Source organism: Xyrauchen texanus, chromosome 41 (assembly GCF_025860055.1).
Source record: "Xyrauchen texanus isolate HMW12.3.18 chromosome 41, RBS_HiC_50CHRs, whole genome shotgun sequence".
In the NCBI taxonomy this organism is placed as follows: domain Eukaryota; kingdom Metazoa; phylum Chordata; class Actinopteri; order Cypriniformes; family Catostomidae; genus Xyrauchen; species Xyrauchen texanus.
In genome coordinates this window covers 15,380,500-15,512,926 of record NC_068316.1, presented here as the reverse complement: position 1 = coordinate 15,512,926, position 132,427 = coordinate 15,380,500, and the positions used below count along the sequence as shown (strand labels likewise).

General features: G+C 42.3%; 1 protein-coding gene across 1 annotated transcript; it reads right to left on the bottom strand.

Moving 5' to 3' along the window:
* Nucleotides 1-10,766: 10,766 nt before the first annotated feature.
* On the bottom strand, nt 10,767-117,465 carry LOC127634413 (vasoactive intestinal polypeptide receptor). Its single transcript, XM_052113958.1, has 13 exons — nt 117,252-117,465; nt 83,637-83,727; nt 79,418-79,528; nt 56,950-57,050; nt 49,621-49,718; nt 35,262-35,397; nt 21,571-21,721; nt 16,909-16,969; nt 16,689-16,761; nt 13,708-13,799; nt 12,643-12,772; nt 11,996-12,037; nt 10,767-11,021 (listed from the first exon to the last, which is right to left on the bottom strand). Exons 1-13 carry the CDS (start codon nt 117,306-117,308, stop codon nt 10,827-10,829), a joined length of 1,338 nt encoding a protein of 445 aa, XP_051969918.1. The 5' UTR covers nt 117,309-117,465; the 3' UTR covers nt 10,767-10,826.
* Between the last annotated feature and the right edge of the window lie 14,962 nt (nt 117,466-132,427).

The following is a 132,427-nucleotide window of genomic DNA, read 5'->3' as shown; positions in this document are numbered from 1 at the left end:
TCAGTCATGATCCAGCCTTCATGACCATAGGTGAGGGTAGGAAAGAAAATTGAAAATTTGCCTTCAAGCTCAGCTCTCTTTTCATGACAACAGTGCGATAGAGCGAGTGCAATAAAACCCCCACTGCCATTCTCTGGCCAAACTCCTTTTATAGAGCTGAAGTAGTGATATGATAATATTTCTTATCAATTTATTTCTGCATAAAGTACAGTTAGTGTTACTATAGTAAATTCAAGGGTGGGGATGTAGAATTCTGGGTAACACTTTAGAATACTGTATCTTACTTAATGCATAGCTAATAAGGAATTACTGCAGAACTAATAGGTAATTCTTCATTAACACTTAAGTCACTACTATTAACTACTAAGGAAGATGTGTTAACTAATCAGTATATAATAGCATTTTATAGTTGTGTTAAGTAATGATTAGCTAATCAATAACTATTGAGTTCAGTCATGCCTCCTGATGAACTACTTTTAATTATCTACTAATTCAGCAACAGGAGAAATAACTATTGAGTAACTACTAATGAACAGTCGATTAATTACAATTACAATAATATCATAACAATTAGCCATTACAATATTCGGGTTGTGGCCCTTTCTTCTTCCTTACTTCTAATGTTATTATTACTATGGAAATGCAATACGCATTTCGTGGAATTACTACACTCCCAAAATGAGTCATTACAGCAAATTTAGTAGTTTTGGCCTGTATGGTCAATTGCTCTGTGAGTGTGGTCTGTAACCAGAAATCAACAACGGAATGGAACCCCATCCGCACTCCAGAGGAGCTTTTATATTTACGTTATTACAGAAGTTTCACCATGTCTCACATAAACATGGAGACAGCTTCAATTAGTGTGCAGTGAAAGCGCATTATCACTTCTTTGCGAACACAGCATGACAGAGTTTCCTCACAGGCTCTAATGGAACGAATCAAAGAAACACCACAAGAAATACAATTCAGCCAGTTCTGGGGTGCTGAACGTCACATTGATCTAAATGCATTTTGAGTTTTGCAACTTTGAAGCTAGAGTCTTTAATCTTTTTTTCATAACCTCAAAAAAAATTATTATATATTGTATTGAATGTTGACTGTAGAAAATTATCTAATCATTTACAGAATTGTGTTACATAATTAGGGTACAGAAAATATCAGAGTAGTGTAGCCAGCCATTATGGTTTCATAAAAAAGCCTTTAAAATACATTTTGGCAACAATACATTTTGGATAATAACATTGCATTGGTGTTATTTTGCTGTAAACATGTGGGTGTTTCTGTGTTGAACACAGTGAGGAGCTGGCAAGTGTCTGCAGATGACAATCAATGTCTCACAGTCAAATTATAATGACATAATCACAATCTACCAACATCTTGTCCATGGAAAAACAAACCTATTGTGCATGGAAAATTCCTGCAAAACATTGGTCAGTATGGACAACTGTGGTCACCATTCACTTTCATTGACTGGAAAAGGGCAGCTTTGACTTCAGAGTTTTAATATTTTGGGGAAAACTATCCCTTTAATGACTCACCTTCCTATTCACCCAGACCTCTGAGACTGACTATACATCTTTGCTGGCGCATGGAGAGTTAAGCGAAGCGGGTATTTTCAATTAATTCCAATAAGGAGCCGAGCGCCAGCCGCAAGGTGGATTCTCATTGGAATGAATTGAAAACGCCTGCTTCTCTTCACTCACCACAGGCCTGTGGACTCGTATGGTGAGTTCATTCTGATTCTATAAATTTTTTTCAAATCTGTGTGGAACTGCAACCTTGGCCCTGAATACCACAAGAGATAAATGAAATCCCAAAAAAGACTTTGTGTGAGTGAATGGCTAAGGGAGAGTATAAGCATATCACACTTGCTGGAAAATTAATAAAATATTTTTCTTGATTTATAATATACACAGTTTAACTACACTGTGTTCTCTCAGTTCTAAAAAGAGGCTTGAAGTGTGTCAATTGTCCTGCACTGAGTTTACAAATAAAAAAGGCTAAAAATAGTACAGATGTTCACAGGCTAAAGAGAAGAGGCAAGGATCCAAAGAAGTCTTATACATTAGAAGAGTTATTAAGCTGAACAATCCTAAGGTTTAAGCTTATGGTTGTCTTCATAGGAGCCTGGGGCTCACTGTGTGATGTTTCAGGTGTCTGTGGGACTCAAATGGCTCTTATCAACACTACCCATGCAGGAAGCCTAGGGGAAGTCAAACGTCCTCTGACTGAATACCTTCTGACAGACCAAGCTTCAGTCGTGGTTCCCAATCATGCCTGCAAGGGTGAAATCAGTGGCTAAAAATTGAAAGGATTGGAAATTACGGGATCATCTCCAATTTCTGCTGAAATCACTTTTAAGTCTTACACAGTGTCATTCTTTTACGGTCTCTGGCATGGAAACCACTGGACCAAACTTTATCATCTACTGAGATTTCACTGGATGCACAGAAAGAGGACCATTTTTTTTTCAGTAATAAAGGTTTATCTAGGATTACTTGCCACATTTTTGTCATTCCAGAGCAAATTTGGTCGAGCTCAAAGCTTGTTGAACAGAGATTGCTTGGAATCTCTGTGGGGACTTTACCACATGAATATTTAATAGTGCACATGAATTGTGAAATCTGCTCTAAGGCAAGGGACCTGTTAACAGCAAAAATAAGAGTATCCAAAAGAGTCATAATGAAACAAATATTTGTGCTGAAGGATAAAAAATATTTGACCACAGAAAGAATGCTGAGATTCACCAATTACAATCAAGTATTCTAGAGAGCTGTTGTTTATCTACATATATCTGAGACAAATATCAATCTCAAGGGAAGCTAGGAACGGTGAATTATATTTAGTCTCTTTACGTATTTTAGACTTACTTTTAAGTATTTGGTTATCAAGGTTTTCAGTACAATATGACCAGTACAATACAGTAGATGGATGATCCCTGACTGAAGCAGTGAACCCATCAAAACACAAGATAACTGTTAGAATGGAGCACATCAGAAATACAAGCCAAACTTTTTACAGTTTATGGAATTCAGTGGAGCAGGTCCTTTTGTTTATGCTTATTTTAACACAATTCAGCTCCAGGAAAATCATGTTTAATGTTCACTGAACAAAGATTTTCTGAAAAAAATTGGAATGGTTTTTATTTTAAAACAAACAAACAAAAAAAAAAAAAACTAGAAACTATTTCCATGCAGAAATTACTAGTAAATTTAACAGACCACATTGTCAAGTAAAGGCTACACTCAATTCTTGGTGGCTTTACCGGTAATTCGAATTTCAATGAAACTTCTTGTTGACACTACTTATTTCTACATTTCACTTGAGCAACGTAGCAATGAATTAAGCCATACTTTCAAAAGTGTACTAGCATTTCAATACGTTTTTAACATACTTGGCACCTGACGCACACAAGTCTTCTAAAGGGAATCTTAAATCATGCTATGTAGTATATTAGACTAAATCACCTTGCTTTAATGCAAAGTACACAAGAGACTGCACCTACACAGACCTCAACACTTGGTGCACAAAATTGTGCAGAAGGAGGCAGACCCAGCCTTGACATTGCTTTACGCATCTATTTGGATTGCACGCAGAGCTTCAGAGTCTCTGAGCAACTCTTTGTATGCTTTAGTGGACAGCAGAAAGGAAGCGCTGTCTCCAAGCAGAGAATTGCCCACTGGATCACTGACACCATAGCTATGGCATATCACACCCAGCAAGTGCTGTATCCCACAGGGCTACAAGCCCATTCTACCATAAGTGTGGCAGCCTCCTGGGCCCTGACCAGTGGTGCCTCTCTAACAGACATTTGCAGAGCAGCTGGCTGGGCAACACCCAACACCTTTGCGAGGTACAATCTCCAGGTTGAGCCGATTTCATCCCGTGTCTTGGCAGGAATGAGCAGCTAAGTTCAGGACAGTTGGCAGGGTGTATCGCTTGCGCATAGTGCCTTTAACCTCCACTGAGCTGAAGACGTGCGCTGTTGACTCCCAGTAGTGTTCACAAAATGTGTTCCCTGTATGACTTCATCATAGCCCTGTGGCAGATGAGTTAGCAGAGATACTGGGGTAGGTGCTCCACATGTGCAGGTTCCCCGTATATCTTACGCTAAAACATTTCCCTGTTGGTAAACTGCATCTTCCTTGGGTTGCAGTTCCTTGGTTTTGGTTTGGAAGGTCATTCAACCAGCAAGGAGCAGATGAAGTGGAGGGAAGGGATTTTGTGCCTCTGTGAGATGGTACCATGAGTTGGCGCTTACTCGCTGATGTTAGGCTTCTGAAGGGGGAAAAGTAGACTTGAAATAGTGAGTGTAGAAATGGGGGTGCGGAGGGGTTTTTCTGTAAGCAAACATCAATGCCTTGAATTTGAGCAACCACTTGAAACCAGTACAGTTTGATTAAAAAATGTATGACGTCCAATCTCTTGGGCTCATTAAAGTCCAAACGTGCTGCTGCATTCTGGATCAATTTCAGAGGTTTGACTGTACATGCAGCAAGCCTTCCAGAAGAACATTACAGTCTTGATGTAACAAGAGCCTGCACCAGGAGTTATGTTTCAATGAAACCTCAAACTGGAGAGTTGAAAGTTGAACAAGAGTGGATACTAAAAAAACAGATCTCTTTAGGATTAAAGCCAACTGGCAAAATCAGTTACTGCATTCATCTAAACATATTAACACAAGCCACTTAACATTTACCAATTAAATTTGGTCTTAGCATTTGTTTTTATCACTGAATTTCATTCAAAGGTTACCAGAAGGCACAAGCAGAATGGTTCTTTCAAGGTATGTTTGGGATTTGACAGATAACAAGCCTGGGAGGCTAAGCTTTGTACTTTAGGATGAAATTTACAATGCATATAAATGATCTAGCTGAATCTCTCAGGGCAAAAGAGATTGTGATACAGATCATGTGAATGGCTTACCTAAGGCAGAGGGAAAATAAAAGGATTTTATTTGACAGAGAGGTGGTATTGTATGACAATGGACAACTTCAATGGTTGCTTATTTTTTGTTATGAATGTTTAGTGGCTTAATTTACCACCCTGTGCAGTGTTCACCCAATTACATTATCAACTCATTAATAGTCAACATAACATGGCATTTACAAACATTATGTCCATAAGGAATTGATTGGATCATGAAAAGTGGTCTATTTGACAGTTTTGTGGAAAGGCAGGGCTGAAAAATAAGAGGGCTTGGTGATGTCTTACGAAAAAGACAGCCGTTTTAGAAGCTGAGCAATTTATTACAGTTATTCCATTGGAATAATGCACCAATGAATCATTCACAACAAGAGCAAAAATGTGCATTTATAGGTAAATGCAGTAGGGTCAATATTAATTTCATGTTGACTTAATATAGGTATATTATTATGCAATTTAAATGTAGAGTTCAAGTTGTTTATTTAAAATGGTTGATCACATGCATGTTAAAACAGAAATGAAAAATTATCCAAAATGTTACAAAAATACATATCCCCTTTATCAAGCTTGTTTCAATGTGGATACAAAAATATTCAGTGACTTTATGTGTACACATGACTGAAGAATTTGGGTCATGATTTTATTGTGAATTTATTACTGTATACGTACAGTATTACTTTGGACGTGTTGTATGAGGTACTGACAAATACTACTCACTTTCACAGCACAGAGACACAGAGTTCATACATGCAATGCAACATCCAGATCTTCTGCTGTACACCGACACATTAAGCGTTATGTAAATTAATGTACACGGAATAGCATATGTACACGTCGTATCAAAACCAGAAAAGCCTGTACAGCAAAATGCACCTTTTCCTATATGTACTTATACACAGTTCACAAAGATCACTGATCTTTTATATAGAAAATTACAACAGCATTTTTTATTTATTTAAGATTTATAAGAATATACATTCTTTGTGACGGATGAGAGGTAACATGGCTACTCACACATTTGGAATAAAAATATAAGACATCAGACAATGTGGGGCAGTGATATGAGGCTTTAAATCTTTAAATATATTAGTATTATCTTTATGACACGTCCCAGCTGAAGCATTACATTTAATTTCTTAAATGTAAATTCCCTTTTTATTTTCTATCATATGTGACTGCACATAATTATTTTACACTCCATCGCACACAAAGACATGAGAGACCACATTCCAACTGAATATGACCTTTATAAGGCGGTGACCTAGTTTGAACTATTGCTTTCCAGGACTTCCCACAATGTGAACTGGCTGCAAGTCCATCCCTATGAGTAAAACTGTAAGACAAGAACATTGGTGTGACAGGGTGCCCTGCTTTTTTAATATCCCTTTAGCTTGTATGTAAACCTCAAAATACTTCTACTTGAAAAAAATCTGTTACAAGTCCCTCAATGCAGACTTAAACGTAGAGGGGATCGAGCCTTTTCTGTGGTTGGGCCTCGGTTGTGGAACAATTTGCCCTTGGACGTTCGGATAGCCCCTTCTGTGATTTCTTTTAAGTCACTTTTAAAAACGCACTTGTTCTCTTTGGCCTACAAATAAGGTGCATATACGTGTATATGTATGTGTATATGTGTACATATATGTGTGTGTATGTATGTGTGTGTATGTATATATATATATATATACGTATGTGTATGTGTGTGTGTGTATGGGTGTTGTTATAGATATATTTATACTTATATATTTTTTTCTGTCTATTTTATATTTCTCTCCTTCGAGTATGATACTAGTATTAAACCTGTTACTGTTTTCTCTGTTTTTATTTTCTACTACTGATAGTCTCTGAGACTGCTTGGACGTCTCCCGTTTTAAGGTGTTCTTAACCTTGTTGTACTGTTTTATGATGTGCTACTACACATGTCTTTTAATTTTGTAGTTCTGTAAAGCACTTTGGTCAGTCAGTGGCTGTTATAAAATGTGCTATATAAATAAAATGAACTTGAACTTGAACTTGACTCTTGAAAACCACAAGAACGTGAAAATCTATTTTGAGTCACAGTAAAACAGAGATTACTATTGGCTAAAGAATGGCTAAACACTATTTCTATTAGTGTGCTAAATGGCAGTGTTCAAATAAGGCATACGATGTAAGTGTAATGTGTAGTATAAGTAGTCACCGATTGATTATTCAAATGCATTATTACCAGACAAGGTGAGATATTTAGTTATTAAAGGGATAGTTCACTCCAAAATTAAAATCCTGTTATCTTATTTACTCACCTTCATGTTGTTCTAAACATATGACTTTATTTCTTGTGTGGAACACAAAAGGACATCAATCTAGTGAATGTGACCACAACTGTCCCTGGTCTCTATTCATATTCACTGTATAGAAAAAGACCAGATTGGACATTTGGCTAAATAGCTGGGTTTTCCTCCTAACAGATTTAGAACTACATGAAGGTGACTAAATTGTGAAACAATATTAATTTTTGGGTAAACTATCCTTTTAAGAACCACTACCATTGTTAGCATGAATTAATCCATATATCTAAATCTGTGTTTATACTATTCAGTAAGATAAATAATTAACATCGTCAGAGTCAATAACACTTTGAACATGCTCCAACCTATTTATTATCCTTGATAATAAAATTGTCATTGTTTATGTCCCAATGGATTGTTTGTTCTTCGCACAAAAGTATTTGAAATTTGACTATAAAACCATCATGTCACAGCGATACATTACACAATGACACTAAAAACAATCATGCGTACAGAATGTTGACACTGGTTGAATGGTTGATCTGGAATGATAGTGCAGAGAAGGGCATTCAGGTTCCAAACGTGGCAATTCTTGTTACTCGCAGGTGTACACACACACACACACGCACACGCACATGAGGACCTACCATAGATTTCAACCATAGACGTGGCCTTAGTAATTCATCCTGTACCATAGTCTATTGTTCTATTTAACCCTTTAAGATCTGATGTTTTTAAAGATTTCCTGTTTCAGTGGCATGCCCAATATCAAAGGCTACAACCAAAAGGGGATCAGTTGTTTGTTATAATTTTAAAGAAAGCTTTTAATTATTTTAATTATATAGATTATGATAAATGATGAGACTCTCAGCATAAGAAAATAATGGAAAAAAAATGTAATAAAAAAACTTGAGCCAAGATTGAACTTTATTTCTTATTTTCTGATTTGACATTATATAAGTCAGGGTATAAATAAGTTAGCTCAGAAAAACTGCTTTGGTTTTGTTCCCAAACATGTCACCTGTAAATGTTTAAAGTGAACGATCCTCTCAGCCCATATTTGGATGACTTCCACCTCTGGTTGCAGTGATCTGAATTTTAATACAATTGGTTTAGCGTTCCATGATGCTGGACAATGTATAACATAATTTCAGAAGAAGGCATCTGATCCAGGAAAGAGAACGTGTTTTTAAAGGGTTAAAGTGAATATAATATGAATATAATGATTGTACTGACTACATATTAACCCTAACCCAAACTCTAATGCAACTTTTATTTTTTTGCAATTTTATAATAGTAATAATAACATTTTTATTTAAACATAAAAAAAAAAAATACAAAATAAATTCCAATACAGCGCAACAGTGCACACCCACTTTTTCAGCTGTCTTGTTCCCGGAAGTAAAAGGATTTCATGAAATACTTTATGGAAGAGTTTTAAGCCATGAACCAAACCAACAGCTCTGGTTCTTGAAGATCGGACATAAAGACAAAACTACAAGACTTCGTACTTAATGAGGGAATAGACTACAATCCAATGAAGCATTGCGAATGAAGTGAGGAAAAATATAAAACTCTTGATTTAAAGTTGTTGATTATAACTATAGTATTGATATATTTATAGTATATTAAAAATATTAAATATATACAAATATATTCCTATTTTAAAAGTATAGAGAGGCCAATTCGGTTGAATCATTCGTAGTGAGTCATGGAAGTGGGCAGTCACTGCAGAGCTCTTTTATCACACTTTGTTTGCCGCAGTTCTCTGATTGGTGGATTTTTCCCTTCAGGATAATGGGTAGTGCAGTTCTTCACAAAGAAATCCGCTATTAAACATGATTTTTGTTTTTTGACTGATGGATATACCATTGATTAACAACAGCTGAGCTCATGGTATGTCTGTCTTTAAAGGGTTATAAGTTATTGTTAAAAAAAATGTATTCTCCTATGAAAAAAATAAGTGGGATATTTTCTTCCGGAACCAGACTGTTGCACGCTGTTAAGGAACGTGTCCAAACATAACCCAAAGAGAGGTTTTTGTCAGATTATCTCACTTTTAGATGAGATAGTCACGTACATGCACACAAACGTTAGGTTTGAAAACATAATAAAAAATTTTTTTTACATGAACAACATTTTTAGAAGAAATATCACATTTGGTCTCTACAGTATATCTCCATATATTGGATATTCAACAATCCACTTTTGGTTGACTTTTTGTTTTTCTCTTTTCTTTTCTTTTTTTACTTACATCATAATACAAATATCTCATAAAGAGCAGTCCAGGTAAAGAAACCACTAACCTATTTTTCCTACACTGTATCATCAGTCATCCCGGATGATGCTGTTGCATTTGTGTCCCTGAAGAGCCACGTCTGCACTAAATTACATCAAGAGTCTACAACTGCAGTATCTCAAGCCTTTCCAGTATAACATCTCTACTTTATTTACAACTTTTATGTATCACAGAGGGGAAAGATGATTAGTGCATGTCCTGTCCAGTACTGAGTTTATCATTCACGAACCTCGTTAACAATTCTCAGAGCATCAAATTACAATTCGGTCAGTGATAAATTAAGTTTAGAACAAACTGCAAGTGAGGAGCCATAGCTATAGGTAGCTCATGCCTCCAAATGTATGTGTAGGTATTACTAGGGCTGTCAATTGATTAAAATTTAACATCAAATTAATTACATGATTTAATGAAAATAAATTAATCACAATTAATCGCAAGTATAAATATTTACTGAGAAAGACATCATTCAATATAAAATTATTGAATAGTTATAGTTATCCATCCATCCATCCATCGTCAACCGCTTATCCTGTGTACAGGGTCGCGGGGGGCTGGAGCCTATCCCAGCTAACATTGGGCGAAAGGCGGGGGACACCCTGGACAGGTCGCCAGTCCATCACAGGGCTAGTTATAGTTATATTTAAATAATTATAAATATATAATATATTAAAAAAAGATAATAAATAATAAATTATAAAGATATTAAAATGCAAAAATATTTGTGGCAGAAGTGTAAAGCATTGATAAGACAATACAAAAAGTTGTTTTGAATGGCAATATATTCTTTATTTACATATTATTGAACATCATTGCCTATCATTGGCCTACATTTTTCAAACTTTTGTCAATCTTTCTAAGAGAGATTTATTATAAGGGCTTTTCTTAAGACGCGTCAATGTGCACATGCCTCAGACGTCTCACTTTTGTTGCATCGTGTCAGCATTTAAAGTAACTGTGTCAAGTTAAACGTAGTTTGAAAATGTGATTTTCTTGCATTTGGAATTGTGCTTGGTCTAGCTGCTGAAAAATGATGGTACTTCAAGTCTGAATTGCTCCGATGGTAGTTATATTCCTTATCGTGGTCCGGGGACATGATTCATTGCTATAATGTTATTTTTTTATAATTAATCGCACTGAATTAACACATCTGATCAACAGCCCTAGTAATTACATTTGAAATTCAGTACTAGTTCACACCACTGAACGAATGTTCACATTGAGTGAATGAGTGAATCTTGAGTGAACACTTCATAAATAAAAAATTCCTCTGTCCTTTTAAGCAGCATCTCATCCTCTATGACAACATACCACGTTATACATAATGTGTAGATGTTAAGTTAGACTGTTATGGATGACTCATCATTGCATGCTGATGCACGGCGAGTATTGGGGCTGCAGCGAGTCAGCATGGAGATCTGTGTGCTGAAGTTGTTGCCGTTGCTTCCCATGGATGGGTGCTGGTACTTGGTGTCAGGACCCATAAACCTTTCGAGGTGCCATCGCCTCCATTTCCTCTTGATCTCAGCTTGGACCTGAGAGATAGACAAAAAAGGTATTATATGTTTTCTCAAAAGTCCTATTATAGTTATCAAAGGGTTAGTTCACTCAGAAATGAAAATTCTGTCATTATTTACTCATCCTTTATGTTGTTTCTAACCATGATGATCACAGAATGATGAAAGGATTTTCAATTTTGTGTGTACTATCCCTTTAAATTAAGTTATAACTCTTAACCCCAAAAAGTATTTCCATATGGGCTCTGTATGCTCTATGCCTATTATTTCAACTTTCCAACTTTTCTAACGTCACCAAGCCTTCTTATTTTTCAACCTCTCCCCTCCAACAACCTGTCCTATAGAGATGTACAAAATCCAATCAATTACTGATGAATAAAAAGTCCTGCCTACATTTATTAAATTGAAAAATGTTAAGTGTAGAATTTAATCTTGGACCCTTTTTTGCTTTTTAATGCTTGTTTAACATCTTGGAATAGCTTCTATTCCTGATTTTAAGCTGGCTTTTACCTGAACTTCATCCGTAGGGCTCAAACATATCAAATTATGAGAATACACCTGACACAAAGCCAGAATCCGTGACTCTTTTATTTCATCTGTACAAGCTAGGGACAAAGAGATGCTCTGAACATTAATGCATAGTGAAGGTCGCAAAGTAATAGGCCACCTCTGCCAGTATGTCTAGAGCTATTTACAGCCTGTGTGAGCTAGCAGAATCTATGCCAATTACACGATTCTAGGGTTTTAGCTTTTAGCCTTAGTTAAATTGAATGAAACATCACTATAGGAAGTGCCTTGTTGTAAATTATGGGGTCTGATGTTTTCCGTTTGAAAACCAAAACAAGATCAATTGTGAGTGCACCAAAACAGTCTGTCTGTCTGTCTGTCTGTCCAGGGTGATTTCATTTGTATTTGTATGTGAAATGTCCACATCCATCTATCTATCTGTCTGTTTGTCTGTCTGTCATCCATCCATCCATAATGTGTCTTACCTCTCCATTTAGAAAACAGTACAGTACAGCAACCACAAAACCCTGGTAAAACAGGTAAAAGCAACATAAAGAGTAAACACAAGTTGGATTAACAATTATTAATTAATAACATTCTCACAAATTGGATTAACAAGCATTAATTGAAAACATTATCTGGAGGATTACACACATTAACTACACTTGAGTAGATTTTAATGGGGGGCTTCATGAATTCATGCCTGGCATTCTGGTGGTTTTAATATGCACAAAAAATTTTTTGTGCTGCTTGATCAGTTACAGTGTAATGACAGAGAAATTTCCCTAAATTAAATTAAGTTCATTGAATGTTTTTCTTTACTGAGTGTAATTATACCACGTGAGAAGAAAGTTTAATTAAAAAACAATGGCCAAGAGCTAAAAGTGTGCAAGATAGATATTCTCAATGTTCAATGCTAGATCAGTTTTGCAATGGGGATATCGTCTGACTTTAAGAAAGCCCTTAAGCAGTTCCACCAGACATCATTAAACTTCTTACTATCAGAACAACAGTACTGCGATTGATTAGTCTGAGAGCACATCCTGTGCAATCGTTAGCTCAGAACACTTGTTGTTATTTGGGTCCTGTTTGCTTTAACAGCTAGCTAGAATTATTCAATCCAGTAACATACCTGAAATGACCCAAGAATAAGGTCGAACACAAGCCTTAGCTCGGTTTTTATGTTCTCTGGAATGAAAGCAAATATGATGAAATTTATCCCAAAAAGTGGAATCAACAACAGAGTGGACTTTGCCAGTCTCCTATAGAGAGGAAGAAAAAACACAAAACAAATAGCTTTAATGGGATACTTTTCTGTCATTCATAACCTGCACACAGCACGAGGGCTGAGCTTTCTGTAAAAGAATGACATTATTACCAGGTAATATGGAAAAAGCATATAACTGGAATAACAACATTAGTGATGCTGGGTAGAAAATTGCAGATGCTTAAGAAAAGAGACTGGTTTTGTGAGAACTGCACAGGAGAGAACTTCTTAAGGACAAAGGACATTAAATCATCCAAACAGAAGTGGAGAGAGCCAATTACATTTTAGATGATGAGATTGCAGTGCACTGGGCTCTCACTCGCTGCTAGAGACCAGCTAAAATGTAAATTCTAGTAATCCAGTTACAGTTACTGACTTCAAGTTAATTATTTTTATGTACATTACTGGGGTTACACATGTATAAAAAATATTATTTATGTAGTCATTGTAAGAGAGAAACGTGTGGAGTATGACTTAAATGTGGAGTATGACTTAAACATTTTAATTTGTTGAGGAAAAACCCGCAAACATTTCTGTGAAAGCGATTTATAAATAATTTAAAAGTAAAGTAAATTGATAATGTGATATCTTTTCGAAAAAGTAATCAGATTACAATTTTCTGGAAGTGATTAGTCATTTGTATTGGATACATTTTGGGATTAATTTACCCAACACTATTTGCGACAAATATGACAACATTTTCGCATTTCGCGCCATGAGCACTGCATTTTTGGGATGCTGTTAAAAAGTTCAATTTTTAAAAACAGGTCTCAAGACACCTGCGTTTTGTTCAATTACATTGAACTCCATCTAGATTTTTGTGTCCACAAGAATGTGTTGTGTTTGAAAGGCCCCTAAGATGGTCTTCTTAGCAGAGAAAGAGTTAACCTTTAAAGCAAAAACCTGAGAATGGAGGTTACAATAACTTACGAATATTGATTTGATTCATTTCTCCCGATGTCAGGGCAGTTGATCTTCTGCCGTAGTATCCGAATGATACAAATGAACAGGATGAAGTTCATCTGTTGTTGGAGGAAAAACACAAAACAACTGGGCCTGATTCCTATTAGCAGAGGCACAGAATAGAACTACCTCTTACAGTCAGAAGCATGACAGACAATAATAACTCTAAGTAGAAAAGATTGACTAAGTTATAACCTCATACTTTCTGAATAACAAAAACAAGCAATAAATGTGCAATACGCATGTAAAAGCTTTCTGTTGACTTTCAGAAAACAAGATGTGCATCAGTATTTCAGCCTAACATAGCAAATCCCAGATACTATCAAATCTGCGTAAACATTTGACTTGGGTGACAGTTCACCCTCTATTGGTCATTCTCTCACCAGCTCTCTTACTCTCTCTCTCTCTGTTTCTTAAATCTGTCAAAAGAAAAAAACAGAACTTGTTGTATGAGTGTTTTTTTCACACCTTTCAGCCCTTCTTGATATTTCATTTATAATCCCTGGAAGGATATCTTCAGTTCTCAGTCTGTCGCTCACTTCAACGTTTTATCGAATGAAGTGACACTAGGGGACTTTCTTGAAGGCCTCGGTTACCTCTGAACTTGAGAATAGGCCAATGAGAATTTGGCATGTCCCAATCATGCATCTGATTTCTTCTTCAGAGCGGTTGTGCGATCAGCAAGCTGAGATCACTACTTTTCCACTCACCTCTGTAGAGCGTTTGCTGTTGGATCTACGGCGCATATCAGTGCCTTTCTCCTTCTCTGCACGGCAGTGCAGCTTTGCCCCTGGGCACTTCGACAGTGTTTCCTTAAATAGCAAATAGACCTGTAAAAGAGTATATTTTCTCTAAAAGAGTATACACATTGGCATTGAACGTCTTTTTAAAGATATCTTTTTAAAGATGTCTTTCTGCCATTCCTGGATGCGGCACATATCTCTCTGCTTCTGACGGTCATAAGAGCTGCCTTGTGTGCCTGGGCTGCGATCACATGCAGGCAGCATTTTATGAATGGTTCATGTTCACAGTGCAAGAACATAACCATGGCAATGTTGCGGTCCTGGCTTTCTTTTGGGGAGCGCAGCGGGCTTGGTTTTGCCGGGTAAATCCCCACGAGCCACCCAACCCCCAGCACGCTCGTTTGCTTCCATTCGGGCTCGAGGTCAGAGCGGCTCGCCCCATGGCCAGTCTGTTTACTCCATTGGACCCCGCAAGCTGTCTCATGATGATGACTCGACTGGGATGCCACCTTCAGGTATGCCCGTCCAGTCTGAGCCTGACGCACACATGTCCGCTATGCTTGCCCGGGCCGCCGTGAGCGTGGGGCTGGACTGGATCCCTCCACCATTAGTGCCCCCGCTTGGAGCTTGGACGCATTGCTTACACTTCCAACCCATTACGCTAGTGGGCCGGGACCATCCGAATCAGCGAGGTGATTTAGTTCGCCATGCACTCGCCCCACAGGGGTGCGACAGAGCCGTCTCTCCAGCCGAGATGAAGCCAGGGTTCTACGGCCCTCACTTCATCGTACCCAAGACAAGGGGTGCGTGGCAGCCAATCTTGGACCAGCGAATTCTGAACCGAGCCTCACACAGACTCCCGTTCAAAGGTGCTCACGCGGAAACTTATTCTAACGTGTGTCCAGCATCTAGACTGGTTTGCAGCGGCAGACCTGAAGGATACGTACTTTCACATCCCACTTTGCCTCGGCACAGAACCTTCTTATGGCTCACGTTCGACTTACTAGTACCAGGTCCTCCCCTTCAGCTCGTTCCTGTCCCCTCGCGTCTTCACAAAGGTCGCAGAGGCCACCCTTCCCCGCTAGACATGGTCAACCAAGCCAGAGCTCCCTCTACCAGGCAACTTTACGCCCTGAAGTGGCGCTTGTTCGCAAAATGGTGTTCTTCCTGATCCGAAGACCCGCAGAGATGCACAGTTGGGTCAGTGCTCTCATTCCTGCAGGAGAGGCTAGAGGGGAGGCTGTCCCCCTCCACCTTGAAGGTCTATGTAGCCGCCATATCGGCTCACCACGAAGCAGTGGATGGTAAGTCCCTAGGGAAGCAAGATCAGATCATCAGATTCCTTACAGGCGCCCGGAGGCTGAACCCTCCCAGGCCATGCCTGTTGCCCTCATGGTATCTCTCCATGGTCCTTTCAGGCCTTCAGAGACCCCCCTTCGAGAACCGAGCCACTGCAATGACCAAATCTTATTCTCGGCTCCTCAGTGAATGAACAGATGCACGATTCCCTCCCTTTATACCTGTATGTCCGGGGGAGGGACATGCAAATTCTGTCTGCCAAATTCTCATTGGCCTTTTCTCAAGTTCAGAGGTAACTGAGGCCTTTAAGAAAGTCCCCTAGACGTTTAAGGCTTCTGGTGGATTCTACAGAATGTTACTTAAACATTCAGCACGAATGCAAATTGGTAGATTATAAAGGTATAAATAAACTGAGACACAAAGTAAAATCATGAAAGAGTAATTACCCTGTTGAGGGGAAAAAAAACATCTTAAATTAGAAAAAAGTGGTTTGCTGGTTTTAGATTTTAGCTGCTCTGCCAGCTAGTCTCACAGACTAATTATCTGAAATATGCCCAAAACCCTTAGAAATACCATTAAAACCATTAAAACAGACCAGCTTGGCCAATCTAATGACACATGTGCATTTTTCTTACAAGCTTATGCTATCTGAGAGCTTTCATTAATTATAGCAGGATGAAATACATTGATTATGGGGACAATTGATTATGCTGCAATTAAGACACAGAATAAATGTCTTCCAATCTGGTAGTTTAATACATTTATCTGAAAAAATATACAGCTAACAGGGTGTCAGCTAGTCTGCATGGTGACATTGAGTGACAGCTAGCAATGTGAAATATCAGCATTCTCTAATCATATTAATGCCAACATATCAGATACTCTCTGAGAGTTAGGGCATCTCACCAGTATTGAGGCTAATATTGGAGTTTTGATAATCCACCAGAAAGAGTCCGAATTTTCAATTATATCCCAGCATCTGGAAAAAATATTTAAAAATTGTATGTGTACAGTACATTTATGCTCACAAAGGCTAAGTGTTTTAAGTCTTAATAATAATGGAATGTAACGGAATACATTATTTAAGACTAGACTTGGAGGACTTTGACTGAGACATTATTCCTACCCGACATCGTTGAAGTAAGCCTTGGCAAAGCTCCAAGCCATGATGAAAATCGTTGGGCCTCCTGTAATGAGGTGAAATGACAGTGTATTTCATCAGTAACACTAACATATTCAATCACTAACATAATGATTATGACAAAAGGGTCAGTAAGAATGTTAGGACACACATAAAAAGCTGTTCAGATTGTACTCCTAAAACCCAGAAGAGAACTATCATTTTCGAGCCTGTGGTTTCTCCTGGAATTTCCTATGGGTTTTTAGAATAGCAGTTCCCTATCTGTCACTCACTTGACGTTGTGTCAATGTAGTGACACTAGGGTTCACACTTGTGAGCCCCAAACACCTCTGAGGTTTTAAGAAAATGCCAATGAAAACTGGTGAGTGGAATTTGCATGCCACCCCTCCGGACATATGGGTATAAAAGGAGCTGGTGTTTAACCACTTATTCAGAATGTTTCTTCTGAGCTGAGCAATGTTGATGCATTCCACTGCCAATCCATTCATCTCTGCATGAGAAAGCAAAGAGCGATCTTCTCGGCTGCTGGATTTAATGGTCAACACTTTAAATAAGTGTTGTGCTAAAAGAGTATATTTCTCCATAAAAAGAGTGTATATTCCCTAAAAGAGTGGGCACATGACCTGCGGGTATGGTTAACGCTGGGGGCGATTTGAGTACTTCAATGGAAATATCTCCACGGATCTCCCATTCCCCAGCATGCTCGTGTTGAGTTCCGAGATGAGCCAGGTGGCCCGCATCAGAGTGGGTTTGACCTCTCATTCGGTAGGAGGATGAGATAGCGATAGCAGTGTCAGAGAGCAGGCTGCTTCAGTCCGATGTGGAGGACTCGGCTGGGCTGCTGGCTTCGGGGGTGGCTGCCCAGTCTGAGGCTGATGCCGACCTGACAGCCATGCTTGCCCGGGCTGACATGAGCGTCGGAGCTCCGCTCGCTTCCTTGATGCCCCCATTTCCCAGGCTGGCCATTTCGGCGACAACGTTTCACATCGGTAGGTGGCGAGGACACCGTTGCCCTACATGTGGAAGTCACTGTCCTTCTTCTACAGCTCTTCATCGTGCCAAAGATAGGTGGTGGGTTGCAACCGATCGGGCCCTGTACAGGCTCTAGGGGAAGATGTGTGCTCTTTCATCCACGTGAGTTGCCGGGATCGGTGAACCCTGGATTCCTACCCCAGCACCTGCTGCAAGCAAATTCGGCAAAGTAATTAGACGCCAGGTCCAATACTTGTGTCAGTATGCCCTGTTCAGGTCAGCCACTGTGCTGGGATAGGTGCTCCATGCATGTTGGTTCCCTGTCGGTAAACCCATATGACATAATCTTCCACGGTACGGTCTCCCTGATGGTAGATCCGTGTCTCCCCTTGGGCAGAGTCCCCTCTGCCACCAGTCATGTCCCTCCGGGTAGGGCCTACCACGGGGACTTCCTCCACATGTGATACTGCTGATAAAGAATCGGTAAGCCCATGTGACGTATTTCCACACAATTACCTTCCCATCAGGCAGGGTGTGGTCACCGCTGTGTCTTTTTCAAAGGAAACCTTCCCCGACGTGAATATATTTGGCCCCAGCTGGAATCAAGAGAGTTCTTTATCCGGGAGAAGAAAGAAAAGGCTGAACCAGCTGGTGTGGCCTGTTCCCATTTTGGGCACATCTGACCTCTCCTTTTATGCTTTCAGGGGGTGTGGGTCCATAAGATGTGCATGGGGCATTGGGAAGGTTACGATGGGGTCAGTGCACTTGTTTCTTGGCATGCAGTGGCCTGCCTGCACCTGCACCGGCGATCCACATAACACAGTTCAGCTGGTAGTGGTGTTTCATATAGGGACCCCTAGTGTCACTACATCGACACAACATCGAGTAAGTGACAGATAGGGAATGAGACATTGTGTCCCTCCTGCCACGACATTGAACTAACTGCTGTAATGGTTAGGACTCAGTCTTGGCTCCTCAGCACAAACCTGAATGAGTGGTTGCACACCAGCTCCTTTTATACCCATATGTCTGGGGAAGTGGCATGCAAATTCCACTCACCAATTTTCATTGGCCTTTTCTTAAAACATCAGAGGTGTTTCCAAGAGTGACCCCTAGAGTCACTACATCGACACAAAGCCTTGTTCCCTCCATCAGGGAATGGGGGTTACAACAGTAACCTAGACGTTTTAAACTTATGAGAAAAATAAGGCCTGTGATTAATATTATAGACTAAATCACACTGAATTCGTGACAGTATGTACTGCTGATGAAATTGGTCTGTGCTTACGAAAAACTTGAACCACTGCATCCAGTAGCCAAAGCTAGAAGTGTTGTTTAGGTGAAATGTACACAGGGTGGTGCCGAAAGCAAGTTGTATTTTTAGTTGTAAATGATGTTATACAGTCAACAGGCATGTATATTTGTATTAACCTTAACCCAAACCCCAACTGACAAATTTAATTGCAGAACAAAAATACAACCTATAAATCTGGCTCACCATTGAACACAATTACTTCTTGATTTACATGGGACCAGAACCCATGTCAAGGAGATTGTGCACTGACCACCACAGGGAAAGGTGAACTCATTAGAATTGATGCAAAAATGTCTGATGGTGACAACGTTTGTCAGTCACTCAGAATAGGGTCGATTTCTGGGTATACGTGATTATTCTGATTATTTCCTGTGTCATCATGTTGAGTAGTACTAGAGACTTTCATGTTTTAAAGATAAAAGTTAAAACAACTTAGTCCTTATGTAGCAACATATGTTATACAGCGGCTTCAAAATTCATTGAGGCATGACTGTGTAATTAATGTTGTAGAATAAAAAACATGAAAGTCTCTTCAAATAATTGTATAGGGATAGTTCAGACAATAACAATTCTGTAATCGTTTACTCACCTGCGTTTCCAAATCAGACTTTTTTCAATGAAACACAAAAAAAACATTTTATGACATCTTTTTTTCCATTCAGTAAAAGTGGAAAAACATGAGGGTGAGTAAACGATGACACATTTTGGAGAACTATCCCTTTAACCACAGTGTGGAGGCAAGGGCATGGTCGAGTGTTCATCTGGAAAGAGAGTAAGCGGTAAGGATTCTCACGTGAGATGAATTGCTTGTTTCTGTTTTCATAGTGAGAGACAGGGGAAATAAAAGAGCCAGTACTCAGAGTGTGAGGGGAGAGAGAGCCTAGCTGAAAAGCTGTTTGTGTGTGTTGGCCGATGTCATTTTGAAGATTTAATTTATATGAAGCTACATAATTGCGCCTTGAAGCAAACTTATTATTTTGTCAATAAAAGTGACATTCCTGAGATTGAATCGCCGTCTCCCGCTTCCTCATTCCTTTGAACTTGTTACACTAGTGACGAAACCTGGGAAAAAAGAGGAAGCGGATATGCTACCAAGGAGTCATTGCCACTGGAGCGTGTCTTCAGGTCCCTGGCCAGCATCCACCAGGCCCAACACCAGGCAATCCTGGACCTATGCACGAAGCAGCAGCAGTGTTTCGAGGCACGCCTTTGGGAACAGGAGGAGGCTGCATAGCCTAGTACCCTGGGAGGGGGCAGCGAGCAGCGAGCCCTCACGTGTTGCTCACAAAGATGGGCCCTCAAGATGATCCGGAGGCCTCGAGCTCTTTGAGCACACGGCCAAAGCCCTGAGATGGGGTAGCCCAGTAGCAATGGGCAGTACATCTTCTGCCGCTGCTGACCTGGGAAGCCCAGATTGTGGCACATCACTACTTCGGGTCACTGACCTCCTGGATTATGAGTTGCTGAAGCTCAGCAGCTCAGTGAGTGCTGGCTAGGGAGAACAGCGACACCGATGATGTGATCAACTTGGTGGTGCTGGAACATTTTGCCTCCTGGCAGCCGAAGGGGATGGCCGAGTGGGTCCAGTGCCAACGGACGGTATCACTGGACGAAGTGGTCCAGCTGGCAGAAGAACATCTGGCAGCGTATCCGGGTGCCCGGGTGCCCGCTGTCTCATCCCTAGCTCTACCCTGCCCCCCAGTCTTGGGTGGTTCCCTGTACCATCAAACCCCATCTCTCCCCTCTTTTCATCCCAGGTGAGGGAACCCTCTGCCACAGGTGTGGATGGGAGACATGGGCTGGTCTGCTGGAGTTGCGGGAACCAGGTCATGTCCGAGATCTGTGTCCGGTAATGGAGGTGGGGGCCTTGATCCAGGTCCCAGACACTCCCCAGTCCACCCCCGATAGAGCGGGAGATGGCGATTCCAACTAAGGAATGTCACTTTTATTGACAAATTAATAAGTTCGCTTCAAGGCGCAACGATATAGCTTCATGTAACTTCATTCTTCAAAACGGCATTGGCCAACACACACAAACAGCTTCTCAGCTGGGCTCTCTCTCCCCTAACACTCTGAGGACTGACCCTTTTATATCCTCCTGTCTCTCATTGTGAACACAAAAATAAGCAATTTCCAGCAATTCATCCCAGGTGAGAACCCTTACCGCTTCCTCTCTTTCCAGATGAGTGCTCAACCATGCCCTGCTCACCACACAGACATTATTAAACTCTTAAATCGAAAGCTGCTATTAAAAACAAAAATATACAGGACATTTTTGAGGGAATCCATGGCAAATTCACCTTTCAGGTTGGCCAACAAATTGACATCATGACTTAACTGCTCTATACTATGACACCTACCCCAACCAATCAGAATGTACCACCAGAAGTACTTCCTCTCTGAGAAGGAAATCGCCAATAGAGCATGAAGATAGAGACCTTCCACTAGGAGCCAGAAGAAGCTGGCCATAATGCAATACTGGAAGAAGATGATCACAGCTTTGCAGCCAACCTGAAAATCAGTGGAAGAATCAGAGGAAATGACAGTGACTTTAAAGAAGTCATTCACACCCTTGAATGCTCATCTTTTGAAATGGGGGCTCCTGACATTTACAACGAAAATAACAGAAAATGCCCTCTGCTGCAGTGAGACTATATTCAAATGTTCACAAAGATAAAAAATGTTTTGTGAATCCCACCAAAATTATAGATGGGGCAAGTGTAAGATACAAATTTGATGAGCTACAACAGAGATAATCTCATTCTGAACAAATCAGTTCTTAATTTAATAGTTTCAGAATTACTTACTAGCTACATCATATATACACTAATATGAGTACAAAATATGAATGCTAAACCTTATTAGGAAGGACATTTTTCTCATTCATGTTTTATGACAACCCTGTTTTGTTTTGGGGGTGGAATGTTACAGAGTTGTTGGATGACTAAGAACCATGTAAAAACAGCTATGACTTTAACAAGTGAATGTAGTTTCACCATACCACACTAATTACAGTCAACATTTTTGTGCTTTGAGCCCAGTTATTTAATATTTTGTCAGAAAAAATTGATCACTATGATTTTTTTTTCCCATAGCAGAGTTGATCCAAGTTTCACAATGGCATCTTTATTGAGTACACACATTCAGGGCAGATTTATTAGTAATCTTAAGCAGGGTTTCCCAATAGGGGTTGGTAGAAATACATGTTCTGAATTAAAAAAAACATAGTAACCTTTAAGCTAAAAGGAATAGTTCTCCCATAATAGAAATTCTGTTATCATTTACTCACCTTCATGTTGTTCTCAACAACTTTCTTTCTTTCCATGGAACACAAAACCATTAGAAATAATGTCACCATTCACTTTCATAGCATCTTTTTTCACACACTGAAAGTGAATAGTGACCAAGGCTAACATTCTGTCTAACATCTCCTTTTGTACTCCATGGAGGAAAGTTACACAGATTTGGAGCAACATCAGGTTGAGCAAATGATGGCAGAATTTCATTTATGGGAATATATATGCAACAAACATGCAGCGGTGAAAGCTGGAGAAAAGTATTGTAGCAGAAGCAAATGCATTTTGGGCCATAAATCCTAAACCTTATTTTGTACACTGAAGTGACTTATATCATTGGAATGATCAAACACAATGGATACCACCATGTAAATGTTTTTGCAATTTTTCACAAAAACTATTTTAGCAAACCAGTCTTAGGCCATTCGACCGATCGGAACCAATTCAGCATCGGAGTTCCAATATCAATAATAATCAAAAAAGTTTGAACTTTCGATTCATCGTCGCAATAGTACACAAAACGGATTGGCAGCTTTTACACAAATGCCTATAACTCTTGAACATGAAAACAATTTTGCATCTTGGTGGTGCAAAAAAATTTAAAAGCTAAAAATGCCAAGGAGCCATTGGTCCAATCGATTTGTAATTTTGCATGCAGTATTTGCAGCGTTGTCTGTTATGATGTAATCAATCTTGCTTGTAATTCCATTCTCCTCTTTTATGTCATCAAAGGACATTGCTATGTTAACACCAGTGTGGCTACTTGGGAAATGTGTACAGTCCAAAAGAAGAGAATCCAGCTTGTAAACATTATCAGCGGCATTGCAAACATGTGCTGCAAATCCAAGGAAGGAACAGAAATTGCGGCCTGTCTATATATCTACAGTTACTGAGATGGAGCTTTGTTTCTTCAAGGTTTCATGAATATGCATCTTAACCTTTTGAACTATATCTGGACTACAATTCTCAGAAATTGTTGCTCTTGAAATGGGAATGTACTTGCTATCTAGTGTGTGAAGAAAATGTAAGAAGTGTTTATTCTCAGTTGCAATGTATTCTCATAAACAATGCCAAAGTACAGCCAATAATCAAGTCAGTGATTATCGCTTGACTGATTGCTTAGGACTGTAAAGCTAAACAGTGTGAGAAAATGATGATGCTACACTTTGTTGTGCAGGTGCACTTCCAGTAGATTCTGAATGCACACCTGTCTTGTACCCAGCCAGCTTTGAAAAGAACAAACAAAACAAAAACAGTGAAGTTTATTTCTATAATTCATTTAACATGTTTATTTGTTAGTGTAATTTGTTATAAAACTGATTTAGACATTAATAAACACTTTTTAAGTCAGCGCTTAATATAAGCTGCATATAAAGTATGATCAAATAGAACTGTAGCAAATGATGTGCATACTCTCAAAGAATTGCAACTCTGGGCAGATACAAAAGTTATTGAATTGTACCTTTTTTTGACTCTCTCTCTCTCTCTCTCCCACACGCTCTCTCTCACATGCATACACACACACACACACACACACACTAAACAATGAGAGGGAGAGAAAAATAGAGAGCGCAAGAGCCGCTAACAATGCGGGAATACTGTTGCATTTTAAACGCAGTACAGTATCGATGTAACATTTCCAAACCCTCTGTTTTACTCATGTTAAACTGCTAAGGACCACCACAAACAAAATTTAATATGCCTGATAAAGCTTCATGTGTCATTATTATGTAGTTATTCTATACTTAGCCAATGTTCTACATCTAGACCATGGGTGCTCATTACATCTATTGCGATAGCAAGAGCCATGGGTTGTTGATCTAGATAAAATATAAAATATTTCCTTTTTATTTCCTGATGTCTTTAGCTATGTGCTGTTTGATTGACAGGCAGCTAATGTTTGTGTGCTTTCCATGCACCTAAACGGTCAAATACACTTCATAATTCTGCCAATGCCTGTCTTGGTGAGGCATTAATGTAAACGCAGACGGTTTTGTCTAAACTGAACTTAAACAGTAGGACAAAAAGCGTATTTGCATCAAAATGTTGGACTTGAAGTGTGCGCATAACCGAATTGAGCACTGTTTAGTAGGCTATGTCATATAAAGGTTATTACTCAAACAACATTAACAAGGAAATGAGAAAATCACTCACTACATTTGGCTGAATAACTTGAGTAGCTTTAAAAGTATTAATGTAAAAGAATAAAACAGTGACATTTTTAATAATAATATTTTTTAATAATATTGTTATTTTTTTTATAATACCGACCCTGATGTAGAGAGAGTGTTAATGATGATTAAAAAAAATATAATTATGCTTAGCCTTTATCAAGATTTTTGTAATGCCCGATAGAAAAGTATTAATCTTTGTAGATCAATACTTCAGCAGAACATCCCGACAGTCACAAACTTCAGAAAATTGTGCATCATGCCTTAGAATGAGAACACAACTATTGCTGTGCTTAAAAGATACAGTAACTAAATGTTGAACATTGTATCTCAAAAGGAGGACAATGTGGCTCCCCATGTGCTACTTAAAGAAATAGTTCACTCAAAAAATAAAATTCTCATATTTTACTCACCCTCATGCCATCCCAGATGTCTATGTCTTTTTGACACTCAAAAAAGCACATAAAGGCAGCACAAAGTAATCCATATGACTCCATTGGTTAAATCTATGACTTCAGAATTGATATGACAGGTGTTGGTGAGAAAAATATAAATATATAAGTACATTTTTGCTAGAAATTCTTCTCCCTGCCCAGTAGATGGCAATATGCATGAAGAATGTGAATAACCAAAAACAAAAGAAGAAAGTGAAAGTTGAAGTGGAGATTGACTGAGCAGGGAGGAGAATTTACAGTAAAAATGTACTTAAACATTGATCCGTTTCTCACCCAAACTATCATATCTCTTCTGAAGACATGGATTTAACTATTGGATTAGGGAACTGTTATGCTGACTTGTGTGATTTTTGGAGTTTCAAAATGTTGGCACCCATTCACTAGCATTGAGATATTCTTCTAAAAATCTTTATTTGTATTCTGCTGAAGAAAGAAAGTCATGCACATCCTAGATGGCATAAGGGTAATTATTAGAGTAAATGATTAGAGAATTTTCATTTTTGTGTGAATTATTCATTTAAAACCCAATGTGGCCCCTGTACCTGTCATGTATTACCCTGTCGTGTTTCACCTTGCTCCTTAGTTTTCACTTTTGTCCGTTATTTAATTCCATAGTCTCCTTGTTAGCGTTCGTGTTCACTGTCATTTTTCTCACCTGTGTCTTGTTTGTAATTATCCTGCCTCGTGTGCATATTAACCCTGTTTGCCTTCCACTCGCTGTCGTTTGTTGAATGTTGATGTTCGCTCCCATGCCCGTGTTTCCAGTGTTCCAGCGTTCCAGCGTTTTTGTGTTTTGCTTTCATTTTACCCATCGTGGTTGTTTTGTTTGCTCCTGTTGTGTCTGTTCATCAATAAACCCGCATTTGGATCCTCAACCTTTGTCTGCCTCCGTCCTCACTCGTAACAGAACAAACGACCAACAAACATGGATCCAGCGGTTCTAAAAGCGAACTGTCAGCTGCTTAGCCTCATGCAGGGAAACCGTCCGGTGGAAGACCACATCCGCGATTTTCTCGCGATTGCGGGTGCCACCGACTTCCCTAATTCCTCCCTGGTCGTATTCTTGCGGGCTAACCTGAACAGTGCGCTCAAGGAGCGGTTGCCACCGGCAACGCGCGGCTGGACGCTCCGCGCGTTCGTGGAGGAGACCCTACTGGCCTGCGGTTCCTCTTTCACCGTGGACATCGTCGAGGAGAACCCCGTAGCTCCTCCCATAGTGGTAACCCTCCATTCGCCTGTGGTTCGTCCCTTCGCGTCTGCCAGCGAGCCAACCTTCGTGCCTGCCGTGATCAAAGAGCCAATGCTGCCAGCTTCGTCCGCCCGGAGGAGGAGGAGAAGAAAGGCTTCCGCTCCCCAGTTCACGCCTTCTACGGTCTGCGAGCCAGAGCCCACGCATGTCACTGTGAGCAAGCCAGAGCCCACGCATGCCACGGTGAGCGAGCCTGAGCCCTCGACCGTCCCCGAGCCAGCGCCTGTAACCTCCGATGTCAGTGAGCCAGCGCCTGTAGCCTCCGATGTCAGTGAGCCAGCGCCTGTAGCCTCCGATGTCAGTGAGCCAGCGCCTGTAGCCTCCGATGTCAGTGAGCCAGCGCCTGTAGCCTCCGATGTCAGTGAGCCAGCGCCTGTAGCCTCCACCGTCCCTGAGCCAGCGCCTGTAGCCTCGACCGTCCCTGTGCCAGCAGCCATGACCATCCAAGAGCCAACGCCTCCCGAGCTTTCCAGAGCTCCGCCTCCCAAGCTTTCCAGAGCTCCGCCTCCTGAGCCTTCCAGGCCTCCGCCTCTCGAGCACCCTGAGCCTCTCGAGCCTCCCTCGGCGCCACCTCCTTCGGCGCCACCTTCCTCGGCTCCGCCGCCCGAGCCTCCTACGGCTCCGCCTCCTACGGCTCCGCCTCCAGAGCCTTCCAGGTCTCCGCCTCTAGAGCCTCCTACGGCACCTACTTCCACGCCTCCGCCTGCAACGGCTCCACCTCCCACGGTTCGGCCTCCTGAACCTGTCCTTGCCCTGTGGCCAGCTCCCAGGCCTCCTGACCCGGTCCCTGTCCTGTGGCCTCTTCCTAGGCCCCCTGACCCAGTCCCTGTCCAGTGGCCTCCTCCCAGGCCTCCTGACCCGGTCCCTGTCCTGTGGCCAGCTCCCAGGCCACCTGACCCAGTCCCCGTCTTGTGCTCCCCTTGGACTGTCTGTCTGCCCCTTGTGCCCCCGTGGACTGCTCGCCTGCCCTCTGTGCCCCCTTGGACTGTCTGTCTGCCCCTTGTGCCCCCTTGGACTGCCTGTCTGCCCTCTGTGCCCCCCTTGGTCTACCTATCTGCCCCTTGTCCCTCCCTGGATTGTCTGGTGTCCCCTTGTGCCCTCCGTGGTCTGCCAGTCCCCCCCTCATTCCTTGGACGATTCTGTTTAATTTTTTTTGTATGTTTGTTTTTAGGATCGTCTGGGATCCGATCCTTTGAGGGGGGGCTATGTCATGTATTACCCTGTCGTGTTTCACCTTGCTCCTTAGTTTTCACTTTTGTCCGTTATTTAATTCCATAGTCTCCTTGTTAGCGTTCGTGTTCACTGTCATTGTTCTCACCTGTGTCTTGTTTGTAATTATCCTGCCTCGTGTGCATATTAACCCTGTTTGCCTTCCACTCGCTGTCGTTGAATGCTGATGTTCGCTCCCATGCCCGTGTTTCCAGTGTTCCAGCGTTTTTGTGTTTTGCTTTCATTTTACCCATCGTGGTTGTTTTGTTTGCTCCTGTTGTGTCTGTTCATCGATAAACCCGCATTTGGATCCTCAACCTTTGTCTGCCTCCGTCCTCACTCGTAACAGTACCAAACAACTGCTCTACCGCCTCTATTATCTGCCAAGTGACACTGTTTTTTTTTTTTGTGTTTTTTTTTGCATTCCTTGCATTGTTTTGAATATGTTTTATGCGCAACAATAACACTCATGTCAGCATAAAGGAAAATGTAGTCCCTACACATAAACTGATTTTAATGTAATTGTTTCATACATTATGATATTGAAAATATATTTTACATCTTTCATTTTCTATAATCAAGTCGCTCTTTTATTTATAGTTTTAAATCAGATTCATGTAGTGTTTACATTATCATAGATAAGTGATGTATTTTAAAAGTTGTCAATTACAAACACCTATAAAATACCAATATTTTTCATAAGTTAAAGTTTTTATTATAAAGGGGCATAGCTTTCGCAACTCAGTACTCAATACTCACTACTCATGAGTACTTTTAAATGAGCTGGTGAAAAACACCAAATGAAAGATGCCCAGGGTCCCTGCTCATCTGCGTGAATGTGCCTTAGGCATGCTGCATGGAGGCATGAGGACTGCAGATGTGGCTAGGACAACAAATTGCAATGTCAGTACTGTGAGACGCCTAAGACGCTACAGGGAGACAGGAAGGACAGCTGATCATCCTTGCAGTGGCACACCACATGTAGCAATACCTACACAGGATTGGTACTTCCGAATATCACACCTGCGGGACAGGTACAGGATGGCAACAACAACTGCCCAAGTTACACCGGGAATGCACAGTCCCTCCATCAGTGCACAAACTGTCCGCAATAGTCTGAGAGAGGCTGGACTGAGGGCTTGTAGGCCTGTTTTAAGGCAGGTCCTTAAGAGACATCACCGGCAACAATGTCACCTATGGGAACAAACCCACCTTTGCTGGACCAGACAGGACTGCAAAAAGTGCTCTATACTGACGAGTCACAGTTTTGTCTCACCAGGGGTGATGTTCGGGAGTTTATCATCAAAAGGAAGGAGCTTTACACCAAGGCCTGTACTCTAGTCCGGGATTGATTTGGAGGTGGAGGCTCCGTCATGGTCTAGGGTGGTGTGTCACAGTATAATCGGACTGAGCTTGTTGTCATTGCAAGCAATCTCAATGCTGTGCATTACAGGGAAGACATCCTCTTCCCTAATGTAGTACCCTTCCTGCAGGTTCATCCTGACATGAACCTCCAGCATGACAATGCCACAAGTCATACTGCTCGTTCTGTGTGTGATTTCCTGCAAGACAGGAATTTCAGTGTTCTGCCATGGCCAGTGAAGAGTCCGGATCTCAATCCCATTGAGCACGTCATTATCAAGAATCAAAACTAGCAAAGTGCGCAGAGCTTGCCATTCACACATCCGAACCTTGCATGGCGACACGTGACTCAAGGTTGAGAACTATTGATGTTAAGCACTGTACTTCACAGCAGATCAAGAATAGGCTTGGAAGTAAGTGGTTTGCTACGGAAGTCCTAAACTGCAAGGTGGAAAAAAATCACTAGGTGACAATTTGTTTTAGGTGTTTTAGTGCATTCCTGTGCCTATTAATTATTTTTTCTCTCTGAGTTTTTTCTTCTAAGATATTTTTTTTTCTTCTTCTCAAGAGGCAACACATATTTTAAAATTTTTGCTAGCAAATAATTAGCATGTGGTACCAAACTCAGACACCAGATGCCATTGTCAGTAAGCAATAGAGCTGATCAGCCATGACATCAATTTGTAGGTGAACCCAGAATGCTACTTCGCCATGGGATACTTCTGGATTTTCCTATGGGTTCTTATAATAGGGGTTTTCAACTTATTAGTCAAATAAGCTCTGTGGTAAACTTTACTTGACGATACATGCAAGATTTAATCTACAAAATATATTACACACTTTCAATTTTCAGAGAAAAAAATCACAGAAAATGTGTTTTTGTTTTTAGTAGCAAATAGGCTCAAGACACCTAATATGCAAAATTCAGCATGATGCTGTTTCTGTGCTCTGTTTCTTCTTTTTATTGTCCTCTTGAAAAATAAAATTACAAGGTGATTTTTGCACATTTGCATATTTATGGTTTAATACTAACAGAAATTAATTAAAAGCTACAAATCTCCAACTTTGATTTCATGTTATCTTAAAAAATCAACAAAACGATTATGCTGAAATCCGATGTGGCACTAGACATAACAGTTTGAACACAGTTATCTGCAATATTCATGTCAATGAAACTACATTAAAACTGACACTCAGACACTCTAAACATACTTCATAGAGCTGTATGATGCAAGGATCGGAAATGCATTCACACATCTAAAACTCTGTTCCTATCTTCAACATAAGACCACATGCCTTAAAGGCTGAGGAAAAGTATTGGGTGGATGAAGCAATCGACAGATTAGCTGACAGAAGCCACTGAATGATGATTTCTGCTTTCGGCGTATATAATGGAGCAGTGCAGGATGGATGTATCGGGCTCAGAGTTCTAATGTGTGCAAATCATCCAAAATTACTCTTGAGAGCTACAGCCTCTTGCTCAGGGCACACACTCCCTGAAATAGAAAGCTTTCGATGCGGCACAACTTCACAAATAGCTAACAAATACCTACCCCATGTGCCAAACCTTTCAACAGCCTTTTATCACACATTTATCATGTATCATATTAAAAAAAAAGATTATTATATTCTGCCTCTCCCTATGGCCCTATTGTTACTTAAAGGTGAGAAACATTAGCAAAACAGCTTGACACATCACCTGGCTGCGAATATTCAGTAATTGTACATTAGATTACTAATATTTTGCATGCTGTCAAATGTGTATGAAAGACAAAGGCAGGGTTTCTGTCATGGCTGTGGGAAGCAGAAGAAGGCAGACGAGTGATTTGGATCCAAACACGGCTTTATTTATAAATCATAAACAAATAAACACAAAGAAAAGTCCACGCTGGGAAAAACTAAACTAAAACACAAAAGAACACATGGCAGGAAGAACATAAACAAAGGGAAGGAATTAGGGGCATAGACAACGAACATCCACGAAAGGCAGGGGGTAACCTCGAACGAACAAGGGGAACAGCGAGAGAACCACGAGAGAACATAGGAATCGGCATGAAACGCCAACGAACGACAAAGGGAAGGGGAAGCAGCGGGGTTTAAATAAATAGACACAGTAATGACAAAACAACAGACAGGTGCAGACAATAACGCAGAGAAGGGCCGGGAAAGACGGGAAGTGTAGTTTACACAAGGACAGTGAGACTCGGGGTGGACAACAGGGAAAACTTGACATGGAACGTGATCGGTGACGGGTGAAACGGAAAACCCGGGGCAGACAACAAGGGATCGAAACATGAAACACGGTGCAGATGACAAGGGATCGTGACAGTTTCTTACTAACTGTAATTATAGATAATGAGAGCCCCATATCAGAACATTTCACAAGTGTTATTGCAGGCCACTTGTGTTATACTCTAACAGCAGGCTGACTACATACACTGTAATAAGAAAAGAAGCCCCATGTTTTCTTTTGAGAGGTTTAGGTTCTTTGTCAAGTTCAATCAGTGGCGAATTCTCAGGGCCAGCAAAGCCTTCTCTGCTGGCCTAACATGCCAAATAAATAAATAAATATTTTTCGTCCATTCATTCTCAATTACCTTTTTGCCTAAGTATTTTTAATCGCTTCCCATTCTGAATGAATCTACAAACAAATCGAGAAAAAGGAAAAGTTTATCCAGTCAGAATTTATTCCTTGATGCTTAACAAGCACAGTTTGACAGCTGTTTCACAAATCGAATGCCCGAAGCAATGCGTGAGTTTGAGCTCCACCCCGTCAGGCCTTCAGAATTTCCACAGAATCCCTCAATGGTGCAAATGAATGGGCAACTATGTCAGATTCATCAGCCAATCAGATTGATTTATTTGTTCTTGGTGGGAGTGATTTTAGGATATGTCCCAGTCGAGGCCTTCTAGCTGGCCTTGAGTGATGCAATCACGCTTTAATTATTTACATAAATTAAGAGTGAAAAGATTAAGATAAAGCTGTCTGACGAGTCGGCTGTCACTGCCACATCACCGTTGAGAAAGGGGTTGAATTTAAAAACACGAGATGTTTGCATGACCGTGTGATTGCTTAATTTATTTAACAGGAAAGAGGGCTGATTTTCACTTCAAGCTAATTGGTATGTATGTTTTGCATTGTTATAGCAACATCAGGAGTTTCTAAGTGTAAATTTGGCTGCTTGAGCATTATGTGTCAGATCAAGTTTTGAGAAGTAGTGCTGCGTTCCATTCAACTCGGAGAGTCGGATTTTACTTCATACTAGGAAAAGTGAAATGAAATGATCTTGAAGTCAGAATTAAAACTTGTAGGCTCGTGCAGAGCCGAGATGCAGGGGCATGATGTCACACAAACATGTTGACACACAGAGAGATATACAAACATTCACTTTATTAAGCAATATAGATAAATGAGTTCGTTTCCACATTACATGTTATTAAAGCTTGTTTAACAAATGCCTGCAGAAACAGGTGTATAAACATGGTGAATTGTATACTCTTTTGATAATCGTACACCTGAAGCACAAATGCTAGTGCTACAGCATTGTTTATCAGTTGTGTTGATAGGAGACATCTCTAATGAGAGTAAAATCGGGGATATCAAGTAGGACTATCCCACATCCACATTGAATGGAATGCAGCATAACCATGTACCCAGACGAAATGAAATTTATTGCAAGCAACATTTCAATTGCAAATATTATTAGATTTTTCCCAAGTATTATAGACCTCCAGGGCTGGGAGGGTTACATTTGAGATGTATTCCACTACATATTACAGAATACATGCTGTAAAATGTAATTTGTAACTTATTCCGTTAGATTATTCAAGGTCAGTAACATATTCTAAATACTTTGGATTACTTCAGCACTGGTACATTTTTTCACTTGTTTTGACTATAAAAACTAAAAATTAAAAAAACATTCTCTGAAAAACCTAAATATCTTATGCAGGGTTGTTTCTAAAACAATATAAATGAAATTAATCTTGTTTTAAGGATTGTTTAAATATTTTTAAAGGAAAAAAATACCATTTTTTTTTTAAATAAAGAATAAGATTTTTGCCCTAATATCAACGGTCTTACTAGAAAAAATTAATTATGATCTAACGTGAATTTTCTTGATAAAAAAATATGATTGTGCCTGGTAACGTGCATGTAAAATGGCTAGAAATGTCCTTGGTAGATTCATGTGAAATGTTTTTGAATGTCTGTTCACAAAACAGTCATGCTGCAGTTAAAATTTGAAGTTAGGCTTACTTGAGCATTAAGTGTAATTTCAAGTTCTGGCTTTCATGCGTGGACATGCTTTTAAAATGTTAATTGGTATTACTAGTTAGTTGTGACATAATGCATGATGCCCAAAGGCATAGCGTGTCTCATTCATTGTGAAACTGTGTTTTCTTAATGGCATGAATAACACTGAAGGACAAGACTTTAAATGCACAGCCCACAACTGAGTTCAATCAATAGTCATCCAGCAGCAAAGACATCTGCAAACCTCTTCATCATTACTTTCAGTTTGCCAATGATGATTACCAAGACAATGTCTATATGTAGATGCAGATGCTGAATATTGTGACTTCTCTACAAATAGATTTACAAATGATTTTCCATGTTGGTTTGGTGCTGTTCTAGATGGTAAACCAGCTAAATTTACCTTGTGAGACTGGTCGACCAGGATGGTCTAATTCAGATGTTTAATTAATTAAGTTTGATTTAGTAATTTGTTCCTGTCACTCTTTCTGCTTTCCCTGAGAGGACCAGCTAAGACCAGCATGAATTTCCAGGCAGATTTATGCTTGTTATTGCTAGTCTTGGTAGTCTAGTTTTCTGTACAACTATGTAACTGCTCACCATATACGATACATCGTTGGAGAAACTAACTAGCCAGTTATGACTGTTACCCAAAATAATATTAACTATGTCACACATCCATTGTTTGAACCACGTTGGTTTAACAACATAGAGCTGTTATTAATGATGTTACACAGGGGGTGGAATAATAACTTTTGCGGATATTAAATCATAATCGCTAATTTACACGTATTCCTGTTTAATGTGCAATAGTTGCTGAAGACACAAAAGCCGCAAGTACTATGTACTGTACATGCGACAGATAAATTTGCCGCATTAGTGGGGTTTGCCTTTACATCAGACTTCGGGATTCCCTGATGCACTACAGCACATACGCATATGCGAACTATTCAAAAATATATAAGAACTTCACTTGTGCATTAACATGGATATATAAGCTATATTCTTCAACAGAAACAAAGTGTGATAAAGATTTTTCTCTTAACATCCTTTAATACCTTAAATACCTGCATTTTCACCTAAGCAGCATTTTCTGCATATAAACGTGGATAAAGTCTTGATAGGATGAAAGATTAAATATTAAATAAAAGATATAGAAGCTTCAGCAAAGTGAAATGATTTCAACACAGCAAACTAACAATGAACAATGCTTCTAACCACAGGTGGAGAGCTTTGGGGAAACACCAAAATTTTGAACTATGTTGGTGATGATGGAAATTGCAACCATAGTTGGCTAACAATGCTTTTGGGAAATGCATCCCTGGATGATTGATCAGCATGGTCTTTCTAGTAAAGCTGATTTACCAAGGAAGCCTTACTGGTTAAGCTAGTTCATACGCCTGGTTGGACACCAGCATACAAAACGCAACACATTTTGATAACCAGTAATGCTGGTCCTTTCTCCTTATTTTTCAATGCTTGCATAAAATAAAAAATGGTTTCTGAAAAACGACCAAAAACTTCTATCATATCTTGTGATTTTATAATAGTGAATGTTGTGAAAAGAAAATCTCTGAAAGGAAGTTATTGAGGGCAACAGCAATAATAGTGGGAGTAAACACTATACAGAATGAATGGAACAAGTTCTTTGGCGAGCTGGTTCAAACATTCAGTGTTGAGCAGTGAATTCTGCACCTGGATAAGTGTGAAGTTATGCTCAAGGATGTTTGGCAGCAGACATGACAGTAGATATGCCCCAAAAACTTTAATTATAACATTCTTTCAAAAGACCATGAAACCTGTATGAAAAATGTTAAACCTGATCAGCTGACATTGAATTTTTTTTTTCTACACTAATTACTGCTAAAGGAAAACAGTGGGTTGGTGCATTTAAGTAGTCTTGAAGGTTTTTTGGATCTAACAAAAAAAAAAATCTATGTGCATGTCACATCATTTTCTAATTGAAATTAATGCAGGGGGCTGCTATTGGATTGAAAAAACACAATATACATGAAATGTGTTTCATAGTCTTGGATTCATAATCTTGAACTTACAGATCCAGTGGAGCAGTTGTCAGACTCCTGAATAACATCATACAGGACCACATCTTTGACGAAGACCGCGATGGCTTTCAAGATGAAGGATACAAACAGGTGTATGTGGATGTAGTTTCGTGTGCAGTGTAGTTTCCTAAAAGGATTTAAAAAGGAAAACAATCAGTCACACACAGACTGAATCTATAATATATTAGTGATAATTGAGGAATCCCTTGCCCCCTAATTCCACTCTGTCCTTGGCAATAATAGTGGAAAATTACAGCTAATTAGACTTACAAATTAAATCCTAATTGAGCTTTCTGGTCCATGTAAGAGGTTCGTTAAACAGATAATTTACTGTGCAGCATTGTAGTCCATTTCACACACATCTCAGCTTACAGTAGCATGGGAATTCACAAAAGCAGATTTAAAATTCAAGGTGGCTACCAGCATACTCATTTAATATTATCTAGCATGATATGGCTGGCAGTCGAAACAAACAACTGACTGCATCTACTGTAGGATTGTTATATTTTCAACCTCAGGAGTCAGGAGTCCTTTTAACTCTCTAATAGTGACTCACAAATGATCCGAAGCACAGCTGCTGTAGTCAATCCACATTAAAAACAACATATTGGAATATTATTATGATGTTGACCATATAAAAAGGCATTGCCTGAATCACATTCTATGTATTTTAATAATATAATATAATAAATATTATAATATTATAAATATAATGTTAGGTATGCAGTTACCTTTCCCCAAAACTGAAACAACCAAATTACACCGGAGATAAAGGTTTTGACAACTCTTCACTCACTCACACATCAAAATAAAACTGTGTAGCACAGTTGAATTGGGAATTTTTGTCATCCTTTAGCAAAATAATCAATCAAACTATGCTGTCTCCAGACTGCACATCATCCAACAATTCATGGCGTATTTTTTCTTGATGATGCGCCTTAGCTGCACAGAATAAATGGGCATTCATGGGGAATCTCGGCAATCTCTGGGTTACCCAGTGTTTTGAAGCTGTTGACTTGATGCACGCTCTGTTCATTACATCAACAAAGGATGAAGAAATGTTCATTAATTGATCTATCTGTCTGTCAGTCAGTCAGTCAGTCTATTGTATGTATGTATGTATGTGTTTATATATTAGATAGATAGATAGACAGACAGACAGACGGACAGGCGGACGGGCAGGTGGGTAGGTGGATGGATGGATGGACGGACAGAACAAACTAGTTTGGACTTTTGGGGAGATTTATATGTAAAGCAACAATTAATTAAAGATTCTATAGCCTATATGAATGAATATCATTAAATAAATCACCAGATTTGACAACCATATTGAAAATGGTAGTTTAGGTACCCTGTATTACAAACATCATAATTTTTATTCTATATTCAAAAATCAAGCCAAGAATAAGCATTTCAATCTTAGTTTGGCACCAACATTACTGTTTTCTTCAAGTTGCAATAGATTTAATTAAAGGTAAATTGTGCAATTCTTTCCATGTTAAAATACTTTTTCCTCTCCCACACCCCAGCTTAATGTGGATCAATGCCTATAAGTAAGCTATTTGGTTGATTGATTTGCCCACAAATCTTTTAATCTCCAGTATGCTAATAATACACATAGTAACTTTACACCGTCAGCATGTTGTTATTAGCAAAGGCCTTTTCTGTGTCTCTCAATGTATGGCCATCTGCTGTCTTAAATAGACATACCTCCAGAGGTGGGTAGTAACTCGTTACATTTACTACATTAAAAGTAGGTTTAAAAGTGGGTACTTTTAACTCTCACTCATGTAAATTTCGAATTATTTTTTTTTACATTTACTTCTTTACAATGTGTGGCATTACTGTCGTTACATTACGGGGTTTAATTTGAATTAATGTGTAATTTATTGAGAAATTATTAAATGTGAGTTTTACTAGAGTGGAAGTTCACAGATGCACGCGATGAGAAGCTCCCACTTGCAAAGTGAAGCATTTTCTTCACTCCACACAGTGAAAGAAAGGATAGTTCCGTCATGAAATGCATTCTTTTAACACTAAGACAAGCTGATATTTCAAGATTAAAGTCACAGCTCCAACTTCAGGCAGCACGCTGAGGTAAATTTTGGCTCTAATTCTAACGTGGGCTTTGCTGTGTAATGAGATGGTCATTTTCAGGGTCATTCTGTAACTGGGCTCTTATAACATCAGTTTTTAAGTGTACATTTTTAAATCAGTGCATCAGTGTGCTTTGTCCCGCATGTCATGAGGAGTATTTATGAATATACTCCATGCCCTCGCGGTGGTACTGGAAACTATCGCAGCTTCTTCAGGCGGATTAACTTTATAAATCCATTTAAACATCCAAGTTTAGTGTAAATCACTGCATTCGCGTGATCGACGATGGGAGTGCGAACAGACATCATTTCTACAGACATCATTTCTGCACGTGGTCAGCGAGGTGCACGAGGCAATCATCACAACGAGAGTGGCTGTGTCTGCAATCGTTCACTCATTCAGTATTTCCTATATAGAAAATGACAGTTAGTGCACTATATCTCAGCAGTAAGTGAACGAAATGAGTGAATTCGGACGAGAGTGTCGGAGCTCTGGGGCTGGTGCAGAAATGTCACATAGATGTTTATTTAGATATTAAATACATATTTGTTTTTCTTATTAAATAAAATATGAATACAATAATTCTTCATTCTGTTTGTCTAGAAATGTTTCCAAACCTCTCTTCTTATTGACAAATTCATCCAGATCTGACAAGAGCCCTTAACTCTTTCCCCGCCAAACACGGATTTTCCGGGTTTTATGAAAAAACGCTTCCCCGCCAAACACGGAATTTTCCGGGTATCCGTGTTTTAGGTGGTATACAGTAAGGAAGACCCGCACGCATGTTTTGAAAGAGTACGCAACTCTTTGATCAAAGAAACAGACCGCGATCGTCTCAAACGTGAAGTGGAACACCATACTAATACTAAAGCACTTGTTTGATAAAAATGCCTTTTTCTCAGCTTTTTGTCCGAAATGTTGTTTTTGACTAAACCTATCTCTGTTCAAGTGGCAATAAAAAAAGAACAGATGAAGATAAAATAAAATTGTTTTTTTTGCCTAAAAGCAGAGGCTCAGATCTTTATTTTGATATATAGCATCTTCATATATTCATGGAAGAAAATATTCTGCGGGCCATTAAAGTTTAGCGAAATCGTCAAAAACCCTGGCGGTGGCTGGCAACTTTTTTAAAAACGCTGGCGGGGAAAGAGTTAAAGGGATAGCTACAATTCTCATTATTTACTCACCCTCATGATGCCCCAGATGTGTATGACTTTCTTTCATCTGCTGAACTCAAATGAAGATTTTTAGAAGAATTTCTCAGCTCTGTAGGTCCATAAAATGCAAGTGAATGGGTGGCAACATTTTAAAGCTAAACAAACAAACAAACATAAGTCAGCATAAAAGTAATCCATAACACTAGTGGTTAAATCAGCATCTTCAGAAGTGATGTGATAGGTGTGGACGAGAAACAGTGAAACAGATCACTTTCACATTCTTCTTGTGTTTTTGGTGATTCACATACTTCTCTGCTGTCTAGCAAAAAATGACAAATATTGATCTGTTTCTCACCCACACCTGTCATATCACTTCTGAAGACATGGAATAAACAACTGTAGTCTTATGGATTACTTTTATACTGCCTTTATGTGCTTTTCAAAAATGGATTATCAAACATTTGGCCTACATAACTAAAATAATCTTTTAAAAATCTTAATTTGTGTTCTGCAGAAGAAAGGAAGACATACTTATCTGGGATGGCATGAGGGTGACTAAATTATATTTTAGAGAGATTTTTCATTTTTGGGTAAACTATCTCTTTAAAGTGATAGCTCAGCCATAATTTAATATTCTGTCATCATTTCTCTACCCTCATGTTGTTCCAAACCAGTGTGAGGCTTTGTATTATGTGGAACACAAAATATGTTAGACAGAATGTTAGGGACTGACAGTCTCAGTCACCATTCACTTTCAAAAAACAAAAAAACAAACAAAAAAAAAATTATATATATATATATATATATATATATATATATATATATATATATATATATATATATATATATATATATATATATATATAAATTCACTGAAAGTAAATAGTGACTCAGGCAAACATTCTGTCTAATATCTCCTTATTGTGTTGCATGGAAGAAATAAAGTAATACGGGTTTGGAACAACATGATTGTGAATGATGACAGAATTTCCATTAATAATAATCATAATTCTGTAGTACATGTTCAATGTGTATTATGTAATGGAATATAGGAGAGTAAACATCTATTATGTCATTTGTGAAAGCAACGAGTTACTCACTACTTGAGTACTCTTTTATTTGGATACTTTCTTACTCTTACTCAAGTAATTATTTATGTTAGTACTTTTACTTCTACTTGAGTAATTATGTTTTGAAGTAATTGTACTTTTACTTGAGTACAGTTTTTGGCTACTCTACCCACCTCTGCATACCACTGACAGATTGGGACACTACAAATTGTTTGTCAAACTTAACATTTTCTCTTAAGGGAAACATTTAATTCACAGTTATTATTTAATTTGTTTTAAACACTTTTCTTCTTAGATGTTGTTAACACTGAGTGAAGACAACTATAGCTCTGCCTGTGACCTCAGATCAGAGTTATTCATTTTGGTGTAAGAGCAAATATACTGTAATGACAGGCAATAATAATCTGAGGTGTGATAAGGTCCTCACCCCCAGTCAGTCAGTGAAAGCCTGCATCAATCTGAATAACACTATGTAAAGGAGGCTTAAACCTGCAGCTCAAGCAAAGCTAGTGTTAATAGACAGGATTAGGACTGATTACATTGCTTTAGAGCTGAACTGAGCCTCCATACAATTCAGATGACCCACAAGGACCTTAATGCAGATGGGAAAGTCAGCATTTGGGATGGACTGGTTTAGTGGTTAAATCTCAGGGCTGTAATTAGGAGCGAGCCATGAACTATCTGCATTATGCCCTTGAGCAAGGGGCTTAGTTCAGCTAAAAATGAAAATTCTGTCATCATTCACTCACTCTCATATTGTTCTAAACATGTATGACTTTTTTCCTTCAGTGGAACACAAAAGGAGACATTTTGAAGAGTGTTTTCACTACTTTCTTCCATACAATGAAAAAAGGTGGGTAACAGAGTTTCCCCTTCTGTCACTCACTGGACGTTGTGTCGATTGTAGTGACACAAGGGGTCTCTCATGAGAGCCTCGCGTACTTCTGATCTTGAGAAAAGGCCAATGTGAAATTGGCAGACAGAATTTGCATGTCCCGGCCCCAGACATACGGGTATAAAGGGGAGCGTGCGAGCATCTGTCAGACAGATTTTTCTTCAGACCCAAGCGGTTGTGTGATCAGCGAGCTGTGTGTCACGACCACCCACCTCTGCAAGAGAGCTTTCTGTTGGATCTGATGGCGCATTCCAGCAGCTTTCTCCTCTCTGCACGCTGAGCAGACTCTGCCCTTGGGTGCTTCAACAGCGCTTCTCTCCTAAAAGAGTTGATTTTTCTGGTAAAAGAGCAACATACACAAGCGAGTGTTGAACGTCCTTTTCAGGACGCCTCTTTTTAAAGATGCCCTTCTGTCGCAGTGTTGTTTCTGGATGTGGCCGGTATCTCTCCAGATCCGACAGTCATAGACGCTGCCTCATGTGCCTGGGTAGCGATCACACTGAGGCAGCGTTTGTGGATGGTTCATGTTCTTACTGCGAGGATATGACCATGGCAACATTGCGGTCGCGGCTTTCATTTCTCAAAACGAACACCACTCCAGCCGACCCCCCCCATCGCTCCTTCTTCCCACAGGATTGAGGACAACCCGGCTGGTGATGGAGGCGATTTGGGGATGGCAGAATGCTCGGTTTCACCAGTCACAGCCCAACAAACCACCCGCCCCCCGGCAGGCTCGTTTGCTTCCGTCTGCGCTCGGGAAGACGGCGGCTCATTTCATGGGCAGTTTGCCTCATCCACGGAGCCAGGGTTGGATGATGACATCACCGCTGCATCGGAAAGCCCGTCCTCGGGCCAGCCAGCCCAGTCAGAGTCTGACGCGCAGATGGCCGACCTGGCGGGACCACCCGGTACTCCCCTCCAAGGCCTGTAGAACAACGTCGTCACTGACTGAGAGCACCTAAAGTGCCACTGGACAGGCCGTCTCCGCCTTGCATGCCATGGCTCTCCTGCAGGTACACCAAGCAAGGGCACTCAAAGAACTGCACCAGGATTGTCCCGATCCCGACATGCTGCAGGAACTGCGCTCTGCCACCGACCTTGCTCTCAGAGCTACGAAGGTCACAGGGCAAGCACTCGTGCAGGCGATGGCCACCCTCATGGTCCAGGAGCTCCACCTGTGGCTGAACTTGGTCGAGATACACGATGTTGACAAAGCCCGCTTTCTCAAAGCCCTCGTCTCTCAGTTCGGTCTTTTCGGCGACACCGTCAACGACTTCAGTCAGCAGCTTTCGCGGTGAAGAAAAAGACAGAGGCCATCTCTCACATCATGCCGCACCGTCGCAGTGCAGGCTGCCCCCCATCTGCTCGCCGTGGGCGTCCCCCTGCGAAGAAACCACAGGCAGCTCCGTCTCAACCTGGGCCCAGCTCTCAGCCCCAGCGTCGAGCGCCCCGCAGGCGGCGAATGCACCACGTCTCCAGGACCCCCACTATGACCCGGAAAGCTCCTAAGTGGTCCTGAGACGGTGCACACAGGAAGCCAGAAGTTTGCTCCGGAGCTGGTAGCAAGACCACTCCGTCCCCCGGTGGAAGGCCGGGAGGAGAATCCTCAGTTCTCCCTTTTTTTTCGCCGCACCCCCTTTGGGCTTTGGTACCCAAATTGTCAATAAAAGAGCAATTTCCTCACTTCCTGGGTCATCAGACCGTTTTCACGGCACCTCGGCACCAAAACCTTGCAGTCCCGGCTCCCCGGGTGCGGCCATCTCGCCTCCAGACCCACAACTGCCCAGCCCCGGCAGGCCTGCGCTGACGAGTCCCTACAGGACCTCCTCCTCAGTCTATAACCCGCCCCCTACCGGGTGTGCAGAGCAAGGTAAGTACTTAGAGTTTTTTATCAGCACCCACTTGCCTCCCGAGACACTATTATCTGCTCCCCCCCGCCGCAACGCCCCACCCAGTACGTCCAAAACGATCGTCCTGTTAGTGCACCTCGCACGGAGCTTAGACTCATGGCTTGCGCTTCCTAGCCCATCGTGATGGCTGGCCATAACCATCCGACTCGGCTACGCGATTCAATTCGCCAGGCTCCTGCCTCGTTTCAGCGGTATTCGCTCCACACCAATGCGCAGCGAAAATGCCAGCACCTTACAAGCAGAGATTGCCACAATGCTATTCAAGGACACGATAGAGCCTGTTCCTCCAGCTGAGATGAAGAACGGTTTCTGCAGCCCATACTTCATTATACCCAAAAAAAGGTGGTGGGTTGTGGGCAATTTTGGACTTGCGAGTTCTCAACTGGCCGTTCACGGCGGTAGACCAGAGGGATGCATACTTCCACGTCTCCATTCTGCCTCGACAGCGACCCTTCTTGTGGTTCGCGTTGACGGCCATGCATATCAGTACAAGGTCCTCCCCTTCGGCCTGTCCCTGTCCCCTCGCGTCTTCACCAAGGTCGAAGACGCAGTCCTTGACCCACTGTGGGAAGTGGGCGTCCGCATACTCAATTATCTCGACAACTGGCTCATTCTAGCGCACTCTCGAGAGTTACTATGCGCCCACAGGGACCAGGTGCTCGCCCACCTCAGCTAATTAGGGCTTCAGGTCAACTGAGAAAAAAGCAAGCTCTCTCTGGTTCAAAGCATCTCTTTTCTAGGTTTGGAGTTAAACTCAGTCTCAATGTCAGCATGCCTCACAACTGAGCACGCACAGTCAGTGCTTGCGTGCCTCGCTCGCTTCAAGCCAGGCACAGTGGTTCTGCTCGGGTTGATGCATATAAGACTGCTCCAGCACTGGCTTCAGACTCGAGTCCCGAGATGGGCATGGCACCGCGGCACATACCGTGTGTTAATCACCCCTTCCTGCCAACAGACTTCAACCCTTGGACAGACCGCTGTTTTCTGCAGAGAGGAGTCCCCCTACTACAGGTGTCCAGATGTGTCATGGTCACACAGACACCTCTCAACTGGGTTGGGGCGCCGTGTGTTACAGGCACACAGCTGCTGACTCCTGGACGGGGCCCCGCCTGCGTTGGCACATCAGCTTCCTTGCCCTGCGGAGGTTTCTCCTGCTAGTTCGGGCAAGCATGTCTTGATCCATTCAGACAGCACCGCCACGTTATCGTACATAAATCACCAAGGTGGCATACGTTCCCATCACGTCAAAACTCGTCTGCCATCTCCTCATTTGGAGTCAGCCACGACTCAGGTCGCTGCTCGCCACTCATATCCCAGGCGACCGCAACACGTAGGCGGACGAGTTGTCGCGTCAGGTCTCGCTCAGTGGAGAGTGGAGGCTCTACACCCAGGTGGTCCAGATGATCTGGGACCGCTTTGGCAGGGCACAGATAGATCTCTTTGCCTCCCTAGGCAAGTCCCACTGCCCACTTTGATACTCCCTAACGGAGGCCTCTCTCGGCACATTTGCGCTGGCACACAGCTGGCCCCAGGGGCTGCGCAAGTACGCATTTCCCCCAGTAAGCCTTCTTGCACTGGTGCTGTTCAAGAGGGACAGGTCACCTCATGCTCCTCACGACTGCACCTCCCTGGCAAATTCCCCTGAGGAAGGACCTTCTTTCTCAGGGACGGGGCACTCTCTGGCACCCGCACCAGACCTCTGGAATCTCCACATCGGGCCCCTGGACGGGACGCGGAAGTCTTAAGCGGTCTACCACCTGCAGTCGTAGACACGATCAACCAAGACAGAGCTCCCTCTACCAGGCAGCTTTACGCCCTCAAGTGGCATCTGTTCGCAAATTGGTGTTCTTCCAGATCTGAAGACCCGCAGAGATGCGCAGTTCGGTCAATGCTTTCATTCCTGCAAGAGAGGTTGGAGGGGAGGCTGTCCCCCTCCAAATTGAAGGTGTATGTCCCTGCTATTGCAGTCCACCACGACGCAGTAGACGGCAAGTCCCTCGGTCAGCACAACTTCATTATCAGGTTCCTTACAGACGCCCGGAGGTTGAACCCTTCACGGCCAAGCCTGTTCCCCTCCTGAGATCTCTCAGTGGTCCTCTCAGGCCTTCAGAGACCTCCTTTCGGGAATTCCTTCTCCGACAACCTAGTTGATGCCCTTTTATAATAATATAAAATTATGATTGGCAATGGTGAACCCCGACTGAAGCAGCTCTCATAGAGACAGACTGCCCTAAATGCAAGGGCATGAGTCTCCAGACATTACACTAAAGGATCACCCTCGTTGGATGATCCCGCTTCCCACGCACTCCCACCCGCCTCCCCTGTGTTAGATCCCAAGGGTTCACACAGGGAGGCACGGCGTGGCCCTGAGGATGAGTTGGATGAATCTGAGGGAGATTCCGCAACAGTGCAAGCCCCACGATCCTCACCAGTACAGTATACACATGAGCGTCAGCCCTCTATTGGAGCGCACAGCCTTATCACGTTGGCAGTTCTGACGGTGATGGGATGACGTCATGTCCCTTGCAGCATCAAATATGAGCGAGTGTTCCATGGAAGATGTCACCATCCTTTCCACCAGTGAGGGTGAAAAGCTGATTAGCAACCTCTCACTGGTGGTTGAGGAGCTCGGTTTACAGTGGCCCCTCCAGTTGAGCCGGAACATCCACCGTCAAAAGTCTACATATCAATGGGCAGCGGCACTCTTCCTGGAGATCCGGCTAGTATGTTAACTCGTCTCACAAAGTGTTGGACTTAGAGTCAGAGGACTGCGGTTCAAAACCAGCCGTCGACTCAATCTGGTACGTGCCATGACATGAAAGTCATGGATGTGACACAAAATTTCGTGGTTGACTCAAGATGGTGCTGTGGGTCACAAAATGTCACAGGTGACTCACTGCTCTATTTGTAACAATACATCTTTTGAATCCATGCCATTACTACAATGTAACCCACAAAAATACCTGTTGTTGTCATCTATCACCCTCCAGGTCAGCTGACAAACTTTCTTGAGGAGTTGGATGTCCTGCTATCCTCCTTGCCAGAGGATGGTAGGCCACTTGTGGTTCTTGGTGATTTCAACGTACACCAAGACAAGCCCCAGGCCACTGAACTGAATACTCTTCTGGCCTCATTTGACTTGAAAAAACTACACACCACAGCAACTCACAGATCGGGCAACCAGCTGGACCTAATTTTTACACGTAACTCAGCACCACACCCAGTCAAACACCTGTCTCTTGTATGCAACTCTTCTGTCTCTATGTTCTCTTCTCTGACTGACACTGAGGTCTCTAAACTCCTCCCCTGCAACCACCCCACCACTTGTCCTCTTGACCCCATTCCTTCTCACCTTCTCCAGGCTATCTCCCCATCCTCCTACCTGGACTCACATACATAATTAACACATCTCAACTTACAGGCACTTTTCCCACAACATTTAAGCAGGCTCGAGTAACCCTGCTGCTGAAAAAAACAGCACTTATCCCCACACAGATAGAACACTACAGACCTCTCTCTCATCCCATTCATGGTAAAAACACTTGAAAGGGCAGTTTTCAATCAAATCTCTTCCTATCTCTCACAGAACAAGTTGCTGGATGGCAATCAGTCAGGCTTCAAAAGTGAACACTCCACCGAGACTGAGTCGCTGAGACAGGCGAAAGCTGAATCCAGATCATCCATCCTGATTCTTCTGCCTTTGACACAGTCAACCATCAGATCCTACTCTCCACCAAGCTAAATTTCACAGACCACATCTCAAAGATCACAAGATCATGTAGATTTACACTCTACAATATCAGGAAGATAAGACCCTTCCTCTCTGAACATGCCACACAACTGCTTGTTCAGTCACTTGTCATAACTAGACTGGACTACTGTAACTCTCTCATTGCAGGCCTCCCTGCATGTGCAATTAGACCTCTGCAAATGATCCAGAATGCAGCAGCACGCCAGGTCTTTAATGAACCAAAGAGAGCACATCTTACACCACTCTTTGTCTCTCTATACTGGCTGCCGGTTGATTCACATATTAAATTCAAGGCTCTGATGCTGGCATACAAAACAGTCACTGGGTCTGCTCCAGCATGCTTAAAATCATTTCTGCAGAGCTACATGCCCACCAGAAGCCTGTGGTCGGCTAAGGAACGTTGCTTTATAGTATCAACGCAAAGAGGCACCAAAACACTTTCCTGGACTTTCAGTTTCATCATACCACGTTGGTGGAATGACCTTCACCAACTCCATCACACATCACACGCTGTTTACTCCCCGCCAGAGTCTGCCGGGATGTTACACAAAATGTTGTTTCCATGTGATGTGAAGAACAAAGAACGATTCTTACAAAAAAGAGAAAAGCGCTCATGATTCCTTCAAGAGAAACACAAACATTCTCATTCCTCATAGATCTAAAGGACGCATGCGTAATTTTAGGTGTGAGTTGCAGCTCGTCTCATGCTCTTTTAAGATTCACATTCACGGGAACAGCTTATTAATTGATTATTAATGAGTCCTTTCCTTGGCTCTCCACACTCTTGAAGTGTATCGATTCAGCTCTCGCTCCATTGAAGCTGAGCGGCGTGTGCATTTTGGATGATGGGCTATTATTAATCTGATCAGAAGCTCTGTTGTGCGAGAACAGGAATTTACTGCTCAAAGGCCCAGGCTGTACAAATAGCAATGTCAAACTGGGTGAAAAGCATCCGCCATTGCATTGTTAGTACTATTACATAAAACCTCTCCAATGTTGGCGGCACACCTAACGCCAGGGGCGCATGCACATCGACATAACTTGCCACTCTCTGGCTGCTCTAGCACCTTGGACAGCTCCAAACTTTTAACAGCATCATACTGGGCCAGGTGTTCTTGCAAAAGGTGGTAAACATTGATGCGTTCAGCGCAGGCTGAGGCACACTGTGTGGCGGGCTCTTAGCCTTGAAGGCTTTGCATTCCAAGGAAGCGAATCACCACATTCTTGTTCGATCGGACAACATGACAGTGGTAGCTTACATAAATGCAGCCTTCTTTCCCCCATAGTTTAATTCGGATGAGGAACAGTGGATACATTTGTTTGTTAAAACTGTGCGGGCCAGTTTAGGCTGTCGGATCAGCTCTTTGTTTGTTATGGAGGACAAACACAAAAGGCATGTCTGCCTCCAAGCAAAGGCTCTCTCACTGGATCATTGATGCGATTGCCCTCACTTATGAATCACAGGGTGTGAAATGCCCTATTGGTATGAAAGCGCATTCAACCAGAGGCATGGCGTCTTCATGAACATGGACAAATGGTGTATCCCTACAGTATATACGCCTTGCAGCAGGATGGTCTTCGCGGAACACGTTCGTGAGGTTTTATAACCTAGATGTGGCGTAAATCACTTTACGAGTCCTCTCTGTCTATATCTGTCTGATATTCCAACATTAACGGGTGAGCCCGAGCTTCTATTTATGGGCATGCTACCTGTTATAATTTAATACAACCACCTGTGTACTTCACAAGTGTCACAAGCATTTCCAATAAGAATAAACCTCCCGCCCTGCCTCTGGTTATGAAGGGATTACATTTATATGGTGTGTATTATATGTGTATATCCCCAGCATAAGATTAAATTTCCGTCTGGTTGTCACCATGTGGGGTTATTCATTATTCTATACACTTGAAATATGTTGTAATAAGTCGCCGCCCGGCAGGTCTGTGACTTCATATACATATTCTTATACAAGTGTTTATTATCTGGTATATCTCTCAGGGTATGACGTCATGTAATGCGGCATGATGTGACCAAAAGTATTTACCGCAATGTGGAGTGAGCTGAATCGATGGGGAACGACTCCGGTTACACATGTAACCTCGGTTCTCTGAGATGAAGGGATTGAGACATTGTGAAACCTGGACGCACTACTACTTCAGAGTTCTTGTCCTCCAGTCAGAAAATTCTGAAGAAATGGTGTTTGTGCACTGCTTATATAGGCCAACTGCATGCCTAAAGGGGCAGGGCTCAAACACCATTGCCAATCATAAGATTGGCAATATTATACAAGGGCTTCAACTAGGTAGTCAGAGAAGGAATTCCCCAAAAGCATTCAACGCAATGTCTCGTTCTCTTCCTCTCAGGGAACCAAGGTAACGTGTAACCGGAGGTGTTTTATTGAAATGGTTTCTCTGAAGAACCTCTAGGCATCCTTCACATCTGGCTCGTATGGAAAAATTTTTATTGGAACCTGGTGCGTTTTCTTCCTTCGTTTGGGTCGTTAGGTATACACGGCAATTGCACTGGGAACCACACCAAAACAATTGGTCCGTGACGAGGTAGTCTCAGTTCGATTTCAAATTAACTCTGGGGTGGTTTGCTTATGATGAGAATGCACTCCAAACCCAACAGACCAACAAACCAATGACTATCCCTATTATAACCATGAGCATACTTGCTGGATCTTTGAGGGAGGAATCTGTTAGCATGTAATTTATAATGAAGTTATGAATATAGGATTTTTGGTGACTATATTGTATAGAAATTTACATTTAATAAAGGTGGTGTTCAATAATTCCTGAGGTAATTTAATACAATCTACTCTTTCTGATAGTGGCAGAACAGACACAGGTAGTTAACTTTTTCACAGATAAAAAACACAAAAGAAATCCATTTGGAGAGCATGAAATAGAATTACTCACGTCACTTTCTCTACTGTGTGTTTGTGTGTGTGTGTGTGTGTGTGAGAGAGAGAGAGAGAGAGAGAGAGAGAGAGAGAACAAGCACTTTTTAATGCAGAAATAATGTAACAGTAACTGATGATAAAAATAACTATTTTATAACTTTTTATTGCAAAAATGTGTGCTTTACATTTTGCTTGACACCTCCTGCCTCCAGAATAATGTTGTTATACATGCACAGACAAACGAAAATTCTCAGTCTCAGTTTTCAGTGGTGGAAAGTGCAGTTTAAAAATAGAAGAGAGTAGCAATATCAATGCATTTTCAACCAAAAATGTATTAGTGTGGACAAGGCCTCAGAAAACCGAAAGGGTGTGCATATAAAATTCTCCAAAAGGTGTTAAAACCCTTGTCTTAAAACATCCCTATAAGGTCAACAAAAGTATGATGCTAGTGTGATCAAGTGACATTCAGAGAAATAAAATTTTGTTTTGAAAATAACAAAAAAGGATCCCCTACACCAGCAAATACATGTTAGCACTATGCATAAAAAATTTAGAATTTCTTACCTGAATATACAAAGAATTACAATGGCAGTAGTAAGTGAAATGAGGGAAACACTGTGGCCGATGGTGTAGCCAATCTTCACTGACCTAAAGAAACTATCCTGGAAAAGCAGAAAGAAAAAAATGCATGTTTAAAAATTCAAATATCTTTGAACTCATAGTTTAAACAACTGCAGAGCTGTACCACATTTGTTTGAACATTCAAATAATCAAATTCTTTTATTATAGTTTAATCTTTTTCTGAGCATCTTTTTCAACATGCTTTCCAGTAAGAACTATTTCTATTTAGACAAAAGAAAAACTAATTTTATGTTGCATGAAGCAAAATAATCTGTCACATATGTCAGTATTGTATTCAATGTGTAATATAAATCTATAACTGAGCTTTTTAATTAAAATACTGCTATCCCTCCCTTTGAAGATGGGGTCAAAAAACACACAAAACACAAAAAATAACCATATTTCACCATGTTTTTGACCCTGACTCAATACATTGGTTTTTATTCCATTTTATTGCCTTCAGATGAATGAAAAGTCTTGATTCTGGCTCAAGGTTCTCTTTTTTGTGGTAAGAATGGAAAATGTGCTTCCTCTCCCACGGCAAGTTTTTCTAAATGACTCACCTGTATAGAGCTTGGCTCTGCAATGGCGCTATTCCTTTTTTGTGTTTTAAATAATGCCTTCTATAGACTTTGACTTAGGTTGAGTATGAAAACCTTTAACATGGCAACACAGAAGAGTCAGATACTCACCGATTGGAACATAAAATTCCTTTTAAGTCCCATGCCCACATATTCCCAAGTGGGTCTGGACCTAGCTGGAAAATTACCTCTCCTGCTTTTCATTGACGTGGAAACATACCCTGGGAAAGCTTTCATGAAATGGCAAAAGGCATGTGATCTTCACTTAACTACACTCTGCTCAAAGATAAAGCCATTTCATTTAGTATATCATTGGCTGTTTCAACGATGGACTATTAGTATGTTTACAAATGCGCAGAAAAGCTGACACTTATGTGCAATGTTAAATAGAGGTGCTTTTATGCTTGGCTAGTTCGTTTGCACCCACAGAAACCCACTGGCAGGAAAAGGAGGCTAAGAGGTTGACTGAAAAATAATGAATTTTAAAGCTTGTGTTTTTGAGTGAGGAACACTCAAGGGCTCTATGATACACAGTATGAATGATTGTATTCACTCTGTGTGGGCTAAAAGTTGAATAGTTCAAGAGTTCAACAGTAGGAGCATTTCAGTGTTTTAAAATGCAAGTGTAGTTGAAAACGTTTGGTTACGTATGTAACCTCCGTTCCCCGAGGGAGGGAACAACACGTTGTGTCGGAGAAGCGACACTAGGCGTCTCTCTTGAGCGCCGATATCCACCTCTGATCTATGAAAAAAGGCCAATGAGAGTTGGCAGCCAGTATTTGCATGTCCCGCCCCCGGACATACGGGTATTTAAGCGCCGTAAATATGGGAGTTCATTCAGGATTTTTCTGAGGAGCCAGAAATGGTTCAGCGACATGGCGGAGGAAAGACACAACGTGTCGTTCCCTCCCTCAGGGAACGGAGGTTACATACATAACCAAACGTTCCCCTTCTGTCGCTCTCTTCATGTTGTGTCGGAGAAGCGACACTAGGGGACCCATTCCAATCTTGCCATGTGCTGAACCGTGTACGTGGACTGCCGATACAGAGGCGGGCAGGGATTCATAAAGTGAATCATCCAGGCGGCAACATACACCTTGTAGGAACAGGAGCACTGACTTGATTGCGCATCTCTGCGGGTCTTCGGCTCGGGAAGAACACCAATCTGCGAACGAGCGCCACTTTAGGGCGTAAAGGTGCCTGGTAGAGGGGGCTCTGGCTTGGTTGATTGTATTCACAACGGTCGCAGGTAAGCCGGCTAGCTCTTCCGCATCCCGTCCCGGGACCAGACGTGGAGGTTCCAGAGGTCTGGGCGCGGGTGCCAGAGCATGCCCCGTCCCTGAGAGAGGAGGTCCTTTCTCAGGGGAATCTGCCAGGGAGGAGCTGTCGCGAGAAGTCTGAGTTCCGAGAACCAAGTCCGAGTGGGCCAGTAGGGGGCCACCAATGTGACTTGCTCCTCGTCCTCCCTGACCTTGCACAGCACCGGTGCAAGAAGGCTCACTGGGGGAAATGCGTACTTGCGCAGCCCCGAGGGCCAGCTGTGTGCCAGCGCATCTGTCCCGAGGGGAGCCTCTGTTAGGGCGTACCAGAGCGGGCAGTGGGAGGTTTCCTGGGAGGCAAACAGGTCTACCTGGGCTTTGCCAAACTGTTCCCAAATCAGCTGGACTGACTGGGGGTAAAGCCTCCACTCCCCGCCGGGCAGGCGTTGTCGTGATAGCGCGTCCGCTACGACGTTGAGCTTGCTGGGGATGTGAGTGGCACGCAGCGACTTGAGTCGCTGCTGGCTCCATAGGAGGAGACGGCGGGCGAGTTGTGACATGTGGCGGGAGCGTACGGCGCCTTGGCGATTTATGTACACCACCACCGTGATGCTGTCCGATCTCACGAGGACGTGTTTGTCCCGAACTAACGGGAGGAACTTCCTGAGAGCAAGAAGGACGGTCATCAACTCCAGGCAGTTGATGTGCCAACGCAGCGGGGCCCCTTTCCAACGGCCCGCTGCTGCGTGCCTGCTGCACACGGCACCCCACCCAGACCAGGAGGCGTCGGTTGTGACCAAAACACGTCGGGACACCTGCTGCAGGGGCACTCCTGCCTGTAAAAAGCAGAGGTCTGTCCAGGGTCGGAGTGTTTTGAGGCAGGCGGGGGTGATCCTTACCCGATGTGTGCCGTGGTGCCATGCTTGTCTCGGGACTCGAGTCTGGAGCCAGTGCTGGAGTGGTCTCATATGCATCAACCCCAGTGGCGCGACCGCCACGGAGGACGCCATATGCCCCAGGAGCCTCTGGAAAAGTTTTAGAGGGTCCACTGTGCCTGGCTTGAAGGAAGTGAGGCAGTTCAGCACCGACTGAGCACGCTCGCTTGTGAGACGTGCTGTCATCGAGACTGAGTCTAACTCCAACCCGAGAAAAGAGATGCTCTGAACCGGAGTGAGCTTGCTCTTTTCCCAGTTGACCTGAAGCCCCAAGCGGCTGAGGTGCCGGAGCACCTGGTCTCTGTGTGTGCATAGTAACTCTCGAGAGTGTGCTAGGATGAGCCAGTCATCGAGGTAGTTTAGAATGTGGATCCCGGCTACTCGTAGTGGGGCAAGGGCCGCCTCTGCGACCTTCGTGAAGACGCGAGGGGACAGAGACAGGCCAAAGGGGAGGACTTTGTACTGAAACGCCTGGCCGTCGAACGCGAACTGTAAGAAGGGTCGGTGTCGCGGCAGAATTGAGACGTGGAAGTACGCGTCCTTCAGGTCTACCGCTGCAAACCAATCTAGATGCTGAACACCAGCCAGAATATTTCTCTGCGTGAGCATTTTGAACGGGAGTTTTAACAAGGCCCAATTGAAAACTCGCAGGTCCAGGATTGGTCGTAAGCCGCCGCCTTTCTTGGGTACAATGAAGTAAGGGCTGTAGAAACCATTCCTCATTTCGGTTGGAGGGACGGGCTCTACCGCGCCCTTGGCTAAGAGGGTCACGATTTCCGTGCGCAGGGAACTGGCATGCTCGCCGTGTACTGCGGAAAAGCGGACGCCCCTGAAGGGGGGGGCGGGAGCCGGGCAAACTGAATTGCGTAACCGAGTCGAATGGTCCGGTGCAGCCAGCGTGACGCGTTGGGAAGCGAAAATCACGCTTCCCAGCTCTGCGCTGGGGCACCAAAGGGACGAGTATTTTGGACGTACTTGGCGGGGCCTCGCAGCGGGGCGGAACAGGTAATGCAGCGTCGGGCGGCTTCGTTGCGGCCTGAGGCTGAGGTGCTGAGAATAGACTCAAAGCACTTACCTTGCTCCGCGCGCCCGGCAGGGGGGCGGGTTCGTGACTGAGGAGGAGGTCTGATGTTGGCGTCCTCTGGACTCGTCTGAACCGGCCGGCCGGGGGACAGTCGTGGGCAGGCGGAAGGCGGGATCGCCACATCCGGTGTACCGGGACTGTCGTAATCTGAATGCAGATTGCCGTGAGAATGGCATTTGCGGGCCAGGTGACCCAGAGGCAAAGGAAATAGCTCTTTTATTGAGAATGTGGGTACCACAGCCCCCGTCAGGGGGTGTGGCAAATGAAAAAACAAAGGATTCTCCTCCCGGCCCTCCACCGGGGGACGGAGCTGCTGGCCCGAAGGCGGCAGTCCAGGGGAGTCCTCAGCATCAGACATCACACTCTCCGATGCAGCGGCGAGCTCATCTGCTCCGGGCTCGGGAGGATAGACAGCCGGGCCGTGAGGCGAGCCGCTATCGCCGCGAGCGTAGACGGGGACCAGCGAGCGTCTCGGGAACGGGAGGTTACCCGGCGAAACAGCACCCGCTGCCGCCCCCAAATCGCACCCAGCGCCAACCGCATCGTCCTCAATCCCGTGGGAAGAAGGAGCAATGCGGGGTGCAGCTGGGGTGGCTTGCTCTCTGTTGAAAGCAAGCCGCGACCGCAACGTGGTCATGGTCATGTTCTCGCAGTGAGAACATGAGCCATCCACAAACGCCACCTCAGTGTGATCGTGGCCCAAACACACAAGACAGCGCCTGTGGCCGTCTGAAGCGGAGAGCACTCTACCGCATCCAGGAACAACACAGGGGCGGAAGGGCATCTTGAAAAGACGGCGTCCTGAAAAGGACGTTCAACGCCGCTGTGTTTTGCTCTTTTAGAGAAATTCACTCTTTTAAGGGAAATAGCTCTTTTAATACACAGTATGTGTGTGTGTCTGCGCTGTCGAAGCGCTCAGGGGCAAGAATGCACGCCGTGCAAAGTAGGAGAAAGCCGCTGTTGTGCGCCGTCAAATCCAACAGCATGCAGATCGTCAGAGGAAACAGGAACGTAATAGCAAACTGCAGACAGACCATCGGCTCTGAAGAAATTTTCTGAATGAACTCCCGTATTTGCGCCGCTTAAATACCCGTATGTCCGGGGGCGGGACATGCAAATACTGGCTGCCAACTCTCATTGGCCTTTTTTCATAGATCAGAGGTGGATATCGGCGCTCAAGAGAGACCCCTAGTGTCGCTTCTCCGACACAACGTGGAGAGAGCGACAGAAGGGGAACAGTAGTTTGACATAACTTTGCAAGTAGACTTTCCATTTATGATGTTCTCTCATAACTTCCTGCTGATCTTAGACCAGAATGAATTTCCAAGATAGAAATGCAATTGACGTGACAATGGCAACATTTTTGCAAACCAAAATGATGTGCTTAATAAACAAAACAGACATCCTCACCCTAAATCAACAGCATAACCTAAACAATAGTGTTTTAAAAGCAATTTTGACATGAAAAGGACATTAACTGAAGCAACCATGTCATTTTGTGTCGTTTCTAGGGCACTTTCAATTCACTTTCGCTTTCACTTTTGTTTCGAGCAGGCTTGACTAGTCTTAAGGCTCTATATCGCAGTCCAAAATCTAACACACTATCAGGTGAGCTACCACAGAAATGAATCAAATTGGAATATGTGTATAAATCAGGCATGTGCTGTGGGCTTTGAGACTGGGCAAGCATTTTTAATACACATTATTAAACACTGTGCCCAAAACACATTATACAGGTGAGTGTAATGTCACGGAAATTTTATAGACATAAATTGTTGACTTAAAACTCACCAGTCAATGGAAACAATTATGTCACTGTGGCGAACTTCATGACTACATTTATTTCAATTCAGTACAGAAATATTGCTCATATCACACAAATGAAAGATTTTCATATATTCATCCAAGCATGTTTATGTCCATTAAATCATATGAACAATGACCCATAGTGCCTGAAGATCTTTTTTGAAATACAACAAAAATAAAAATAAAAGATTGCTAGATGTTTCAACATCATAGGCCTCACACGTCACTGTTCCCACAGTTCATAATCACTGGAATGGAGAGCGGCAATTAATTTGACTATCAAAGTCAGCAATCTTAACCTGAATGCACAAGGCAATTGTAACATAAACACAGCAGTCATCCCTTAAAATATTTTTTTTAAACAGACACTGTTAGAACTGTAAAACAGACATAACACAAGAAGGACATGATTGCCAGATCAGTACTTCATAGCCTCAGACTAACCAGAAACAATGACCTAGTATCTATGATCATAATGTGGAAAAACCAACATTACAAATATGGCAGTGACCGTAAAATTAGCACTTACTGTATGATAAGAAGAAAACCATTCAAACACTCTGGAACCTGTGGATTTTGACCTCTAAGACATCGGTATAGCATCCATCAAGGCTGCATGTTTGACTGAATTAACAATTAAATTGCAATTTATCCATGCTTCACCACAAAATACTGTGTATTTTGTAAACAAACAGCATTTCTCCTTCAGCCTTTGAGTCAGAGATTTGTGACATTTAAATAGAAGTGGCCCATCTGCTAAATAGTCTCTGGCACTACTTACCTTGTAAATGTAGGTGGGTCTGTAATACAAGCATTAAAATGCATCATATTTAAAATTATGCGTTAGAGCAAAAGTGTTTTGATATCATAACATAGCAGTGTATGAGTAATATAGCAATAAATTGTTGTTTATAAAGTCATAAACAGCCATAGTACCCATGATTTGTGAAAAGTGAATAAAAAAAACAGTTGTTGTAGCATCTAAAATTTCACCAGGAAACTGCAGAAAGACGTTGAAAGCGGCACATAAAACTCTGTTTGCAAAAATGTTGTTACTGTAATGTTCATTCTATGAGGCTAGGTGAGGTTAAAGGGTTAGTTCACCCAAAAATCTGTCATCATTTACTCAACTTCATGTTGTTCCAAAAACAAATTACATCCTTTCTTGCATGGAACACAAAGTGAGATGTTACTTTGTAGTAGGCAGAATGTCAGGGATTAACAGCCTCAGTCATCATTCACTTTCAATGTGTGGGGGAAACATTCAGCCTAACACCTCCTTTTGTATTCCAAAAAAGAAAGAAAATCATATAGGCTTGGAACAACATGAAGGCGAGTAAATGATGACATAATATTCATGGGTTAAAGTCACACAACAGTCATCTCAAAGCAAAATATGCTTAGAAATCAAGATTTTCCCATAGACTGCCATTGTTTTCTGAAGTCACACAAAATTCACCCCAAAACAAAACAAACTTAAAAAATAATGGGCACCAACATACCAGCATCCAAAACACATGCTGGTGACCAGCAGTGCTGGTAAATTCAGAAGGGGTTTTAATCACCTGTGGAGGCAGTAAACAACCTGATAAATAATTTAGACTTACATCATCAACAGTGCTGTTAAGGTTATATCCACAATTCACTGCAATCGTCATGGGGTGCATCTCAGTCCAGCCATCTGCAGTGCACGTCTTGGAGAGGTTACCTGTGTGAGACATTTGAAAGTAATTAAAACAAACAAACACCCCATCAGCATGCATTAGTTTATTAGTTACTGTCCCAATTTTAACTGAAAGGCATTGAGCCCCAAGAGATCGCTTCCTGGTGTGTGTCCACACAATTTAAGTACAATGGTTTTCTCAGCTAAAGTAGAGAAATGGTGGGCCACGCCACTCCTCTTGCTGAGATGGTTCCTGGCTCTTTTCCCTGCACAGCACTCCACTGAATGTATAACTCTGCAACCAATCAATATGCAAAGAGCCCCCACCAGACAAGGTGACTCAGTGTGGTGAGCTTTTCGTTTTGATCTATGCAGTATAAAAAGATCAGACAATAATTTGTTGACTGCTTGGAATGCATTTAAGAGAAAAACTAAATTGTTCAGTTCATTAGATTTAAACAGGGTTCCCCCAATTTTTTACTTATACATTTTCATGACTTCGATTAAGAATTATTCAGACCATCATTTGTTAACCAATTTGAACAGACTCATATAATTTCTCTTCATATCATGTGAGTGTACATAAATATTAAAGGGGTCATGAAATGGAGAATCAAATTTGCTTAGATATTTAGACATATAACAGGTAAATGTACAATAAAAACATACTGTAAATTTCAATTCTTCCTCCCCAGTCTAAAAAGAGCATTTACAGTTGCACCCTGCTGAAATGTCTCGTTTTAAAATCGGTCTGTTTGTGACGAAAACATTGCTCATTTGAATTTACACATCCCACAACATGCATCATCGAACCCTTGGCCCCGCCCACTTCAAAAATGTAAGTAAAAGTTTAATTCATGAATATCTCAAAAGTCATGACTGTTGGATAGTTTATGGTGCCCTGTGTTAACAGTTGTGCTTGAGATGAACAGTTTAATATATTTAGATGCAATGTGTTGGATGTGCATTATGCATAAACCCTGTTGAGGGGCTTGTTAATTCTCTCCCGATTGAGTTTGCTTATTTTGAGGGGCTGCACAATCATAACAGTGGCCGTTTACATTGAAGTTTTAAGGACATCTGTTAACAACATTACTAACATGAACTAATAATGAACAGTACTTTTACTGTATTTATTAATTTCAACATATAGCAATGCATTTTTAAAATCAAGTTGTTTATGTTAACATAAGTTAATGCACTATAAACAGAGCTATTAATAAACAACTGTATTTTCTATTAATTAGCATTAACAAAGATTAATAAATGCTGTAAAAAGAAAAATACTTTTTAGAGTATTCTAGGCCACCGTGTAATAACTAATGTTAACAAATTTAACCTTATTGTAAAGTGTTAAAGGGAAAGTTCACCCAAAAATGAAAATGATCTCATCATAATTTCCTCACCCTAATGACATCCCAGATCTTTATTATTTTCTTTCTTCTGCTGAACACAAATGAAGAGTTTAGAAGAATATTTAAAAATATATATGGATTTAACCACTGAAAGTTTATGGATTACTTTTATGCTGCCTCTACGTCCTTTTGGATCTTAAAATTTGCACCTATTCACTAGCAATATATGGACCTAGAGAGATGAAATATTCTTCTAAAAATCTTTGTTTGTATTCAGCAGAAGAAAGAAAATGATACACATCTGGGATGGCATGAGGGTGAGAGAAGGTGAAGTATCCCTTTATCATATTAACATATTTTCATAAATTACTATTCATTTCTTTATATGTAATATAAATTAACAGTCAATACAGAGTATTGAAAGTGTTCAGTTAGTAGTTAGTGACACTGTGAGGATAATTTGCCTTATGCTGTAGTCATAATACCACAGTCTATGACCAGTTTTAAATAAGAGCTGTTTCTTTAAGAACCAGGGAGGGAAATTGTGAAGGTCTAGGTGTGGGTATCCTGCAATGATGACTCATTCATCCAACATTTTTCTCATTCAATATGATCTGCAGTTTGAAAAATATTATGTATAATTCAATAGCAATGACACTTAGTTATTTCTATGAAAAGTAATGCATTCATATAAGAGCCCAAGTTACAATACCATTCACTGATCAAAAACAAGGCAATCAATTTCACTCAGTATTAAAAAGGGTGTGGGTACATGATTCCTGTGTGCTGTTCTAAGGGCTTTTTCTTCAACATGCTTGTTACTGTATGTCCATGCTGAATGAATAAAAGAAGCAATATCATTTCATAACATGTACAAAATGAGCACTGAATTGTAGGGATGGGCGGATTGATACTAAAATATCGATATGTCCGATACCGATGTGGTATCAAGAATATCGATCCTCACATAAAAATGTTTTTCTTTTAACAAGTGATATTATTATTTAGATTACATGAATATTAATGCATATCATAAGCTTCGAAGTGGGAAAAAATAATTATATGAGTGAATTGTTGCATGGCATTGGAAAAAAAAATTATTCCGCTCATCTTGATGCGCTGAAATGCTAAAATACACTAGCAGTCAGACAGCGCTCACCCTTTCAGTCATAGCGCTTGTTCAAATAATGAGCAGTCCTTTCCTGAGGTAATGACAACAAGAGTTCTAAAATAGAAAAATACTTTTAAAAGGAACATAGGCCACAAGGTTGCGACAACATGAACAAGACAAATATACACACAAAGACCACCCATGCTTGCCCAGCAAGGCACTGACTGTCCTGAGTTGCACTTTAATAACTGTCACTTTATAACTGTCTGCTACCTCAATAACTGCTATGTGCATAGAACATTATCTCATAGTATGTTATGTTTACATTTTTAGAAACTGTCATCTTTTTGCACTACTGAGTACTGGTCGAGCTGCACTGTCTATTGTCCTGTTCATTGTCAGTAATTTGTTGTACTGTCCTGTACTTTTTGCACATGTTTGCACGTGCACTTTATATAGGTATATATAGGTAGTTTATATAGGTATTTTATTTCGTTGTGTAGTCTCATGTGGTCCTATGTTGGTCCTTTGTTGTTTTTATGTAGCACCATGGTCCTGGAGGAATGTTGTCTCGTTTTGCTGTGTATTGTACTAACTGTATATGGTTGAAACGACAATAAAAAACCACTTGACTTGACTTGACTTGACCTCTGTCTGTATAACAGTGATGTCCACTGGTGAATGAATCGTAACTATTTTTTCCAACTGTTGTAAAGACCATCCTGAAAAAAAGGCTTAAACTAGCTTTAGATTGTTATCTGTTAGCTGGTGTCCCAGACTGATGTTTTTAAAAGGCTTTTGAGCACTGTGAGTCAGTTTAAGAGAAGACTGAACAAGCTAATACAAGCAAACCAGCATAGGCTGGTTTAAGTTGTTTTTTAATTATTTCAGGAGACTCATTACTCAACAAACCTTTGTGTCCAATAACTCAACCGACCCCTCACCCCCACCCCAATACAAATCACAATATTCCTTTGGTTTAAATTTAAACTGAAGTAATGGTAATAAGGTCAGCTTGTTATATGCACTTGTTAAAAATAATTAGCCATTGTTATGTCTAGATGTGGCCCCTGGCTCACTCTGGGAAGTTTAGTTGCAAGTATCAGTTAAAAAATATAAATCTGCATGTATCATTATCATACAAACAACACCATTCAGCTGACCTTTCCCCCTCTTCTACATTTGGCTTTTGAACCATCAAGGCCTGTATGAAAATTAAAAAGAAACCTGGTTCTGTGATTGAGAAACATATCCTTTAATTAACCTCAGACTTGTGACATCTGTTTTTGTCATTAGACAATCAGGATGAAAATAATTAAATGCTGAATGACCCTGTCATAAACAATTTGACATCTCTCACAAAGTACAATGGACTTTTGACTTTAATAAAGAAAGATGCATAACATATTGCGTATCATGAAGGATTACGATTAATCTCATCATGTTATGGTTAATCCAGCTAATACCTGACACTACTCCCATTGCTATATTTCAGGGATGAATTCAGCAGCAATTTTAATACATGAAAAATTTATACAAACATCCATGTTACCTTTAAAAAGGCCAGCAACTGAAAGCGTGTGTAATTTTATTTAAGAGGACGTTTACTCTTGGCTTTCATCTGAAGCTTTGTTTGTTGTATGGGGTTATCGGAGAGCATCTCACATTTATCACCGTGCACAAACACCCACGTGCAATATATCCATCCTTCCCAATATATCTATCCATTATTCCAGTGGACCGCTGGCTTTGTCAAGAGCCCCAGAGATCCCATGAAGCCAAATCCAAAATGCAACATTAATCCTATCTATTGAATCCTGGACAGACTTTTATCATTCTAAGAAGCATAATCTAGCCATTCCTAATTAAGAGAGATCCTGTTTGTGTTTGTGCATTGAATTTCATATACAGATGTATTTTTATAGATAGATGTCTGTGTGCATGTATAATGAAGACTCAGGTTGGTTGGGATCCATCAGCGATTTATTAAGGTAAGCAATGTCAGTACAGGCGAAGGTAATTGGCAGGCAAACAGGAATGTACAGGCAGGCAGAATCGTGGTCAAACAGGCAAGGAATCAGGGCAGGCAGTAATTATCAATGGTAGAGGGACAGGCGTAAACTCAGTAAATGCAGGCGGCATACAGACTTAGACGGTATAATCAGATAAGGGTCAAAACACAGAGAATCAGGAATAACAAAGATAAACGCTCAGAAATGCAGCCGGAGCAAAACAAGACTTCGCAATGAATGAACATGCAAACACTGTTTAAGTAGTGTGAAGTTAATGACAGTCAGCTGGAGCGTAATCACGCCAGGTATGTGGGTTTATGGGAATTGTAGTCTAATGGTCAGTACTCGGGTGAAACCGATCTCAGGTGGCCGGTTGAGGAGGCGCCTTCACCGGCGTTCGTAACAGCATGCTTTAAATGCAAATCCATCAGGAATTGAACAGGGGAGACTTGGGACCGTTGTAAAAGGGGCAATGTATTTGTAACATTGTGATTCAAAATTTCCTCAGTACATGCTTAATAAAGTTATTTTTCTGCCTCTGATTTTTAGATTTAAAAAGTATTATTTTTTTGTAAGCTATTATTTTCTTCTGTTGTCTACATCTTTGAATTCAAACTTATATATGTTTTATCTCTAGGTTGTTGGTAAAATCCTTCAGATGGGATGTAAAACTGAGGTCCTGACTCTCTGTGGTCATTAAAAATCCCAGGGCACATCTTGTAAAGAGTAGGGGTCTACCATGATGTCCTGGCCAAATTCCCCCCCATTGGCCCTTATCTATCATGGCCTCCTAATAATCCCATCCCTGAATTGGCTACCTCACACTACTCTCCTCTCCACCAATACAGTAGATGGTGTGTGGTGAGCATTCTGGGGCACTATGGCTGCCGTCGCATCATCCAGGTGGATGCTGCACACTGGTGGTGGTTGAGGAGATTCCACCTATAATATGAAAAGCACTGTAAAAGTACCTAGAAAAGCGCTATATAAATGTTAACTAATTATTAAAAGTTTGAAAATGTTATCTGGGTAGTGAAGAAAGGGTCAATTGTAAGAGTTATGAGATAAAAATTATATGAATGAATTGAAACATTTAATCGAATTTGAAATAAAATTATTAATTTCAAAAATTTAACACATTATTTTAACATGTAATTCTTAATCGCGATTAACTCATTTATCGTTAATACAGTATAAACCAGAAAAAAAACTGGTCAGAGTTCGGCTGAACCTTTGAAATGTGTCTGCCCTGAGTCCTTACACTGATGTACACACCACTAACAAACACACAACATAACTTCCATTTCTTAACGCTCTTTGTTGTACAAAACAAGCTCTGATGGGAATTGTGATAGAAAGCAAGTACTTTTAAGCCTATGTAAGGAGCAATTAAATTACCACCAAAGCACATCTAGTCTTAACTATTAAATGCCGAATGAGATGTTGTTTGCAAGCGCTTTTCATGTGGAGTTCAAAGCGGCGCTTGGAGCTGGCGCGACCATAAACACGACTTAATGATAACAAAGTGCTGTAACAAAGTGAATAGCCACAGTCTGCCAGCTGATTAACATTGTGGAGGATGAGAGTTCATGAGAATGAACTCTGCAATGAATACTCACCAATGGGGGGACAAGCTCTTTCAATTAGTTAACCTACCACTTTTAAAACATTTAATGTTCCTCAAATTGGTGTTAGTTTAGTGCATTTCTGTCTTTATACTGTGGTAGGCTTTTTTTGAAAAATGTTATTAAAGCATTATATTGTAACTTATTGTTTTGTTTTCTACCCTAAAAAGAAAATCATGACAGGAAAAAAGTATACAGAGCACAATTCCAGCACTTTCAAAATATGCGATTAATCAAGATTAACTATGAAATAATTGATGTAATTAATCGCGATTAACTATGAAAAAAGTATGAGATTAATCGCGCTTAAACATTTTAATTGACTGACAAAACTACTTTAAATACATATTATTCTTGACAGCTAAAAGAATTAGAATAATAAAATAGTGAAAAATTTGAGTTATACTAATAAATATTAAACCAATTATATTGACACACTGGTAATATAACATAATGGCGTTATTGTACCACCCCGACTTCTTGTATTCAATTTGATATAAACATCTTGTATTTTTTAGGAACTGTACAGTTACCTTTGGCACACACAAATGTTTTTTATACCAAAATATGGCATATAGATTAAAAATAGTCCGTAAATTATGAAGAAAAATGTGGAAATGCTACAATAGTAGGGTCTTTCCTACTCTTCCACCATCAACAAGTCTTTTGGTACTGGGGCTAGGAAAATATATACAGCTCTCAGAACACTAAAGCTATATTTCTCACTCAGGGGGCTCTGGCATGCCTATAAAACTGGGATCAGATGGTTACACAACTCCCTTTTTCATTTAATTGAACGTTGTTGCTGAGAAAGGCTATATCTTCAGCATGCTTTGACCCAAAGGTGAGGGTTACAGTTTGTAAGGTAGGACCCAAACATAGGAGACAGTTAAAACCCTCTGGGGTCCGAGGGTATTTTGGGCCCTGGAGAAGTTTTGACATGTCTTGACATTTGTGCTTTTTTCAGTTGCTTAAAAACATATTAATGGCTAAAGTCTGAGAACACTATTCAGCACAAACTGGGCTACAATAATATGTGAGCAACATGTATGTAGAGGTTTGTATTTTTGCGAAAATAACGTTTATGCATGGTTTTTGAAAAAACAACAATTTTAAGTCACTGAAATAAGGTCATATAACACATACTAAACATTTGTCCACAAGACGTTTGAGAACTGGATCTTGTAGCCTAGAGTTTTTGCTACAAAATGATGTGAAACCCATCCTGATCACTCAGTCATACAAAACAATATAGTCATTTAACTTTTGTAAGACAATTTTAGTGTTGAAAAGTAATATGCAAGGAGGCGTAAATGATTATGAATATTCATTGTAATTCACACATGAGAGACAAAGACCCCTCCCCTGGGCCTATCAATGAGGGATAGAGAATGAATGTAAAGAGACTTAATGTTTTAAGTTAAAGAAGTAAGCTGACTATATATTTTGTTTACATAAAGACTTTACTTAATTTTAGACCTACACTACCGTTAAAAGAAGTCTCTTCTGCTCACTAAGACTGGATTTATTTGATCCAAAATACAGAAACAACATTGATATTCTGAACTCTTTTTACAATTTAAAAGAACAGTTTTCTATTTGAATATATTGTAAAATGCAATTTGTGATCAAAGCTGAATTTTCAACATCATTACTGCAGTCTTCAGTGTCACATGATCCTTCAGAAATCATTCTAATATGCTGATTTTCTAATATGGGCATATTTAAAGTGCATTTTACTCATTTAACCCTAACACATATTTGCAAGCACAAGCTTTGTTGATGATAATGAGGCATTATAAACACTAGATAAAATATAATCTAAACATTCATATTATTTTTATATCATATTACATATCATATTTATATTATACAGCATACAATTTAAATACCTACTTTAGCCAAAACAGCATTTAAATGTAAGTAAAACGTTTGGTTACGTATGTAACCTCCGTTCCCCGAGGGAGGGAACGACACGTTGTGTCGGAAAAGCGACACTAGGGGTCTCTCTTGAGAGCCGATATTCACCTCTGACCTATTGAAAAGGGCCAATGGGAGTTGGCAGTCAGTATTTGCATACCCCGCCACCGGACATACGGGTATTTAAGCTGGGCAAATACGGAAGTTTAGTCAGGATTTTTCTGAGGAGCCGGAATGGTCCGGCCACAACAGTGGCTCGGTTCAGTGACATGGCGGAGGAAAGACACAACATGTCGTTCCCTCCCTCGGGGAACGGAGGTTACATACGTAACCAAACGTTCCCCTTCTGTCGCTCTCTCCACGTTGTGTCGGAGAAGCGACACTAGGGGACCCATTCCAATCTTGCCATGTGCTGAACCATTTACGTGAACCGTCGATACAGAGGCGGGCAGGGATTTCATCCAGTGCCACGCATCGTCTGTACCTGGCTGCACGTACCCTTCCCCAATGCCCCATAAGAACATCGGAGTCCTTCTAGTTACCCTGGGAGGGGAACAAGGTGATGTTTGCCAACATGGGAACGGGCCAGCCTGGCTGGGCCTCTTTTCTCTCTATGTTTCTCGCATAGAGCAATCACGGCCGGGGCCCTTACATGCAAATAGGGAAGGGGGTCTTACCCAGACCCTGCGGAGACCACACCTGCCCTATTTCTTGGGGAGGAAAAGTGGTAGACATGTCACACGGCCGTCTTAGGGCTCGTGTGGAAAGTATGGTGCGGTGGTAGATCCAGCCTCGAAAGGGGGGAGTTGCTACAGCACGGCGACCGAGGCAGCTGTAACTGCCTAAGGGAGACACGGGGGTCCGCTCGTAAGGGGACAGAACCGTGGAATTACACACAGGGGAGTCCGAGCAGGAGGCCTTACCTGTGGAGCACCTATACCAGTACAGGGTAGCCATCAGGGTACCCGCAGTGGCTTGGGTCGGCGAGTTCCTCCGCTGAACCGCGGACCCGGAGGGCTGGGGAGGAATCGACCAGGGGCCCGACTCGGAGTGGGGCGCCCTGGGAAGAAGGCGCACTACTTTACCTTGACGTCAGGAAAAGGGCGCTGGGCGCAAGCGATCCACCCGGCCAGTCGGTCTACGTGTTACCGAGTTCTACGGGCTCGGACCTGACAAAACACGAGACGCAACCGACTCAACGCAGAGGTTGTAAAACCTCGCGAAAGTGTTGGGTGTTGCCCAACCCGCGGCTCTACAGATGTCTGCTAGGGAGGTGCCCTTGGCCAGTGCCCACGAGGACGCAACACCCCTTGTTGAGTGAGCTCGGACCCACAAGGGTAGGGGCACGGCCTGGGTGTGATAAGCCAGTGTGATGGCGTCGACAACCCAGTGGGCGAGCCTCTGTTTGGAGACGGCATTCCCTTTCTGCCGTCCCCCAAAGCAGATAAAGAGCTGCTCAGAGCGTCTGGTGCTCTGTGTGCGGTCCAGGTAAATGCGCAGGGCGCGCACTGGACACAGCAATGAAAGGGCTGGGTCTGCCTCCTCCCGGGGCAGCGCTTGCAGGTTCACCACCTGATCTCGGAATGGTGTGGTAGGAACCTTGGGCACATAGCCCGGTCGCGGTCTTAGGATCACAGACATATCTGCCGGACCGAACTCCAGGCAAGTGTCGCTGACAGAGAACGCTTGCAGGTCCCCGACCCTCTTGATGGAGGCGAGCGCAATCAGCAGGGCCATCTTAAGAGAGAGGGCCCTGAGTCCAACTGATTCGAGCGGCTCGAAGGGAGGTCTCTGGAGTCCTGCCAAGACTACTGAGAGATCCCAGGAGGGAACTAGGCCTGGCAGGGAGGGATTCAACATCCGGGCACCTTTCATGAACCTGAGGATCAGGTCGTGCTTACCCAAAGACTTGCCGTCTACAGGATCGTGGTGGGCGGCGATAGCGGCAACATACACCTTGAGGGTGGACGGGGACAGCCTCCTGTCCAGCCTCTCCTGTAGGAACAGAAGCACTGACCTAATCGCGCATCTCTGCGGGTCTTCGGCTCGGGAAGAACACCAATCTGCGAACAAGCGCCACTTTAGGGCGTAAAGGTGCCTGGTAGAGGGGGCTCTGGCTTGGTTGATTATATTCACAACGGTCGCTGGTAAGCCGGCTAGCTCTTCCGCGTCCCGTCCAGGGACCAGACGTGGAGGTTCCAGAGGTCTGGGCGTGGGTGCCAGAGCGTGCCCCGTCCCTGAGAGAGGAGGTCCTTTCTCAGGGGAATCCGCCAGGGAGGAGCTGTCGCGAGGAGCCTGAGTTCTGAGAACCAAGTCTGAGTGGGCCAGTAGGGGGCCACCAACGTGACTTGCTCCTCGTCCTCCCTGACCTTGCACAGCACCGGTGCAAGAAGGCTCACTGGGGGAAATGCGTACTTGCGCAGCCCCGAGGGCCAGCTGTGTGCCAGCGTGTCTGTCCCGAGGGGAGCCTCTGTTAGGGCGTACCAGAGCGGGCAGTGGGAGGTTTCCTGGGCGGTGAACAGGTCTACCTGGGCCTTGCCAAACCGTTCCCAAATCAGCTGGACCGACTGGGGGTGAAACCTCCACTCCCCGCCGGGCAGGCGTTGTCGTGATAGCGTGTCCGCTACGACGTTGAGCTTGCCGGGGATGTGAGTGGCACGCAGCGACTTGATAGGAGGAGACGCGGGCGAGTTGTGACATGTGGCGGGAGCGTACGGCGCCTTGGCGATTTATGTACGCCACCACCGTGGTGCTGTCCGATCTCACGAGGACATGTTTGTCCCGAACTAACGGGAGGAACTTCCTGAGAGCAAGAAGGACGGTCAACAACTCCAGGCAATTGATGTGCCAACGCAGCGGGGCCCCTTTCCAACGGCCCGCTGCTGCGTGCCCGCTGCACACGGCACCCCACCTGGACCGGAGGCGTCGGTTGTGACCAGAACGCGTCGGGACACCTGCTGCAGGGGCACTCCTGCCCGTAGAAAGCAGAGGTCTGTCCAGGGTCGGAGTGTTTTGAGGCAGGCGGGGTGATCCTTACCCGATGCGTGCCGTGGTGCCATGCTTGTCTCGGGACTCGAGTCTGGAGCCAGTGTTGGAGTGGTCTCATATGCATCAACCCCAACGGCGCGACCGCCGCGGAGGACGCCATATGCCCCAGGAGCCTCTGGAAAAGTTTTAAAGGGACCACTGTGCCTGGCTTGAAGGAAGCGAGGCAGTCCAGCACCGACTGAGCACGCTCGCTCGTGAGGCGTGCTGTCATTGATACTGAGTCTAACTCCAACCCGAGAAAAGAGATGCTCTGAACCGGAGTGAGCTTGCTCTTTTCCCAGTTGACCTGAAGCCCCAAGCGGCTGAGGTGCCGGAGCACCTGGTCTCTGTGTGTGCATAGTAACTCTCGAGAGTGTGCTAGGATGAGCCAGTCATCGAAGTAGTTTCGAATACGGATGCCGGCTACTCGTAGCGGGGCAAGGGCCGCCTCTGCGACTTTCGTGAAGACGCGAGGGGACAGAGACAGGCCGAAGGGGAGGACTTTGTACTGAAACGCCTGGCCATCGAACGCGAACCGTAAGAAGGGTCGGTGTCGTGGCAGAATTGAGACGTGGAAGTACGCGTCCTTCAGGTCTACCGCTGCGAACCAATCTAGATGCTGAATGCCAGCCAGAATATTTCTCTGCGTGAGCATTTTGAACAGGAGTTTTAACAAGGCCCGATTGAAAACTCGCAGGTCCAGGATTGGTCGTAAGCCGCCGCCTTTCTTGGGTACAATGAAGTAAGGGCTGTAGAAACCCTTCCTCATTTCGGTTGGAGGGACGGGCTCTACCGTGCCCTTGGCTAAGAGGGTCGTGATCTTTCTGTTGAAAGCAAGCCGCGACCGCAACGTGGTCATGGTCATGTTCTCGCAGTGAGAACATGAACCATCCACAAACGCCGCTTCGGTGTGATCGCGGCCCAAACACACGAGACAGCGCCTGTGGCCGTCTGAAGCGGAGAGCACTCTACCGCATCCAGGAATGACACAGGGGCGGAAAGGCATCTTGAAAAAGACGCGTCCTTAAAAGGACGTGCAACGCCGCTGTGTTTGCTCTTTTAGAGGAAATTACTCTTTTAGTAAAAACTCTTTTAATACACAGTGTGTGTGTGTATGTGTCTGCGCTGTCGAAGCGCTCAGGGGCAACAATGCACGCCGTGCAATGAGAAGGAGAAAGCCGCTGTTGTGCGCTGTCAAGATCCAACAGCATGCAGATCGTCAGAGGAAAACAGGAACGTTTGAGTGGTGTGTAACTCGCAGCAAACTGCAGACAGACCATCGGCTCCAAAGAAATTTTCTGACTAAACTTCCGTATTTGCCCCGCTTAAATACCCGTATGTCCGGGGGCGGGGTATGCAAATACTGACTGCCAACTCCCATTGGCCCTTTTCAATAGGTCAGATGTGAATATCGGTGCTCAAGAGAGACCCCTAGTGTCGCTTCTCCGACACAACGTGGAGAGAGCGACAGAAGGGGAACTTGCTTATTAGGAGTCATATTTCAAATGTCAATACTCTGAATCCTGGCTGGCAAGTCTGGAAACAATCCCACTAGTAAAATATGTATGTTTATATAAAATAGCATGTCAGCCAATGAAAACTAAATGACTTACTCACCCAAAATTGTTTCCTCGGCTGGATCAATCTCTCTTCAACATACAAACATTCATCGGAGTCCCGCTCTTCTTCTGAGGAAAATGTTAACTCTTCCATACTATCCTGGAGCTTTCTCACCTGTGTATCATTGCAAACGAGCAGAAAAATGAATGAAATGTGTTTACAACCTCACTGTCGGGGGCGTTTACCATTTGCGTTGATCGTCTCAGCGCATTAGCGTATGAATGGTGCGCTCTGCTAGTGGGTGTGATCACATTACAGGTAATTAGATAGAAACTGTACATCACTTTGTTTCAAACAAATTGCATTGCAGGAGAATATTTGTTTTAAATTTGAATTGTTTTATTCAAAAGTAGAAATCTTAAGCTTTCTTTAGACATACGTTTCATGTTTGTGTGTTAAGTATTCACGGAGTTTCAGTTAATTTTTGTGACGTGTTTCTGAAATATGCTTGTGAACACAGAGACTGCTGAAAGCTCACCCTTTTTATTTTCTTTATTTTACAAAAGCACAAGATTTTGTTGTTATTGTGAGTGTACACAAATAAAAGTAGACACTTTATGGTCTCTAATGATGTCTTACACTTATCTGTATACCCAAAAATGACGGAGTATTTGAAGTTGTTTCTGCTGTAATGACGAAAATATCCAGCAGGACGCGCCAGCGAACAAGAACAGAGAACTGAAAGAAAACAAACTAACTAAAAATCAACTGAGAAAACAGACAGACAGGAATTCATATAAATTAATCCAACAACATACTGAACACAAGGAATTTAAATAAGTAGAGGGAGAACAGGTGAAACCCTGATAACAAGGTAACCAGGTAACAAGGGAAACGTGAGGGTGGGGTAATCACTCAAGACAGAAAAGCACGTTGCAATGAGGAACCAAACAAAGGGTGTGTTTGACTGCGGCTTGCCTTACCGATCGGTGAGATTTGCCAGTTGCAATAGGGGGAGGCGTTCAAAATACAGTCGTCAAGCCGGACAACTGCTTGCTGTTGTGTGTTGAACCACGTTAGTCATGGAAGATCCTGCGATATTTGCTTTGTTTATTACATTAAAATTATTTTTTGCTATTTGAACGCATCCCATGAAACACACATCACTATTTTCATCTGTGATTCTGGCCAATCATGAATAAGCTGTGACGTCATCAGAGCTCTTGAAGTACTTTTATGACATACATCACAGTGAACCTGATAATTAAGTTGTGCTTACCTAGGGACTTGCCATCTACTGCGTCATGGTGGGCTGCAATAGCAGCTACATACACCTTCAAGGTGGAAGGGGACAGCCTCCCCTCCAGCATCTCCTGCAGGAATGAAAGCACTGAACGAACTGCGCACCTCTGCGGACCTTTGGCTTGGGAAGAACACCAATTCGCGAACAAGCGCCACTTTAGGGAGTAAAGTTGCCTGGTGGAGGGAGCTTTGGCTTGGTTGATCGTGTCTACGACTGCAGGTGGTAGATCCACTAGATCTTCCGTGGAGGTTCCAGAGGTGAGGGCTCGGTGCAGAGGGTGCCCCGTCACTGAGAATGAAGGTCCTTCCTGAGGGGAATTTTCCAGGGAGGTGCTGTCACGAGGAGCATAAGATCCGAGAACCAGGCCCAGGTGGGCCAGTAAGGGGCCACCAGGATGACCTGTTCCTCGTCCTCCCTGATCAGTACCGGTGCAAGAAGGCTCACTGGGGGAAATGCGTACTTGCGCATCCCCGGGGCCAGCTGTGTGCCAGCGCGTCTGTCCTGAGAGGAGCTCCTGTCAGGGAGTACCAGAGTGGGCAGTGGGAGTTGTCTTGGGAGGCAAAGAGTTCTATCTGTGCCTTGCAGAATTGGTCCCATATCAGCTGAACCACCTGGAGGACTCCAAAGGAGGAGACGGCGGGCGAGTTGTGACATATGATGAGAGCGCACGGCACCTTGGCGATTTATGTACGCGACCATCGCGGTTCTGTCTGAACGGATCAAGACATGCTTGTCCCGGATTAGTGGGAGAAACCTCCGTAGGGCAAGAGATACAGCCAACAACTCTAGGCAGTTGATGTGCCAACGCTGCCGGGGTCCTGTCCAGGGGCCAGCGTGCCCGTTGCACACGGCGCCCCAACCCTGTCGAGAGGAATCTGTGGTCACCACGACACGTCTGGATACCAGCTGCAAGGGGACTCCGGTCCGCAGAAGGCAGAGATCTGTCCAAGGGTCGAAAGTCCGACGGCAAGAAGGGGTGATTGTCACACGGTATGTGCCGTTGCGCCATGCCCATCTCGGGACTCCAGTCTGTAGCCAGTACTGGTACAGTACTGAGGTCTCATATGCCCTAGGAGCCTCTGGAATTGTTTTAGAGGAACCGCTGTGCTCGAAGAGAGTGAGGCACCTGAGCACTGACTGAGCGCGCTCGTTGGTGAGCTGCGCTGTCATTGAGACTGAGTCTAACTCCATGCCGAGAAAAGAGATGTTCTGAACCAGGACAAGCTTGCTCTTTTCCCAGTTGACTTGAAGCCCTAGACGGCTGAGGAGCCTGAGCACTCGGTCCCTGTGAGCGCAGAGTAAATCTCGAGAGTGAGCCAGGATGAGCCAGTCATCAAGGTAGTTGAGTATGCGGATGCCCACTTCCCTTATGGGTCTGGCTGGCCTGCCGGGGCTGAACAGTCGCAGGCCGGAGGAGAGGGATCTGCGTCCGGGGAGCCAGGACTGTAGAGTTTTGAAAAGAGCAAGAGCTGCCTCTGCGATCTTTGTGAAGACGCGAGGGGACAGGCCGAAGAGGTGGACCTTGTACTGATACGCCTGGCCGTCGAACGTGAACCGTAAGAACGGTCGGTGTCGAGGTAGAATGGAGACGTGGAAGTACGCGTTCTTCAGGTCCTACCGCCGCGAACCAATCTAGCTGTCAAACGCAGGTAAGAATCTGTTTCTGCGTGAGCATTTTGAACGGGAGTCTTTGTTGAGAACTCGCAGGTCCAAGATTACAACCCGCCGCTTTTTTGGGTATGATGAAGTAAGGGCTGTAGAAACCCTTCTCCATCTCGGCTGGAGGGACAGGCTCTATCGCATCCTAGAGGAGCAGAGACAAGATCTCTGCTCGTAAGGCGCTGACTTTCTCACCGTGCACGGAAGTGGAGTGAACATCGCTTAAATGAGCCGGGAGCTGGGCGAACTGAATCGCGTAGCCGAGTCAGATGGTTCTGGCCAGCCAACACGACAGATTGGGAGGTGAAAGCCACGCATCCAAGCTCCACGCGAGGGGGACTAACGGGACGACTGCTTTTGACGTACCAGGCGGGGCTTCGCAGGGGGGGAGCAGGTAATAGCGCGTCAGGAGGCAGAAGCGTCCCAAGGCTTGGGTGCTGAGAAAAGACTCAAAGCACTTACCTTCCTCTGTGCACCCAGCAGGGGGCGGGTTAGAGACTGAGGAAGAGGTCCTATGGCGCTGTAGGCTTTGAAGGTCAATGATGACATCATCCTACATGCTCTGGAGGGGAGTACTGGGCGGTCCCGCCAGGTGGCGGCGTTCTCAGGACACAGGTGGATTGCAACCGCCCTATAAACCTGGGAGACTTCCGTGTACCCGTGGACCACCCCGCCATCCAGGGTAGTGAGAGCGGATGAGCGGAGGGGTCGGTTACGGGCAGTAAAAGGTGCCCTCCACGACCGCGTCAGCTAGTCTTGTACTTCAGGGAAGAACGGTACCGGGGGGCGTGGCTGTGAGCGGCGGCCAGAGCTGAGGTACCAGTCCTCAAGCCGTGAAGGCTGTGGGGAGAACGGAGGGTTCACACACTCATGGCAGTTTATTTTGGATTCCGACCCAAAGGCGGCAGCCCAGTCGAGTCTTCCATGTCAGACGCCTGGACGCTTTCCGATGCAGCGGCTATGTCATCATCCAAGTCCAGGGGCTCAAGGGAGAATGCCGGCTGGCTGTGAGGCGAGCCACACTCATCCTCAGCTCGGACAGAAGCGATCGAGCATGTCGGGGGGGCGGGTGGTCCGTGGAGATTTACCCGGCGAAACCGAGCCCGTCGTTATCCCCATATCACCTTCATCGACAGCCGGGTCATCCTCAATCCCATGGGAAAGAGCGACACGGGGGGCGGCTGAAGTGGCATTCGCCTTGAGGAAGGAGAGCCGCAACAGCAACGCTGCCATGGTCATGTCCACAATGAGTACATGAGCCATCCACGAATGCCGCCTCAGTGTGATCGCTGCCCAGGCACACGAGGCAGCGTCTGTGGCCGACGGTCTTGGAGAGAAACTGACCACATCCAGGAACAACACAGGGGCGGAAAGGCATCTTGAAAAAGATGCGTCCTGAAAAGGACATTCAACACTGCTGTGTATTGCTCTATGGTGAGAAGAAAACTCAAACTCTTTTAGAGAAATCAAAACACTTTGTGCACAGAAATGATATGTTTTTTTTTGTATTGTGGGCTAATTCCATGACTGCCATCTATTATTTTGAATGGTGTGTAAAAGCAACTTTAATAAACAAACGGATGTCTACCATGATTAATTAAATCACAAACAGTGGCCATTAATTTGTTCTCTGTGCACTTGTTGATGGGCATGATACGAGATATTTGTGTTGGCACTCCTGGAAGTGTCATGTTTGCAGCATCGGATCTATATGCCGTTAAGATCAATCCATAATCACGTACAATAAATGCCTTTCAAGGATGTATACCGTTGTCATGATTAACAATTGGAGTAAATTCTGTCATGTAACAACATTTTTGTGTTAATGCCAATTTTTTCGACAAAAACTGTTTCTAAACCAGCTTTTCACGACATTTGAAGTGTTGACATAGAGTTTATGCGCTAGAGTTAAATGGAAAAATATTATGTCGACACTTGTGAAATTTTTGCATTAATTTGCATTTCCATCAGCTTTATTTTCATGCACTTAAACTTTTTTCACAAAATATCCTTGGATGGAAACGTAATCAGTGAGAGGCAGATTCAAAGAGCATGACATACAGCAGCTATAACACTACATCTAGTATACCTAAGTGTAACTGCTCAGAGCCAGTTTCAAATACTGTGCTGAGTCTGTTGAGCAAAGCAAGTTCTTTAATAAAGGCTGCTGTTTTAAGAATGGCACACATAAAATATCCCTTCTACCTGACAGATATCACCAAAATAAGTGTCCCAAGAAATCCCACCTGAATCTGTAACAGTCCTAGGCTCTTTTTTAGCCAAAAACAAAACTTAGCCAATCAGAAATACTGTCTACCAGTCAATCAAATGGTGGTGACATGTCTTTGGAGGGCAGGGTTTTGGAGAGAGGGCATGTGGTTGAAGGGATGTGGCAGTCTAATTCAGTGGGTAAAAGCCATTTCACATCGCAAGCGTGAGCAAGGTGTGAGCAGAGCATATTTTCTTGATGTACTGTCCATGTTAATAGGTTAGAGAATTCAGATCAGAAGTGTCAGCACTGCGTCACAGCAGTGTCGCATGAGCTGCAGTGCAGCTGAGGTTTTGGCTCAGAGTCTATTTTTGGAAAATGGACTGCACACTGTTGATGGACAACATGAATCTAATTTGACACAAGAAAGTACAAATTGCACAGAATAAGCATATATTTGTGGTCTAGTGTGTGTTTTATGTGAATTAAAACATATAGAAAAAAAATAGAAACACTTGTCAAATGTAAAATGATACAAAAACAAAATGAAATTATTTTAATTAGATTAAGTTATAGAATTAAACAAACAATGTAACACTTTATTGATAGACTGAACTATCAACATCATGCAGGAAAAATAAATCACAGAAGTCAAACTCTGTCAGTTGTTTTAAAAAATAGGCAACCATGGGGGCCTGGGTAGCTCAGCAAGTAAAGGCACTCACTACCACACCTGGAGTTACAAGTTCAAATCCAGGGCATGCTGAGTGACTCCAGTCAGGCTTCCAAAGGAACCAATTGGCCCGGTTGCTAGGGTGGGTAGAGTCATGTTGAGTTAACCTCTTGTGGTTGCTATAATGTGGTTCTCGGTGGGGCGCATGGTGAGTTGTGCATGGATGCTGCAGAGAGCTAGGTCTCCGCAGTAACGTGCTCAACAAGCCATGTAATAAGATGCATGGATTGACTGTCTCAGATGCGAGATTTGTCCACCGCCACCCAGATTGAGGCGAGTCACTACACCACCAAGAAGACTTACAGCGCAAGGGGAGAAAATCCAAAAATAGCATTTCCCTGAGGGTAGGAATATTTAGCCACTACCTGGTGTGCATATCTGATCTCTTTTTGGTGAAAGATCAATGAACATGATTACTCAAAAGTTCCCACATTCACACTGTGGTGCAAATGAACCAAGCAGCTCTGGTAAGATGACTGAATGACCTAATGCTTTGTATATAAGTATACAAACACTGACACTGAACACCCTGTGGCATACTGTGCCTCATTTATCAGCCATTCATTAATTAAACATTCCGGAGAGAATGGAATGACACAACAAGAGTAACACTAAAGGCCTAGACTTTAATTAAATGCTGAAGAATGAGCCTTCATGAATACTAAAGTATTCATGGGATACACCTCCATACAAAAATAGACTAGACTACAACCAATGACCTCATTCATTCTTGTGGGAGAAGAACAGATGATAAAGACAGGGGTTGTTTTACAGGTAGGTGGAGAAAAAACAACTAAATAATAATAACAATAAAGTATGTTGAAATATGTGCTTAGTCATTTATGGTACTGAGATCAAGTGAGTAGTATTCGACTGGTCACATGATCTCCACATGGAGACCACCCTAAGGGACCACACTTGTAGAGTAAAATAGCTCTTTCTAGACCATTAACCTTTGAAAAGACTGTAGTATTTATTTCATGTGAGTGAACAGTACATAATTTTAAACAGATTTAATCAAATTTCTTTCTTTCTGTGTGAAATTCCAAGAGAACTAAAATACTTAGTGTAGCTTTACACTAACTAAAATTGAAAAGTTGCCACCCATTAAACAAGTCTTTGAGCATTTTATAAGCATTTGAGCATTTAATAAGTCTAGCAATTTCTGTTTAAATGAGAAGACTTGTCTTATTTGTTTAGCACAATGAAAAAAAAGAACAAAATAATAATACATTCATTAATGACATCATATTTTCAGCATATTAGCCTAAATAAATGCCATAAAAACAGCAGAGCACAATTTCACCCTAATATCTTTGTTATAGTATTATTACCCTAATAAATTCAGTAAATGTTTGCTCAAAAACCATACCTTTGCAGACCTCAGCACATTTCCTTTTTAAAGCCACAGTCTTTTTGATATCTGTCTGTTGGTTGCTAACAACTCAGTCTTATCAGCATTGGCTCTTAATCTTCACAACACTTCCAATCACTCATTTCACCAATGTTCCTTCAGCCAAGAAATGTCACCAGTGTAAAAACCGTCTCACACAGCAGTGAATTTAAACCTTTGTGTTAAGGGAGAGGGCAGGGATCCCTATGACAGGTCAAGTTTCAGATCGAAATCATGCTTCTGTAAATGGTGGTGTGCTCTGTATAAAGTGGAGGTACAAAGTATATATATATTTTTTTTTTTTTATGAAATCATGTTTGATGCGAATAACACAACTTAATATTTAATCAAATAAATGCACTGCATTCATTTAAAGGGATTGTTTGCCAAAAATGAAAATTATATCATCATTTACTGACCCTTATGCCATCCCACATGTGTAGGACTTTCTTTCTTCTATTTTTAGAAAATATCTCAGCTCTGATACCATTCACTTCTGGCCACCATTCACTTGCATTTCGTATACAGAGCCCAGAAATTCTTCTAAAAACCTTTGTTGAGTTCAGCAGAATGAAGAAAGTCAAACACATCAGAGATGGCATGAGGTTGAGTAAAAGATGAGAGAATTAAATTTTTGGGTAAACTATCCCTTTAAGTTTTTAAAAAAATGTACAAACAGTTAAAGCTGTATTTTCTCTGCGCATGCAGCAAGCATTGTCAACAGATGTTATCCACAACTACTGATCTAAAGTCAGTTTTTCCATCCATCCATTCTCTATAGCCGCTTATCCTATGCAGGGTCATGGGAAGTGCTGGAGCCTATCCCAGCTTTCTCTGGCCGAAGGCAGGGAAGCATCTGGACAGATGGCCAATCCATCACAGGGTAAGCGGTCCCCCCTCCCCCTCACTCTAGCAGCAGAGGCAATCACCCTAACCAATAGGCCATTCAGCTCACACTAGAGTCAGTTTTTGCATTTCTCTAGGTTTGGATTTGGTTTTGGGAAACTGATCGTAGACCAGCAGCTCTGGGCTGCTTTTTCCCAGAGCAGAAATCTGAAGCAACAGGTGAGGCAGTGGATTAATTGAGAAAATTCTTCTACAACTCCTCTTTGTGTGAGCGAAGGTCTTAACAAATCAAATTCTCATTTGTATTTTGGAGGCATGAAAGCAGATTGCTATGCCTGCAAATTAGGAAACACTGATTTGCAAGATCTCACATGTTTATCTTTTTGATGCAGGGATTTTGTGTTTGTGTGTTCGCCAGGAAATCTGCTTTGCCAATTCACAGTATTATTAGGCTTAAATATTCAATTGAGGGTGGTTTAATGTTCATTTGAGGGTTCCCCTGTAGAACCCAGCCTGCCCTATGACTCGCACATAGTACCATATAAACAGCTTATGCATGAATGAACAGGTGAGGAGAATAGAAAAGGATATTTCAAAGACATTTTTACAGAATCTTATTTGCAATCTCACAGCTGGTCATTCTTGAAGTGTTCGTTGTTTAAAATAATTGCCTGAATCCCAGAGCTCCTCAAAGGAGATGTGCTCTCAATACATTTTTCATCATTGCAGAAACACTTTGCAAACTCTATATTTCCATTTTATGGAATTGAGATCAGTTGCCTTGTCTTTTAGAGTGTACCTGAAGTACAGTCTGCATGATACAGTACACATTTCACATTGTAAATCTAAATCTAACTAGCATGTGGGATCTTGAGGAGTATTCCAACCTGTAGTTAAGAAGCCTGGTGAGGACACCAACACACCAACATGATGAAAACCAATGCTGATCTTTTCAACAGGGAAGGCCTGTATAATGTTATGTGAGGACTTGGTGGGCTGCCAGACTTTTAATACATAAGCTGATGATTAATAGTTTCCATTCAAATGTGTCCGAGACCACTGAACAGATTTTCAGATAAAGAAGTGTGATCTAATGGCTGTACACACACCCCTGACAGTGCTCAATCAATGGGCCTGGTTTGTAGCCTGATGGACTGCTCATTGCTTCTACTCGAACCGCAGCAGTTCTGCAGTCAAATACTTGTACTTTTTTAAATCTGCATGTACTGTATATACTATACAGATTCCATTGTCTAGTCTTGTCTTTGACCTATTATGTATGAAATAACTAAATTCTTTCCTTACCAACCATGACATCATATTAATTCTGCCAACAATTTGTACATTCATGGCGACATAACACAAAAGTCCTGTTTGCTAGAGGGAAACATGCTGTTTAGTTTCATGTTACATTAAGGGATGATTTTTAGAGTTTTCCTATTTCCCAAGCAGACCAATTTGCCTGGAGAGGTCTGATATCAAAGTCCTCTAGTGAGTATGTGGGAAACTTCAAACATGTTCAGTGGCTCAAAGGTTTTAGATGTAAAGCTGTGTGACTGTCAATACAACCAACACAAAGAGTTTTACAAGATGACAAAAGATACTTTACACTTTTCTTCAAGAGCTACAGTTTGGAATTGGATGGCGATTTCAGCTTACCCTCATGGTGGTCCGAGAAGTGTCTGAAGTAATATGGACAAGGAATTACCACATGTTCTCCAACTTTAGCTGATGGCCAGCATGCAATCATGTCCCACATCCCTTGGCATCCTGCCAAAAGAATTTAAAACATTCATTGAATGAAAAATAATCTTAACTTCAGTATAAACATAAAACACCATTAAGATTTCAGAGTAAACTAGATGTGCATTTCCATAAAAAAAAATATTTGCAGCACTAGAACAGTTTTTAATGTTTTAGGTAAGCTTAGGTTTTAGGGTTTGGTTCTGTATAAAAAATGCTGCATAAGATCCGTTGTTATGATTTTGCCATTGTTGTGACACTCAGCGTGCATGCTTTTTTTTTTTAGAAAACTATACTCTAGAATCAACACAAAGTCACTGAGCAAGGTTAAATACAAGATAAAGAAAAAATAAATCCTAATAAAGTGCCTGACGCGGTCTTCTGCTGTTGTAGCCTATCTGCCTGTAGGTTCAATGTGTTGTGCATTCTGAGATGCTTTTCTGCTCACTACAATTGTAGAGAGTGGTTATCTGAGTTACGGTAGCCTTTTTGTCAGCTCGAAACAGTCTGGCCATTCTCTGTTGACCTCTCTTCAACAAGGTGTTTCCGTCCACAGAACTGCCACTCTCTGAATGTTTTTTTTTGCAACCTTCATTGCAAACTGAAGGTTTGAAAATTGACGGTTATCATACCATGTACAAGTGCTTATCTACAGTATTGAGAAAAAAATGCAACCGGATGGAGATTCTCACATGCGCGTATATCTCCATTCCTTCTCGACTGTCTGTCAGACTCGTCAACTTGCGCCCCCACACACACACATGCAGCAGATGTCAGAGAGAAGCGAGGCGAGGGGGTCTGACATGAGTGAGTGTGGAAGTTAAAGCAGTGTTTCTCAACTGGTCTATTCGGACTGGGTCGCGGACAGCAGGGAAAGAACAATGCCATGGTTCTCCCATTGAAGATGTTTCGGCGGCCGCCCAAGGTATAGACTATTTAGGACAGATTTAATGATAATCTCGCAAACAGCTAAATTCTCTAAATACCATACTTCTCATCTGCACTTTCGTGAGTTTTACGAGCTCGCGATCATGATCTGCTCTTCTCTCTGGCGAGCACAAAAACTGACGATTTTACATAAGTAAAAGTAACTTATATTTTGACAATGTTATAGTTTCATATGAAATAATCTAAAGGTAGAATCTATTAGACCACATTTTATATCAACAGTGGCAGTTGTAGTTAAAGTTTCAAGATGTGTTTCATCTAGTATTTATTTTTCATAAATACATTAATTTATTATTATTATTATTATTACTATTATTTAAGACCTAACCATGATAATGAAGAGCCTTTCCTTCTGTGTAATATGTTTATAAATATTTAATATTAGGAAACAAACGGGATAATAATGGGCTCATATAAGTAAACATGCTCTTAAAGGGGTCATGACATGAGAAACCAAATTTGCCTTGATCTTTTGGTATATAAGAGGTCTTTGTATCATTAAAACGTCCTGCAAGTTTAATATTTTAAGACGTCCTCCCCATTCTAAACGAATCATTTATTTAATCAAGCTCAAAATACAGCTCGTTCTGGATTCATGGTTAGAAGTGACGTGTCGGTTAGAAGTGACGTAACAGCGTTTGCATATGACCGCCTCCAGCACAAGATAACTACGATTTAAGCGCCAAGACAACTCACGCTCATTTCAGTATCGCCGTCGCCTCACAAGTGTTCAGTCGATGGACAGCGAGCTCTGACAGAGACTACTTGTGCACAGGAAAATTACGATGCCACACAGATGTGCTGTTCCTGGCTGTGGTCAAACAAAACCTCTGAATAAGCTGCCGAAAGATCCAGACGTCAGGGAAAAATGGATGCAGTTTATTTTTTGCGGACGTTCCAGTCACGGCAGTGTTAACTTAAGCGTTTGTTCTGTACATTTTAAGGATGACTGTTTTGAGAACAAATCTCAATATGATGCTGGCTTTGCCAGAAAACTGTTGCTCAAAGATAAGTCCGTGCCGACTATTCTGGGAACAACGACGACGCAAACTGCAAGTAATCTATTTTAAACTTTAAACTACTTTTTAAAGCGCAATTTCATTCATTATGAATAATCACAGTGTTTTTACTTAGTTTACTTGCATATTGTTCTGGCTGGGAGCGTCAATAATTGATACATAGGCACTGACGTTAGCCAATCATAACAGTGGGCGTTAACACTGAAGTCTTAAATGGAAAACGCCCCCAAAACAGACTGTTTGAATCAGAGGATGAGAAACAGGGTGGGAAAAGGTCATAAATCACTAGATTTTAAAAGTTTTTCTTAAAAAAAAATATATTAATACTATAATTGCACCTAAGGGAACATAATAATACAATAAAAAAAACCACGTCATGACCCCTTTAAATTTTTAAAAGGGGGAGAGAAAACTTCCTGTAGATTTTGACATCAACAAAAAAAAAATAATGTCACTTGATGCATGTCCTTGTACTGGAAAACCATGAACAAAACTATGCAACATAAAAGGAAATGCGACCCAGGATACATTAAATACAGGTTACGTTTGATCTATGGCAGGTCGACACTTGATTTCCAATGTAAAATCTGTCCTGAAGCAAAACCAGTTGAGAAACACTGAGTTAAAGGTACAGACAGGAGCAGTCTACAGTATATGTTAACTGTTAATAATCATAGGACATTACTTCAAAAGCTCACGCAGCTGATGTTATTTTTCATTTAGTAGTTCATTTAACATGCTATGCCAACATGCTTTAGTTATATAACAAGTAGTTACATGCTATTTTTTTATCATGTTTATAATTCTGTTTATTATAATTCTGTTAGCTTTCTTATTTTTTCTATTTATTTTATTTTCAAAAGGGAGACTTTTTTTTTACACATACTTCAATAAAATAAATGGTTTCAAGTTTCAATTATAATAAAGTGTTTGCTCAAAATTAAATAAATAAATAAATAACCCTTCTATTTTCACTGATAATAGTAATTGTGTAATACCGTATACCGTGATACCGTGAAACCATGATATTTTCTGAGACGGTTATCATACCGTGAAAATCTCATACCCTACCCTACCTGCAGCAGTGCTAATTGCATTATATCATGAACAAGATGAACAATCTACTGTTATATTAATCAAACTCATTCGGAATGCGGACAAGGTTTTCCATGCATAATTTTTATAGGCTTTGTGGTTACAGACAAATTAAGTCTGTGTGGTCACAGGATATGCATCTAAGCGACCAAGTGTAAACAGTGATGTTTCTCGTCTGACCACATGTGATGGGATCACCCGTGATGCATCCTAATACCAGGTGTAAACGGGGTCTACGATGGGGGTCTGACATGTACAGCTGCCTTCCGTCTTTCATGCCTGATTGCCAATTCAACCTGTCGACCTGAAGAATGAATCAGCCGAGAATAACCTTCTTCATACCTCAAAGCAGCTTCCGAATGATCATTGTTATCTATGCGCTGTGCACTGGCCCTTGGAACCTCTGCTGCACATCCAAAATAATCAGCATTGCTGATGAATCTTTGTGTTTTTCAGAATGTTTGAGGACTTATCAAAATGTGCATGATGCATTCTCATTGATGAGGATATTGATAATCAGCCTTAGACAGCAGTCAGACTGTACTTGAGCTGATTTTTGGATTTTACATATTTATTAGTTGTGGCTTTTTGCCACATTTTATGTACAGACATAGCTGAGAGAGGACAATGCTGGATTTAAACCCCAGTCTCCCACATGAGCATCACAGCTAAATCTGTCTGAGCTGCTGACTACAGGACCACAGCTCTGGTCTAAAATGTTGGTATTTTATTTTATTTTTGGTAACACTTTACAATAAGGTTCCATTCGTTAACATTAGTTAATGAATTAGGTCTCATGAAAATACAATTGTTCATTGTTAGTTCATGTTAGTTCATCGTGCAGTAACTACCGTATTATATAAACGGATTTCTACCAAAACAAATTCTGTTCTATCCAAACAAATTTGAGTTATATGTAAATACATCTGCCAAAGGTTTTGTTTATGGTCCTTTTGCAGCACTGGCATAATCTCTTTGTGATCTGCAGCTATTTTTACTTTTCCCCATCAATGCAAAATTGTTTGTTGACTGTGAAAATAGCATAGAGCAAAGATATTTTGTGTGAAAATCACCTGACGTGAAGTTTCCAGTAGTTTTATTTTCACATCTTTCTCTTGCCAGCTCAATCTCATTTACTACGTCACACACCTGAACAGCACAAACCTGTGAAGAGAGAGAGAGAGAGAGTGAGAGAGAAAGTCAGTTGTTCAGCTTCAGCTCAACCTTCAAAACAGCAATCTTTTTCATCTCAGTGATTTGCCAAGATAATATTCTCAGTATGGTCTAATATTTTAAGGTGTCAGCTTTCATCTTGTAAGGCTCATTTCATGTGTATATTGATGGTTTGGAACCGAGCCTCATGGGGGTTTATTTTGGCTAAATATTTACAGCAAATATCTACTGAGAATTATACAGCGCAATGCTTAAAAAATCCACAAATCATACTAGTTTGCCGTATTACTCAATATTTTTATTGTTAATGAAAACGTATATAAAAATAAAACGAAAACATACATTTAAACTGAAATTAAACAATTTTCACATTTTCAAAACTAAATTAAATATAATATAATATAATGACCAGAAATTAATTTTAGTTTTTGATACAAAGTATACAGTATTACAACCTTTACAACCTGCATTCATTTTTAAAGCTGATGTAGTTTTTTTCAATATTAAAATAACTTTTCCTATCCCAGCTTATTATACAGAGACAACTATATGTAAACCATTTGTAGATCGATTTTCCGAAAACTGTAAATACTGTGTCTCTTTGGCACTATAAAATTGCTGTTTGTTTTGAGCAGCCCGCCCAGCCTGACACAACATCATTGGCTCGACCAATGGCATAAGTTTAGGGCGGGACTTTCTGTTTGATCAATGGAAGACGGGGGCGTGTTTGAAAAAGCTGTTTGAAAATTATGTTTATTTTTGCAATCATTCGGATTTGCTAGTGACCCAGAAATTACACACTTCAGCTTTAAACATGAAAATGCCCCTAAATAGTGAAAACACTGGATGGCCCTGACAAATACAACACTGGTAAACATATTAAAAATTATATAAGTTATTTTACCCATTTAATTTTAAAACATTAACGTTGGCAGCATTAAAATCCAAAAAATGATTATAGTGAGAAAAAAAAACTAAACTACGGTCACAGACCGAAACCTCACCTAATAGAAAGGACACATTTTAAATAAAATAAATAAAACATAAATTAAATAAATAAATAATAACACTGTGCTGTATACCATTCTTATTGACAAACTGACAAACCAGTGTATGCTAGTGGCACACAGAAAAAAGAGTGCCATTTGAGTGTGGAGATGATATGATGCCTGTAAGGCACAGAAGAGCGTGGGGCCAGTGAGTAATCGTCGGATTGCTCACTGATGTCCACTGCTGATGACAAATTCATGCTGACAGTCAGTGGCAGACAGCCTGTGGGTCAATAAGAACGTAAAAAGCTCAACGAACAGCTTGAGAAGGTCAATGAAGACATGGTGCTGAGAAGAGGGGTATAATGGTCACAGCGAACTGAATCCCTGTATTGTTGATATATGTGCACGCAACTGTTTTTATTTGTTGGCTGAAGTCTGAGTGTCTGGGTGTGCGCCTATTTGGCAGGTGCGTTGGTCTGTTTGTGTGTTTGGGTGTGTACAGGTGTACAGGTGTACCACTGCATTTAAATGAGAGAACAGAAAGAAAGAGGGTAGAGACCAGAGATCAGTAACTTAGACCAAGATGAGGTTAGTGTAACGGGTTGTATATGGGTTCTTTTAAATTGCTGCATAAATGGGGACAGCGCCCTCTGCTGGCGTCATTTTCACATTGCACCGCAGCGCTAAAAATAACGATTTCTGGGTAACCACAGCAGAACATCTGATAACTGCTGTGGTAAGTCGCATGTTAAACGCCGCAGAGACAATATTAGCCAAAATGCTCTAAAGCCCTTCACACAATATTTTATTTTACTGTATTTTTGTTGTGATGTAATTTAGAGATGAATGCCGTTTGTTTGGCTTCGAGTGAGTCATTAGTTTTATGGCTTTTAATGCTATTCCTCCATCTGACTTAATGTGCGTTGTGTAGGGCTGTTTATGTCTCTGTCCGTGATGTTGACATGCCTATCCTGATTCAGCTTGGTTTCCCCATGTACAGGTAACTGATAATTGAATTTGATGTTGACTTTTGTTATATGACAAATGTATAAATGTTACTATAGCAGCTATATTCCAGTGTTGAAGACACTGTACTGTTTCATATAGCTTCTGTTTTCTACAGCAGAAATGCCTTAGAAGCTGAGGATTTAATTTATTTTATTTTACATTTTACTGTGAAGTAGACAAAGTATTGTAAAACATATATCACTGTACTTTTGTTAAAAATAACCATTCCGGGGAATCACGTGACCCTCCGGTAGCAATGGCTGTGTAGTTTGACTGCTCCCTGACTCGGTATCCTTAATCTATCTGTTCTCAGTAAATTATCAACGCTTGGTCAGTCTTGGCTGCTTTGATAACGGTGCAACAAATGAAGATGGCAAAACGTCAATTAGCAATGGCTTCCCCGGAGAAAAAACGAGTTAAAGATCCTAATTGTGTTCCTGAGGGGGAACTTCGTGCCATTGTTGCTGATGAGTTAAAGATGCACCTTAGCTTTGTCAGGGAAATGTTTAAGGAAGAATTCACCCCAATCGCGGATAGACTTGGAGTCCTGGAAGAGGACGTTCGACTGATAAGAAATAATTTTGACAACATGCAGGCAGCTCTTCGCAACGCAAAGAAAGACACCGTGGAAGTGAAGCTAGCAGTGGACTCCCTTCAGGAAAAGTTGGCGAGAATCGAAGACAAAAGCCGTCAGTCCAATGTCCGTCTAGTGGGACTAAAAGAGGGTGTAGAGGGAGATGATCCTCTGCGATTTATACAGAATAATCTTCCTAAATGGGCTCTCTTGTTGGCAAAGTGCTGGAGGTTGAAAGAGCGCACCGTATATACAGCGGTGAGCGCGCAAAATCTACCCCTCGTACGTTCATTTTTAAGATGCTGCGGTATCAAGATCGGAATGCGATCCTGAATGGAGCCCGTGCTGCTGGACAAATTCTTCATAATGGATCTCCACTGCTTTTCTTCCCAGACTACAGCACTCACACTGCATCTAAGAGGAGAGCGATGGCATTGGCGAGGAAGAAGCTAACTCAGTCAGGAATTACGTCTTTTTTGCTCTATCCCGCGGTAGTTAAAGTTACTCACCGAGGGAAGATTTCACTGCTTGAGACACCGGCGGAGGTTGAAAAGTTCGTCCTCAATATGAATCCCATCGCAAAATCTTCCCGGAAGGGAGCAGAGGCGGTCGTGTCACAAGAATCCGAAGAGAAGGAGCATGAATCGGCAGTTCCCATGGAGGACCTTACTGAGACGGATTGATTTTTCTTTTCGTTCATCCGGAAAATGACCGGGTCAGGTGTCGACGGACGAGCCGGACAACTAGTTGGCCGCGTATCCAAAGACTGTTACGTTAAGGGCAGGTAGAAGAGTGTGTTTAACTCTTTGCTTGCTGCCTGTTCTTTTACTGTTCTTGTTTTTGTTTTTCTGTTCCATGCCCAAGTCCGCCCACGTAAGTTTAATTTGTTTTATGCATACATTTATATGCGTAGTATTTATATGCATTCAGGTGTGTATTGCATATTTTTCTGATTGCTGCCCACTATCTTTCTTGGGGACTACTTTTTGGTTCTCCCGCCTTGTTCTGTTTCGTCTGCATAGCTATTACTCTTTAAATTATGGCTATACATATATTGTCATGGAACGTTAATGGGTTAAATAGCCCCATCAAGCGGACCAAATGCTTAGATTATCTAAGATGTAAAAAGGTTTCTTTTGCCCTTATACAAGAGTCTCATTTAAAGTCAGCTGACGTGCATCGCTTTCAAAATAGATATTTTAAAATGATTTCCTCCTCTTCGGCCGTTAATAAATCTAAAGGGGTGCTGATATTGTCTAGGCGTTCTACTAATTTTTCTGTTATACGTTCTGGTGGGGATAAAGAAGGCTGAATTACCTATGTTGTTGGTTCTCTAAATAATACTAAATACGCTTTTGTGTCTGTTTATGCACCTAACGAGGGTGATCCATTATTTTTTCAAGAATTACTACGTTTAGTTGTGAGTTTGGAGGACTGCCTCGTGGTGTTACGGGGCGAATTTAATGCTGTGTTGGATCCTCAGCTAGATAGATCTCATGCTTCTAAAGCTGATTCAAGGATTTCTGGTTGTTTTAATTCATTTTTGCGACATTCTAACATATGTGATGTTTGGCGTTTACAAAAAGATGGTTCCAGGGATTATACATTCTTTTCAGCTCGTCATAAGAGCTACTCAAGGATTGACTATTTACTTATGTCTCCCTCTCTAATTCCCTATATTAGTAAAGTGGATATTCTGCCACTTCTTTTATCGGATCATTCCCCAATAATTTCTACTTTAACTCCTGTATCATTGGGCTCCAGGCACAATCGCTGGAGATTTAATACTTCCTTGTTAAAGGACTGTACATTTGTGGCTGAATTACGCAACTCTTTGAAGGAGTTTTTGCAGATTAACAGGGATTCCGCTTCTAACCCCCAAGTCTTGTGGGAAACCACTAAATGTTTTATTAGGGGTAAATGTATAAGTTATTCATCGTTCAGTAAAAAGCGTAGAGAGAGTCGTAAAATTGAATTAGAAAAACAAATTGATCTACTAGAGGAAGAACTAAAAGGTACATTTTGTGAGACCAAAGCCAAAGAAGTTAACGTCCTTAAATCAGAATTAAAATCAATATATTTGCACAGAGCTGAATTTCTCATACACCGTTCTAGACAGTCCTATTATTTCAATGGAGAACGTCCGTCTAAGCTTTTGGCTTTGAGGTTGAAGGACAGTGAATCTAAGGCCAGCATATCCGCTATTAGGCATGAGGGTTCAGTGTATACTCAACCTAAGGATGTAAATAGAATATTTGAATACTATTATAAACATTTGTACACGTCAGAATCCAGCACTGACCCAACAAATTTTGATTTATTCCTTAACTCTTTCCCCGCCAGCGTTTTTTAAAAAAAGTTGCAAGCCACCGCCAGGGTTTTTGACGATTTTCGCTAAACTTTAATGGCCCGCAGAATATTTTCTTCCATGAATATATGAAGATGCTATATATCACAATAAAGATCTGAGCCTCTGCTTTTAGGCAAAAAAAAACGATTTTATTTCTTCATTTGTTCTTTTTTTATTGCGACTTGAACAGAGGTCAGTTTTGTCAAAAAACAACATTTCAGACAAAAAGCTGATAAAAAGGCATGTTTATGTCTGATATTTTGAGCTTACTCCACTTCAATACTCCACTTCTTCATGTTTGAGACGATCGTAGTCTGTTTCTTTGATCAAAGAGTTGCATACTCTTTCAAAACATGCGGAGGGGTCTTCCTTACCGTATAACACCTAAAACAAATTAAATGATTATCAGCGCGATATATTGGACAGCCCTTTGACAATTGAAGAATTGAAGTCTGCCCTGGACTCCATGAGCAGTAATAAAGCCCCTGGGTTAGATGGGATTCCCCCGGAGCTATTGAAGGCATTATGGGACATAGTGGCTCCCTTGATACTTAACTCTTTTAATTCTGCTTTAGAAAAAGGGGCTCTGCACAGGGACGAAAACACAGCTGTAATAACTTTGCTTTTGAAGAAAGGGAAGGATTCACTTGAGTGCTCTAGCTATAGGCCAATTAGCCTTCTATCCACAGATTCAAAGCTGTTAGCAAAAGTCTTGGCCTGAAGATTGGATCGGTGTGTTGGAGACTTGATCAAGTATGATCAGTCAGGTTTTTTAAGGGGGAGATTTGCTGTGGACAATATACGTAGGCTTCTTCATATTATTCAACTAGCAGACACCTATACAGCTTCCTCTGCAGTCCTTTCTCTGGATGCAGAGAAAGCATTCGACAGAATTGAGTGGAATTTTTTGTGGTCTGTCCTGGAGCGTTTCGGGTTTGGTTCTTTTTTCGTGCAAGCTGTCAAAACTATCTATTTTGATTGTTCAGCCAGAGTTCTTACTGGCTCTCATATTTCCCTTCCTTTCGTCTTGGCAGGGGCACTCGCCAAGGATGTCCCGTCACCTTTGCTTTTTAATTTATCATTAGAGCCTTTGGCCCAAGCAATTAGACAATGCTCTGCAATAGTCCCTATAAGCTGTATGAATACGTCTCATAAGATTTCACTCTATGCTGACGACATTCTGTTGTATCTATCAAATGTCACAGATTCGGTTAAAGAATGCTTAAAATTGTTTGATACATTTGGTAAACTGTCCGGTTATAAAATTAACTGGAGCAAATCCATACTTTTACCCCTTAACTTAGCAGCTAAATCAGAGATTCAGGCCTTACCCACTATGGTTCCAGTCAACGACCAGTTTAATTATCTTGGGATTACAGTTTTTTGTTCACTATCTCGCATTTCTAAGTGGAACTACCAGTCTCTTCTGGATAAGATTTCAAGCAATCTTCTGTGTTGGTCTCCACTCTGCTTGGCTCTTCATGGTAGGATGGCAACTATTAAGATGAATACACTTCCGAGGCTGAGCTTTTTATTTTCAACTTTACCTCTGGCACCACCCACTGGTTATTTTAAAGAGCTTCGTCAGAAGTAACAAAATTTTTATGGAATTATAAATGGCCTAGAATTCGACTCAAATCGATGCACAGGCTAAAACCTCATGGAGGCTTATCGCTACCGGATTTTTGGTCCTATTATTTAGCATACCAAATGAGACCACTTAGGACATGGATGGATGTTGACTCCCCTGTGCCATGGCGGGCCTTAGAGACTAATATTATTTACCCATTGCGTCTACAGGATTTACCCTTTACTGGTATACCTAAGAAAGCTCTGGAAAAGTTTGGTCCAATTATATGCCATTCTATCAAAACATGGAGAGTGGCAGAAAAGATCATGGGAGCTTCAGATTCCTACTGTGATTCTACCCCCATTTGGCATAATAGTAATCTCTGTACAGGTAATAAACCCTTTGTTTCCAAATGCTGGGTTAATTGTGGGGTTTATACCCTGAATGACTTGTACAGTGATTATGGACTTAAGTCCTTTCAGATTTTAAAGGATGAATTCTCTCTTCCAGGATTTTCATTCTTTTTGTATCTAAGATTGAGATCTGCGCTAAAAGCATATGGAGTACCCTGGTCGAATAAAATATATTCTCATCCTATGATAGACTGGATAGATTCCAGTATGGCTTCTAAGGGTATTGTTAGTATAATTTATAAATTGCTTGTGGTACGACAGTACTCGAACATTCCAACTGAGGACTTCTGGGAGAGTCAACTTAACACTGTGATCGATTGGGACACTGTCTGGGGGAATTGTTTTGCTACCTCAAAAAATCCGGCTCACCAAATGATACATTATAAGTTAATTCATAAGGCATATGCCACACCCTGTTTACTATATAAAATGAAAAGAAAATCAGATCCTTTTTGTCACTTGTGTAATAGTGAAAATTTAGGTACGTATATGCATATGTTCTGGGACTGTTCTCAAATTGTGTCAGTTTGGTCCTCAGTCCAGGACTTACTAACAGATCTTCTAAAGATTCCGATCCAAAAGGACCCTCTGATTTTTCTTCTGCTGGATGATTCTTCGCTGTCACTGTCTGTCAATCAAAGGAGGATTCTGTCCGTTGTCCTTACTGCTGCTAAAAAGGTTATCTTAAAACTGTGGTTTGAACCAACTACCCCAGCTATGTCTATCTGGATGTCATATCTACTGGACATTGCCCATCTGGAATGTACCACAGCTAAAGTGCTCAGAGCCAATAGAAAGACAATACAATTTTGGTTGGACCTTATTGAGACTTTATCAAGAGGTTTTTGAGATCCTTCTAAGTTTTGGTCAATTTTATTTTAATTTCTTGTCATATTTATCTATTCTATGTATTTATATTTAGTCTTACAGTTATGGGCGAGCTTGGGCTTTGTTGTAAATAGTTAAAAACACAAAATGTTTAATAAATAAAGAATCACAAAAAAAAAATAACCATTCCACTATACGATCACAGTTGAACAAGTTTAATAAACCGAGCAGAACTTCTGATAACTGCTGTGGGCTGTTTATGTCTCTGTCCGTGATGTTGACATGCCTATCCTGATTCAGCTTGGTTTCCCCATGTGCAGATGCCGCTCCACATACACAACATAGTGAGACTGATCCAAAGAGGACCGTTACATTAGCAGGGAATGGAAAGTGTTATAGGAGTCAGAGAGTTAACGGAACAAAAGCCTTTCTTCAATTGTTTTATTGTGTGGAACACAAGCCCACCTATGATAAGGAGCTAAATGACCATTGCAGAGTTAAAGACTAATGAGCAAAGTCTTTTTGTCTATGTTGACATTTTTGTTTTTCTATTGAAACAGGAATTTGGGGAGAAGGGCTTGTCATTTTTAATTTTTTTTTAATAGCCAATAGACTTTAGTTTATGGCAGAGAAAGATTGTACATTTAATTTAATAACAGTTAGTTTTGTCAGCTTTTAAGTGTACAGTAACAAATATGGCCTCAAAGCTAATAGACTTAAACTGAAAGCCACAAAATCTAAATTCTTGATCTTTAAGATCTAGTTAAATTCAACTGACCATGTCATAAACAGTTTAAGAGAAGACCGTCTCAAGTACAACAGAAGTATGCTGCTGTACTGAAGTTGACCAACTCGGTGAGACTGTCAAAAACATCTAGATGGTGGAGCTGCATTTCATGATAGATGTTTATGGAAGGAAGCTGAGAGGAAAGTGGCAGAAATTACGCTAGAAATACTGGTGCTATTTTTGCTCAGATTCAGCTGTCACTCTCCAACAATTTGGTGCATGGATAATGGGGTCAGCTCAGTAAGAGGCGGCTTCACTGCCATCATCAGCCATGCGTGCACATATAATCCCCACCAGCACAAGATACCATCATACTCCTTATTGCATCATCTGACCTTGTCTGGCTCTCAAACCATTGCAAAAGTGGAAGAGTACACAAATGCAAAAAGAAAAACACATAATAAAAAAAAACACTTTATAATAGAGATAATAGAGGAATTGAACAGGTCTAAATCTCCTTAACATTTCCATTTCTTTAACGTTTAACAATTATTTTAGTGAAGAGCATTCTCTCCCTTGAATATTTGGTCCTCACTATATACTGAAATATAATAAAACAAATATACTATAACAAAACCAATACTACTTTCTGGTAACATGTTTTTAGTAATTGTCACATCCTCTGCTGTTTCTTCTCCCATCCGGTTCACACGATCTTCATCCCCTGAATACTAATCCCTCACTGAACTACAACTCCCATCATGCATTGCCTCCTGCCATTTTCTCTCACACCTGTTCATGATTTGCTCATTATCTGTGTATTTAAGCCCTGAGGTTCTACCATTCAGTGTCAAGTCTTGTCAGTTCTGCTTCAGTCTGCAATTCTAAGTGTTTTTGCCTGTTTTTGCCTGTTTTTGCCTGTTTTGCCTGTTTTTGCCTGTTTTTGCCTGTTTTTGCCTGTTTTTGCCTGATTAACGTGTATATTGCCTCAGTGTTTCCCCTGTTGGATTTGTCTGCCTTGTTATACTGTTTTCTGGATTTTGACCCTCTGCCTGCTTGACTACTCTATTAAATCTGCATATGGATCCTATATCTGCCTCTCAGTCTGGTCTGTCACAGAAGACTTCGCCCCCAATGGATCCAGCAGATCTGTCTCCTTTGCACAAGGCTTTCAGCGATCAGTCAGAACTACTAGCCTCTCACCACCATCGGCTAGAACAACTCTCTACTGCCATGGATGAAGTGCTAAGTTATCTACGAGCGGGTTCTCCTAGTAGACCTCCGGGTCAGAGTGATACTGCTGCTGCGATGACTCCACAATCTGTATCACCTACCACTCCTCCAGCGACGCAGTACTCTCGCCCTCCGCACCTGGCTCTTCCAGAAAAATTTAATGGCACTCCAGGTCAGTGTGAGGGTTTTTTGTTGCAATGTTCCATATATATTGCCCAATGCCCCACCTCAGCCTCTAAAGTGGGTTTTGTTACGTCACTGCTCACTGGCAGAGCATTAGCGTGGGCAACAGCAGTGTGGAATCAGAATCTGGAGATTCATGATTCGTTTGAGTTATTCACTTCACGATTCAAGAGTGTTTTTCAGACTCCAGTGGGAGGCGAGGATGTCGAGGATCGGCTCATTCGGTTCACACAAGGTAGTGCCTCCGCAACAGATTACGCCCTCACCTTCCGCACCCTGGCTGCTCAGAGTGGTTGGCCTGATGCTCCTCTAAAAACTATATACTGTAATGGATTATCCCACCAACTACAGACCGAAATGGCCAGTCGTGATGATAACCTCTCCCTGGATCAGTTCATCTCACTCTCCATTAAGATTGATAATTTACTGCGAAGGCGAAGTCGCAGTCCCGCACCTCTTCCCGCTGTTAGGACAACCCCTTCAACCATGACTCCCCCAGAGCCCATGCAATTGGGCCATTCAAGACTAACTAGAGCAGAGCAGCAGCGACGTATTAATGATCGCTTGTGTCTGTACTGTGGAGAGCCAGGCCACTTCCTCTCCTCCTGCCCGACTCGCCCTAAAAACTTGGTGAGAGAATGATGTATTCCCTCTAGAAAGTAGAAGTCTGTGTTGAAGTTCTAGTCAGTTCCGGTACTAACTCTATTTCTGCCAGGGCTCTCATTGACTCAGGAGCTGCTGGAAATTTCATTGATTCTGACATTTGTGATCTACTCTCTATAGTGACCATCCCCTGTGTACCTTCAGTGTCTGTTACTGCGCTAGATGGACGACCGCTGTACACTGGTGCCACTCAACTCATAACACAACCTGTGTCTCTACAAGTAGGGAGCCTACATCAACAGCTACAATTTTTGGTCACCAACACACCCTCCAATCCCGTCGTTCTGGGCTACCCTTGGTTAGCTAAACATAATCCCCAAGTTTCCTGGGTAAATGGGGAAATCACTAAGTGGGGAGCATCCTGCTTTTCTTCGTGCCTCAGAACCATCCAACCCGTAGAACTCAACATGACTAAAGTCACCCCTGTACCAGAACCCTCATCAATTCCCGCATGCTACCACGACTTCTCAGTTTTCAGCAAGACCAAAGCCAACCAACTACCACCTCGTCGCTCAGTTGACTGTGCAATAGACCTCCTTCCAGGCACTATACCACCTAAAAGCCGCATATACCCACTATCCAACCCTGAGACCAAGGCCATGGAGGAGTATGTAGAAGAAGCCCTTCGCTGTGGGCATATTCGTCCTTCCACCTCTCCTGCTGCAGCGGGTTTCTTCTTCGTTGAGAAAAAAGATGGAGGTCTTCACCCTTGCATTGATTACCGTGGACTAAATGCAATTACCATTCAGTTCCCCTATCCTCTTCCTCTGGTTCCCATAGCCCTAGAACAACTATGTGAGGCTAAAGTATTCACCAAACTGGACTTGCATCACGCCTATAACCTCATTCGTATCAAAGAGGGGGATGAATGGAAGACTGCCTGCATCACACACTCAGGTCACTATGAATATTGTGTCATGCCGTATGGCCTTTCTAACTCACCCTCAGTATTTCAAGCTTTTATGAATGAAATCTTCAGAGACCTGTTGAATCATTGTGTCATTGTTTACATTGATGGTATCCTCATCTATTCCCCCTCTCTGGAAGCCCATGAGAAAGACATCCGGGAGGTCCTGCTTCGCCTCAGAAACAATCACTTGTTCGTCAAAGCAGAGAAATGTGAGTTCCATGTCTCCACTACTACATTCCTGGGGTATGTGATCAGTCCAGAAGGGGCACATATGGACAATGCCAAAGTCGAAGCTGTAAGGAACTGGCCTCGCCCCAATACCGTTAAGGAGCTCCAAAGGTTTCTGGGTTTTGCAAACTTCTATCGAAGGTTCCATCGCAACCCCACTCACCTCTCTTCTCAAGGGTAAGCCTAAAGCTCTAGTCTGGACCTCCCAAGCCGCCTCTGCTTTTCAATCACTTAAACAACACTTTACTACAGCCCCCATACTCCGACATCCTGATCCCTCACTGCCCTTCATTGTAGAAGTTGATGCCTCAAATATTGGCATCGGAGCAGTTCTTTCCCAGCGTCATGGTAATCCTGCCAAATGTATCCATGTGCCTTTTTCTCACACAAACTAACTCCAGCAGAACAAAATTATGATGTGGGGAACCGTGAACTCTTGGCAATAAAAGCTGCTCTTGAGTAGTGGCGGCATTGGTTAGAGGGCGCACACCATCCCTTTACTGTCTTGACTTCAGATCTTGAGTATCTGAAGTCTGCCAAAAGGATGAATCCAAGATAGGCCCGTTGGGCTCTTTTCTTCTCAAGATTCAACTTCTCCGTTACCTACCGGCTCTAAAAATTCTAAAGCCGACGCCCTATCCCGAATCTATCCCTCAGCATCAGTGGAGCCTACACAAACCATACTTCCCAACTCAATCATTGCGGCCTCTGTTCAGTGGAATATCATGAGGGACATCGAACAAGCTGCCTTAAGTGAGTCATCTCCTCCCCGCTGTCCTAGTGGCCGCACCTACGTGCCCACTGACCTTCGCCCCCGGGTCATTCACTGGGTTCACTCTTCCTTGTCCTCCGGACACCCAGGTGAGAATCGTACCATTCAGTTGGTCCGAAACAGATTTTGGTGGCCTACTCTGATCCACGATGTCACACAATATGTAAAAGGTTGCTCTGTCTGTGCACAAACCAAGTCTTCTAGACTTCTCCCCGCAGGACTTCTTCACCCTCTGCCTGTCCCTCAACGACCCTGGTCACACTTAGCAATTGACTTCCTCACGGACTTGCCTCCCTCACAAGGTAACACCACCATTATGGTGACAGACCGGTTCTCTAAGGCTTGCCACCTCATTCCTCTCCCTAAGTTGCCCTCTGCTCTAGAGATGGCAGAGGCCCTCTTTCATCAGGTATTCAGACTCTACGGCCTGCCTGAGGACATTGTCTCAGACCGAGGTCCACAGTTTACATCAAGGGTGTGGACAGAATTCTGCAGACTCCTCAATGTCAACATCAGCCTCACCTATGGATATCATCCGCAATCGAATGGCCAGACAGAGCGCCTAAATCAGGAGGTGAGCCGCTTCCTTCGCACTTACTGTATCAGTAACCAGTACGATTGGTGTCGGTTTCTCCCCTGGGCTGAGTATGCACAGAACTCCTTGCGTAGTTCCTCAACTGGTATGACTCCTTTCCAGTGCATCCTAGGCTATCAACCACCCCTCTTTCCTTGGTCAGGAGAACCCACAGAATTACCCTCTGTCCAACACTGGATGCAGCGAAGTGACCAGGTTTGGGAATCCGCTCATGTTCACCTTCAAAGGGCGGTACGTCGGCAGAAACTACAAACCGACAGACACCGTAGACCTTTTCCTACTCTCCGACCAGGTCAACGTGTGTGGTTGTCTACTCGGGACCTACGCCTTCCTTGCAAGAAACTTTCACCTAGGTACGTTGGTCCATTCAAAGTCATCAAACAGATTAACCCAGTCTGTTACAAGCTCCAACTGCCGCCTGACTACTGTATTTCTCCCACTTTCCATGTCTCCCTCCTCAAACCCCTGGTTGAGTCACCTGGGAGTCTCTCCAACAGTCCTCCACCTCCTTTTGGACCTTGGAGACACTGCATATAGAGTAAATACTCTTTAACTCTCGACGGCGTGGGGGCCAACTTCAGTACTTGGTGGACTGGGAGGGCTACGGGCCCGAGGAATGTTCCTGGGTACCTGCAGGGGACATTTTGGACCCTTCTCTCATGGCGGAATATCACCTTACTCACCCTAATCGTCCCGCTCCCAGACCTAGAGGCCGACCCCCAGCACGCCCTAAGAGGGGCCCTAAAAGGGGGGGGGTACTGTCACATCCTCTGCTGTTTCTTCTCCCATCCGGTTCACACGATCTTCATCCCCTGAATACTAATCCCTCACTGAACTACAACTCCCATCATGCATTGCCTCCCACCATTTTCTCTCACACCTGTTCATGATTTGCTCATTATCTGTGTATTTAAGCCCTGAGGTTCTACCGTTCAGTGCGAAGAATTGCAGACTGAAGCAGAACTGACAAGACTAAGCGTTTTGGCCTGTTTGGATTTTGACCTTTGCATGATTAACGTGTATATTGCCTCAGTGTTTCCCCTGTTGGATTTGTCTGCCTTGTTATACTGTTTTCTGGATTTTGACCCTCTGCCTGCTTGACTACTCTATTAAATCTGCATATGGATCCTATATCTGCCTCTCAGTCTGGTCTGTCACAGTAATAAACTATGTTCTGAATGTGTCAGTTTTTAACTACTCATTGTCATATGAAAAAGTAAACATGGCTGGATGTCTGAAGAATAAAATACGATTTATAGACAATTAGAGTTTTTGGGGTAGACCTGACCAGCTAAAGAGAGACAGACTCCATCCCTCCAGGGAAGGTGCCACTCTCCTCTCTAGTAATTTGGCTCATAGTCTTAATGATAGTATTTGACTAACTGGTTAATCCGAACATCTGCTAGCTGCCTTGAGACGTCACAGAGGTCACATAAACTACAACGCATAGAGACTATAAGATGTTCTTTAGAAAATATTTGAGAACTTAAGAATTTTTCAAGAACTGCATTTAGGAACATTCTGACAAACTTCTTATAATTTATCCTAAGAACCTTTTTCTTAAGAACCTTTTCGTGAATCCAGCCCCAGTTTTAGTTCCTAACCCTTCTGTACTGTAAATGTTTTCTCTGGTTAATCATCATTGCACTCTGAGTCAAGAAAAATCTGTATGACCCCTTCCTGAAACCAAACAATTAATTACAGGTTTATATTAGCTTTTATGGATCATGTTTAGAGCTGTGAACAAAGGAGCCATTCAGAGGCTGTTTACAGTCTTTTTTCCTAAATTACAATAACTATGTGTTAGTCCATTAACAAACCTGCCAACTTCCTTCCAATATTTCCGCTCATAGTTACATCATATAATGAAGTTCCATTCCTCCATGCACAATAATTATTTTGCACTGGTACTTTTATCAGGTGCAAGGTCCATTGCATGTGAAAGCGAGACGCGGTAGGTCAGACATCGGGGTGATAACTGATGCATTCCTGATCAAGCACACACAGTCGACTTCACGCATTTGTGTTTATGCTCAAATTATTTGTAGGAGTTCAGATATGTAAGTGGATTTTCTGTGTGTCTTCCTTCTCATAAACAGCTCATTTCCAAAGATAGCAGCCCATAATCTACCTTTCACTGACTAAAGTTGGGTATACACTAGGGCTGCATGATTTTGGAAATAAGTCATATTGCGATTATTGAGGTTAATATTGCGATATGCGATTGCGACGTAATAAACAAATGGTATTATGAGTCAACTTCCTTGGTGCACAAATAGATTACTGATAATGCTGAAATGTGTATTTTTCAACTCAAACATACAAACTAGCAACAACAATAAATGCACAGTGTTTTCAAATAAAAATATTTTTACAAAATTAAATATATCTTTGCATTACTCCAAAGTTGTTATTTGCTCAATATTAAACCTAAATAAAATAGAATAATAAATAAGAACATACGAATTTTCACGAAAATAAGATTGTCCAAACAAACAGGGACATTTAAGCAGGATGTAACATGTACTTTGTATAAACTCTTTTGAAAAGGAAACTGGGTATAAAAGTGTGGTTCACTCAAACCACTAAAACTGTTTTTATATATATAGATACACACACGCATTTTATTGTTGTTGTAATTTTAATGTTATTTTTCACATAAGATTGATCTTATGATGATCTCATCAATTGCAAGTTGCAGACAGCGGGGGTGAGAGACGTGCGTCTCCGTGTTAGAGTGCGCATCAGCCGGCGGAACTTTAAATCTCCCGGTCTCGACTCCCGCTCAGATTGGGTCTCTTCCACGTCTGGTTGAAGCAGCTCTGACCGCACAGAGAATGACAGTTTTGGAGTTTGAGCTTATTTACATGCCACGCTCCCGTATTATATTAACGTTAATTATTGATGAAATAAAGACATATCGGCAAGCTGTGATCTGTGTTTCTGTGTAATCTTTTCTGGCCACCAGTTCAGTGTCCGTCTGCACGGCATCCATCTACACCTGATTTCCATGCTGAACACCGGAATCTCACATGACCACACGTGCCACTCCCTAAACTGAGACTGACTGGTCATCTTTTTATTAGCTGTGTAGAAAATGGGCAAACAGCTCTCAGAGAGAATGGGCTGTCACGTTATTGCATGCACTTATTTATTTAATAAAATCGCAGCATTTTGCCGTCATATAATCGCACAGGCTGACATCGCGATTGCGATTGCAATATGATTTATCGTGCAGCACTAGTATACACTGTCCTATTTTTTTCTTTACCTTACGATTGTTGCTCATCAAATTGTACGATATGAACCCAGAGGTTGGGCAACTTCGACTGTCTATTACATCAGACTATATTTATCAAAATGTTAAAGACTTTGTTAAAAATTTTCAAAGTGTCGACTATTAATCGTGTGCTGTCCTGATATCTTCACTGACATGAAACATTAAGCTATCTAAGCTACCGAAATGTATCTCAAAGTGAAAAATACATGAATACAGTACAGTGTGCAGCAAGCTTTTGGGCAGGAGGATGACTTCCTGTAACTAAACCCAATGAAGTTAGTCGCTGAAAGGTCTTTGAAAGTGTCTCTGCAGTCAACACTTTCTTTATCAGCTTTAATGAAAATCTTGAAACAGTCTTTATGAGTAATCGATCAATAAATGTAATGTCAACCTTGCTTTTCAGTGGCATTTGAGAGAAAGAGAGAGAGATGGGGGGGGGGGGGGCATGTCCCTTAACAACAACTATGCGATGACTCAGAGCTAGACCTTGGTGACAGACAATCAACCAAAGAGCATCACATTTGCAGGCCAAATAAAAAGCTCACCAGAAAAAATTAGTGCAGTTATCTTCTAGATCAGATTATTACGTTAATTCAGAGGGCTGGCTCTCTATAGGGCTTCGCCTTTGGTCTTTTAAACAAGTCCTGGTTCACTGCAGAGTCACTGCAAGTCCTGCTTCTATTTTTGATTTGTAACTAATAGCACCTAATACACATGCAAACAATATATAATTTCCAGAGCAAATAGTTTTCCTAATAGTTTTCTACTTTGCTAACAAAATCTTAATGTTCCCTCTTTGCAGTCAAACAAGTTATAGACAGTGTTGAAGCATTTTACCAGTCAGAAATTAGCATTATTAATTCTGATCCAAGTAATGGCAAGCATCGTCCAATCAATGCCAATCATGTTAAAATAAAACTGTACATTATATATTCTGAATCTATGTACTGATTACCATTGTCCCATGTCTGCCAACCATGTTGAGTGGTTCAAACATCATCTGCAGCCTGAAACTGAACTTTTGAAAGGAAGTTAGGATTGAATGCACTTAGCTTCATAGGAAAGCTATAGAACGCTCCTTTGCTACTTATTTAGTGAATTATTTAACCTCCAGTGTGCTGTCTGTCTGCACTTGCCTCATAAGAGTTCGAAATGCACTATATTTTCATCCTAACTCCATATAAAGCCTTTTTTCCTCAGTGTGAATGCACAGTAAAACAGATTTCTAATGTAAACCTTGTGCTATTGTACACACTAGTGTACATTGTATTTAGTAGCATGGCGTTTTGCAGTAAATCGCTCAGATTTTTTGTCATATCAGATTAAACTAGAGACTCTTATCTTTACACTCAAACAGGTTTCAATGTAAAAAAAACTTAATTTGGTTTCTAACCAGATGTAGTTTAGTTGCCATTTCTCCCAAAGACACATGATCACATGACTCATGACATGCGTCAAAAGTTTAACATTTACTGACAGCCCAGTGACTCCTGAACTGATATCAGTCAGTCAATTAAATGTGTCACTTATAGTGAAGACAAAATACAATGTCCATGCATGTGTACGCAGGGTCGCACAAGGTTAAAGTGGAAAGTTAAAATGGTGTTTAATACAAGAAGCCCTCATTCATATGCAGTTTAAATGGGGAATAATTGAGTTGATATTCATTACAATCAGAATTGCATATTATAAAAAAATTAGTACACCCAAAAATGTTTATTCTGTCACCATTTACGGTACATGTGACTTTTTTCTTCCGTGGAACTCTAGAGAGATTTCAAAGAATGCTTTTGTTGCTGGCAACATACAGTGACAAGAGATCATCAAGCTCCAAAAATGACAAAAAAGACATTCATATATTTAAAGTTTTCTGAAACCATACATCAGATTTTTTTGAAGGACAGACTGAAATTTAAGTAAACATTTATTGATAATCAGCCGCTCTGATATAGCTCAAGAAAACTTGAAAACATTCTTCAAAACATCTCCTTTTGTGTTACAAGGAAGAAAGGAAGTTATGAGGACAACATAAAGGTGAGTAAATTATGACATATTCTTCAATGTTGGGAAAACTATCATAAATAATCTCTTTGTTTATTATTATTATTTGTTTAATGCGAATGAACAAGTGGACTAAAAACTATCCTGATACAACCAGTTTGTGGGTTTCAAAATAACACCAAAGGTCTGTGTAGGCTTTAATCTAACTCAAAACCACAGGTAGTCTTGCAAAACACAACGCACAGGGCTGATACGCACACAGCTAAGTTAAATAAAGAAGTCCTGTGCCTCTGCTGTCTTATAAAAACATCTGTTGACCTCCAGTATGAACATGCTACACTTATTCCTGAGCAAGATAAACGCACTTTGCTGAGTTAGTTCAGTGCAGACTGCAGAAGTAGCTGATTCTACACAGAGTGAGGAAGTAACAAACAGAAAGATGGCAAACAGACATTCAGAAGAGCCTCTGAAGTTGTAATGGAGCTGACTGACGATTATTTTACAACTTAATTTTGACAGGGATGGGGCTAATTAGAGATATCCTTAGATAGTTACAGCCCAGAGTGCTTATAAGACTTTAAATAAACAGTTTGAGACTATTTCAGATGCTTTACCTTTGGTGAGATAAAGTGCAAACAGGACATGCCATCGAGGTGGCTGATCTGCAGTATTTATAAATTCCAGCTCTGTGCATCCACTGACAATTTGGTTTATCCCTTCGCTTATAGCACAGACTTGACGGCATGCTGCTTCACATTAAAGTCACGACTAATTGGACATACTCAGTGAGATATTTTTTTTATTAGGTATGCAGTTGTTAAGAAGCTCAGGAAGGATCAGAGAACATTAAGACATATTGCTGTCACTTTCCAGTCTTGCATAGCCAGAGTTTATTTTGATTCAAGAACCGCACATTTAGACACAAAGAAATGGTCTGAACAACATGTAAAGCGACAAACCACACTTAATTTTGCTTAACTCATTCAAATTATAGCACGGAATTCTCTGCAAATGCTTAGAACACATTAAATAAATGTGTAAAAACGTTTTGAGAACTTCTGTCCATGCATCCAAAAGTACAGATTATTTCACAGATAAAACCCAGAAAACAAAGCAGAATACAGCTGAATTTGCATCAGACGGTCAGTGATCAGACTTTGGTTAGTTATTGACAAATAAAGTATACGAAAGTAAAGTAACGAATTACAAATACTCACGTTAATGTAATTAACTAGTTTTTCCCAAGAATTGTACTTTTTTTAAGTAGTTTAAAAATTGTATTTACTTTTACTTGAGTACATTTTAAGTGCTGTAACTGTACTTTTACTGCACTATTTTCCCACAGTCTGTGTTCGCTACTTCCCTGTCACGATTTTATTGTGAATCCCGTCAAATCACATAAAAAAAAATTGAAAGGCAGCTGCAGATCTGGCACCAACTGTGGAGGATGCCTCAAGCACAGTTTACAGCTGAACATAACCGGCCGCACCTGGAAGGGATTTTCGCATTGAAAAAGGCCAATTGTATGATCGTGTCATGTGAGTTGAACTTGCTCAAGCCAGATATCAGCATTAATCCTGCCTCTAATCTGAAGAAACATATTGAGGTAAATTTCATATTTCTGTTAACTAGATTCTGTGTCTATAATGTAGCCTGTAATTGAACTAACTATCACTGAGATTATTGGGCTGCTGTGAGAGATTAATGCAATGTTATCAATAGGTCTGGGCGATAAAACAATCTTGATGTTTATCTGAAAAAAGAGAAAATGTTTTCGATCAAACATTTGAGTAGTTTTCTATATTTAGCCTATGTTTTACATCTAGAACAGGGGTGTTCATTACATCAATCGTGATAGCAAGAGCACCACTGGTTGGTTGATCTAGATGAAATATAAAAGATTGACTTTTTATTTCCTGACGTCTGTAGCTGCACGCAGTTTGATTGACAGGCGGCTAATGTTTGTGTGCTAATGCGGGTTCATGTCTAAATGATCAAATACACTTTATAATTCCGCCAATGCCCATCTTGGTGAGGATTTTAAATAAATGCAGTCGTTTATGTCTAAAGTGAACTTTAAAAAAGTACATTTGCATCAAAATGTTGGGCTTGAAGTGTACATGCCCGAACTGAGCACTGTTGTTACATCTGAATAATGAGGCTGACGAAGAGATGCGGATCCAAACGCAGTTTGAGTTTATTTGGTAACAAAACACTAAATGAACAAAAGAACAACCCACGATGGGGAAAAGAAACATAAACTAGATAAGGTAACCACGGTAGAGACAAACAGGGAACAAGGGAGAGACGCAAACATCAGGCAAACATCAAACAACGATCGACGAAGACTGAACAAAGACACAGGGTATAAATACACAGACAGGGAAAAAAGGGACCAATGAAAGAACAGAACTCAAACAAGATAACAATGTGATTAACAGAAACCAAAGGCAAATTAACAAGGGCAGGTGAAAACAATGAACAGAGGAAAACACGTAACGCTAACAAAGAGACTATGGAATTACATAAGGGACTAAAGTGAAAACTAAGAAATGCAAAAGTGACAACAAATGGTAAACAAAAAGGGCAACAGAGAAACAAGACAGGGTAATCGTTACATAGCCCCCCCTTTAAAGATCGGATTCCAGACAATCCTAAAAAACACACAACAAAAGACAAAAGTCCATAAGAACAACATGAGGGCACCAGGGGCAAACAGACAGTACAAGTGGGCACATAGGTAGACAGGCAGACCAGGGGGGAACACTGGGCAGGCAGGAAATCCGGGGGCAGACAAGCAGACCAGGGGGGGCACAAGAACAAGGAGGCAGTCCAAAGGGCACAGAGGGCAGGCAGGAAGTCCGGGGGGGCCACGAGGGGAAATGAGACAGTCCACGGGGCGTAAAGGGAGATGCGACAGTCCACGGGGGCACAAAGGGAGATGAGACAGTCCACGGGGGCACAAGGGACAACCAGGCAGTCCATGGGGGCACAAAGGGACAGGTTTGGGAGGCCGGGGTGGTATCGACCGGGTGGGGACAGGTTTCAGTGGTCTGGGAGCTGGCCACAGGGCAAGGACAGGTTTGGGGGACCAGGGAGGTGGCCAATGGACAGGGACTGGGTCAGGAGGCCTGGGGGAAGGCCTCAGGACGGGAACAGGGTCAGGAGGCCTGGGTGGAGGCCACCGGACAGGGACTGGGTCAGGGGGCCTGGGAAGAGGCCACGGGACTGAGGCTGGCAGAGCCGTGTGAGGCGGAGCCAAGGAGGACTTCGGAGGCGGAGCCATAGAAGACTTAGGAGGCGGAGCCAAAGGAGGCTTAGGCAGGGCCATGGCAGACTCAGGTGGTAAGGCCTTGGGCAGGTCAGGAGGCGGAACAGTGTTGGGCGGAGCCAAGGGAGGCGATGGTGTAGAAGGCTCAAAAGGCGGAGCCACTGGAGGTGGAGCCGAAGGTGGCGAGGGCGAAGAAAGCTCTGAAGAAGGAGCCAATGGAGGCGTCGGAGGCGGGGCCGGGAGAGGCTCGGGAGGCTCCGGAGGAGGAATTGAAGGAGGTTCAGGAGGCGGAGCCGAAGGAGGCGAGGGCGATGAAGGCTCTGAAGAAGGTGCCAATGGAGGCTTCGGAGGCGGAGCCGGGAGAGGCTCGGGAGGCTCAGGAGGTGGAGCTGAAAGAGGCTCAGGAGGCGGAGCCGAGGTAGGAGGCTCTAGGCACGTTAGGCTCTAACGTGGGAGGCTCTAGGAGCGGAGACCAGGAAGACTCTGGAGTCTCTGGGGGTAGAGATGTATGAGGCTCTGAGGGTGGAGTCGCCAAAGGCTTGAGTGGCTTGAGAGGCGGTGCCGGAGGAGGTTCGGGAGGCGGAGCCATAGGAGGCTCTGAGGGCGGAGCCGTCGAAAGCTTGAGTGGCTCGAGCGGCGGAGCCGTAGGAGGCGGTGCCATCGAAGGCTTGAGTGGCTCGAGAGGCGAAGCCGGAGGAGTCTCGGGAGGCGGAGCCATAGGAGGCTCGGGAGGCTCTGAGGGCGGAGCCGTCGAAGGCTTGAGTGGCTCGAGAGGCGTAGCCGTAGGAGGCTCAAGAGGCTCTGGGGGCGGAGCCGTCAAAGGCTTGAGTGGCTCGAGAGGCGGAGCCGTAGGAGGCTCAAGAGGCTCTGGGGGCGGAGCCGTCACAGGCTTGAGTGGCTCGAGAGGCGGAGCCGTAGGAGGCTCAAGAGGCTCTGGGGGCGGAGCCGTCACAGGCTTGAGTGGATCGAGAGGCGGAGCAATCGGAGGCTCTGGAGGCGGAGCCGTAGGAGGCCCCGTAGGCGGAGCTGCAGGAGGCTCGAGAGGCTCTGGGGGCGGAGCCGTAGGAGGCTCGGGGGGCGGAGCCCTGGAAGGCTCGAGAGGTTCAGGAGGCGGAGCCCTGGGAGGCTCGAGAGGCTTGCGGGGCAGAGTCCTGGCAGGCTCGAGAGGCGGAGTTCTGGAAAGCTTGGGAGGCTTGAGAGACGGAGCCCTGGTAGGCTCAAGAGGGTTGAGAGGCGGAGCCCTGGAAGGCTCGAAAGGCTTGAGAGGCGGAGCTCTGGAAAGCTCAGGAGGCTTGAGAGACGGAGCCCTGGAAGACTCGAGACTTGAGAGGCGGAGCCCTAGGAGGCTCGAGGCTTGAGGGGCGGACCCCTGGTAGGCTCGAGAGGCTTGAGAGGCGGAGCCCTGGAAGGCTCGAGAGGCGGAGCCCTGGAAAGCTCGGGAGGCGGAGCTCGGAAGGCGGAGCTCTGGAAAGCTCGGGAAACTCGGAAGGCGGAGCTCTGGAAAGCTCGGGAAACTCGGATGGCGGAGCTCTGGAAAGCTCTGGAAAGCTCGGATGGCGGAGCTCTGGAAAGCTCGGATGGCGGACCTCTGGAAAGCTCGGATGGCGGACCTCTGGAAAGCTCGGATGGCGGACCTCTGGAAAGCTCGGATGGCGGACCTCTGGAAAGCTCGGATGGCGGACCTCTGGAAAGCTCGGATGGCGGACCTCTGGAAAGCTCGGATGGCGGACCTCTGGAAAGCTCGGATGGCGGACCTCTGGAAAGCTCGGATGGCTGAGCTCTGGAAAGCTCGGATGGCTGAGCTCTGGAAAGCTTCGGATGGCTGAGCTCTGGAAAGCTCGAAACTCGGATGGCTGAGCTCTGGAAAGCTCGAAACTCGGATGGCTGAGCTCTGGAAAGCTCGGAAACTCGGATGGCTGAGCTCTGGAAAGCTCGGGAACTCGGATGGCTGAGCTCTGGAAGGCTCGAGACTCGGATGGCTGAGCTCTAGGATAGGCTCGGACCACTGGACGGCTGGCTCTGGACGGCTCGAGGCTACGAGGCGCTGGCTCAGGAGGCGGTCGAGGCTACAGGCGCTGGCTCTAGGGACGGTCACGACTACTGGCGCTGGCTCAGGGACGGTCGAGGCTACAGGCGCTGGCTCAGGGACGGTCGAGGCTACAGGCGCTGGCTCAGGGACGGTCGAGGCTACAGGCGCTGGCTCAGGGACGGTCGAGGCTACAGGCGCTGGCTCAGGGACGGTCGAGGCTACAGGCGCTGGCTCAGGGACGGTCGTGGAGAGTCCAACCAAGCGTTGCCGGCGGCAAACGCTCCCTGAGCGAACCGTGTAAGGTGTCCCTGAAGAAGACCACCAGGGCTGAGTCCGAGAAGTCTGTGAACTTCGCCAGCGCGAGGAAGTCGCTGATGTGGTCTTCAACAGGGCGGCCCTCTTGTTTGAGGTTGAGCAACCGGCAGTTGGCCCGTATAACTGCTGGATCCATAGTGGTCGATCGTTCTGTTACGTCTGAATAATGAGGCTGACGAAGAGATGCGGATCCAAACGCAGTTTGAGTTTATTTGGTAACAAAACACTAAATGAACAAAAGAACAACCCACGATGGGGAAAAGAAACATAAACTAGATAAGGTAACCACGGTAGAGACAAACAGGAACAAGGGAGAGACAAACAGGAACAAGGAGAGAGACAAACAGGGAACAAGGAGAGAGACAAACATCAGGCAACCATCAAACAACGATCGACGAAGACTGAACAAAGACACAGGGTATAAATACACAGACAGGGAAAAAAGGGACCAATGAAAGAACAGAACTCAAACAAGATAACAATGTGATTAACAGAAACCAAAGGCAAATTAACAAGGGCAGGTGAAAACAATGAACAGAGGAAAACACGAACGCTAACAAAGAGACTATGGAATTAGATAAGGGACTAAAGTGAAAACTAAGAAATGCAAAAGTGACAACAAATGGTAAACAAAAAGGGCAACAGAGAAACAAGACAGGGTAATCGTTACAACTGTCTAGTACCTTTATCCCATGTCATATAAAGGCTATTAATCAAACAACATTAACAATGAAATGAGAAAACCACTCACTGCTTTTGGCTTACTTTGGTAAACTTGAGTAACTTAAGAAGTATTAATCTATTAGAATAAAACAGTGACATTTAAAAAAATATATATATATATATTTTAATATTGTTAATTTTTTAATAATACTGACCCCTGATGTAGAGAGTGTGAAATTAGAGATGATAAAATAATTTATAATTATGATCAACATTTGCAGAGCAATATTTCGGCAGAATATTCCACAAGTCACAAACTTCAGAAAATTGTGCATCACTGTAAAGGGATCAATGGAAAGGAGGAGGCGAGAACCGGCTTGACAATATAAATAATAGTTTAATAGGTAAACTTAAAACAAGGACACAAACACACACACATGACACACACATGTCCGTAAACTATCTCTCTCTCCCGCATGATCCTCTGCAGTCGAACTTTATCCCTCTCGGATGCTTAATTAGCCTAATACGGGACCGGGTGTGTAGGATCACGACCCGGCCCCACCACAATCATATATTAGAATGAGAACACAACTATTTCTTGGCAAAAAGATACAAGAACTAAATCAGTGTTTAACATTGTATCGCAAAAGGAGCACAATGTGTCCCCCCATGCGCAACTTAAAGAAATAATTTACACAAAATTTAAAATTCTCTCATCATCTACTCAACCTCATGCCATCCCAGATGTATATGACTTTCTTTCTTCTGCAGAACACAAATTAAGATTTTTAGGAGAATATTTCAGCTCTGTAGGTCTATTCAATGTAAGTGAAGGGGTGACAAAATTGTGACGCTCCAAAAAGCACATAAAAGTAGCATACAAGTAATGCATACAACTTCATTGGTTTAATCCATGACTTCAGAATTGATATGACAGGTGTGGGTGATAAACAGATCAATATTTAAGAATGCGAATAACCAAAAACACAAGAAGAAAGTGAAAGTTGAAGTGGAGATTGACTGAGCAGGGAGGAGAATTTCTAGCAGAAATGGACTTAAATATTGATCTGTTTCTCACCCAACCTATCATATCACTTCAGAAGACATGGATTTAATCACTGGAGTCACATGAATTAGACTACAGGTGCTCTGTCTTACCACGGTTGATGTGAGGAAAACTCTACGTAGAGTCAACCCACGGATGACTGCTGGACCAGACAACAATCCTGGCAGAGTTCTCAGAGGATGTGCAGACCAGCTGGCAGATGTTCTTACCGACATCTTCAACATCTCTCTGAGCAGTGCCGTCGTTCCAGTGTGCTTCAAGGCCACCACCATCGTCCCCATGCCAAAGAAGTCTTCAGTGTCCTGCCTCAACAACTACGTCCCGTCGCACTCACACTCATCATCATGAAGTGCTTCGAGAGGCTCGTCATGAGGCACATTAAGACCCAGCTGCCCCCTCACTAGACCCAATGCAGTTCGCGTATCGTTCAAACCATTCAACAGACGACGCCATCGCCACCACCCTCCATCTGGCCCTCACCTACCTAGATACCAACCCATGCCTACTCAATACTCACTACTCATGAGTACTTTTAAATGAGCTACTCTTTTACTCTTACTTGAGTAGTTTTTCGGACAGCTACTTGTACTCTACTCACAGTAAAGTTTTGTGAAGTAACAGTACTTCTACTTGAGTCTGATTTTTCATTACTCTTTCCACCCCTGGTTATTGGGCATCTGAGGCTGAAGCTCTTGTCTACAAAACTATCAAATAAAACTGTAATATTTTAAGAATGTCATATATTTATTGGAGGGCTTCCTAATTCAACAACTAATGTAGAGTCCCTATTAGTGAGAACTTAATCAAGAGGAAACCGCTCCATACACTATTTGCTATTAACACGGATTACTTGACAGACCATGTTGTCTGATATCTGTAAGAAAACAATACCTGCATTCTTCTGTTCCTTCTTATTCCTATCTATTTTTTTAGAAAAATCTGAGGCTGGATTGGAGTTCCATCTTTTTCCAGCAACCATTTTTGGTTAAAGGAACTCAACAGGTTTGTTCTACTTTGTTAGATTTTTTTAAACAGTATATATTTTGACCTTGTGTTGTGCTTTCACTGTAACATTGCTTGTTCTTTGTTCTTCTTATCCTTATTTGACAGTTACTTACTTTCCATTGTCCAGATCACTGTAATGGAGTAATTCTAAAGTCATGATTTTCTTTGTGCCAGTTTCTACTGCATAGAGCAACTTGTGATGTAACAAATATCTTCAGTGAATAGGAAAACCAGTGGAAAGAAAATGTCTTTTCAAAAAGGAACATCTTGGAAATTGCTTTTGATTCCTCAATTTTGTTACATTCAGTTTTATCTTCAAGGTTAAGTCATCATTCTCGCCCACACTGAGCCATTTTTCATTGCTAAATCACAGACAATTGAATCAAGTCCGCCCCACTAGTTTCATTAATGATTTTTTTCCTATTATTTTTAGATTATCTACCAAATACCTACATTTCAGATTTTAAGCACTCCCACGCCTTCACAGATGAAATACTTTTTCTGATCTTCTGTCTCTTGCAGCATGTGGAATAAATAGTCAAATTAATAATAATAATAGCTGTAGCATAATCTTTACATTTAAATCTAGAAATGTCAGGATTTTCAAACATTTTAAACAAAGTAAATTTATAACATAAAATAAAGAAAATACATTTAGAATTCTGCACTATTTCAAGGTCACTAATCAAATTAACCATGGCATTAACCATGTTATACCAACTCTAGGTTACGGATGTAACCTCCATTCCCTGATGGAGGGAACGAGATGTTGTGTCAAAGAAGTGACACTAGGGGTCTCTCTTGAGCGTCGAATATACCTCTGATCTATGAAAAATGGCCAATGAGAAGTTGGCGGACAGAATTTGCATGTCCCGCCCCCGGACATACGGGTATAAAGGCGGGGAAATGCATCTGTTTCATTCAGGATTTTTCGGAGGAGCCGGAAATGGTCCGGCCACAATAGTGGCTCGGCTCAGCGACGTGGCTGGGAGGACACAACGTCTCGTTCCCTTCATCAAGGAACAGAGGTTACATATGTAACCTAGACGTTCCACGTCTGTCGCTCACATTGACGTTGTGTCGAAGAAGCGCAATAGGGGTCCAATTTAAATCATGCCATGCGCTGAGCCATGTACATGTACTGCTGACACAGGACCCCCTCCTGTACTTGACGTGCCAAAACGACCAGCTGTATCAGACTGCACGTACCCTTCCCCAATGCCCCATTAAGTCGTCGGAACCCTTATAGTTACCCTAGACAGGGAATGCTTGTCAACCTGGGAACGGGCCGAGCCTAGTCAGGCCACTTTTCTCTCTATATTTCTTGCATAGAGCAAAAAAGGCTGGGGCCCTTACACGCATCATGGGAAGGGGGTCTTACCCAGTTTCCTATTCTTTCAGGGGGAAAAGACCCTGCGGAGACCACACCCGCCCAGAGACGGGTAGGTAAAAGTGGCGAAATACACCACATGGGCTTTTAAGTCACATGTGGGAAGTGGCGTGGTGGTAGATCCTGCCTCTTCGGAGGGAGGAGTTGCTACAGACAAGGCGACCAGGGGGGCAGCGGGAACTGCCCAAGGGAGACACGGGTCCACTCATAAGGAGACCGTACCGCGGAAAATACACACGGGAGGAAAGTCCATGTAGGAGCCCTAACCTGTAGAGCACCTATTCCAGTACAGGGTAGATTTGAGTACCCGCAGTGGATTGGGTTGGCGAATTCCTCCGCCGAATTGCTGACCCACAGGGCTAGGGAGGAGTCATCCAGGGAGCCGAGTGAGTGGGCTCTCCTGGGAGAGAAAGTGCACGTTATTACCTCAGCCGAGTGAAAGGGCGCTAGGTGCAAGTGATTCACCCAGTCAATATGTCAGCGTGTTACCGAGTTCTACCGGCTCGGACCTGAAATAACATGGGACGAGACTGACTCTACCCTGAGATTGTAGAATCTCGCAAAGGTATTAGTTGTTGCCTAACCCGCTGCTCTGCATATGTCTGCCAGGGAGATGCCTCTGGCCAGTGCCCACGAGGACGCAACACTCCTTGTCGAGTGTGCTTGGACCCACAAGGGGGGTTGGCACGACCTGGGTGCGATAGGCCAATGAAATGGAGTCCACAACCCAATGGGAGAGCCTCTGTTTGGAGACAGCATTCTCTTTCCGCTGTCCGCTGAAGCAGACAATGAGCCGCTCAAAGCGCATAATGCTCCGCGTGCGGTCCAAGTAGATACGCAAAGCACGTACCGGACACAGCAACGAAGGGGCTTGCAGGTTCACTACCTGATTGCTGAAGGGCGTGGTAGGAACCTTGGGCACGTAGCCCGGTCGCGATCTTAGGATCACATGTGTGTCTGCCGGACAGAATTCAAGGCAGGTGTCGCTGATAGAGAACGGCTGCAGGTATCCGACTCTCTTGATGGAGGCGAGTGCGATCAGCAGCAAATAGCTATTTTATTGAGAATGTGGGTACTGCAGCCCCGCTTTCTGAGGGGTGCGGCAAATGAAATAAACTCAAACAAGGATTCTCCTCCCGGCCCTCCACCAGGGGACGGAGTGGACTCTTACAAGCTCCGGAGCGAACGTTTTGGTCTCTGGGTCGATCGTTTCAGGAGTGCCTGGGAGCCTTCTGGGTCTTCGATGGGGTCTGTGAGACGGGCGGCGTACGCTTCCTGCGGGGTGCTCGACGCGGGGGCCGAGAGCTGGGCCCAGGTTGAGGCGGAGCAGCACGTTTCTTGTCCGTCTCGCGTCGTGGGTAGTAGAGCGGATGAGCGAGGGGCTTTGTGACGAGCAGAGAGGGGTGCTCTCCATGCAGTAGTCAGCTCATCATGCACCTCCGGGAAAAAAGGGACCGGGGGTTGGCTGTGAGCGGACCCCAGGAACCAATCATCCAGCCGCGACGGCTGTGGGGAGGATGGAGGGTTCCAGTCCAGCCCTACGCTGGCCAGGCAAGCATCTCGGACATCTGGGTGTCAGTCTCAGCCTGGGCGTGCTGGCCCGAAAGCGGCAGCCCAGACGAGTCATCCGCGTCAGATGCCGGACCGCTCTCCGATGCAGCGGCGAGCTCATCCAGCTTGGGGGGCTCTAGAGGATAGGCAGGCTGGCGCTGTTGCCTCGAGTCCGGACGGAAGGGGGGGCGGGAGGTTCGCGGGTACGTACCCGGCGAAACCGAGCCTGCTGCCACCCCCAGATCACCTCCATCGCCAGCCGCGTCATCCTCAATCCCGTGGGAAGGAGCGACACGGGGGGAGGCTGGAGTGGCGTTCCTTCGGTTGAAGGAAAGCCGTGACCGCAACGTTGCCATGGTCATATTCTCGCAGTGAGAACATGAACCATCCACAAACACTGCCTCAGTGTGATTGCAGCCCAGATACACAAGACAGCACCTGTGGCCGTCGAACGTCGAAGTGAGCGACAGATGGGGACGGTCAGATTTCCATGCTTTCATTGAAACACACAAGATCTTTGGAACATTCTTAAGTTATGCTGGGATAACATGGATCGAGTGCATGCTATGGTTTAACAAAAAGGAACATACCAAATACATTCTCAAATTTGTCAATTTAAAAAAAAAACATTTACTCAAATTGTTATGATGATAATTATTTATAAAATGTATTACAAAAATTGTATTAAGTGAGAAAAGAGTGCAAAATAGCAGTAATTTGAGCAGTGTTCTCAGACTTTTGGACCCCACTGTCCATACTTTGATCAGTTATTTATGTTACTGGAATAGTGGTTGCCCTACCAGTGTCTAAAAGAGCAATTTACAGTTTGGAGAACCATGTATCATCTACACTGGAATAATCCTGATAATTCTCACACACCATAACACAAAAAAGAAGCCAACTTCATAACCATTGACTAAGACCAATGATATTGAAAGTGTACAATGAAAACAACAGAAGCACGTATGTACCCTCACACCAGTGAATGGAACACAGATCAGTTTGTGTCCATCATAAGTGGTCATAGTTGCACAATTATATTATAAAGACGCGTCCTTAAAAGGACGTTCAACGCCGCTGTGTTTTGCTCTTTTAGTGAAATTTACTCTTTTAATAAAAATCACTCAAGAGAGCTTTTTTAATCTGCAATGTCGATGCGCCCAGGGGCAGGAATGCAGAGCCGTGCAAACAGGAGAAAGCCGCTGTTGTGCGCCGTAGAATCCAACAGCATGCAGCAGAGGAATGTCAGGAACTCGGTGTGTAGTATGCAGCAACTGCAGACACGACCATTGGCTCCGAAGAAATTTTCTGAATGAACTCCCGTGTTTGCGCCGCTTAAATACCCGTATGCCCGGGGGCGGGACATGCAAATACCGGCTGCCAACTCTCATTGGCCTTTTTTCATAGATCAGAGGTGGATATGAAAAGAGAGCTCAAGAGAGACCCCTAGTGTCGCTTCTCTGACACAACGTGGAGAGAGCGACAGAAGGGGAACTATTGATTTATCACAACCTCTTTTCTTCAGTGAACAAGAGGAAGATTTGCATTGAAGACATGTTTTGCATCAAGGATGTTTTGTGTTGCTACAAAAGCTCATTATCAGGATGCATTATCTCTCCTGCTGTGAAACTCTTAACTTCTTTACTAAAGCTTATTTTCTTGACAAAGAAAAGTAAATGAAATTGATAATATTATTAATTTGTTATACAAATAAAATAAATGGTTTTAATATGAGCTCCTTTAGGTTAAGAGGGAACAACTTTGTTGTATATCTTTTGATGTATAATGACTTCGAAAAGTGCCTCCCAGCTGATTTTATGCCAAATGTGACATTTTGTGTGCTTTAAGAAGGGCCTAATTGAAAAACCCATATTATGGACCCCTAATCTGTCCCCCTCAATATCTATGGTGGTTCTAACACATGCATATTTATAGTTCAGAATATTTACCTCGTAATTATAATTTTTTTCTTTTCCTTGTCTTTAGAGCATCCCCTCAAATCATTAGAATTCAGAATAAGCGTCCTGCACTAACACATTCATTGCTCGCATGAAGCTCAAAGTCTGAGTGTCAAGATTATATCAGTTTGAAAACAAGTCCTGTAAGAAGGTTGTTACCTGAGATTAAAGTAAATTAGCAAAGAAGGGTGGCAGCCAACACTACAGTATCAAGACATCTCATTAAGTTGAATTCTTAATGTCAAAGACATCACGTCATTTGGAAAACAGCTGTTAAGAACTTGAAGCTACAGTTTGGTGATGCCAGAAATCTATAAGAGATAGAACAAATACCAAGGCACAAAGCTTTATCTAACACTAGAATGCTCAAAAGGTCAAAAATATATCGAAATGCAGACCAGTCAAATCCTCATACTTCATACTGTAGCTATACAGTATTCCAATATACAATTACATGCTGTTAATGTGTCAAACACATTTAGAACTGCACTTACTGACACACAACTTCAAAACAACAACCTGCTGCTCTATATCAAGTGTGCTGTTTTGCTCCATTGTGAAATATTCTAAGGCCCCTCTAACATGCAAACCAGCATGAACTCTAATTTTTGCTCAAATAAATAGCGGCTGGCAAGTCGTATAAACGATGCTTTTAGCTGATATTTGGTACATTTAATTCCAGAGTCAAAGGCAAAATGTCTTTTCATTCAGCTTGTGACATCTAGTGACAGTGAGAGTGGCAGGCCATATCAGTGATTCAAGAGGGTTAAGTGTGGATATAGTGCAGTTAAGAGGCTTTTGTTAACACTCAGAATAATATTTAAACTGGATACAAAAGCTCCTGATAAAAACTTGCCATCTGCATCACACCTAAATCAGAAGTGTGCTAAATTCCACTGAAGACAGACGGAAGGAAGGAAGGACGGACGGACGGATGGATGGACGGATGAAAAGGGTAGATGGGTAGATGGATAGACAGACGGATGGATGGATGGACGGGCAGACAGACAGACAGATCCTGATAAACCTGTACACCTACTTATTCATGTGATTATCTGATCAGCCAATCATGTGGCAGCAGTGCAATGCATAAAATCATGCAGATACGGGTCAGGAGCTTCACTTAATGTTCCATCAACCATCAGAATGAGGGGAAAATGTGATCTCAATGATTTCAACCATGGCGTGATTGTTGGTCTCCTGGGATTTTCACACACAACAGTCTGGTTTAATAGAGTTTACTCAGAATCGTGCCAAAAACGCGTGAGCTGGTGTTCTGTGGACGAAATACAAATATTTTTACAGTTTTTATCACAGCAAAAACCTAAGTGAGAACCCATTTTATAACATAATGAATAACCTAGTATTCCCTGCAATTAATAAATTAATAATGTGCTAGTGAATGATTACAAAAATCAGAGGTGAAACCCAGGTGCATGGTGAGAATCAAACAGCAACAGATGTACATATAATTTTCAGTTCACTTCAATTGATTTTCGATCTGAAAATTATTCAGTGTCCTCGCTATCTAAGCAGGTATTGGAAAGGTACACCAGCACCTATACTTGCTTCAAAATAAACACTATTAATTCATTATTATGTTATAAACACCACATAAGAGTTGCTAAAGTCCATATTATAATGTTTCTGTAAAGTAAATTACACATTCGCCTTCACTCTTGCCATGCGAGCGCGCCATTACTCATTTGGTCTCTTCAATTTCCTTGTAAGATTTATAGTTATAAAATATCCGAGGTACATAACGTCATATTCCTCCATCAATTCTATAATTTCACAGTAAAATAATTTAAAATCAATTAAAATGTGCATAAATGTGCAGTTATTTGACAACGGTGCCTCTCACTGACTGAACTTAAACACAATATCTAGTAATGTCGATTTTTTTTTAATGCCATAAAACAAGAATAAATACTTACAGCAGAAACCATGGAGCTCAGTGTTGAAACGAATAGAACCAATTTTGAGGCATCCATCGCACGTTGCTGTTTTCTTTTTCTTCCGTAAATGTTCGTTACCGCGAAAACAACTATCAGTAAAAGTTTCTCCTGCGGTTTTCTTGAAAGTAAACTCAGTCAACGTTAGCTGTCTCATCGGACATGGTGTTAGCAGATGAGTAAAACAGTCATTTAAAATGAGAGTACATCATAAAAGCCGCGAGTGAACAGTCCTAAGGATGATGCGGCTCTATACTCGCTGAAGCTGCTGACAGATCAGCGACCAATGAGCGAGTGAGTCACAGTTCAAAACCACATCAAGAGAGGAGCCGCACAGCTACACACTATTTGCGACAAATCGACAGCATTCAAGATTGCATCGCTCTTTTTCGTCATCCACACACGACTGTCTTTGTTGCATTAGCAGCAATAAATGAATGTATCTCAAGGTCTATGCTGTTTGTGAGTGCCAGGCTGTAGGAAAAAAAAACTCCAGAGTGCAGTTCTCTGGTCTCAAGGTTGCTTTGGACAAAAAGACCACCTCTGTGTGAAATCCAAAGGATATCACCAAAGGTACTACCTGGACTCACGCTGTTTATTATGGTCAAAGAATTCTGAGAGCTACTACTTCTTAATTTTAGACTTCGTTTGATGTACTGGGAGGTTGTTCTTTGACTTCAGAATTCAAACACTATGTCTCAAATATTTGTCTGCAAATGTTAATCAGTAAATATTTGAATTGAAGATTATGCAAATCAGGCTCACTCATGCTTTCTTTGTCATTTAGCAGATGCATCTTATCCAGAGTGATTTGTAACTATAAATAGTTTAATAATTGCCTGAGCAAACCAGGGTTAAGTGCTATGCTTGAGGCAAGGGCACAGTGTTGATTTGGTAGGACTGTCAGATGAGGAATATTCCAAGACAGACAAATTTAATTAAACACAGTTATACTCAGTTATTGTGAAGGCGAGTTTAATATGTAAGGGCTAATATTAATATGTTGTTATATTCTATTACATACAGTGATTCATCACAACACTTATGTATTTTGCCACAATGCTTTTTAATCACAGATTGCTGGAATGCAATTAGTTTGAGAGAGCTTTTCAACAGGCACCGTAACTAATTAACTGATATTAACGTCTGCTTTGTCCAGCCCATGTGTCTAATTACTCTGTTTCATCTCTATAGGCGATTTCTCTGCAATATTACAATATGTTCATGGACAAATGCATCTATACATTGAACACACTTGGAGCTGCTGACTCTTGGGGGAAAAAAATGGTTTGTTTCTTTTCAGCTGCTTTTACGAATGCTTCCATAAACCTGTCTATCTACATTTATATATGTTGAAAGCACTGACCTTTCCGGTGCATAGCTGTACCATTGCTCTAACAAACATACTGTAGGTAGGTACACACTCAAATCTTTAAGGAATCTGTCTGGCAATGGTCAAGATCTCCTTAATTAAATTAAGCTGCGTTTAAAATGCGTTTAAATGCAAGTCAGTGAGGTTGGATGCTGCATGGCTTATGATAAATACTAACATTTCTGTGTATCAGAGCTCGTTCTAATCATTTTCAATTTAAAATAACTAAACTTAACTTAAACTTACATTTTAGTGGGAAAATGCTAGTAATATCCAAACAGACACCTCAGTGGGTCAGTTGCCCCACTTCCGATTGTTCTATGATTGATTTGCTCGCTCCCATGCAAATGTTGTGAAACAGCCATTCTGAGCATGCAGAACTCAAAACGTTTTTATTGAAGACTATTATGAATGTGTAACATTTCATCAAACATTACCTGTGAATCTATTCCTTGAAATCAATGTCAATGTCAATGTCTCATTTAGTAAAAGAATTACTGTTAACATGTCTGAGATGATGTTACAATTTGTCCATGTGTACTCGTTCATCACCAAAACTCCTTTAACCATGTGTGGCCTGGCGTACACATGCGTGGATGCTGTATTTTTGCTTCGCTATACACAGTGGAATATTTAAATTAATTTAAACCAACGAATCTCAGGTCAGAAGACTCTGAGCTGTCAGTAAAGAGTTAAACTTTCAATGCATGAAGTCATGTGACCAAACAACATGGTGCTGATCACCATGTACATTAGCAGATTGTTTCCTTAGAAATTCTATACAGTGTATACTTCTATACTATAATTCTTTACTGTGCATTATAACATTGTGAATGTTATATGATTTCTGGACCATACTGATAGTGCTATCAGTCGATTCAAATATTTATTTGTAATTAATTGCATGATATTTCATAGTTACTCACGATTAATCACAATTTTATAAGTGCTGAAAATTGACTCTATATACTTCTTTGCTGTTAATGTGCATGTAATTCCTTGGAAAGAAAAGAAAACAATAACAATAATGTTTATTAACATTTTCCAAACAAAGCATTCCACAGTAAATAGAAATGCAATAAATTAGCTCCAAATCAAGTAACACTAAATGTTTCAGAAAAGTCTAAGAAAGAGGTTGTCTAATTGAAAGAACTAGTCCACATAGGTTGCGTATTAATTGCAAATAAAGCTCTATAAAAAAAATCATCATCCACAATATTAATCAATTGGCATGGCAGAAATAGTAGGAGTACTATGCTAGTACTCTTTGCCATTTGAACATGGCCAACATCTTGTTCTTCTTTTAGTGCTGGCACTGTCCACATAATGATACTTCATCCCATTTGTTAAACATGATAGCTTCATGACAGACTTTGATTCAATTACACAGCAATTTTGAATCAAAGTTTAAAAAAAAATATTTAACAGATGTGATTGACCAGACCACACACCATCTTGATTATTGCAATGTACAACAGTGTCACACAGCATGCTTGGTTTTTTGACATTGCTTGGAGTTAGAACTATGTGGCCTATTCCCTGGATCAGAGACCAAAAGCTTTTACATTTTGCATTTACATTTAGAAACAGTCCAATAGACAATACATGGACACGTCACAGAGTAAAGTCTTACCTGAGTTTATGTGCATGACATATTCACTCTAGGGTTCTAAGATGTTAAGGTCAATGATTATGAATTTGAAAAGCAAAGGAGAATCTTAATTGCATATGTCAATATGACCATTCGGTCACATTCAACGTTTGGGTAGGGGAGGGCATGAGTATTTTCATGCAGATTTTTAGATCTTTGGGTACCATTGTACTTATTCATTGAACGTATTTAACCATCTTGGGAGAGATCACAACGCTTCAAATAGAGAACCATTTTTAGAACATAATTTCCCATTTCTATTGAAAATCCTTGAAGTTGGCTTTTCAGAACATGCAAATTATTTTGGTCCTGAAGGTGGATTCTTGGTTGTTTCCTTTTTCCTTTTTTCTGTGCCCTTCAGGAGAAGATCTACTGAATTAGTTAATTATGATGCTCACATTTGCACATTGAGCATGACTAACTTGTTCCATGCAAAAGATTGGTCAGTCAGCCTTTTATTTCAGTACAGCAGTTTCCTAGAGCTCAGACCTAAAGGGATAGTTCAACCAAAAATGAAAATTATCTGATCATTTGCTCACTTTGATGGCATAACAGATGAGTATGACTTTCTTTATTCTACTGAACACAAACAAATATTTTTAGAAGAATATTTCATCTCTGTAGATCCTCTAGATGCAAGTGAATGGTGACCAGACATTTCAAGCTCCCAAAATCATATTAAGGCAGCATAAAAGTAATCCATATGTCTCCAGTGGATTAATATGTCTTCTGAATTGATTGACAGATCAATATTTCAATCCTTTTTTTATTATAAATATCTACTTTCACATTCAGAATGCAAAATGGAGATTTATAGGAAACAAAGGACTTAAATATTTATCTGTTTCTCAAATACACCCATCATATCAGTTCGAAAGACATAGATTTAATATAAGAGTTTACTGTAAGAATAAGAGTCTTATGGATTACTTTTATGCTGCCTTTATGTGATTTTTGGAGCTTGAAATATCTGGTCACCATTCACTTACATTGTATGGACCCACAGATCTGAAACATTCTTTTAAAAATCTTAGTTTGTGTTTTGCAGAAGAAAGAAAGTCATTCATATCTGGGATGGCATGAGGGTGAGTAAACGATGAGATAATTGTTATATTTGGTTGAACTATCCCTTTAATGGTCCAGTTAAAAAGATTAATCACTCATTATTGTGTTCAGAGATCAAAAGTTCGAAAACAAGAAGGAAAGACTTCACATTCTTATAGCTATACCTTTTTATGAGTATGTCCAAAAGTGGGAACAGAATAATTTTTGCATGGTTTCTTATTCCAAAAACTAGTCAATGAAAACGATCAGGATAAAGTTTCTTAGTGCTTGAGTAATTTTGAGGTGTCAGATTTTTTTCCCAATGCATCTTTTATTCACTAGAAATTAAATGTTTGCCTGGAGAGTGAGTCGTCAGAAGAATAACACAGGAAGTTATTCAGTGATACATTTGTTCAGTATTATTAACGTCATAAGTGAGTATCTTTCAAGGCTTAATCAGAAAGCAGCAGGCTTGTTTTGCGAGCTCTCGCATATGTTTTTATTGGTGCATACATGTGTGAAAGAAAGTGTGATAGTGTTTAATTAACAAAGTTTGTTGTGTGCTGGCAGAATGTCATTACTCATTGCTATGTTTAAAATTGCTCACCAAGATTTATAAATGGCATGTAATTTGCTGCTGGTTGCAGCAAGCTGCTTGGCTTTAACAATCACTTAATTGTTTAAGATTGTTATGTCTGCCCTGTGATAATGGTGGTAGTGATTAGTAATAACGGACATAAACTTTTTCGCTAGTGGTGTAAACAATTAGGGGACTATTTAGAGAAAAGCAGGGAAATATTCCTCCCACACTGGCTTTTTAAACAAATGCAAGTAATTTATTTCATTAGACAGAAGCATAGTGGATTCTTTCTTTTCAAGAACTTTACAGTAATGTTCTCATATCACAGTCCTTTCACAGTACATTATTATGTCCAAAAAATCAAGAGTAAACATTTATAAAAAATTATTCATAGGGAGTCCAAACAATCGAGAGCTTAACAAGCTCTCAACCTTTGTGTTTATTATGTCATGTATTTTATTACACCTAATCCTAAAATCAACTGTAACATCTATAAAAAAAGAACAAAAATTAATCAATTACTGTACTATTTTATACAATAGTACATTCTGGTCCTCAAATCTGATTAGCCAAGGTGCATCACAAGAGTGCTGATATTCACTATGAAACCAGACTATGACTAAATTCAGAACTGCATGCTACCATACTACTCTATATTTGCTCTTTACAGAAATAGTACAAGTACATAGTTACGCAGACGGACTGCATATTTCACATTCCCCTACAAATAATAAGAGAAACAGGGTGGTAGTGAGTTGGTACTGAAGTGAAGTTTATGCATCGGATGTTTATGTGACGGATTATTGCATCGATCTCCAAGCACTGCTTATCAAGAACAACCAACAACAACAACCAATTGCGTGAGGGATTCACATCAAACTCAAACCCTCACCACTCAGGAACAACCAACAACAACAAACAATTGTGTGAGGGATTCACATCAAACTCAAACCCTCACCACTCAGAAACAACCAACAACAACAAACAATTGTGTGAGGGATTCACATCGATCTCAAACCCTCACCGCTCAGGAACAACCAACAACAACAAACATGTTGCATCCGCTCATGATATTTCTTCCTGCATTGCATGTCACATGTTTACAATAGCCTCTTCCGTCAGCAGTGAGGGATTCACATGTGATAAATTAAGTAATTAGTCAGACTGACGGAGTAGGTTAATGAGTTAGAGACACGCATTCGAACGCTAGTGAAAGTCTGAGAAAGAGGCAGTACACTTTGGTTCTGGCTGTAGAGCCCCCGCAGCAGGGCATTTGGATGACGTCTCAGCGGCATACTCGCTCAGCAAAGCGACACCACTTTCCCGTTCCTGTTAGGGGTTCCAATCGATTCTCCCTAGCAAGTGATGCACCCACTGAGAATCATGTCGAAAGAACCCTTCTTATTGGTGATTCTATTGTAAGGAACATGGAAATAGAGATTCCAGCCACTATTGTTAAATGCATTTCATGTGCCAGAGCATCTGACATCAAAGAAAATTTACAAGGGCTGTTTAAAATTGTTATTCATGTTGGCACTAATGATGTCCAGCTTCGCCAGTCGGAGATCACTAAAGTTTATGTTAAAGAGGTGTGTGAATTTGCAAACAAATTGTCAGATACTGTAATATGCTCTGGTCCCCTCCCTGCTCGGCGTGGTGACGAGGTTTATAGAGTGGTGTCTGGAGAATAGAATAGGATTTATAGACATTTTGAAGAGTTTTTGCGGTAGACCTGACCTGCTAAAGAGAGACGGACTCCATCCCTCCAGAGTGTGCCGCTATCCTCTCTAGTAATTTGGCTCATAGTCTTAATAATGATAGTATTTCACTAACTGGAGCCCTGGTCAGGAAGCAGAAAAACTGATTAATCTGAACGTCTGCTAGCTGCCCTGAGATGTCACACAGGTCACATAAACTACAACACATAGAGACTGAATCACCTAGAAATTTCATAGAGACTGTGTCTGTTCCCCAAACTACCAAACACAAAACCCTCACTAAATAATTTAGAAAAAATTTGATTAAGGTCCAACTTGAAAAAAAAACTAACTAATTAAAGATAAACAATATATTAAGATAGGGCTACTAAACATTAGATCTCTTTCTACCAAAGAAATAATTGTAAATTAAATGATTACAGATCATAGATTGGATGCGCTTTGTTTGACTGAAACCTGGCTTAAACCAGATGTATATATTAGTTTAAATGAATCTACTCCCCCAGGTTATTGTTATAAACATGAGCCTCGTCTGAAGGGCCGAGGAGGAGGTGTTGCTACAATTTACAGTGAAGTTTTTGGTGTTACTCAGAGGACAGGATATAAATGTAAGTCTTTTGAATTAATAATGCTTAATGTGACACCGTCGGATATAAATAAATAAAAAAACGATGTCGTCTTTTACCTTGCTACAGTATGTAGATCACCTGGGCCTTATTCTGATTTCCTTGGTGAATTTGCTATTTTTTTTTTTTTTATCAGATCTTGCAGTTACTGTATATAGACCTTTAATTGTTGGTGACTTCAACATTCACATAGATAATGAAAATGACATATTGGGATTAGGATTTATCGATATTCTCAACAATCTTGGAGTCAGACAAAATGTAACAGGACCAACTCATCACAATAATCATACGCTAGAATTATTTCTGTCATATGGAGTTGATGTTGATAATATAAAAATTATGCAGCAGAGCTATTACATCTCGGATCATTACCTCGTATCTTGTATGCTGCGATCAGCTAATGTTACTCAATCTACACCATGCTATCGTTCAGGTAGAACTATTCTTCGACCACTAAATATAGCTTCACTGATAATCTTCATGATCTATCTCATACACATCAGTAAACCCCAAAGCCTAGAAGAACTTGATGAAATAACAAAAAATATAAATACAGTCATCTCTAGCACTCTTGATAGTGTCACCCCCCTTCGATTAAAGAAATGTAAAGAAATAAGCCCTGCACCATGGTACAATGATCACACTTATGCTCTCAAGAGAGCAGCTCGGAAAATGGAGCGCAAGTGGAAGAATACAAAATTAGAAGTTTTTTGCGGTGTATGGAAGGATAGTGTCTGTAGCTACAGACAGGCACTAAAAGCTGCCAGGTCAGCATATTTTAGTAAACTCATAGAAAATAACCACAACAATCCTAGGTGTTTATTCAGTACTGTGGCTGAATTGGTTAGGAATAAAGCCTTAACAGAACCAAATATTACGTCGCAGGACAACAAATTAAAAATTTGAATTATGCAATCATCTGTCATAGCATCTCATTAAACAGTGTCTCATAGTTGTCCTCATGTGCAACTTCAATCCTTCTCTGTCATAGGTCATGAAGAGCTAACATTACTTATCGAAACATCAAAAGCCACAACATGTTTGTTAGATCCAATACCAACTACACTCTTAAAAGAGGTCATTCCTGTAATTTCTGAACCACTTCTTAATATTATTAACTCCTGGCTATCCTTAAGACATGTCCCAAGAAACTTTGAAATGGCAGTTATCAAAATGCTTATTAAGAAGCCACAAATTGATCCTGGAGAACTGGCTAATTATAGACAGATTTCAAATCTCCCGTTTATGTTGAAAATACTAGAAAAGGTGTATCCTCCCAAATATGTTCATTTCTACAGAGAAATAGTATATATGACAATTTCAGTCAAGGTTTAGGCCATATCACAGTACAGAGACTGCACTTATCAGAGTTACAAATGACTTGCTCTTATCATCTGATCGCGGCTGCATTTCACAAGTAATCAGCCTATGTGTGGTGTGCAGAGAGCAATTGATGGCTTTTTGATTCATCGCAATGACTCAAATCTTTCAAATCAGTTTACCAAAAATGTTTGTCCAGATTCGTTCACTGATTTGATTAGTGACCATTTCTGTAGATGACAAATGAGCATCTTTTATAAGTGATAGTGATTTATGGAATCATTGACTGAAACTGATTTGTTTAAAACACTTCATAACTGAAACAAAGGGTCTCAAGAGCTATTCGATCACTTAAAAGATTTTTTCAAAAACATGATTTGTTCAAGAATAAAACAATAATAGAGATTTTATTAAATTTGCCTAAAGCAAGTGTTCCTCGTCCATGTTCCTCTCACCTGTTGAGGGGGGGTAAGTCTGATGTCTGCGTTGTTTCTCAGGGAGCATCTCACTCCATAATTGCTTAGAACAGAGTTTCTCTACACTCAAAAAAGAAATAAAGCAACACAATTCAAGAAATTGTTTTCTTAACTTAAATTCATTACGTTAAATTAAATAAAAGTTGTTTAATTAAAGTTTACCTAATCCATTCAAGTAAGGTCTACATTCATATTTTTTGCAGCATTGATGAAACTAGCCAGGGGATATCCATTTCCCAGCATGCTTTGAAGGGGACTGGATGGTGTTAACAAATGTTGAAACTAAGTGTTATTTTACAAATTTTTTAGCAAGATAAGAACAGGGTGAGATTTGTTCAGGTTTACTGTTCTGTTTTATAATTTTTTTTAAAGTAGAGTTGGGTGGGCTGGAGTTTTGGGGGTTACCATTGTGGTGAAGACTGCTTGTGCTTGTGCTTTGGTAGAGGATGAACTTGCCCTTGAGTGATGCTTGATTTGAATGCTGCTCACTGTTGCTGATGCTGAAAAACTATTTCATGCATTCATGATCTCAAGACTAGATTATTGTAATGCATTACTGGGAGGATGTCCAGTAAATTCAATAAATAAACTGGTTGGTTCAAATTGAAATTGGTTCAAAATGCCGCAGTCAATATGCTGACTAGAACCAATACATTTTATCATATAAGTCCCCTTTTATCATCGTTACTTTGGCTACCTGTTAAATTTCATGTTAATTAAAAACTTGTTAGCTATTCAAAGATTTGAATGGTCTAGCTCTGCAGTAATTAAGTGACCTTCTGACATGCTATATTCCATCAAGTTCATTACGATCAAAAATGTCTGGCCTGTTAATAGTTCCTAGAATATCAAAATCCACAAAAGGAGGTAGATCCTTTTCATATTTGGCTCCTAAACTATGGAATAGTCCCCCAAACACTGTTCGAGATGCAGACACACTCACTCAGTTTAAGTCTAGACTAAAGACTCATCTATATAGCCAGGCATACACCTAATTTATTCTTCAGCTCACAATTAGGCTGCTTTAGTTGAGTCTGCCGGAACCAGAAACATTCATCATGATCTATAACTCTGCAATAACTTGAATGGCATTTATGCTAATATTATTCTATTTGTTTCCCTGTCACAACCTCGGGACTCCTTTCCTGAGGTCACCAGAACCGGCTGTATCCAGCTCCATTCCTGCTTTGTGTTGGATTCCACTGCTACATGTCTATGAGTAATGACGACTAATATTAGCCGGTGCCAGCCAAACATCACTTTAGCCTATTACGATGGGCTTCAGAGGATGAACTGATGCCAACTTCAACCATAAGACATGGGATACATCACATGCCATTGCCTGAACCTTGGACTTACGATAGACCTCACCGAAATTACCGGCCAGGTTGAACTGTGATGCACCTCACTGATCTCTGCCTGCATCACCTCAGTCTAATGATTGACTACACTCTTATAATGGAATACATAAACTATCAATTAACTGCCAACAAAGCCCTTCATCAAACAAACTAACAAGGACAATGAATCTATGTGAACTTCTGCAGTTAATCAGGAATGGACTTCAAAGACAATAGTCATTAATCTTACAGTTCATTAAAAATCTTTGTTTAAACACTGACACTTACTTAGTTTCATAATTTTATACCATGACTTGCACTGAACATAAGTAATATTGGCATTATATTCATGATGTTAGTCAGAGGGGAACTGGCCCCCACAGTGAGTCTGGTTTCTCCCAAGGTTATTTTTCTCCATTAATCAACATCTTATGAAGTTTTGTGTTCCTTGCCACTGTCACCTTCAGCTTGCTCACTGGGGTTTTAAATACAATTTTATTATTTAATTACTTATTTTTAAACACAATTCACAATCGTATTTGATCAAACTACACAATGATGACTAAGACATTATATATATATTACAGTTTTATCTTCTGTTAATGCATGATCTTCTGTAAAGCTGCTTTGAAACAATGTGTGTTGTGAAAGGCGCTATACAAATAAAAATGTATTGACTTGCTGCTTAGCTCTTTAAGCAGTTGCTATCAAACTGACAGTGTAAAATTTTCACTGTCCTTTCAGTTGCTCACCTGGCATATATTAATGATTAAAAAATGTATTAATTTGGACCAACATAAGACAATTAATTGAGTAAACCTTAGTAAATTAATAAAAAAGCTGAATCAACATAAAAAAAATTAAGTTAGATGAATATAATGATGTATCCGATTGTTAGCTATGGAGAATCAGAAGAAAACAAAATAACAGAGAGGAACAGAAAAAAATATGTCTTAATAAGTCTTATTTCAGCCCTCAGTAAGCAACAATTTTAGTCACAAAATGACTAATTGTCACAATTCCTTGTTGTCTGTCCCGTGTTTTCTGTTTCACTCAGCACTTCACACTCCATGTCACGTTCCTTGTTGTCCGGCCCGTGTTTTCACCAGTCCCTGTCCAAGAAAACTACACTTCCCATCTTTCCTTGCACTCACCACCTGCCAGCACTCACTCATTGTTTTCACCTGCTTATCGTTGCCATTGTTGCCAACTTAGCGACTTTGTCGCTATTTTTAGCTACTTTTCAGACCCCTTTAGCGACATTTTTTCAAAAAAGCGACTAGCGACAAATCTAGCGACTTTTTGGACAAACCTTAGCAACTTTCCAAATTCCAAATATCGCCAGTACTGCAAGCGTGAGGTCTTACTTCCCGCTCGTCTGCTCTGTTCAGTGAGCGGCTGAGAGGAGCAGCACATTCCGTTGACTGCACGCCAGCGGACATAGACATGAATGAGCTGCGCATGTGCACGCTGTGTTAGCAGGAACCAATCAGTGATCACATAGCAGCTGCCTTCTCCTTTTTTTTTTGAATTTGACTGTTTTTTCTTGGCATGCGCTTATATTCACTACTAATCAGTTCATTCCGGTTCAGTTTCTGAACTCTCCGACTTCAGATCGTATATTTACAGACTCTATACATTTTACTTATCCAAACACAACAATAAACCTTCTTCAAACTCATAAACATGTAACGTTAGCTAAGTTCCGTTCCGTTCCGTTGTCTAACAGAAAATATGTAATTGAGAACCGTTTTACTGGACATTCGGCTATATACTTATATAAAAACAGTATGAGCACGGTTTAGGGGAGATAACCGTTATTATAAACTGAAGTAGGCTACAGTACCGACAAATTAGGCAGAATGCAAATACGACGCGATGACGTCATTAATATGCTAATGATGCATGACGTCATCTGGCGACATTTAGCTACTTTTCGAGCAGGCTTTAGCTACTTTCCATTGAAAATAGTTGGCAACACTGATCGTTGCTTATCGTTTAGTTCTCTTACGAGAGGTTCTCTCGTATTGCATAAGCTAGCTTACGCTACGGGAAAGATTCATCTTTTCTGAGATATTGGAGCCAAAAAATTATCCTTAATTTTTGTATCCATTGTCAACGCAGTGCGGCAGCTGCAGACCTTGAGCGAGCTAGCTAGCGAGCTCATAGGTTGCTCTGCGGCAACTGCTGCAGCCTATAGACGAGCTTGGGCAAACTCGCATCCAATGAGAGGCGTCCAGCGCTCACTGCATCAAAGCCCGCCAAAATGGGCGTGACTAGAGTGCATATAAGCGTAGTTCGTAGGCTGGAACCCTGATTTTCATCTCTTCAGCGAAGCTCTCCGCATCGCTGACCTGGAAGCCGCGTCGCCGTTCGAGGGGCATGTAGCAAGCGTGGACAGCGCTAGAAGAAGCCAGCCGTCTCAGCCACCTTCAGCCATCCTGCGAAGCTACGCCATCCGACGACGTATCCTTTTATTCAGCAAGCTAGTTCTCACGAACTATTCACAAAAGAGTACTGGCGTCTTTTCAAGATGCCTCGCTCCACTTGCGCCTCATGTCGCGCCCTTCTCAGCACAGGAGACCGCCACATCATCTGGCGCTCTCTGCCTGGGACTGGGGCACGCAGAGCTCGCCCTCACTGAGGGCGGATGCGATTTCTGCGAGGAGCTACTGATGTCGACCCTGCGGGCTCGACTCGGCGATCAAAGCAGAAACCGCCGCGCCGCCTTACCCTCAGCCGCGCAGGAAGAAGCGCCGCTCACAAAGGCTGCCGGAAACTGTGGTTGAAGCGACTGCCTCGCCGAGCCTCTCCCTCGAGCATCGCTTTCACCCTCCCCGCCCCGGGCCAGCGCAGTTGCCGCCGGCGGCCGCACTGCTGCCATCTCGGATGACGAGCGGAGGATAAGGGCCGCTGTTCCATCATGGCTTCGGACAGTGAGGAGTGGACAGGCTCCCAAGCCTCCTCCTCAGCCCAGGAATCCAGCAGGACCGCGCCCGAGTCGAAGGGGAGTTAACACGCCTCCTCACACAGGCCGTCGACCGCCTCGGGCTCGAGTGGTCACCGCCCCTGACCAGGAACCCAACAGACTCGACGGCTGCTTTCTTCAAAGCCATCGCCGCTCTACACCCGCGGCCGGGCCGCTCCTTCCTGCCGGAATTACATACGGAGCTTGCAAAGTCGTGGAACACTCCTTTTTCAGCCAGGACCCGTTCACACGTCTCCACCTCTCTCGCGTCGGTGGACGGCGCCACTGAGAGAGGCTACTCCTCCATCCCCGGTCGAGGACTCGGTAGCAGCACACCTTTGTCCGCCCTCCGCGAGATGGCGTTCCAAGCCTGTGCTCCCGTCTAAGGCCTGCAGAGCGACTTCCGCCTATGTTGGCCGCGCCTATTCCGCCGCCGGCCAAGCCGCATCTGCTCTGCACTCAATGGCCGTTTTACAGATCCTACAAGCAGACCTTCTTCGGAGTGGGATGAGAAAGGCAGGCACCCAGAGGCTGTTACTGATCTACGGCGCGACAGACCTCGCCCTTCGCGCTACCAAAGCTGCAGCCCAAGCTCTAGGGAAGTGCATGGCCTCGCTGACTGTGACCGAGAGACACTTATGGCTAACACTAGCCGACATGGGAGAAGCAGAGCGCTCCACGTTCCTCAACGCACCGCTCTCTCCAACCGGTCTCTTCGGCTCCGCGGTGAGTGGCATTGTTGACCGCTTCTCAGAAGTCCAGAAAGCCACCCAAGCCATGAACCTCTTCCTGCCGCGTCGTGCTAGCTCCTCTGCAGGCCGCTCACGTGATCAGCCTCCTGCACGAGCCTCTTCACAGCGCCCAGTTCAACAAGCTCAGACTTCTCAGCGTCGACAGGGCGGCCGCCCTCGATCAGCGCTCAGACAGCCGCCGCAGACCGCCGCCCCGCGGGCCTCGATCTAAGGTAACGCTGAAACCCGAGCAGCCGAAGTCTTCCTAACTGTGTTGAACAAACGACGGCTCAGTCCCGCCGCGGCCGGACCACCGTCAAAGCTTTGCCCCCTGTCAGTCCCCTTCTCTCAGGCTACTACAGTGGTGAATTTAGCAGCCAACAAGCTGGTGACACTGCCCGCTTGCCTGCACTCAAACGCCGTTTTCACGGCGACCCAAATAAATCTTGTAAAGAGCAAACAAGTCTTATGTGTAGAAAAAGTGCCCACAACCCAGTGTTCGCCCCTACACACAAGCATAACACATCCCGTGCCCCTATCAGAGCACGCTCTCATAAAGCGGTTACGAACCGCTCGAGAGTCAGAGTCAATGAAGGCGCCCACAAATGCGTGCGCGCGCCCATTCTCTGCCCGCTCTGTCACACGACCAGCCCTATGTGTAGAAAATGTGCCCACAATCCAGTGTTCACTTCTGCACACAAGCACTGCATGTCTCGTGTCCCCACCAGAGCACGCTCACATAAAGCGGTTACGAACCGCTCGAGCGCTAGAGTCAATAAATGCGTGCGCGCGCCCATTCTCTGCCCGCTCTGTTACACGGCCAGCAACCATTCCTCTGTGTGTAAGTCCCGTGCTTGCGCATCACGTAACAGATGTGACTCTTTCCCCATTCATTCCAATCGGAAGTCACTCACAAAACAGCCTGTTCATGCTGTCTGCGAGCAATCATGCATGAACACACTAAACGCAGCTCACACATTTTGTTCAGCTCTGTGTGCGGCAATCAGAGCGAATTGGCCATTCACCCTCTAGCGTTACGCTTCAAAGCGTGGGAAGCTATTCCAGGGATATCCAAGTGGGTGTTAAGCACAATACAACAGGGCTATTTGCTACAGTTCGATCGCCGCCACCCTCGCTTCAGAGCTGCTCGAAACCACTGTGAACACGGAAGCAGCGTGCTTGCTTCGTTCAGAAATAGCAAGCCTTCTGTGCAAAAGGGCCATAGAAAAAGTGCCACCCTCTCTGAGCGAAGTCGGGGCTTTACAGCCGTTATTTTCTTGTTCCCAAGAAAGACGGCGGCCTCAGACCCATATTAGATCTCAGGGTTTT

Bases quoted from the DNA above. Each gene is read 5' to 3' on its own strand.
- LOC127634413 (XM_052113958.1), bottom strand. From the start codon at position 117,308: ATGGATGCCTCAAAATTGGTTCTATTCGTTTCAACACTGAGCTCCATG. The intron at 21,722-35,261 runs GTAAGTTCAAGA...ACTGATTTTCAG, and splicing joins ACAACTGCTCCACTGGATCT to GTTGGCTGCAAAGCTGTGAT. The intron at 12,773-13,707 runs GTAAGTTATTGT...TCCTCTCTATAG, and splicing joins AATGAATCAAATCAATATTC to GAGACTGGCAAAGTCCACTC.